At 40.5% G+C, this 118451-nt stretch overlaps 4 protein-coding genes across 11 annotated transcripts; 2 read left to right on the plus strand and 2 right to left on the minus strand.

Moving 5' to 3' along the window:
* Positions 1 to 2027: 2027 nt before the first annotated feature.
* On the plus strand, positions 2028 to 5202 carry rag2 (recombination activating gene 2). The gene is made up of 2 exons (XM_026311586.2): positions 2028 to 2142; positions 3223 to 5202. Exon 2 carries the CDS (start codon positions 3237 to 3239, stop codon positions 4836 to 4838), a length of 1602 nt encoding a protein of 533 aa, XP_026167371.1. The 5' UTR covers positions 2028 to 2142; positions 3223 to 3236; the 3' UTR covers positions 4839 to 5202.
* Positions 5203 to 6054: 852 nt separating this feature from the next.
* On the minus strand, positions 6055 to 13039 carry rag1 (recombination activating 1). Of its 2 annotated transcripts, none has more exons than XM_026310414.2 (4): positions 12888 to 13039; positions 11482 to 11841; positions 10264 to 11387; positions 6055 to 9444 (listed from the first exon to the last, which is right to left on the minus strand). In XM_026310414.2, exons 2-4 carry the CDS (start codon positions 11817 to 11819, stop codon positions 7697 to 7699), a joined length of 3210 nt encoding a protein of 1069 aa, XP_026166199.1. In that variant the 5' UTR covers positions 11820 to 11841; positions 12888 to 13039; the 3' UTR covers positions 6055 to 7696. The 2 variants fall into 2 exon arrangements, with proteins under 2 accessions (XP_026166199.1, XP_026166198.1); XM_026310413.2 differs by lacking the exon at positions 12888 to 13039 and adding an exon at positions 12695 to 12842.
* Positions 13040 to 24251: 11212 nt separating this feature from the next.
* On the minus strand, positions 24252 to 35578 carry accs (1-aminocyclopropane-1-carboxylate synthase homolog (Arabidopsis)(non-functional)). 5 transcript variants are annotated; one of them, XR_003295970.2, is made up of 20 exons: positions 35340 to 35578; positions 34573 to 35234; positions 33704 to 34464; positions 33562 to 33621; positions 33362 to 33432; positions 33157 to 33226; positions 32627 to 32693; positions 31924 to 32021; positions 31629 to 31706; positions 31315 to 31415; positions 30734 to 30823; positions 30584 to 30629; positions 30301 to 30442; positions 29825 to 29967; positions 29386 to 29539; positions 28503 to 29168; positions 27456 to 27728; positions 27124 to 27328; positions 25528 to 25719; positions 24252 to 25128 (listed from the first exon to the last, which is right to left on the minus strand). XR_003295970.2 is itself a non-coding variant. In XM_026311938.2 (15 exons), exons 1-15 carry the CDS (start codon positions 35210 to 35212, stop codon positions 28744 to 28746), a joined length of 2946 nt encoding a protein of 981 aa, XP_026167723.1. In that variant the 5' UTR covers positions 35213 to 35578; the 3' UTR covers positions 28204 to 28743. The 5 variants fall into 5 exon arrangements, 1 of the variants encoding a protein (XP_026167723.1); XR_003295969.2 differs by having other exon boundaries at positions 34573 to 35578; XR_003295972.2 differs by lacking the exon at positions 33562 to 33621 and having other exon boundaries at positions 34573 to 35578.
* Positions 35579 to 36241: 663 nt separating this feature from the next.
* furinb (furin (paired basic amino acid cleaving enzyme) b) lies at positions 36242 to 117161 on the plus strand. Of its 3 annotated transcripts, none has more exons than XM_026310510.1 (17): positions 36242 to 36689; positions 44694 to 44973; positions 74239 to 74337; positions 80301 to 80396; positions 82225 to 82353; positions 82498 to 82574; positions 99993 to 100081; positions 102347 to 102519; positions 104790 to 104876; positions 106080 to 106292; positions 108112 to 108212; positions 109806 to 109909; positions 111217 to 111334; positions 111562 to 111741; positions 111914 to 112041; positions 112664 to 112792; positions 114132 to 117161. In XM_026310510.1, exons 2-17 carry the CDS (start codon positions 44797 to 44799, stop codon positions 114845 to 114847), a joined length of 2616 nt encoding a protein of 871 aa, XP_026166295.1. In that variant the 5' UTR covers positions 36242 to 36689; positions 44694 to 44796; the 3' UTR covers positions 114848 to 117161. The 3 variants fall into 3 exon arrangements, with proteins under 3 accessions (XP_026166295.1, XP_026166297.1, XP_026166296.1); XM_026310511.2 differs by lacking the exon at positions 36242 to 36689 and adding an exon at positions 36758 to 37019; XM_026310512.1 differs by lacking the exon at positions 104790 to 104876.
* Positions 117162 to 118451: the final 1290 nt, after the last annotated feature.

Below are 118451 nucleotides of genomic sequence, written 5' to 3' on the forward strand. Positions count from 1 at the left end.
ATGGCCTGCAGTCTGCCATACACTGTTGTGCCCCCTACGCTCTGTGCTCCATCCCAGCTGTGACTGCATAGAAGAGCAGGCAATATTTTTCAGTAGTGCTTTGTGTGGATGCCTTGAGGTGACTAGAAAGGTTTATTTTTCCAAGGCTGACTTCATACAGATGGAGCAGCTCTCACAAACATTCTGCATATCCCACTGACATCTGAATTCATGCATTATATCCTCTCTAGTAACAGGAGTAAATTCTTTTTCTCTTCCACTCAGCCCTGTAAGCATCAGTTTAGACACACAGGTGCTCTGCTGTTTTGTGTTTTCAAGCTGTAACGGTCTTCCAGGCACTTGTGGTTTCTGCCTTTGTTTTGCACACTCCTCAAGTTTTCTCTCAGTCGCTCAGTGCACAAAAACATTATGCTAATGACAGGGTAGACATCTGCTCGGTTTTTCTCTAGGTATTTGGGCATGTGTGTCACTCATATACTGGATCGGATTTTACCTACAGTAGGTCACATCATTAGAACAAAGGCACATGTCAAACCGAACCAGGCTGCTAAAATGTATTTATCACTGCTGAAGACTGATGTTTTGTTTTTTCTTCTGTTTACTATCCCCTCATGAAACCGAGTTATGGCATGATAATGTATTAGGTTCAGTGTGTACTATGGGAATTAATGACCCACACTCCCAGCACAGCATGTCATTGAGCACTGCGGGAGAGTGAAAATAGGTTCACTGAAATGGATAATGTTGATGCCTAAGCTTATGGTTTAGGAGGTATTACAATGATGTGTCCAGTGAGGCTTTGGATCTATGTGTGTATGTATATATAAGCAGGCGGCAACTCACAGCCAAATATGTTAAATTGAGTATAGTCCTTTTTTCAGCAAACTATAAGTGCAGTCTTAAAATGTTTAAAGAATCATGTAATTGTTTATGCTAAAAACATAAAACCACAAAGGAAAAGGAGAAAGAAAAGGTTTATTGTGAAGCCAAAACCCAAGAAAAAGGGGAGGGAGATGCAAAAAAGAAGTTTTAATTAAAGGTAGCACAGCTGAAAGTGTGAATCTAGGCTAAGGAACTGTAAATACTGTATACAGCTGTAGAAATATTTTGTGAATTAGGGTCCCAAGCCTTGGTGAATAAACCAGAAAAAATATCTACATAATGCAAATTATCTCAGAATTTCAGAACATGGTTTGGTATAAGGAAGAAAATATTTTAGCAACCGATGTTCATTATTGTAGGATTTTAAATCATTTCTGCTGTTTGATTTCCTAATTAATGTTGAAAGTATATTACTAAACCAAGTCTGACTGAAAGTAATTAAGTGACTGTTTCCATTGGCTTCATTTCTATAAGAATTAAGATAAGATGGCTGAAAAGGGATATTTTTCCAGAATTTGCTATTTGTTGAATGTGTCATATTGCAATTCAGCTTGCACAGATAAGTTAATTGCACAAACTACACGCAGACAATGGCTTTCTATGTATTTGAATTAAATGCTGTCTCCTTCTACATAAGAATATTATGAGAGGTGTGTCTTGTCACTGCAAAACAACAAATAGTATTGTTTTTGTTTCTTGCTTATGGAGAGTGTTTTCACATCATGCACTTTCTCATGCATTGTAATTATTTATTTGACTACTGCATCTCTTTATTGAAGCCCATTTTGGAAATGTGTAATAATTTAGCCATTTAATGTAATAACATGGCAAAGCAGAGTAAAGCAGGACATTCATTTTGCTTTTTCAGTCTAAAATTTTAACTATGTCATAATTCTGGATTTTTAAAAAAAACATACCATATCTACACTGGTTTGAATTTCCCAACATATTATTGAGTTTAGGATTGTTCAACAGACAGTCTCTCAGTAGCATGTTGTGTCTTCTTTGGTGTAACTGATATCCAGGGATGTAATTGAAGTTGCTTACTAAACGCATTCAGGCAGCACACCTGCCAGAGAGCAGCAGTCACAGACTGTTAACCTCAAAATCTGGAAGTGTTTGTGAGTCAATGAAGCTTCACAAACTCTGTCACCGTCTGCCTTTGTCAAAGTTCTGCCACATAAAGAGCACTTTAGTTTCATCTTAGTGATTGTAAGAGCCGCACTAAAGTGAGTTCAAACACTGCACCCTGGCCATAAGGTAAGCAAATTAAAGATTATTATCCTAACTTTAGAAAAATAATTTACAGCTCTCACTCTATAAATCTGTACTGTACAAATGGTACGCTGAGTTCACTTGTCTAAGTCTATGTTAGCACTCTACTGGGTGGGAAATACAGACTAAAGCTGTCTAACTTGAAGTTACTTATACTGAACACAGCAGCCACAACAATTACTGTTGAGACTCCAATGATACAACTCCATGATAAAAAACAGATAATGTGCCATTCCTAAAATTGGATAATTTTTTACAAGCATGTTATTCAAGCCAAGATAGAGTCTATATTCACAATCCCTAAATTACAATTTCCATGCTGTGCCATTGTCCATAAAATCATGATACTAGAAAATGTAACCAATATTCTAGGAAACTCATGCTGTGTACTGACGCAGTGCGTAAATAGAAATGTACAGGGTCAGCAAAACAGCTCCTGGAAGTGTCTGCTTATTGTTACCTCATGCTGCCATTTAAGTTTCTGATTCAAAGATAAAAATTGTGTGTGGTTGAAAATAATAAAGGGAACAGCAGAAGAGGTAATTTTATATTGTAGTAATTTACTGTTTCCCAACAATAGGAGCAGAATACACAGAACACAGCATTGGGTCACAATAGTAATAACATTGATAGAACTGTGGGTGTGTCAGTGATGTGATTTCATTTACAAAAGCAGAGTTTTGTTCTTTTCATCCCTAATCACATCTTAGATAAATGATTTTTATAAATCAAATATGGTCTTTTAATTCTGGACTGGAAAAAATAATAACAAGCCCTAACAGTAGTATTAGCCATTGTTAAGTATACATAGTTGTTTTTTTTTACTGATATTTACTTCAAGCTATTTTTAGTATTATTATTATTATTATTCCTTTACTATATCATAATCTGTCATAATCTGTATTTTACTATATCTGGGGTCCACAGTACATATTATGAAAGGTGGATTATGGTCTGCCACATGTTGCTGCAACAAACAGGAAGCAAAATATTTTAAACCCCAAAATGAAAACAACAGCTGAATGACACGTTGTGTTTGTGTGTGTGTCTATGTTTTGACACCAGGCACCTGCTGGAAAATGACCCTGCAACCACTAACTCCAGTGAACTGTGCAGGCCTTCTACAGCCTGGCTGCTCTCTGCTTCAGCTGGATGGTGAGGTTCTCCTGTTTGGCCAGAAAGGCTGGCCCAAACGTTCATGCCCAACCGGAGTTTTTGGGGTTCGTTTTAAACATGGTGAGATGAAATTGAGGGCCATTTCTTTCTCCAATGACTCCTGCTACCTTCCACCATTACGTTGTCCTGCTGTTTGCCGCCTCGACCCCTATGACGGACTTCCAGAGAGTTATCTCATCCATGGCGGCCGTACCCCAAATAACGAGATCTCATCAAGCTTGTTCTTGCTGACCATGGACAGTCGTGGCTGCAATCGTAAACTGACCCTGTGCTGCAAAGAGAAAGAACTGGTGGGGGAAGTGCCAGGGGCCCGATATGGTCACACACTGAGCATGGTTCAAAGCCATGGGAAAACAGCCTGTGTATTATTTGGGGGTAGATCATACATGCCTGCAGGAGAGCGGACCACAGAGAGCTGGAACAGCGTTGTTGACTGTCCTCCTCAGGTGTTCCTGTTTGACCTAGAGTTTGGGTGTTCCTCTGCTCACACTTTACCAGAGCTCAGCGATGGGCAGTCTTTCCATGTGGCCCTTGCCAGAGAGGACAGTGTTTATTTCATTGGAGGTCACTCAGTCACCTCTGACTCCCGCCCCCCTCGACTCTTTCGTCTGCAAGTTGAGCTTCTGCAGGGTAGTCCTTTGCTTTCCTGTGAGACCCTGGACACTGGAATATCTATCTCTAGTGCTATTATCACCCGTACAGGTCCTGCTCACAGATATATAATCTTAGGTGGGTATCAGTCAGACTCTCAGAAGAGAATGGAGTGCAGCACAGTGATTCTGGATGAGAAGGGGATCCAGTTTGAGCCTTTAGAACCACCTAAGTGGACCCCAGATATCATTCATAGTCGCACTTGGTTTGGGGGCAGTGCTGGGGAGGGAAGCATCCTACTTGCTGTACCAACAGAGGGAAGGCCATCCCAACCAGATATGCATTACTTCTATCATGTGAACTTCCACACTGAGGGAGAAGGTAAAGATGAAGAAGCAACCCTAGGCTGCAGCCAGGAATCAACAGAACACGATGATTCGACTCCTCTTGAGGACTCTGAGGAACTCTACTTTGGTCGTGAGCCTCATGAACTGGAGGACAGCAGCGATGGAGAAGGGGATACGTACAACGAAGAGGATGAGGAGGATGAATCACAAACAGGTTATTGGATCAAATGCTGCCTGGGCTGTCAGATAGACCCCAACACATGGGAGCCGTACTACTCCACTGAGCTCCATCGGCCAGCCATGATCTTCTGCTCTAGAGGTGAAGGGGGGCACTGGGTCCATGCCCAGTGCATGGAGCTATCTGAGACACTGCTGCTCAGACTCTCTGAGGGCAGCAAAAAATACTTTTGCCTGGACCACGGTGGGCTGCCCTACCAGGAGATGACCCCACCTCGACAAGTCATGCCCCTGAAGCGCACCCCCATGAAAGTGAAGGACAGGAAAGCACCTCGGACAATCAAGATGTCCCCTGTCAAAAAAAGTTTTTTCAGAAGACTTTTTGACTAAATAGGGTTTTAATTGTGATGCCTGTTACTCTTTAGCATGCTTTGTACATTTACTGAGATTTCTGTTTCTATTCATTAAATAAAACATCTCTTTCAATCAGTGCAGGAAAACATTGTCAAGAGAATATGCAATAAACATTTGAACAAAAATCATATTTACCAGCTGTATAAACGTTGATTGTCACAATGTCTTCCATTTTGTATTCAACCACTTTTAGTTTCCAACACTTTCTATCAAGGCTGAATTAAGCCAGATTATTTTCTCCAACTTTATACAAGTAACTGTTGATTAATGAATGAAAAAGAAATTATCTTCTGATGTATACTGTATGAAATTTGACAATGGCAATAAATAATAAACAGCCTCAAACTGTGTTGTCTTTTTAGTTAAGATGCCTTTTTGCTAACTTTGGATTTGACAAATTTATCAGTGTTTGTAGTTTCTACTGTAGTTATCAGGAGTTATTTGGTATTGAGTTAAGGACCACAGTTAAAATCAGTAGTTAAATGAAAATTTCAACACCAAATGTACCCAAATTCTTTGTACAATTAGTTAAATTAGAAATCATAAATAATATTTAAGACACGGGTAAATATGTAATTAAATGTGTAATAGGAAATAAAATGCAGCCTGAAATAAAAAAAATTTTAAAAAATTGCTTGATGTTTGTTGGCATATCTGTGTGCCAACACATTTTCTAACCTGAACAATAATGATAAGATTACTGAACCTTTTTTGCTACAGTATGAAACCTTATTTTATCTTATTTTAGGTTTGTGCAACCTGCTTTGGCTTCAAAAAAGACTGGTTTTAGAATAAATATAATATTTACTGTCATCATATTATACCTGAGTCAAAAAAACACACATTTATTAAAAAAATAGTCCTTTATCTTTCCTCACTCCTCTCTCTTTGGATTCACTGGATAGCTATGTCAATGAGGGAGCTAGCCACTATCATTCCTAGGCTAGTTCAACTCACCCAATTCATGAGCATGAGCTGGTTAAGTAACATTTTTGTGTAAAATTTTTAATTTTAATTAAATTAATTATTTATGTCTTTGTGGATCTAAGTCACTGCACTACTGCCTTCCTGTTGACATTTTAATTCCCAAAACTGATTTTGGTGGAGGAATAATAATGATAATAATAAAGACTGTTGGTGCTTGAACCCCTAATTATTGACTTTTTAAAATCAAACAAACTAGAAGACCAAATAAGATTTTGTCTTTATTTATTCTTTTGAGGAAACAGCATTCATTCAACGGCAAAAACGTACAAACTTCCTTCTGCATGACAGTAATTAATCAGAAAGATGTTATATAGTGGTTCAGTGAAAACACAGCAGACATATTTGACCACTGTATAGCATTTAAAAAGAAACAACATATGAAAAAGTAGTGGAACTTCAGTGTAAGACTGCACCACTGTGCAAAATAAATCACCACTGAAAGTCTTCTGCAATACCAGTGACCAGTTTACCTGATATTTAGTGTAGCATGGAAAAACAAAATGAGGAAATAGATGTGAAAAGTGAACAAGTGTGATTTTGATAATCATCCCTCATCAGTATCATCAGTATTTCCATCAACTTTGGAAATGAAATTCATTACAACAAAAAAACAAACATGAGACAAGTTACAATATAATGCACTCAAAACATGTTAATGTACAACTGTGACAACTGTCTATTGGAATGTGTATCTTTCACAGATGTCATATGATTTCATATGACATCTCAGTAAAGTAAATTAAATCAAACATTCAAGCAAATAAGGAAAGAAAATGCCTGTCACAATTCAAAATGGTGAGGGCAAAAAAAGACAATATAATCAATCAATCAAACAAATAAAGTTACCAATAAATCTAGCTCCAGCTCATCCCTCTCCTTTGTCAACTGTGGCAATGAAGAAATATCAGTAGAGAAAAAGAGGTTATATATAGGTCTATACAGGAAATTCCCTGCCTACTAGAGAGTCCATTGGGAATTAGGCTCAGTAATGGACCATACTGTATTTTTATGATACCAACAAAAGGGTCAGTGTATGCTTTATTTTATGTGAAGTATTCCAATATGTATCATCTGTCTTCCACTGTGCAAAAACTAAAAGATAAAAATTGGTTCAAAGTGACCTAGCATCAATTCTGCCCCTCAGGGATCCCACGATAAGGCACTAAAGTAATCTATTTCAGAGGGCACTCATGAAACAAAGAACATTTGGTTCTCTGTGATTGTATTTTGCTCCAGTTCAAATGATATATTAATGCACTGGCCACAAATGTGGTCTTTTTAACACAATTTCCCTCCATGAATTACAGCACTTTCATCTGTTTCCATAAATATCCCCTCCATATAAATTCGTAAATGTGTCACATCCTTGCAATACAATAAACTGCACCATATTTCACAGACAGCAAATACAAAAAAAGAACTTTCCTGCTAAAAGCAATAGAAAGAAACCTGTGTCTTACGTTCATATTTGTGTGCTGTCCCACCTTTGCACTGTAGTAACTAAAAAGCAAAGCAGGCAAATATATGTGTATAGAGCCTTTCAAAACAAGTAGACAGTTCATATACAAATAAACAAGTAAAACACACATTTAAAAACATGGCGTGGAAATAACATTATTTTGTTGGTTGTGGAAATATATCTGTTCAAGTATAGGAAATTGGACTTTTAATGAAAATATATTTTGTAAAATCTAAGATTAAATGAAAATTCAATCACAAGAAAGCATGAAAAATCTCCATTTCCTCATCATTCAAAATGCCAATCAACAGGCATAGAAAGTAAATTAAGAATTCATAAACAAGTTGATAAATGCAATTACCTTATTAAACAATTACCACCAAAACAATCAAAACTCATTAACTTCTAGAGACATGTCCTCCTCATTCTGCATCTCTATTGGGTCAATGGTAGCTTGCAAAGCTTTGGCAGAGTCCTTGTGAGCCTCCATAAACTTCTGTAAGTACTTGGAGGTGTAGAGCCAATGATGTTTCAACACGTCCTCTAGTTCATAGGTCTTTGACTGACGTGCATTCATTTTCCTGAAACGCCTGAACAGTTTGTTTGCCGACTCGTTCCCTTCACTGGCCCAGGCTCCTATGGATCCATCTCTCTCTATGATTTCAGGTACATGGGCCAGGGTCTTGTGCAGGTAATTAGTTATCTTTCCATTGTACCTATATTTGAAAGTAGAGGAGAGCAGATCGGCAAAGTGCTGGGAATTAAAACTGTAGCGGCACAGCTGGTCGGGGCACTCCTTGGCTGGGCAGGTCGCACGCCACACTGGCTTCATTTGAAGGTAGAGCCTCATAAGCTCCCTTAGGGCCTCTCTTCTCTCCTCTGAAGGAACCAGCTCACACACCACCTCTACAGCCTCTAGGGTCATAAGCCGGCGGGCATAGTTCCCATTCATCCTCATTACTGGTTTAAGCTTCATCTTCTTCCTCAACTGTTTATCTAGTGCTGACCTCCAGCTGCGGCGTTCCTCCCTGGTGGCGTTCACCTTTTGATACATCTCCCCAATCTCATCCTGGAAGATTTTATAGAACTCAGTGGCATTGCCAATGTCACAGTGTAATGCATCAAGTGTGGGCTGGGTCTCCATGAATGGCTTGGCGGAGACTCCTTTGACTCTGTCTCGCAGTTCATCTGCAGACTCAGAGAAAGGGTTTGTTCTCCATATTTCGTAACGTTCGAGGTTCTCTTCATGACTACGGGTGATGGCATGCAGGACCATATTTTGAGAGGCGTATGTCCGACTTGAGTCACACAGAGTGCAGATGTATGTAGACCCAGAGGCCTCCAGGCCCTCCATCTCTCGCACCATTTTCTCATCGTACCCCGTGCCTCTGAAGTAGAAGCGGAAGGAGCGAGGCAGGCCACCAATGGATAGGATGAGCCTGCTCTCTTTCATTGCATTACGCTCTGCAACTATGGGTGCTAGGACACCTGTGAGCGTCTCATGGTCTGACTCATCCACAAACATGAGGCAAAGGGGCTTACAAGACAATTCTGAGTTTGGCTTTGGCTCAGTGAAGATGTTAACCACCTTGTGCTTATCATCTGCCATGACAGAGATGGACATAACAGTGAAAGAGAAACGTACGGCTTTCTCAGGAACAACTGGTCCTCCACCGTGCTTTTCACTGACATCACCCATGCCATCACAACATTCCTTGATTGTGACACTAAAGCCTGAAGTGCAAGCACTGTCTTCCATCCCACTCTCTCTCAGCCCCTCCATGATGTCCTCCTCCAGATCCTTTAATGCTGACACCAGTGCCACATCATAGCGAAACCGCCGAGTGATGGTGTCAGCTGGGGAATCATCCACCGAGGAAGCCCATCCAGAGAGCCCATTAATAATGCCAACATTGCAGGATGGAGACACATTCTTGAGAGCTGGCTGCCATTCAAACTGGTGAAAGCCAGGGAGAAGCTCTTTCTCTGCAGCTCGCAGGGTGTGCAGCGGCTGAAAGATCTGGCGGCCACTGATGGCTTTGACAGTCCGGTACAGCTTGTGATACTGGCTGCAACTCAGGAAAGTGTTGACCCGGATAGCCAGGCACACTGCAGGATGCAACCCAAAGCCTCTGCCTGCAGAGAGGGGGGAAATGAGAGGAGAGAAAGTTTCAAAAAGAGGCAAAATGAAAACAGAAGTAGAAAAGGAAAGTGAGAGGAAAGGATTAAAACAAGAAAAGAATTATTTAACACCAAACTGTAGAAACCCATTTCTCCTCCTTTAAAAAGAACTGTAGTATCTAAAATTTCCTAATTTGATATCTCAGATTTGGAGTCATTTGTACTGAGACAAAAAGAATCTGGATTTTAACATCTAAATGTGAATGTATCATTGTCAAAAGCCCACAAGCGTATGATTACAAAATCCAATATTTCCTAATTTCCAAATGTTATAAGGGGACAGAGGGTTGAATCAGTGGAGCTGGCAAAAGTGATGTATTGGCTACAGATGAAAACAGACACCAGCTGGCTTCAATTCCCCAGAGGGGAGGATGGTGGTGTCTATGTAATTTGTAGATACAAGAGCTGCTGATGTTGTTTTGATTCTAACAGCCCCTTCACAAGAGTTGTTATTGTGCATTAAAGGGAGTGTGAGAATGAGATACTGACAGACAAGCAGACAGAGAGTGGGAGAGAGTCAAGGAGGGGGTTGGATATGTAACAGCGGTGATTCAGTTTACAGAAATGGACAATAATGAAATACAGAATTAAAATCACAGAAAATTTTCTCCTCTCTCCTCAATAGTGAACTTTTCAACTCATTGTTATTTATGAGATAACAGTATTCCTCAGAGGTAGGTGGAAAGATTAATGAACAAACACTATCAAAATTTTCATTTGTTTCTGTTCCTCTTGCTTGGTTATGGAAGGTTATGTGAAATAATAGCCTCTTACCTTGCATCATGGCCTCCAGCTCATCTGCCTGCCGGTGTTCATTCCCAGATCTCAGTGCAAGCAGGAACAGTGTCAGACACACAGACTTCAGGTCTCCACCCTCCTCTTTGTCTGCAAACACCTTCACCTGTGTCTTCAGATCCCTCAGCCGATGCTTTTGGGCACGACGGGTTAGTGATAGCAAATGCTGACGAGGTCTTCCCCCTTTATTGGCTAGCATGTAGTTATCAAGTTCTGATGACTGCTGGCTTCCCTCCAGCTCATGGCCTACACAGTGAGCCTTAAATGAGTCTAATCGTACCTGCTCCCCACAGCCATCTCTGGGGCAATGCAGAAGCAGGGAATGCAGGGCTGATAAAAAGGCTTTGGCAGGCAGGGTGAGGTCATCAGGGGCACAGGGCAAGTTGCAGGCTGGGCAGTGAGGTCCAAGAACGTGGTTATATTTTATAATACAGCTGCGGCAGAAGAGGTGCCCACATGGTGACTGAACTGGATTACAGAGCAGGTGGTCACAAACCAGACAGGTGAAAGAAAAGAGGAAGTCTACAGGGAGTTTTCCAGAGATCAGCTTGGTACTCAGGTGGTCATTCTGGCAGTGGGTGATGTTTCTCACCCATTGCTCTCTCTGGATGCTGGGTTTCCTCCAGCCCTTGAGTACAGGACTATGATGATGGTTTCCGAATGGTCTCAGAGCTCTCTTATCTCCAACGATAATGCTTTCACTATGGTCAAACCTGGTCCTTTTTGCCAGGCTCTGGGCTCTGGGAATGGTCTTCCTCCTCTTCCTGCCAGTCCGCTGGAATGAAGATTTCTTAGGGGAGCAAAGGTGGCAGAGGGAAGAGTGGGGTCTCCACTCGGGAACTCTTGTTCTGGAAAAGCTGCACACGCCTCCCCCTCGGATGGCAGCCTTCCAGCAGCGATGGCAGAAAGAAAGAGGGTGGACAGATTCTGTGTCCTCTTTCACATCCACTTTAAAGACTTTGAGAATGACCTCTGGCCAGCTTGTGAATTTGCAGCCCATTCTCCGCAGAGCACCTTTGCTTATCTCATCCAGCTCATCGTGAACCTCATGCAGTGGTCCTTTGACTTTTCTCAGGACCTTTCCACATAGACGGCAAAGGCACCTTCATAGAAACAAAAATAATATAATCAAATTATTAGAAAGAAATTACCTAATCTGGTGTCATTTATATTGTACATGTAGTTATATGTTATTACCTGAGGTGGTTCATGTGGGTGTCCATTTCCTGGAGTTTCTTATCTACCCTCTGATCTGGGCCCTCCACATTTTCCTTGCTTTTTCCCCCTAGGCACAATTTCATCACACTACCTGGACCCACACCAGGTACAGGTAACTCTGTACTTGATGCTACAGGCAGTGAGATCCCTAACAAGGCTCCTGTTTCAGGCTGGGCCTCACTGGGTAAAGGGGCCTTCTCCATGGACCTCACCCTAAAAAGTTTAAACTTCCACTGAGAGTACTTGGAGTGAGGATGGTGAAGCTCAGCTGGCATGGAGGACCTGGGGCCATCTGTCTCCAGGCTCTCGTCCTCCATGATGCAACTTAGACAGTAGACCCTGTAGATGAGAAGAGGGGAAAGGAGAACACAAGAAAGGAAAGGAGGAAAAACAGCTTAGTTTGATCCATTACATAAGTAATACAATTATTTCAGCTTTCAATTAAAGACTTATTAATAAATAAAAAGAAAACAATTGGTTCAAATTCTCAGTTATGGCTAGTGTCTTTTCTGCATTGAGCCCATGGCACAATCTAACAGCTTTCCTTGATTCATACTGAATTTATACCCCAGGTGGCCTGAAATCCCACTGAACAGACAGTAGTGCGCCCTGACCCAGAGTGCTGTATTATGCCATAAGTGGCATTTAGATCTTGTGTAAAATGCATGAGACAAGCATTGTGGGATCAATACAGCACCAAAATCTTCATCTCCGTCATCTCCAGTCTCATCACTCAGAGAGCCATTATGACTTTTTTCCTTTCACGCAGAGAGTTTGATAAATGGGCAACCTTATCCCTGCACAGCTGTCAATCATTTATATTAGTCATTTTCTAGGGCAGAGAGAGAATTGGAGCTCTGGGGGCCCCTGACTGGCATTTTACATTGCAGGGAAAAAAATCAGACACAGGAATTATATATCATAATACACACATATTGACCAAGCAGGAAGGACAAAAAAATTTAAAAACACTGTATTGAATAAAGATCACTAAGAATAATTCCAAGCACAACATTCATACATGTTCAATTTAGGAGTCATAACAGCAAAGTTTCTCATTGATATGGCACAATACTGCTGCAGTGACAGGCACACTTTATCTCCTCCCCTACTATCTAGGTTCCATTACCAGTTCAGGCAATATAGCAGTCAAACAATCTTACAAACTATTACCACCATTGTTGAGGCTTACCATTGCTTGCTTATAGTGCAGACCATGTAGCATCTTCATCTGGCCAAGTATCAGTGTTCTAGGTTTTCTCCATGGTAGACTTAAATTTGAACTTGTATTTGGCAGTCTGCATTTCCTAGCTCTCTGTGTACTTCACATGCTGAACTCTACTTTGGAAGAAACAGCTGAGCCTGTGTGTCAGCTGGGCTCTTACCTTGTTTTTCAGTCTCAGCTGGCATCAGCTCCCCTGGGGGTCTTCTCTGCATGGGAGCACAAGGGAAGCCCTGGAGTTAGGCATCAACACACCACACATACAGTGTGTCTTTGAATCTGTCACAGTATGAGCATCTGTTACCAGGAGTTGTGTCTCCATACAGTGGGATAGCTCCTATCTGTCTCCTTGTGTCTTGTATTTATACCCTTCCTTTGATGGGATCCCAACAGTCAATTCCTGCCACCTGATAGAGGCAGCTGATATGAAGCAAAAAACAAGGTCAACCCCAAAGCACAGTTGCAAACATGTGCATGCACAAAATCCAACAGTATACCCCAAACAAACAACTCTCTACCACACAACATTGATCATCAGCTGGAAACACTTCTGTGTCACCTCTATCTCCCTTTTCTCATATCCATCTGCAGCCTCACCTCATCCAGGTGGCCTCTCTCTGACAGAAGGAGAAATACTGTTAAAGTTAGTGCAGAGACACAACAGAATAAATGCACTGTTCTGTTCCACAGACAAATATAAAGTCTGACAAGTATTGCATTAAAATATTTTCATAATAATGACACCATGACACATTTAGAATTTGCTCAAAGACTTTTTAAGACAGTGTTTTCTTATAAGTGCATGGATGAACAGTGGAGCTAATAGACTCCAAGTCAATGCATTAGCTACTTGTTTAAACTGTTTGTTTATATGTGTGACTGGCAGAGGTGTTGAGGACATCAACTCAGTGGGCAATAATAAATGAACAAAGACAGAAAATAATAGTAAATGTAGTGCTCATAATGACTGTTATTGTTATTATTGTCGCCCTAATTACTGTATTATTGAGACTTGTACATTTTCCACTTCACATCATCTTTCAGTTGATGCACCAGCAATTCAGGTGTTGACTGCTGTGAATCAAAATGACAAAAGCAGTGACACCAGTGAGTCATAAGAGGTTGAATGCCAATGAGCATTAACCTGGCAATTCCTATCTTAATAAATACATTTATATACATACGTATATACCCACATAGCCACTAGATGGGTTGTTGATGCATGACTCTATAACCCAAATATATATTGGCTTTATCAAATTCTGTTATTTCTTTCAAGGCAACTACATTGCATTGTATATATTGTGTTGTTGTCACTTTGTCCACCATTATTTTTATCTGCACTTTCATCTGTGTATTTCATTCACTTCCTTTCAAATGTTGTCTGTCTGTCACTATTCAGAATTAGAGCATCATTTGATGTAATGTCCTAGTAGGTATAGGGGGCATTTCCCCAAGATCATTCCTGTTTGTAATTATCCAGAGGATTAATCTGGTGTATTTGCCACAGGAGGCTGTTTCTGTTGCGTTGGATTTGCCAGCCAAGTCATTAGATACACAGTCAGTGGGCACCAAACAGCATGGTTGGGTTTCATACACTCTTGTCAGCTTAACAGGGGAACAGGAGAAATACTGGCAGGCTTTGCAGCTTATATTTGGTGCATATGACCTTAGATAATTTTTGTTTCTTTGTGACAAGCATACAGTACATATTCACAAGAAATGCTGAAGAGCAGGCAGCATGGTGGCTGAGTGGTGAGCACTGTTGCCTCACAGCAAGAAGGCTGTGGGTTTGCAACCCAGCCTTTCCTTTACATGTTCCCCCTGTGCTTGTGTGGGTTTTCTCCAGGTACTCTGGTTTCCTCCCACAGTCCAAAAACATGTATGTCAGGTTGATTGGTGACTCTAAATTGCCCATAGGAGTGAGTGTGAGTGTGTGAGGTTGTTTGTCTCTATGTGGCCCTGTGATGGACTGGTGACCTGTCCAGGTTGGACCCCTGCCTTTCACCCAAAGAGAGCTGGGATAGGCTCCAGCAGGTCTCTGTGACCCTGGTTAGGAATAAGTGGGTATAGATGATGGATGGATGGATGGTGAAGAGCAAATACCATCCACAGAAAAGTAAAGGCAAAAAGTGTTGCAGGCGGAAGATTTTAAGTATTCAATACATGATACAGTGGGTACGGAAAGTATTCAGACCCCTTTAAATTTTTCACTCTTTGTGTCATTGCAGCCATTTGCCAAAATCAAAAAAGTTCATTTTATTTCTCATTAATGTACACTCAGCACCCCATCTTGACAGAAAAAAACAGAAATGTAGAAATTTTTGCAAATGTATTAAAAAAGAAAAACTGAAATATCACATGGTCATAAGTATTCAGACCCTGTGCTCAGTATTGAGTAGAAGCACCCTTTTGAGCTAGTACAGCCATGAGTCTTCTTGGGAATGATGCAACAAGTTTTTCACACCTGGATTTGGGGATCCTCTGCCATTCTTCCTTGCAGATCCTCTCCAGTTCTGTCAGGTTGGATGGTGAACGTTGGTGGACAGCCATTTTCAGGTCTCTCCAGAGATGCTCAATTGGGTTTAGGTCAGGGCTCTGGCTGGGCCAGTCAAGAACGGTCACAGAGTTGTTCCGAAGCCACTCCTTTGTTATTTTAGCTTTGTGCTTAGGGTCATTGTCCTGTTGAAAGGTGAACCTTTGGCCCAGTCTGAGGTCCTGAGCACTCTGGAAGAGGTTTTCTTCCTGGATATCTCTGTACTTGGCCGCATTCATCTTTCCTTCAGTTGCAACCAGTCGTCCTGTCCCTGCAGCTGAAAAACACCCCCACAACATGATGCTCCCACCACCATGTTTCACTGTAGGGATTGTATTGGGCAGGTGATGAGCAGTGCCTGGTTTTCTCCACACATACCGCTTAGAATTAACACCAAAAAGTTCAATCTTGTTCTCATCAGACCAGAGAATCTTATTTCTCATAGTCTGGGAGTCCTTCATGTGTTTTTTGACAAACTCTATGCGGGTTTTCATGTGTCTTGCACTGAGGAGAGGCTTCCGTCGGGCCCCTCTGCCATAAAGCCCCGACTGGTGGAGGGCTGCAGTGATAGTTGACTTTGTGGAACTTTCTCCCATCTCCCTACTGCATCTCTGGAGCTCAGCCACAGTGATCTTTGGGTTCTTCTTTACCTCTCTCACCAAGGCTCTTCTCCCACGATTGCTCAGTTTGGCTGGACGGCCAGGTCTAGGAAGACTTCTGGTCGTCCCAAACTTTTTCCATTTGAGGATTATGGAGGCCACTGTGCTCTTAGGAACCTTGAGTGCTGCAGAAATTATTTTGTAACCTTGGCCAGATCTGTGCCTTGCCACAATTCTGTCTCTGAGCTCCTTGGGCAGTTCCTTCGACCCCATGATTCTCATTTTCTCTGACATGCACTGTGAGCTGTAAGGTCTTATATAGACAGGTGTGTGCCTTTCCTAATCAAGTCCAATCAGTTTAATTAAACACAGCTGGACTCCAATGAAGGAGCAGAACCATCTCAAGGAGGATCAGAAGAAAAGGACAGCATGTGAGTTAAATATGAGTGTCACTGCAAAGGGTCTGAATACTTATGACCATGTGATATTTCAGTTTTTCTTTTTTAATAAATTTGCAAAAATTTCTACATTTCTGTTTTTTTCTGTCAAGATGGGGTGCTGAGTGTACATTAATGAGAAATAAAATGAACTTTTTTGATTTTGGCAAATGGCTGCAATGACGCAAAGAGTGAAAAATTTAAAAGGGTCTGAATACTTTCCATACCCACTGTATGTTACATATTTAAGAACAAGCAAATAATGGATTGTCCCAAGTCTATTTAGAATTGATGTTTAAATTTATCGTAGCCACATGATTCCACACAAGATTACACATCTACTGTAGCTCCCTGGCAGGCAGCAACTGAACGGCAAATGCCTGCCCTACAAACAAGCAGTGACCCTCTGAGACCCTCATCTCTCTGTGCCTGCTAATTGACTTGTTATTGATCAACTCAAAGACAGTCTGATTTATGTGGAAGAGTCCTTGTGGAGACAGCCACCTGGCAGGCAGCGTGCGTTATGAATGTGAGGAGCAGGCCCTGGGGGACTAGAGGCTGCAGTTTAGGAGGACATAGCAGGAGTTTGCAATGCACCACCAAACTGACACTTTGCACTAGGAGGGGGTGTTTTTTCTAGCATGATGAATCCAAACAACATCAGTGAGAAATGTGTGTGTGTGTGTGTGTGTGTGTGTGTGAGGGTGTGTGCGTGTGTGCGTGTGTGTGCGTGTGCGTGTGTGTATGTGTGTGTGTGTGTGTGTGTGTGTGTGAGCGAGTAGCAGGTGTGTGCAGTGGGAGGGATGAGTGGGAATATGGCAGGGGCAGAGTGTGTGTCTGTGGGGTGTTGGGGGGTGGGGAAAAGAGGGAGGGGGGGGGGGCCCTGTATATCCCTGTTTGTAAGTGTGTGCTGGTATAGGTGACATTCAGGAACAAGACCAAATGAAGTCCTACTAGTCCATCCTTGAGAAACTTCAGAATCATTTCACTTTTGAGCCTGTGTGTATAAAACAAAGGGAGGCAGAGAGAAAAGAGAAACCAGAGGGAAGGTGTAAGAGGTGAAACACAGAGAAAAGGGATATAGTGGTGATCTTCTGTAAAGGAGTTGCACAGCATAACAGGCTTAGCTCAGAATGAAGAACACAAAAGGGCTTAAGGCTGATTGCAGGCTGTGACAAGGGAAGGGGGAAAGAGATCAAGCCTTTAAGGCAGAACTATGTAAGCCAAAGGTCCAAAAAAGACATAGCACAGAGCAGTAAAATTGCCAACAGGAGAAATGAACAATGAATGAATTCTAGAGCAGCATTAGTATCTTCCTCACAGGGAATAAAATGTCAGCATCAGCCACCTTTGAATGGAATAACCAAAATTGCTGCATGATATTTCTAAATGTCATGAAGAATGTAGCCATCTTTGTGATTGTACTCAGGGCAAAGAGGGCATTTCGATCATACTTCCACTGTGTGTTATGCAATAGATTGAGCATTTCATATGGACATTTTTATTGCATTTTCATAGTAAATTCAACAACTTCTCAGCTTCATCCTGCCAATTCTCAGTGAGTCGTCTTCCCCTATCAGCCTCTTCCATCTTTCATCTGAAGACATGATTTGGTAGATTAATACTCAAAGAGGTAGACTTCAGTGCAAAGCTATTTGTCAAAGTTACCTGCCAAAACAAACCCCTTACCCCACTACTCAAATGCCCCCTCATTCATCTCTCAATGTCTCTCCCTCTCAAAATCTTTTTCCCCTCATCTTGCCCCTGTCCTCTCACTCTCACCTCAGGATTAGCTAATAATCAATTATGTGATTATACTAATCAGGTGATTAATTACTGCCTCTCCCTCCGTCTGTACACAGGTTTGCTTGCCTATAATCACACAGTGACAGCCAGGGGACAGCTGAGTTGAGTGATGCTGCCTTGAGGCCTCTAGTAACCCTGTATGACTCAGTTGCATTTGTTGTCAGCTCATCCTGACGGATCGAGCTTTAACAGAGAGCAGAGTCACACCACAACATCACAGCTTCTACAAATAACATCCCCCACAAGCTGCTGACAGCCTGACACCACAATATCTTCCATGTCCAGCTATCAGAATATTCATTTTATTGGATAGCCTAGTCTTGGAACTGCATTAATTCGTTCCAAGTCTTGCATTATAACTTTCCCTGAGGTGCTGCAGAGTTATGCTATTTTGGTTTTGGACCGGTTCCATTCATCTCTTCTGTTCTGGTGAGTTAGACAATATAGAGTACGATTTAAGCTAAAGCAACTCTGAGTGTCCATTTTCAGAATCTTTTTCAGGGAAAAAAATCCTATTACCATAGCAAAATAGGCCATATAGAGTTTAATAACATGCAAAGATTGCAGTGTGAATACATTGTGAGATTGTGCCGGAATTCACAGTATGGCACTCAAAAGCGAGACCTACATCTGAGCTGACAATCCAGATGGCTGTTGATCCACTCGCAGTAAACCAAATAAAATTAAACCCTAAGCCAGATCCAGGAGCACTAGAGTAGAGTAGGGAATCAGGACTAGTGTCTTTAATCAAAATAACAATACTCTTTAATTCAGTCTTAATTAAATGTAGATTTCCCTGATTGAGGAGCAGACTCCTGGGTGTCAGGGGACCTCCTGTCACGTAAACATCCATTGACTGGATTTGTCTTGTGTTTAACCATGTATTAGTCCTCTTTTCTCAAACTGTCTGATGCTGGTTTACACAGAAGGGCTGTCAGCTGAGGGATAGTAGCTTGCAAACAACTCCAAAAGATTTCAAACGTTCAGCATCCTTGAAGGGAGGATTTTATGGCAAATTGTTTTACACCTTAATAAGTGGGTTACATACATACATTTCTCAATTGAAATGAGAGTAATTGTGAATTCACAGCACTAAATTTTAGACTATTTGTCTCTTGATTGGTCATTTTCGTTCTTTCCATTCCACTACGCCTCCCTCAGTCCCCCTCCATCAACGTAATGAGCAAATCATGGCCACTAGAGAGATGTAGAGAGAAAAATTGGTCCCATTATGTGTCAAGGAGTGTGAAAAGAGCAGAGCTGTTGTCTGTCAACTCTAACCCCCAACTGTCCCTGGTCTTAACTTCCCACCAAACACAAAGAGCTCTTTTCCCACACATAGATCTGCTTATTATTTGCCTGTCTTTTAACTAAAAAGTCCATTATAGGAAATGCCAGGACAGCCATGCCCTTTTCTGCACTAGCTCTGCCAGAACTCAGACAAGAGAACAATGGGCACAGTAACACAGACCGATTCAGAGCTGATTTAGAGTGACTGGTCTTAAACAGAACTTATAGAGTACGGTAATTATAAGAGGTGAGGGGTTGGCTGTGAAGGATGCTGTGGATAGGTGGGGACCTGGGTATGGAGGTTGTTGTCATTTGGCAGCCAGTCCATTTGGAGAGAGAATCTGCTATTGGAGCCAGAGCATGGGCGGTGAAGCATTTATCAACCAGTCATAGCAACGATTCACACGATCCAGCAGGGAGCCATTATTTTACTAGTGATCTCTTACAGTAACCTGCTGGTGGTGAAGCCGATGATAAGTGCAGTTTATGAGCACAGGAACAGGCATATACAATAATTGTTTGAAAACAATAATTTGGTAAGTCCCGTCTCTTTTCACTGAGAAGTTGTACAGTATGTAGTCTGAGGAATGGACCACACTGAGAAAGAATTGCGAAGCTGAGCCCAACTCAGGGGCATATGGCGTTTGTTCACTGCAGTTGAGCTCAGAGATGCCTCAGGATGGGACAGACAAACATGTGGTCCTTCTAGTTGGATGGGAGAGCAATTTGCATTAAATATATAAAGATGACAAATAAATACGCCATCCACCTGCTTGGCAAGTGCTTGGGGACGGTGTAGACCCGACAGTATTGATACAGTTTTGCACTGGCTGGCTCCTTGTACAGGAAAGTCTAACAGGCTCTGCATAAGCAAATAAATTCCTAACTGAACAGGGAAAAATGGAAAGAGGCAAGGGAGGTCTGCGATGGCCTTCTCATAATAATGATGATAAAAATGCTATTCTTCTATTCATACTTCCCTCACTCTTCCTTTGCCAACTTTTCCTTCTGGCTCCCACGGGAGGTGCATAATTCTAACATACACAGATTTTTGTCCTTTCTCTTTTTTGTGAAAGACCTGCAATACAGACAAAGAAACACAGACAGGGTAAGGGAAAAAGATGCAGACTGTTTATTCAATCAGATGGTCTAACGTGCATGGAATAGATTTGCGCTGAAGTCAAAGCCGTCTGCACAGTACCAGTTGGCATCTGTGTTAATTATGCTGAATTGAATTGAACTGAATAAGCATTAAAATCATATTTTATGGTGAACAGTAAAGAAATTCTGGCTGCTGATGAATCATCATCACTGACATGTATTGTCATGTCTATGAGTAATGACACCTCTATTAAAAAATAAGGTATTTTCTATATTAACAGTGTTTTAAAAAAATATTTGTGTCTGGTGTTTCATAATTAAGAAACACGATTCCCAGGCCAGCGGTGTGTATTTATAATTTTTTAAATCATTTTCAGTGGAAGAACTGCTGATCCAGGTTGAAGATTGAAGGACATCAACTGTGAATAAAAGCAATGCATTATTGGCTTTAGATTCCATATGGAGAGTGTATTATAGTAACCAAGCAACGCACAGACTAACACTGCTATCCCTAGAGTCATGTCATTACTGTGGCTTAAAGGTGATGTGCATGCTAAGGAAACTTAGCAATTTTTGCTCCACACAAGGACACTATGTTGTGTATAACTTTGGTGTGTTGAATCCAAATGAAAGTAAAAATAGTGTCGTCGGTAGCATAGGAGTGGATTGACAGATCTCCTTGTTGTTTTTTAGATTACTCCCAAATTCTTTTCCAAAATGGCTGCAACCATGTCTCCATGCCAACTTTTATTCTTTTTCCCCTCAGCCTTCGCTTGCTTCACTGCCTCATGCCTTTCACTGTCAGTGTGTAAAGGTGTGTGTGACTCCACTAGTAGAGCAGATCCCATTATTGTAAATAGGCCAATAAGTAACTTCACACAATGTGCCATCAAAGCAAGCACACTCTATATGCAAAACAGAGACACACTGCTAAAGAAACTGGAGCCAAGTGATTATATTTGTAATTTAATTTCCTTGGTCATACAGAGATAAGAGAAGGCAGCGGCTACAATTGACCAGGGATGAAAAGAGTGACGAGAATAAAACTACAGCTCCTTTGTCTGGACTGAGATGTCCAAGATGACACCACTTATGGACAAGGGTACCAGCGGGTAGATATCGTACATATTCAAGTCTAAATACAAAAATGGATAAAACCTACATCTTCAACTCTGCAAAAATGTCTGTATTCCCCAGTGGAATGAATGAATCTAAGTGCAGGATGGTCAAAACAATTTTTTTCCCCGGTCAAGCTCTGTCTCTCTCCTTTATGTCTCTTCTTCGCACTCAGTTTTACTGAACAAATGTAATCAGCAAGGTGGTCTGGGTGGCATGTCAGTCACAAAAACCAATAGCTCATTGCAGATTCTACAGGCAAGATGAACTGGGTCCCTGCAAGAGAAACAACTGAAGGACACAAGGTTTACTCCCCCCATATCCTCATGCACCCTCTAGCTTTCTGCATCCCTCTGTCTGTTTTTTCTGAGATTGTCGGACTGCAGACATCAAATTTCCTGATTTTTCCATTTCGAAAGTGTCCACTTATACTGATGACAATGCAGTGGAGGGCATAATACTGCAGTGGTCAAATTCTGATTCTGACTTTTTTGACTGAGAAATTTAGAACCTCAGAGAGCTGGTGCCGAGGTATGGAGAGAATGAGAAAGGTACAAAGTTCATCATTATCTGACACCAGACAATGCTGTATAAAATTCAGGTACAGTGTGGAACTATTTTAGAAAATCTCAAATCCTTTCTACCTCTTTGTTCTCTCCTCCTCTCATCTTTATGTCTTTGTTTCTCTCCTCCTGTCTTGTCTTTCCGGTTATTTCCTCTGTGTCTTCACTTTGAACCCAGCAGCATTAACCTGTCAGGAAAGTTACAAATGTTCTGAGTGAATTATGTAAACCACAGAGAAATAAAAGTGAAAAAAAGCATGGAGTTCTTGCTTTATTTCATAATTCATCATGCTCCTAGAACGAGCCAAATAAAACTTGACTTATTAAGTAGTCCAGCACATTCTGGCTCAAAATACTCTACTTGACAGTAATAATCACACGTTGTCTACCTTACAAATAAAAATCAAACAAAAACACAAACACACACATACACAAGCACAGTACATGCACTGATTTTTTGTGATTTTATTACTCAAATTAAAACAGTGTCTTTCCCCAGTTGTCCAGATTTCATTGCAAGCAATAGATGTTACACCAGCACCACCAAAAGGTAACATTGATTATAACCATTTTTTGCTTTTCTTTCACTCCTTTTCTTCCCCTCTGAAATGCAGACTTACAGCTCTGAAAATCAGATTAAGAATACTTCGCCTTGGCAGCTGGCAAATTTATTTATCTCAATGAACGCAACCGCAGACTCTCAGCACTGCAAGAAAACACACACTTTATACTGGGGGGTGGCTTAGTGGCTACGTAGCATAATTAGTGGGACACGGCTGTGTAATTAGTCTCTAATTGATATGAAGAGCAGTGGTTTAGCCCAGGTTGTGTTCTACACATGCTGCCGACCACATGCAGGAAATGCTGGCGGCCTGCTCAATCTTGGTGCCATCTTCTGATTGATGTCTCTGTAGCAAATGCCCTTCAACAATCAGCACCCACTATCTCTGTGTGCCTATCAGGCCACCTGTCTATCTCTGTGTAACATCTTCCACCATTCATCTGTCATTTCTTTCTTCGTGCCTAAACGTCTCACTATCTCTTTCTTTCTATCTTCACATTGATTTGGCCTGTCTTTCTCTGAAGGGATTCTCCACCTTTGGTCTGTTTCTCTTAGGAAGGTGAAAGAGCAGTGTTTGTGGTGATGGAAGGTGAAAAGTGTAGGGTTTTTTTATGAGACACAGGCAACCATAAAAGACATTGCTTTGCTTTCAAGGGTTCAGAGAGCACATACCAAAGGAAATAAAAGCAACTTTAGATGAAAAGGAAATACATTTTGAAAAGTATTTTTATTTACGTAAAGAAAGTAGGATACTGGTTCTTTTAATTTGGCAAACGAGCTTCGAGGATACTTTTTCTTTTTCTGTTTTTTTTTTTTTAATGATAAATTTAGCTAAAATGATACTCATAGCTAAGAGGCACAGCTCAAGAGGCCACCATGCAATAAAATGAATGGATTTGTAGTTTGAATGAGGGCGCTCTTTAAAACAATTTTTGTTCATGGGCCGTGTGCTGATGCAAGACGACCTTCAAGGACATTCCCCTCATTTACACAGCAATTAAGCACTACCCTATTGGTAAATTGAAAAAGAGACAAAAATCCTCTGTGGATTTAATAACAAACTCATTACCAGGGCCCAACAGGGTGGAACTGCCTTTTAATTAGAGCAACACCTGATTAACGCCCAATTAACAGAGCCAGAGCCACTTAATTCTCCTCCACTTTGGCAGGTTGAGAACATAAGCAGGCCAGCATCTGAGCGCATCCGCTCCTCCTGGGAATGTGTGAGTGAAAAGTACATAACAACTTTTGAGGCAGTCTGTTGTCCAAATACTCAGAGCTGAAAAGTGTGCGCTGGAAAAGCATGAGGTATGTATTTGAAAAAGAAGTAAGACTGGCTCACCACACATACAACTCCTGGCAGGCTCATATCGGATAGCTGTCCAAGCAGTATACCATCACACTCAACCATGAGACATGAGCGCTCATTGTTCCCACTTTCAGGTTACAGTGTTTGGTCTTTAAGACAGAAACACACTGCCCAGTTTTACCTTTTAAAACTTTTATTTAGCTGTAGAAGGGTCATATATAAAAGGTCATAGCTCATGTTTCAACAAACAAAATAAAACTTTTACAAAAGCAGTTCATTGCTTGAGACTTACTGTTGAAAGAGTGACTATCATCACAAGATGTAGCTTTTTTATTATCACCCATAATTTTATTGTAGCACATATTGACACATTCAAGTCAAGTTAGAAGTTGGAAGCTGAAGTGTGGACCTATTAATGGCTCAGATGCAAACCTGGACAAATTTTTATGAACTTAAAAACTTTGGAAAAGACTCTCTAAGGTATTAGCAAAACAGAAAGACAGAAACTCTCCCACTCCCCGGTCTTCTTGCATTTGGTGCCCAGTATTGTTGGTCCTTAGTGTGCTTTTACTTTATTTGACTCTGTACTGAAAGCAAACTGGAGAATGACCACCACAGTCAACCCCACAGTAAGCTGCAGCCTTCAGTCTCACTGACTCTCAGGATTGTGAGAATCTTAATTCCTCTAGCCAACACTTTACTCCAAACAGTCTGGTTGCACAGATTTCTGTAGCTGTAAGGAATTACTGGTTTCTCATTAAGTCTGCACTTCATTCAGGGTACTGACATGTACCTCTTTGGGGTCTTGTTAATTTTATTGTTACCAGTGTGATACACACTGTGAGAGTGTTTAGCAGCCTTAAGTTGAGAGGAAATATGCCATGACTCCACAGCCTTCTCTAAGTCTGGTAGGATGTCTGGCACAATAGCTTGTTCAGCGATAAAGACTATCGCCCCCACAACCAGCAGCAGTACCCAACCAAAAGCCCCGAGCCAATATGAGGAGCCAAGGCTGGAGAGGTCTTGATGGATTTCTTCCCGGTGCTGATATGTGAAAAAAGACCAGCTGAGGAGGAAGAAGAAACCTGCAGATAGAAAAGAAAAATGAGTTAAGTATCATTGCGAGGAACAAAAAAATATCATTGTGGTCAATTATTACATGTCTGCAGCTTTAGATAAAAGTATTTATGATAATGAAAAGCACTTTCAAAGGAAGTAAAGAGAGTCTTTTAAAAAAACGCAGCTTTGCAGGGAATGTATATGAGCAGTACTTCTAAGAATTTCTGCAGGTCTGGTTTTGGCATGAACTACACAAAGCAAAAGACTATTTGTAGGTTCATTGGAAACTGGCTTACTGTACTTACCACTATTTTACTTGGGATGTGTATGTTACTTAAAATCTTCCACAACACATACACTCTATTTATTAATAAAGGGAAACATAATGTCAGTGTTTGACAGGTAGAATAGTGCAGTGCTGTTACCTGTTGAGGCCATGGTGAGGAGCAGCAGGGTGGTTGGGTAGAGTGCCTGTCCCACCAACAGGAGAGAGCGAGTGTTGGAGTAGGAACGCACTGTCTGAGATGTCCAGCAGAGGGCAAATACCAGACACAGAGCACCAGTGCTCACAGCCATAATGAAGGAAAGAACCCCAAATACTCTTTCAGTTTCCAGGGCTGGAGGAAACAAAACAACAGATACTGAGTGCCAATGTACACTGCCATTGGTACATTAAAGGTCTAATATTAGAAGTGAAAATGATGAAGTGAAACATTGTGAAGTGATGACACATTCCTATGGAAGCCCCCACAACATACAAGTGAAACCTGAAGAGAAAAACCAAGAGTTTGTGACCTTTTTCAGTGATGTTCTAGGGAACTAAGGATATATATATATATATATATAATAATTAGATTAATAAAAGTTTTTGCATAATAAAATATGATACCCTGACATAAAACAAACGAGCCAGAAATGTTATTTCTTTTTGACAATGACCAATAGCTGGTTCCAGTTGGTCTTTAGGTAAAAGCAGCTCATTGTGGCACAGGTCCAAAGCAGTTTAACCGACACTGTTACACCAACCATCTTAACAGTTATCTGTAACCAGGCTAATATTGACTACTTTATTATCTACACACCAGATGCCTTGCTGAATCACTGTCTGTAGGTACACTTATTATTACAGCTGCTGTGTGATTGTTAAATTGCTTAGCTTACTTATGTGTTTACTGTGACCCATGCTGGCCATTATATTAGCTGCCTGGTGATAATGTGTTGCAAAAACAATAGACAACTAGATAAGTAAATTAGTAACTGCCTGTATTGTATTTTACTCTGTCTGCTTTGACATGTTGTGGCCTCAGCGTGTTTGACTATTAGAATAATCATTCTGATATATTTTTTTCTAGCATGAGGGTTAAATAAAACAAGCTTATAATCTATGCCTTAAAATTTTCAGTACCTTAACTCTTGATTATTTCATTAATTATTATTTTACCGAATTGTAATAACTATGACTGGATTTCTTGTTAAATACTCTTTTCAGAGTTTGACAGTAGCTTCTAACTGGTAAAAGAATAACAGCTGGAAAAATAAATGTAATAAAACAAACTGGTAAATGACACAATTTCTTTCTTGATTACTGGTAAAAAAACAAAACAGAATGGGCTGAGAAAGGCCAGGTTTCAGCTGATCAAGATATTTGCCTCCAGCAAAGTGTGAAAGTGTGATACAAAGAATGCATTTCTCTGCTACAGGAGCAAGCTCAAACGTGTTAACTGCTGCTGAGAAGCTCTTCTTTTGGATTTTTCCTATGTTCATCTGGATATTAATCCTCTCTAGAAATTTAGACATGTAACATAAATACATGCCCCTAAGGCTGATCTCTAGCAACAGTGTCTCATCAATACAGAACAGCTATGACATATTTATGCCTCACAAAGGTATGCTGTCCTTCAGCACATTAAATGTATGTCAAATGTTCTACCTAAATAAGAGTGACAGCCTTAGACAGATGACAAATCTGATTTGTTGAATGCAGAAAAATGTCAGAGAGGTGAATGCAGCACATTGCTCACCATCGAAGAAAGTGGGATCTTTACGAACTCTGTGGTCACTTTTAGTGTTATTCCACTCTGCCCAGAGTCCCCTCTCCTTCAGCCAGAACGGTGTACAGACTGCATAACACACACAAAGGCAACCCGCCAACCCCACACAGGACTGAGCAAATCTGAAGCGACTGATGGAGTCCCCGAGCTCCAAAAACTTCATATTGTTACACCACTGAAAAAGGCAAAAGGCAGGAAACACAAAGAAGATGAGGGGACCAGATGAGTAACACCAGGTTAATGTACATATCTCAATCTTAGAATTATAATGAGTATAAAGACTAATAATTAAGTACTCTTACCTTTGTTGTCAATGAGGAAAACAAGCTGCCAGATACAGAGCTATGAAGTTAGTGTTTCTACAAGTAGAACAAAGTTTAGAGCACAGATACCACTACTGTTCAATCACTACTGCACGTTCTCAACACCCTGACACATGATTACTTGTGGTGCTCATGACCACAAGCCCCCACTTGCAAATCAGACTCTTCAGTATTACTCTGCCTCTGCTGCAATGGAAACTCCCCCAGACAGCAGTTAAATTTCCCCATGAATTCTCCATTGTAACCCGCCAGCTGTAGAGAAAGTGAAAGCACCAAAAACAGATATTTAGTGATTTCAGGAAACAGAAGTTTGTGTGGCTAACATTAAATAAGGAAGGAATTAAATAAGGAATTAATAAGAGCTGCTAAAGGAAGTTAGAAAGCACAATATGAGTGATATGTTGTAGCGGTAATATACCACACAGACATTTATCTCAAATGCCAAAACTGTGTAGGGGGTGTCAGTGGGTAATTATGCATGACAACACATCTAAGGAAATCCCACTCTCGACTTTTTACAGTGGTGCACAATGTATTGTGGCTGATTGGGTCTTCAGATATCGTCTGTTTGTCACAACTACCACCTCCTTTGCTTTCCTTTGTTGCAATGGAACAGAACCCACAGAAAACAAAAAAACAAGTTTATAACAATGGAATGCTAAAATACCTTAAGAGCATCTTTTGTAAGAAACAAGATACAAAATATCTAAAGATAAAAACAAATATGAAAGGTCAAAAGTTTATTACCGACTGACTCATGAGCTCAAAATTAAAGATCATAGTTAATTGATAATTCATTTTTTATATTCACAGATCATTAATTTTACAGAGACTACAATACATTCTGATAAGTGCATATGACCAAACTATTACAGATGTACAATTCAGATTAAGACACTTAAACTATTAAGCAATACCGTGTGACTGATTTGGTAGATTCATATTTGGCATTCCACTTAGAAGATGAGAAAATAAACGTAAATTTTTTTTTTTAATCTCAGGATTACAAAAATGTAAGCCCCTCACCTTTAGCAGCTTGAAAATAAGGCCTCAAGATGCACATAGAAAGTTCTGTGTCCTATTCATGCTGGCCCTGCCTGCATTGCCTTTCTTCATCGCTCACTTTTATTCTTCACTCCTTGAAAACAGACATCAGATTTGACCTTGTGTCCGGTGAGTGTTTCAGGCTTTTCACCACAAACACAGGGAGTAGAAAATGCTGCCTTTCACAATCTGGCAGCTACATTCATGTCTGTTTATCCTAAGCTTACTTTCTGGCCCTTTGCAGCAGGACCTTGAATACATCAAGAATCTCTGGGTCTTCCCCAGCAGACAGCTCTGGAGTGTTTTTCTCCAGCCAATCGGAGGAGCGGATTTGGTGCCTGAGAGTACCAATCAGAGAGTCAAGACTCTCTGCTGGCTTTGATGCTTGGCAGTCCAGCAACACAAACTCCTCAGTGGCCAGCAAGCCAGTGTCAGGAACAGGGCTATCCTTCTCCTTGGGCTGGTCTGATGACTTACTCTGGGGTGATGATGTTGAATTGACAACTAACAATTCAGCATTGTCTGAATCTGCACTGTCCTCTTTCACTGGCTTTTTGCTCTCCTCACTGGCTTCTTTGATGTAGTGTGTATCTTGGCTGACACTCTTCTCTTCGATCTCTTTCAAAGTCTCCCTTATTCTTTTCAGGCCTGAAATAACACAAAACATTAACAGAATAAGTCAGTAACTATTATCCAATCAATAGTTAATTTAAGACACAAAGGAGGAGATAGGGCTAAAATCACACAAGCAAACAAAACCTTTTAACATCCAATTTCAGACAGAGTAACTCATCCACTGAGTGGGCATAGAGCTCAAATCATTAAGGAATCAGTACATAGATTACATTATACACCACAAACTCACCAAGCTGAAGGTGGTGCTGTTGGTCTGCGAAGACAATGCGGAACCAGCCGGGCACAGAACAGGAGAAGGCCTGACCACAACTTAACACCAACTTGTGTCTGAGGAAATTCCTCCACAGAGACAACTCCTCCTCAAATGACGACTCTCTGAGGTACTAGCAAACCAGAAAGACAGAAGTGACGCAACAAGCCTACAAGAATGCGCCCATAATGTTTATAAGAAATTACTATTAAGTTCAGAAGTAAATGACTGTTTTATCTATATTACAATTACCTATACACAAGTTAAATGAATAAACATCTTTAGAGAATAAGGCTGGTTATATTCTTTATTAACAATAATTAATAACAATAGCTATTCATTGTTGGCTTTATATATGGGGAGTGTTGAAAATACCATTAATTTCAACTCTCCTTTAACCTGGCTTTGGGTTTGTTACCTTTCTGAGGTCAGCCCAGACAAACAGTGTAGCTGGACTGTACAGGTAGGGGATGCCCATGCTCTGTAGCTGTTCTGTCAGGTATTTGTGAGCAGCTTTCAGTCTGCTTCTGTTCTCAGGCAGAAATTCCTTGCTGATCCACTCTATGACATATGGAATGGCAAGAGGTCAGTGTCAATTAAATGTTAAGTTGTGCTCCTGTTATATCAGAGGAAACCAAAAATAAGGGAGGATATCTTTTGGGAGTAGGGGTAGTGCTGCAAATTACATGTTTAAATTCCTAAAAAGCTTGCATCCAAATTAATTTGCATTTATAAATTAAACAACAAAACAGAAAGGATAGCCGATTGTATTAATGTAAGCTTTGAGATCTTTTTTTCCCCCAAAACACAATTTTTTTTTCCAATTTGTCTTTGTGTTTATGGATTATTGCAGGGTGTTTTCAAGTGTACATTCTCAACTTTTCTGATTCATACCTCTGTCCTGAAGCAGTTGTGCTACCTGATGCTGGGTTGTTCCAGAGATACCGTGGAATGAACCTAGCTGAGCCAAAGCCTCCACAAGGTCTCTGTTCTCAGTATACAGAGTGCCTATTCTGATTCCTGCCATTGCGAAATCCTACAAGGGACAAGAAAAAGTAGATGAGAAACAGTCATGACAGCAAACACCCACTGAAGAAAGGCTGATATTTTACTGTACTGTCAACAGGGATATATAAAGTGTCAGTCCCACACTCATAGAGTGCAGCACAATATGTACCTTGCTCATCCCCCACATTACATGTGTCCTCTGTGGGTCGGGCAAGCTGAAATAAGGGCACATCAGCAGTTAAGAGGCTGTCTACAGACACAATTGTGATGATTAAGGGTCTAATAGTGTAATCACGCAGAGGTTGGGTTCATGCAGTACCTGTCTACACTGAGGACACTGTGAAAGGTGACAGATTCATCAAAGACCGTCAGCATGTACACTTCATCTACAATGGCATGGAGCTCATTTCTAAAGCAGGAAATGGTGGAGAGAAAGTTAATGGGAATATATATAGTTCCGCTTTAATGAACCTTAGCTGTATATTGTTAATGATTGTTTATGACAAAGAAAATGCTACATAAATGTAAACTGATTCCTGCAACATCCTATGTCAGTGTAAAAGCACCCTAGTTTATGGTTACAACAGCTCAGAGTCTGGAAGGTTTCTTTGGAGGGAATTACTTTGGCAAGATCATTTAGAAAACAAATGATGACGCAAGAGACCTCTTGGCACATGGCTGCACTTGACAATATGCAGATGGTTAAGAGAGGTGATAAACCTCTATCAAGAGCACTTGATATTCCACACATGGGAAAGTGCTTTCAGTCATAAAATAAAGAGTTCACACTAGGAAGTGGATGCAGTGGCTTGGCAATGTGCTTAACAGAGCCACAGGAACACAGACCGGCAGGATTACAGTGTTAGGCCACAGTGTGAGATAACAGTGGGGCAAACATACCTTTTGGCAAACTCCAAGAAGGTAATCATCTCCTCAGGGGTGTAAATCTCAGCCAGAGGGTTGTGGGGATTCATCAGTATGACAGCTCGGATGATCAACCCCTAAAAGACACATCTGGCTTCTAAGTAAATATATAATGATATACTGTCTCACAGTCTTTAAAAGATAAAGCTGCAAAACAAATCTGTGAGGAAAAAAAGAAGACCTAAGACTTTATCTAAACTGAGCTGCCCAAACATTTCTGGAGTGGTTCAGTCTTCCTTTAAATATTCATTAAGAGCAAGTGCGCAGGCAAACATGCATTCATTAACTACCTCTTGCTGAGCCCTTTTCAGACCTTCTTCTAGTTTCCCTACGGTGAGTTGGAAGGGTCGACTGTCTTTGCCATCAGCCTATAAATAAAAAATACAAGAGTCAAAGGGATAATGTATCAATATCCACATTGAACAGCTGACTATACACTTTACAAAGTGAGATCATGAGATGAGTTAAATGCAATGTCCATAAATATGTGAGTTATGTCATATGCATACAATTAGCAAAGAACATACAAGGCCAATTTTTTAAATACATAATTACACCACATAAATAAGGCATTGATTTCCTTACCTCACAGTCAAGAGGAACATGAAAGAGTTTCACATCACTATATAGATGTAGATCTTCAGTGATGACACCATAGAAAGGGATGGGAATAAGAATGGCATCTGCAACATGAAAAACACGATAACCACATGACGACCAAATAGAAATGTAAATAATTTCTTCACAAATCATATGAATGTCTCCTTGTGCACAAATATATTCACACATAAATAATTGATTGTGATTGTGCCCAACCTTTAATGAGTCATATAAGTAATTATTTAGGTTAGTCATTAGTGACTTTCATTGCCAATTTCATGGCAAATTCACCAGTAATTAAAACTGACTTATCTTATTTGGCAAGTTATATTAGCACTAATAAATGGCTTTCCATCAACATAATCTAAGTTGGTAGTAAACAGATAAACATGGGCTACCTTTCAAGGTTGTGATTACTATATTGAGCAAAACAAATATATTATATTCCTTAAAATCAGACATTGCTTGCAGTGGCGCTGGGGAATAAGATAATTATGTAGCTAAGAAAGTGTTTTGGTCAAATGATTATTCCCACTCTGCATTATATGCATCATATAACAACAGTTTGAACACAAAACTGCCAAATTAACTTGGCCAGATTTTCACATTGTTTCAACATTTGTATTCATTGAGTAAAAATGGAGATATATTGCACTGTATGTCTATGTTAGTGGATTTGTGAACGTACCTTTAGGGTCACAAATTACTGCTGCAATACATGAGAAAAGGGACCCACAGCCATTCATCACCACAACCTGAACAAACACATCCAGTGGGTTGAGAAAGACCAACTTAAAGCACTTACAGCCTGATAAATGTGCCACAAATTCCTACACCAACTAAATCATTAATGTACATGTAGAATTGCAATGCTGTAGGTAGTTCAGTAGATTTTATAGTGTGTATCCGAGATGAAATAAATTGTTCAGCTTGTATAATAGGTATAAAATATTAACACAAAGTCCCTAATATTTTCAGTCACACTATACTTTTGTAGCAAGTACAATACCTCTAAATGCAAATACTATTGCCGGTATATGTAAGAACATATTGTTCATATACTGTACACGTAATCATATGTCAGTACATTTTGACACATTACTATATATGTGCTTTCCACAAACCTTAGTATATTCTAAACTGCAGCATCAGTCTCAGACATACGGCTGACTTTACCTATGTTACATTCCAGCATTAAAAGCAATATCCTTCACTCACATTGTCAGCTTTGAGTGGGTTTGGAGAACTGCAGTAGTGAGTCAGGAACTTTGCAACCTCTTCCCTCAGGCTGAAAGGTGGAAATGTTGTAAGGGGGTTAATGTTTACTTTGAACAGTCTTGTTAAAATGTTTAAACTTTACCATGAGGCACACAATAGCTCTGCTCTTTCAGAAAGAAAATAAAGGTTCACTTTAATCTCTTACAATGTGTGGCCCCTCCAGTCTGAATACTGCAGCAAGCATGGGTCAATGTGAAGCATGTCAGGCTTGGTCAGCTGTAGCAGAAAGGGAATTTACATTCATTTGTGAATGTAGGCATAATATTTAGAATAATGTACGATGACAAAGACATAAAACATTACACTCTACAGCACTGTCTCATTATTACTAGCTAGTTATCTTACCCGTTTATGAAGAAGATCATAGCATAGTTTGTTTTCACTTGTACCCATATTGATTATACCCTAAAAGTTAGAAACAGATTGAGTGCCTTGTAAATCTTCATCAGTGCCATTTTTTAACAAAAAAGAGCTACATATGACTCACATCAGGGTTGTCTGTGTCGTGATATCTGTCCATGCCATACAGGGCATAGCCCTCCTGGAGAATGCCTTGATGCTGTCGGATGCAGTTACCACGATTGGACAAGTACACACTACGGCCAGGGGTGTCACCTCTCAGTGTTGCCAAAATATCCTGAGATATTTTGCAGGCCCGGTCAGTTTTAAGTGGTGCTGACTTTATTGTCTCCTGAGCGGAAACAGCCTGAGCTGTGGGAGCTTCTGAGGGTGGCTGAGATAAAGATGATGAGACAGAAGGTCCACCTGTAGTCATCAGTGAAGGTGATGGACGAGCTTGGGGTGAGACTGCGGGGTCAGCCAGCATTGTGGCAGTGGCTGGAGCACCCTGTCTGACAGCAGCTAACGCCCCTGTGAGCATGCTAAACAGGCAGAGCTCATGTTGCCGCTCCTGTTCCGCCCTCCTCTCCTCCCACTGTTCTCTGCGCTCCTCGGCCTGCAACTCTCTCTGCAGCCGCACCTCCTCCAGAGAGAGGAGGCGCTCCTCTGCTGACCGCTGCCAGTTTAGGAAGCTGGCCAGCGCTTTATCCAGGCTTGCCTGACCACCACATCTAGCACCCCCGTGACCCCAAGGTGTTTTGCCAGCACGGCGACGCTTTCTCCTTCTCACAGAACTGAGAAGATGAGAACTCTCCTTGCTGGGCAGCTCAGACGTGTCCTGTGGTACGTTACCACCTACCGCCTGGGTGGCTGCTGTGGAAGAACTTGCAATATTCAAGTCACTAAAACCTAGGGATTTGGGAAAAAAGAAATCGCTTTTAAATAACTATTATTATGTAGCACTGTGTTAACAACAGTAATAGTACTAACACTAATGATAGTATTTGAATTGACAACCTGAAGGTGAGATCCTTGCGTTTGTGGAGCTCTCTGCTCGACCCAGTGTGTCCTCAGGCTCCAGTAAAGATTGCCCGTCAGTTTCCTGGTCATCCCCAGACGCATAATACATCTCGGGGGGAGCAACACTTGAGTTCAACAAGCTCTCCTCAACATCTTCACATTTTATATCCAGTGGATCTCCAGTTTTTGGAGGCTGACCAAACAGAAACCCACCCGAGGAAGCGGGTCCAAAGGAGCCCGCTGGAACTCCTTGCATGTATGCATCAGCTCCACCTGGACTCTGAAACACCTGTTGAGCTATGACGGCTCCGCCTAGGGAGGAGTAGGTAATAGCCGGTCGATTTGCCAGCACCCTGTCCATCACGTCAAAAAACTTCCAGGACCTCATTTTGTGGTTGTCCTTAATGCGGCGGTACTCCAGCTTCATCTTTTTGATCTTCTCCCGGCACTGGTCACCGGTGCGATAGATGCCCTTTTCGCGCAAGATGTGCGCTATCCGGTCAAATACGCGCTGGTTGCGCAACGAGCTCTCCAATTCAATCTGGACCGACTCATCGGACCACAGCTGGAGCAGCTCCACTATCTCCGGGTCGGTCCAGTTGCTGCCTCGCTCATGCCTCCTACCGCGAAAGTCCATCCTCTAAGTTATAGGACGTATCCTGGGATAAGAAAAAACGATGAGCTCATCTTAACTTTAGAAACACCGGGGCTTAAATGTGCTATTACCGTGTCTACAGAAAACAAACAGCGTCCATGTCTCTCACCGTAAATTAAAAGTGCAGCCCGTCGAAGACAGATTGACACTCAGATGTGACATCCACGTAGGTCCGTACATGTCACGGTTAGTTAACCCGGTTTGGAACTGGTTTAAAACTGCAACGCTTTGTCCAACCGGTGCTAAAATACACTTAACTCATGGTTAATAGCAGTTATGTCAGAACTTGGTGAAATGGGAGAAAGGCGTACAAAATATCTACATCCGGGTTGACGGCACATGCGTGCTGTCCTTATTCCGGGATAACTTTGGTCCGTGCTAACGGGGGAGCTGCTGAAAGCGGGCTGGATTTCACTTATACCAGGCTGTGCCGGGGTAGACACGGGCTTGAGAGTGAAAGCGTGAGCTTTGTATAATGGCTCCCTCTACCGTACGGCTTTCATCCGGGTGTGTGAGTTCAACAGATCTCCAGAAGATGGCGCCCACACACAGCGGTAGACCTCAGTTGTCTGGAAAGAGGAGGGCGTGGGTTTTTACACAGGCGTGGTCCGGAATTTCGTTACAACGATGAAATAACCGTGCTCGCTGTTGAAAACAAAACACACACTCACTCACACACCAACCACTTTAACAAGTTTTGTCTTAACCCTAGAAAGACACAAGCAAGAAGTTTGGTCCCTAAACATATTTTTCTTGTGTTAACAAATACGTTTTACTGCTTTACAGCATAAATTTATAATTATATATACTTCTATTGATTCACTTATTATCCGCTAACTGTTAATCTCACATAAAAATACACACACGTATCCTTTAGGCGGGTTTACCGCTGCTTTGACACGTCTTAAAGCGGTGACCCGCCCCTCTCAACGACCACGGTGCCACAAATCAAGCACACGCTGTGGTCCAACCTGCTCTTGCCGTGACGTATTTCCTGGAGAAAAGGGTTTGTGGCAGTTTGTTGTCGTCTCTACCAGGAGTGAACCGCTCCAATATATTAGCTCATAGTCCCTTAGTCTGCCCCTGTTTTATACCTGTGTACTTCCTCTCTTTGTGTGAATTAATATCAACACACTCTATTTAGCAAAGCCGCCTCAAACAAATCGAAACCTTTAGAGAAATAACTGGGCGCGACGGTTGAAGTTAAGTGGAAAATTATAACCATGGTGGTGATTGTAAGTTGGTGGCGGATGACAAGCGAGACGGGATAGTTCATTTCAACAGTTTTGGAAAAGGATGGGTGTGAGCGGATAGTGTTATTATTCATCTCCTGGACCAAGTAGCGGACGTACGGCGTCAGGTTAGATGTAAAGTTGAAAGTCAAGCCGTAGGAGAAAGGGGTGTCTCCGCCCGGAGGGAGAAGAAGAGGATGAGGAGGCTTCTCTCCTGAGTGACAAAGGTACGACCGACAACTGCTTCAATCTGAGTTTCCGTAGAAGCTCCGAGTTGGATGCGTTCACAGCAGGGAGGGGAGTTTGTGGCTGAGTGGGTGGGAACAATGGGAGTATTTGCGAAAAGCATGACGGCTGTTTTAGCATAAAGTCCTTGCTGCCGCTGCGACTGCGCTCACCACTCTTCCCAGTCAGGTGAATCCTTTCCCAGTCTGGATAACAGGCGTCTTCGGTGGTGCTTTGTTGTTGTTGTTGTTGTTGTTGTTTGAGGAAACATGACTTCTTCCGACAGTTGAGCAGATGGGATGGCAGCGCTTTCTCTCTGAAGTTTATTGTTGGTAAGATAAGAGCATGTTTGTTGTCACTTACGTTTACACTGTTGTTTTCTGCCGCATGCCTCTGAAAATTCAGATTTCTCTTTTCGTGCTGTCCTCCCTTCTCTCTTGTGTACACACACTTCTATATAATCATTTTCTCTTACTGACTCACTCTGACACCCTAATAACCTCACCCTCTCATCAGGTACTTTTATGTGTGCAAAGTGGGAATTGTGGTAGTATATTGTAAGTAGTACTGTTTGGAAGGAAAGGGAAAATTTGTTTTAGACCCAGCTCTGCACTACTCTTCTTCACATTGGCACCAGATATGTGTGCTTATTTCAAGAAAAGCAATGAGACAAGCAGAGAGTGTTTGAGCTAACAGGAAAAACAAAAAACTCAACTTTTAGTGATCAAAGTCATCCTTTCTTGTCTCCAGTTGCTGTTAGTGCAACTAACTCCCACTGGGATTTTAACAAGGGATGAACTCAAGGTCACCAACGGCTGAGGCAGACAGAAGAGCCCAGAGCTTCCTTTACAATCGGATTACACTACCTCTCCACATCAAAGATTACCCCATGAAATTAATCTTTGTTAGACCTACATCTTGCAATCAAGTTAGGAGCTCAAAGCTATTGAAAGAGGTTGGTTCTGTGTTTTGTTTATGTAGTCAGTGGTTGTTGGACTTAGAGGCTCTGCCCCCAGACACCACCTTTTCAGGTTTAGTTTTCTTGATTTGCCTGCACTGGGTTTAGCTGCATTGGAAACTATTCAGTTGTGAGCTCTTAGGAGCATACGTTTTATAAGCATGAAACAGGAATGCAGTGGAGGAGAAAGGAGCAGGAAGACAAACTTGTCAACAGTATAACTCATCTACAAACTAGGGCAGAGTATGTTGTGGATGAGGGGAAGTTGACACAGGGAACAATGCCAAGATTGAGAGAGCTGTTAAAAAATGGGTTGGATCTCTCTATGGGAAATTACTTACAGAATTGATTCTTTCTCCTGGACATGCTGCTTTTGCCCTAGACAGCATTTTATCAGATGTGTCCATCCTGTATTTCGCAGACAGTAGGAGCTAAGATGGATCATGCTTTAGTGGTACTCAGTTATAGCGTTCTCGCTCACTTTGCAGATGATCGCTGTGCATCTCACTTCCAGCTGTGAACTGCTGCCCCGGCTGAGCATATGTATGTGCAGTACTTCTGTTTTTTACAATCACACACTAACTTGGAGAAATTTTCTCTATCAGGAGAGGATGCCTGGCTGTCAGTGGTGCTTCACAAATGCTGCAGCTCTCCTGTACCATGGTTTTCTATGAAAGGGCAGCCTAGAGCACATGGTGGGTGTTGATTTGGCTGGTGGGCAGCCTGAAATAAAGCTGGAGTGCTGCATATGGTCTGTCACAGTTTTTGTGCTTCTGTGCTTGTCATAACCAATGGAAATTGCCTGTTCATCCCCAACAAGAGCAGATCTGTTATTTTGTTAAATTATGTTTGTGGCATCTTTCCAGAGTGATTCTCATGTAGAGGATGTTAATTGAATGCACATGCTGTTTGTCAGATACATCACTTTTGCACTATCGGACATGTTTGTGTAACCATAGGCTACTGCTGTTGTTCACTAAGCAGTTGTTCTGGACCAGCTGGGGTTCAAGTGTTTTCCAGGTTGTCCACATTTTCCAGATGGGTAGGAAAATCAAATTGGCAACTTTCTGGTCTCAAGCCCAGACCTCTAACTGTTTAACGCTTTTGCCATTGTTTTACAAGAGATAGAAACGGTCTGCAATACAAATAATGTGTTTAATTTGGTGCCTTGATTTTGATAATGTGGTGACATTTAAATCAGATGGGAAATATTAGTCAAGCAGATATTTATTAATCATGTCAGAAAGCTACAATTAATCAATACTTGATTTTTAAAGAAAATACTGGTATGGATGGATGTTTGAAAGTGGTTATAGAAAAAATTATATCCAGCCTGTAAACTTAGTAAGGTTCCTCAAATTAAGGATGGTTGATAAAGAGTTGTGGCAAAGATGACATTGAGGCCAGATATTTAATAGTTAAATATTATGACATATAATATAATGGAAAACAGTAAATATTTGGAGGAAATGAACAGAAAAGCTGCTGCGGTTTAGGCTGCTAGGCAACATACTACTAGAACTGACACCAACATCAGCCAGTATTGGCCAGTAACATACCACCTGCTGATGTGTCTCTCTGTAGCTGTAGCATTCAAATCAGTTTAGACTAGTGGTCGACCGATATGGGTTTCCCTAACTGATACCGATGCCGATATTTAGAATTCAGGGCAGCCAATATATGATGCTGATTTTTTTGGCCGATTTGTTTGGCCGATTTTAATTTTCCCCCTTTATCTCACAAGGTATAAAAGTGCCCAGGAATAAAATGTGTATTATTGTTATGCTTGTAGTATTTTTTGTCCTTGCTTTTTCTGCTCCCATGCTCAGCAACTTCTGGCAGATATTGCACTTGGCCTTCCCTGATGTTGGCTGAGTGAAATACTGCCATACTGGGTTAAATTTCTTTTCAGCTATTAGACTATAATTTAAAAAATAAAATACATGATTTGTCATTTTAAACTCACTTTTTCTATAATTACATTATTCCATGCACATCACAATCCTAATATGTTTTGGAAAAAAACAGGATTGATTTATTGCAGGGTACCTGTCATGATCCTTATGCTTGTTGACAGACCCTGCTATAATTCAAAGGGCCATAGTCTAAGAATATGCGTAAACAAATATGTGCAACAAGTCATTTGCATGTGAAAGTAGAAACGCGCAGTTCAGACCAAACTTCAGGCTAAGACGTGCACATTAACTTTCCCCAATTAAAGTGTATTTTTGGTGGGAGCATCGTGCCCGTGTTGCGTGTGTCGGACGCACTCACACATTTATTGAGGAACGTTATCCTGCGTCTTTTAACGAGAACATTCATCTGAATTTAACGCGTTTCTGCTTTCACATTTGTTGCACACATGACGGTCAGCGTCAGTTCTAATACGCTACAATGTAATTACGCGTTGGAAACGAAAGGTTTCCCCCTGCCATCATTAGCTGAAGCCCTGTGTGTGTATGCGACTATAATCATTTAGCCGCTGGGCTTGTTAGCATGTTTTGGTACCTGTGCCTACAGCCTGAGCTACAGCTCGATAACAATACAGACCAGACGGTGCTCTCCAAAAGTAGCTTCATATTCAACCAATGAAATGTATAAGGCTACATTAAAAACGGAAGATAAGTACTTTCTTACCGTTTTTGGACACTTTTCAGCTCACTAAACAACAGTGGTGACAACCTGCTTGTAGCAACACGTCTTCACGTGTTCCACAACAACGCTTAACTGGTCACAGGTGTACCTGCCTATAAATCGGCCAAATTTGCAGTGAAATCGTCCGATGCCGATTCATTAAAATGTGCAAAAAATCGGCCGATTAATCGGCGCTGCCGATAGATCGGTCGACCTCTAGTTTAGACCAGGGGTGCCCAACCCATGTTCCTCGCAAGCCACCGTCCATTTTTTTCCCCATTTCTGATTACCTGGATCAGATATTGTAATCTGCAACACAGCTTATAAGGTCTGCAAAAGACAAAAGAATGATAGTTTTATGTTTAATATTAGTTTATTGGCCATTTTAATATAGTGTATTACAGTTCCTACCAGATATTGCTCGGCTTTCATTGTGTAGTAATAGATTTTCAGCTAATAACACATCTCAAAACCTGGTGTTCCTAAAAGCTGGAAATCTGTAGAAATAGTGTAGAAGCTCTAGCCCAAGGGCATAATGATGATATCAAGACAATAATAAATGCACCATGATGATGCATTGCTGATCCATGTCCCCCTCAGTGAATATGAATAGTGAGGGGGTGTCAAAGGGCTGCAATCACGTTGGGGTTTCATTGTCTACCACTGTCGTGTTTTGGGGGCACTGAGCAGCTCCGCTGGAGCGACCAGGGCAAAGTGCATAAGTCAAGGGCACCTCAGCTTGCTGAGGAAGAGGAGAGGTTTGCTCCTTATGAATTTTCTATAGAGAACATCTAAGCAAAGGCAAAGTGATTTGTTGCTGCTGCTTTGTTTCAAGTTAGAAAATCATTTTTTTAAGTGGGGGTCTTTTATCAAGACATCTTGCCATACATATGAGATACTGAAGCACATTTGGAGGTCTGTCTGTTTTATTATAGTTAAAGTCTTAAGTTCTCCTGTGGTTTGCAGGTTGAATCTTCATCTGAATTTTAGTCCTTTGATGTATATTGTAACAGTAAGCAGCCTCTTGTTAAATGCTCTCCAGACTGTGTTTTGAGAGAAGGTGTTTTGGGCGTTATGTTATTATGTGCTTGTTATTTTCCGCAATGCTGTTTAAGGCATGGGTTATCCCCCACCTCTCTCGTTTCCTTACTCTCCTTCTATTCCTCCTTCTCTCAGCCTCCTCAGTGACAACAGACCCCCTGCTCCTGTTTTTGTGACTCCAACATAGCATCTAATGAGCTCAGAAGAATTGCTCTACAGGAAGACTGACAGCCCCTAGTCATGTTTTCACCAACTCTCCTGCTGTGCTAAAATCACACCCACTCCTAAATGCATCTGTGAAGCCACAGATGCATTCAGTAAGCTTATCCTCTTTGAATAGTTTGGATACATGTAACTCCCCAGAAGCAGGAGATAATTGTTTGGGCAAATGATGGGCAAAGGCATTTTATGTGTTGGTGAAAAAATTGGAAAACCATTCCCATTTTAAACCATAAGTTTTAGGGACAACTTAAGGCAATAACAGCAGTTTACCCGCCAACCAGTTATCTTGTTATAACTCAAACTGTCCATTGCCAGTAGGGGTTTTTTCAATTAGAGTTAGAAAGTTTTATTTTTAAGTCCTTACAAAAGGCCAAAACGTGTGACAGGACCCAAATTCACTGTGGAAAATCAATATTTATGTGCGCACTAACATTGGAACCTCTTAGAATGATCTTTATTTATTCTTGGACAACTTTAATAAGATCCAGTGATATAGCTGGTGATTTTTTTTAATGTTTTTCTTCCACAAATCCCATACAGAGAGTAAAGCCAACATTAGCATTTATGTACTCACCATAATGTCTGTGAATCCAGATACTGGTTTAGCTAATTCGTCTGTGCTGTAGAACTTTTGTCTCAAAACTATTAAAAAGACATCAGTGGCCCACACTGTTACTTATGTGTAGCATAATAGCGCAAATATCCTTCCATATGGGATTTGTTGAAACTCATCAAAACGTAGGAAATCACCAGCTTTCTAATTTAAGCAATTGTGACAATCAGTGTTTCACAATGTCTAAAGGAGAGGTTCATGATCCTCTTCGAAAGTTGTAGGTGGAGAACATGATAAACTACATGTCATCATATCCCTAAACTGTTCCTGAGTGTGGCTGGAGTCACTCTGCGACCATGTGCCCCTTTTCAACCATTACTATGTCATCTAAGACATTACTTGTCGAACTGACCCTAATCTGACATTTTTTTTTTCATAAACATGATTCAGATCTGATCATTTCAAAGCTGGGTATTTCAAATCTAACCTGAGCCACTTCCATATGTGGTCCTAGATTTGATTCCTATCCGATTTCTGAATGTGACTACAGCAATATGACAGCCTCCATATTCACAATATTTTGGCTTCAACATTAGTGTCAGGAAGTGGTGATGTGTCCATCTCCATGTACAGTCTGTGATGTGAAACAATCAACGCAAACGATTGGACTCTTACAAAAAGATCAGAAGTGAGCATTGTGGCCTGTAATGTGACCATAGCCTAAGTTACCACAACTCGTCTTTCACCTTTAATGGTTATGAAGAGTCTAAACACACACAGTAAGTGGAACAGCCTGCTGTACTGCAGGGTAGCAGTACACCTTGCTTAAGATACAGGCTCCTATTGTGTCTGAAAAAGAGTGATAGATCATAGCATCCCCCAATGCCTATATTACACACCACAGTCTAAAACAGTTTGACACAATGAACAGCACACCGTTGATTTAGCAATTCTCAGAGCCTTTCAGGAATGGACATGAAAATGGCAATCGTCCTGAGGGTTGTCATAGAAGAAGGACCACATGGTAATTAAAATTAAAAAGGTTTATCTCCTTGGGAGCCTGAAATTGCTGAGATCATGACAGTTTTATGAACACAACTAATCTCTTAAGGTCAGAGGAATAGAAAATCTCAAATAAAGTGCTCGAAATAAATCATTTTAGTCTTCTTCTCTCATTTGAATCTTCTCTTAAAGAGTATGGACATACTTTCACTGCAGTTTGCCTATTTTTGCTGAGCTAAAATTTTAGAATCCATCCACTGGGGACCATCAATGTCCCCTGCAAATGTACAGGATTAAAAAAAAAAAAAAAGTTTTTAAAAATGAAGTTGACACATTTACTTTAGGATGGTGGTAAAGGAAAGCTCAATTAGAGCTGGTAAATGGATTTTGATACAAATTGATGTTGGCAATAGATGAAATATGCCAGAGGCTTTCCACTCACTAAATCTCAGCTGAATTAAACATCTAAATATGTTAGACAGCACCATCTATCAGTCTGAGCCTTTGTTAAGGCACACTGATGCTATTGTAGCACCTCTGGGTGGCCCAACACCGTACTGAGCCACTTTAGGTTGTTTTTTTTTTTTGTTTTGTTTTTTTTTTTTCTTTTGTCACCATCTGTACCTAATATTTACCATCACTACCAGTTTAAAATAATACTTTCTTGGAAATCCAGCCCTGGCATTGAAAATAACAGTCAGTCCATATGCTCAGCTGTTCTCCCCCATCCTATTGTCCTTTAAGTATCTTTCATATTTATATGTTTATATTGGAAATTCAATTTCTTTGAAATTTTAAACTTCCCATAAAATGTAGCAACAAGTGAACACAACAGACCAAAAATTTGGTAATTCACTATAACTTAGAGTAGACTCTTGGAGTAAATCCCCTTTGCTTTCAGATCAGTTTGGGATTGGTACTGAATGTCAGTGGGACATGTTGGTGGGATCAGCAGTGGGACAAGACAGACATTTAGACCTGCCATACCTCCCACCGCTTCATCTTCTTAGGATGAACTGATATACTTAGCTAAGTTCACCGTATCATCTTCTCACTCAGTCACTTAACTTAACACTGAGCTTTTCTTTTTATGTGTGACCTCATAACACGGAGACCTACAAATTAAAGGATTTTTTGTCCTTTTTATTTTATTAGTTGGTTAAAACATGTTGAACCATAGATTGTATTACCATAATGAATGATTGATTGAATTTGAATTTTGAAAATATTTGAGAATTTGGAATAGTGTCTGAATAATATTCTCTCCCTCCCTGTCTTGTCTTTTTGGTTGCTGCAACAAGCTGTGTACTGCTTTGCTTGGTGCTTGTCCTGTATTGCACCAGCATGCCTAGTGTATGTTATTATCATATATTAACATTTCAGGACTGAAAAAGATGAGAAATAATTCTGTTTTTGCACATTTATTATAATGTGTTTTTGACATTGGACTGTGAGCTGTGGGTGTGCTGTTTCTGCTCTAGTTTTGGATTAGCTTTCTTCTGAATAGTATCTTCTGAAGGTAATTCAGGCCCAGGAGTGACCCACTTAAGAAGGCCATATTTGTGTTTATAGCTGCCTCTGTCCTCTTGTCTCTAGGCCACTGTTCTACTTTGCTGCTATCAGGCGGAGCAATCCTGCTCTGCCTAGGAAGCAGTGACAGACAGACCGATAGACTGCCCTGTGAAGTGTTCTCCTTTTAATGGATGCCAGGGTGGACCTGCTGCGCTTATGGACAGTTCTTGTCCTCCTGACAACTAAACTGATGTGGACTGATGCTGCAGAGATCTACACCAACACTTGGGGTGTCCAGATCAATGGGGGGCCAGAGGACGCTGACCGCATTGCCAGGGAACATGGTTTCATCAACCTTGGAAATGTAAGTTCTGACTACAGTATAATGTATGTATGTGTTTGTATGAGTGTCTCTAATAACCACATACTGTATATTGTATTACTACATGTGAGACTGTGTCCATATACAGTGAACACCAGCCTCACACAACTGCATCAGAGAGCCTTGCATGGCACCTCCAGGCCATTCTGTTTGTGCAACAGATTGCAAAACTACTGCCTCCTCCAATTCTTGAGGCCTAAGTGGGACATGCATGACTTCCTAACACACTGGAAGAGAGTTGTTTACAGACTAGTGTTAGAAATAGACAGGAATAATAAGCTGTTATTTTTGGGTCTGAAGGAATGATGCTATATTTAATTATGATGTAGGTAGTTTAATTTTATTGCTAGCACTTAAGCTTCTGTTTTTTGGGATTTCCAAGTCATTTAATTAATTGAGCTGTTGTGTTGCACAGTTTGCAAAAAGAGGGAATGAGAAGAATTTTCCGAAGAGGTGAAGAAGGGGGGAAAGAGGGAAAATTAGTAGTGACTTATTGTTCTTTCAGTGGTGTGTTTGGTCCCCTGAATATCATTATGACTCCAAAGCTAAGCTTTGCTATATTTGTACTCCCCAGTTGACAGTGAGCTGATATTTGGTCCCCTCTTCCCCTGTTGCTTCACTTGAGACTTCATTTGCATGCGTCTTTGTGGATCTGCCTGAGTGCTACACACGCCAGTGAACAGCCTTCCGGATTATTTCTTTGGAATATGCGGAGGAGGTTTTGGATATTCCCACCCCACTTCTTTGCACGTAAAATAAAGAGGATTTTCTGAAAGAAAGGCTTGCAAAATTAATTCAAGTTTATCTTTGTTTTCTTTATTTTGTCAAAGATAGAGCTTTGTCTGGAGAGCAAACCCACGTGTTTTTAGTCTCTCTGTTATCATACTGAATAGTTGTTCCATGGATTTACAACAATCTAGACAAGATTAGATGTGCGTTATTATTATACACACTTTATCAGACCCCCCCATTATATTAAATTATATCCATGTGACTAGGCATTGAGAGCTTGTCTAACGGGCTTACATTCAGCTTGAATCTGGAGTTCATTTAGTATTGATCTGGATATTTGCAGTTGGTCCAGAGGTCTAAAACTACTGTACTGCATAGTGAATGAAAACTTACATTAGGTATCGAGGCCCCCAACAAACTTTTACACTTAATTGCGTCTGTGAATTCTACGTGGGGAATCAATCTGTAGTCTTTGTGAATTGGGTAAAATAATCATTCAGTATTCTGTTCACAAAACACACATACATATTGTAGACAGTCACCCAGGGACACAAAAAAAAAAAACCTCTTCAGAACGAGGCAGTTCTTATACTCTTGTATGTCTCATATTCTAATTATGTGATTGTGGGAGATGTATGGCTTTAATTTGTCTTTCGCATTAATTGGTGATGGCATCAAAGGAGAAGACCAAGATGTCGGCACAGCAAAGTGTCCTTAAAGAGTGCTGTCTGTTACTGAACGTCAGGCATTGATTGTAGGCGCGTGACTTTAAGCCTTTCAGGTATCAGTGAGAAAAGGGGAGTATAGCCTCATTTCACAAAGTGGGCCCTAAAAACAACCTACTCATCTCACCTCAGCCAACCAATACCTTTCTCTGCTACTGGGTTGCATGACACCACAGCTGAAGGTGTCTGTCTCCTTTACAGATATTTTTTTTCCAAAGAAATTCTACAGTGGAGCTTCTTTTTGCCTTTTTGATGTGAGAGCCAGATATTCCAACACCTGGATATAGATGTTTGCAGATTTAGTGAGGAGGAAGAGTGGTGATAAAAGGAGAGCAGTGAAAAGAGTAGAAGAAATTAGATAATTGACACTTTCCCATTGGAAAAATAACAAAAGAGTCATACATGGGGGGATGGGATGGCTGTGAAGATAGATACACTAGCAAAAGACAGAGGGAGTGAGAGGGGGTTGTGAGTTGATAGCTAATGGAGTATAGTATTATAGACCCAAAAGCATGAGTGTTGGATGACTGCAAGGGTGAAATCTGGTAATATCCACTGTCTGGAATTAGATTTTGAAGGAGTACATCTTCAGTCATAGTTTCACAGACACCTAAATAAGCTTATTTTAGTCTGTAGTCTCTTAGTGCTATGAGAAAGAAGGATGATATACAGGCTATGTCTACCCTGGCTTCAGGGTCAAGCTATGTGAAGGTAGAAGTTAGGCAAGGCTTTGCAAGACCAGGGGCTTAGAAGGGAAGCAGCTTGTTCATTTTTCCATCGTCCCTGGTGGTTGTTCTACAGGGCATTTGAAGAGCGCAAGGAGGCTGATTTATAATTGGGAGATAATGGGATTTTTATCACTAATGTGATTACTGGATCATCATGTAACTGATTATTTGTTCACTGCAGCGTTCAGAGATGCCTTATTGTCTTGGTGATGCTTTATGTATTTATAGGTTTACTCATTATGTTTCAGCTTTTTTTTTTAAGATGTAAAGGTAAGAAAGAATGCTAGTGTGTGTGTGTGTGTGTGTATGTTCGTGTTCAACAGCAGGGATTAAGTGTAAATGTCATCAAGGCTTCCTAGTGTGCATCAGCATTTTACAAGTTGTCAAAGAGCATTGTTATATCTGTATTTCTGTAATGTGTTCAATGGTGTTTTATGAATAATGCTTTTGTTTCTGTTCTGTGTGGGCGTTTCAGACCAGAATTTATAGCTAAATGTCATGTCGTGTTCTTGGTGAGCCAAGTCCGAATTTTTTTTTTTTTTTTTTTTTGTAATGTGGATGGGCAGGCTCTGTGGGCGTTGACAGACTGAATCACCCCACTCTATGGAGCAGACGTCTAATGCCCAAGCCTCTCACTCTTTAGCTTTGTATCTCTCTCCCTCTCTCTCTCTCTCTCCCCCCCCCCTCTCTCTCCCTCTCTCCCTCTGCATCTCTCCATCTGTGTCTCTTGGTCTCTGTCTATTTATAGCTATTTTATTCAAAGCATGTTATGAGAGTGTAATCTGGAATATAAAAAAAATGCACAGCCTTTTTTATCCAGTTTCCTACTGTCTGGTCCAGCAGTCAGGACAACACTGCACTGGCGCTTGTGTTGCAGAGGTAACAGGTCATTTCCGGGCAGTGAGCAAATGTTTGATTACAGTCACCTTGTTTCAGCTGATTGTACTATAATATTATTTCTGAATCCAATATTCCTGCTGCAATTTCTGTTTTTCAAACCACTGTTTTCCAATTTCATACCATCACAACCCCAAACACACACAAATGCAGTCCCCCTCTGTGCTAGGTGGAATGTAATGCGCTCCAAGGCCATTGTCCATTACTCTGTACAAGAAACCCTGCCAACTGTGTGATGCACCAGCCTACTGGCCAGTTCTCTCTCGCTTGCTCGCTTTCTTTTTCAATTCCATTTGATTCAAATGAGCTGTATTGGCATGAAATGTAACAAAACAAATACATGAAACACGTCTCACTCTCCCTCTCTCTCTCCAGTCTACTAATCTGGTGGCTCTGTGAGATGGTTACAACTGAGCCTGTGTTTCATTGCTTAAGAAATGACACTGATGCTTTAAAAAATGTACAAGGTCAGTCTGCTTTGTGGGTGAGATTTTGATTATTTTATATCTAGATGTGATTTTTCTTTGCTTTCATCTGTCTTGGGACGCATGTGTTTTCTCGTGTGTGCATATGACAGCTCATTTTTTCAGCCAGCTGATATTTTTGTCCTCATTTTAAGGTAATGGTTTGTTAAAAGGAGCATCAGAACTATGTCTCTCAGATTCTCCATCTCAGTCTCTGCTGGTTATTTTCTCTCCAGTGCATACCTGCTCTGAGATGTTCATCTTCACACACTTCACACTCTTCCATGAAAAAACCATACTACACTCTCCTGTAGCACATAAGCAATGACTGCACCTACAGTATTTGTTTTTTTTCCCCTCAGGACTTTGAAGGAAAACTAAGGGGTACAAAAATGTTGTGAAGTCTTGCTGTTAGCACAAGTGAATGTCAATAGAACAAGTCTACAGAGGTGGTAATATGTTTTAATGGTACCAAGAGGTAATAATAAGAAAGAGTATTATTTTCTCAGCAGAAACCAGAGCACACTGTTCAAAAAGATTTGTCTTTTTTCTCTTTTGTTCCTTATTTATTTTTTCATGAATAAGAATTTTTTTCTCTAAAATAAATATCTACTGTGGAGGAGAAGCAGCAATGTGTGCCTTTTGAACAATCAATCTCACATTGTCTGATCCTCAATGTAAACAAGCTTTCATATTTATAATAAATTTTAGTGGCTAACCATGAAGTTTGTGCTGCTTAAAAAGCTGTCTTCAACTAATGTAATGGCTGTCACTATCTTTGGACACAATTATTACAAAACCGACAAAATGAACATAATTGTGAAAAAGTAGAGGACGTCTTGGACAAAGTAGGACGAAGATAAGTGATAATTCATATAACCGAAGTATGGGCTGCAATAATAAACTGACAAGAATTGTTTTTTTAGTGTCTTATATACCAATCCTGAATTAGACTATAGCACATTTACCTATGAAATGTAATGCTTCACTTTATGCGTTTATAAGTGTTTTCTCTTATACACAATATGCACTGATGCTTTTAGTGCATTAATATTTTCAGCTTGCTTGTTTATGTTGCTAATGTGATGATTCTTCTTTTCCTTTCGGCTGCTCCCTTCAGGGGTCGCCACAGCGAATCATCCGCCTCCATTTAACCCTATCCTCTGTATCCTCCTCACCCACACCAACTATCCTCATGTCCTCCTTCACTACATCCAAGAACCTCCTCTTTGGTCTTCCTCTAGGCCTCCTTCCTGGCAGCTCTAACCTCAGCATCCTTTTACCAATGTATTCACTGTCCCTCCTCTGAACATGTCCAAACCATCTCAATCTGGCTTCCCTGGCTTTTTCTCCAAAACATCTAACATGAGCTGTCCCTCTGATGTACTCATTCCTGATCCTATCCATCCTCGTCACTCCCAGAGAGAACCTCAACATCTTCAGCTCTGCTACCTCCAGCTCTGCCTCCTGTCTTTTTCTCAGTGCCACTGTCTCTAAACCAGACAACATTGCTGGTCTCACCACTGTCTTGTCCACCTTTCCTTTCATTCTTGTTGACACTCTTTTTGTCACACATCACACTTTCCTCCACCCGTTCCAACCTGCTTGCACACGTCTCTTCACTTCTTCTCCACACTATTCGTTGCTCTGGACTGTTGACCCTAGGTACTTAAAATCCTCCACCTTCTTCACCTCTACTCCCTGCAGTGTTAATTTCGTTGACGAAATATTTTCGTTATAATTTTCGTCAACGACACGTTTTTACTGACGAAAACGAGATGATAACTAAATAAAAATTAAGTGATGATGACGAAAACTATAATTAAAATATATTGACACTTTCGACAGATGTCAAGACAAACAAGATTTTGTGTAAATATTACATTATTAAATATTTTGGAGTTTGGAGTTTGCTTTAAAAGTTATAAACAGGTCTTTTATGAAAAGGCCATATTCCATATGTTTAATGAAACTTGTTTTTATGTAATTTTAAGTTATTTTATTACACTTAAATTAAACCCATATATTTTAGTCGACTAAATCTTAGTCGACTAAATCTTAGTCGACTAAAACTAAAACAAAGCAGATGACTAAAATATGACTAAAACCAAAATTACATTTTAGTCAAGAGACTATGACTAAAACTAAATTAAAATCTGCTGTCAAAATTAACATTGACTCCGTGTAACCTCACCGTTCTACTTGAGTCCCTCTCATTTACACACGTTCTCTCTTTTCCTGCGGCTAACCTTCATTCCTCTCCTTTCCAGAACAAACCTCCACCTCTCTAGATTTTCCTCCACCTGCTCCCTGCTGTCACTACAGATGACAATGTCATCTGCAAACATCATGGTCCATGGAGATTCCTGTCTAACGTCATCTGTCAGTCTGTCCATCACCACAGCAAACAAGAAGGGACTCAAAGCCGATCCTTGGTGCAGTCCCACCTCCACCTTGAACTCCTCTGTCACCTCAGCACTGTCTTACAGCTCTCATACATGTCCTGCACCACTCGAACATACTTCTCTGTCACTCCAGACTTCCTCATGCAAAACCACAGCTCCTCTCTCAGCACCCTGTCATATGCTTTTTCCAAATCTACAGACACAATGCAGCTCCTTCTGGCCTTCTCTGTACTTTCCCTCAGCATTCTCAAAGCAAATATTGCATCTGTGGTTCTCTTTCTTGGCATGAAACCATACTGCTGCTCACAAATGCTCACTTCTGACCTCAGCCTAGCCTCCACTACTCTTTCCCATAACTTCATTGTGTGACTCATCAGCTTTATTCCTCTCTAGTTTCCACAACTCTGCACGTCTCCCTTGTTCTTAAAGATGGGCACCAGTACACTTCTCCTCCATTCCTCAGGCATCCTCTCACTCTCCAAGATCTTAAGTTGCCCAGTCAAAAACTCTACTGCCACCTCTCCTAAACACTTCCATACCTCCACAGGTATGTCATCAGGACCAACTGCCTTTCCACTCTTCATCCTCTTCAACGCCTTCCTTACTTGCCTTCCTTACTTATCTTTGCTACTTCCTGCTCCACAACATTCACCTCTTCTACTCTGTGCTCTCTAACATTTTCCTCATTCATCAACTCTTCAAAGTATTCCTTCCATCTTTCCATCACACTTGTGGCACCTGTCAACACATTTCCATCCCTGCCCTTGATCACCCTAACCTGCTGCACATCCTTCCCATCTGTCTCTCTGTCTCCTCAACCTGTACAAATCCACCTCTCCCTCCTTAGTGTCCAACCTATCATACAAATCCTCATATGCCCTTTGTTTGGCCTTTGCCACCTCTACCTTCACCTTACGCTGCATCTCCCTGTACTCTTGTCTGTTCTCTTCTGTCCTCTCAGTGTCCCACTTCTTCTTAACTAAACTTTTCCTCTTAACACAATCCTGAACTTCCTCATTCCACCACCAAGTCTCCTTATCTGTTTTCCTCTTTCCAGATGACACACCAAGTACCCTCCTACCTGTCTCCCTGATCACTTTAGCAGTAGCTGTCCAGTCATCTAGAAGAAACTCCTGACCTCCCAGAGCCTGTTTCAGCTCCTCCCTGAAAGCCACACAACACTCTTCCTTTTTCAACTTCCACCACTTGGTCCTCTGCTCTGCCTGTGTCCTCTTCATCTTCCTCACCACCAGAGTCATCCTACACACCACTATCCTATGCTGTGTGGCTACACTCTCTCCCCAGCCACTACTTTGCAGTCACTGATCTCTTTCAGGTTGAAACAGCTAATGCGATGATTATTTCCCATTATTAATATTCATACATATTGATTGACAAACATTGCCCTTAATCATTTCTGCTCTCACAGCACAGTTTCCTCTCGAAAGTCATTAAGCTGCATGAAATGAGTTTTCAAAACCCCACAAATAGAAACGCCCCAGATGCCTCATGTTCAGTCATAACTAGCATATATTTTTTTACTTTCTTCCCTCTACATTTTGCATCCCTGGTGTTTTTTCTTCCTAACATCATTCTACTGTGTTCAAAGTCATGTAAAGCTACAGGTTACTAGAAATGAGACATGCATACAACAACACCCATTTTCAGCTCAGAAAACCATTTTTATAGAGTTATCCCATTACACCTTCACAAAAATCCATCATTTTTCACCAAATTCCAGTCCAGTACAACAAAAGCACTGGCGTAATTTGTCCTACCACACAACTAAATTAATACTTTGTCAATATGCAGTAAACTCGCATGATCATGGTCATTTTGTAATTTCAGTTCTTTTCTTCAATTTCTTATTTTTCTTATTGACAAGTTGAATAACTTCATTCTCTTTTAAGTTGCTTGGCTGCAGAGCCCTTGTTGGTAAATCAGTAGCAACAACATGCATGACTATGGATAATGGGAAAGAAAGCAAAGTTCTGTTTACAGTAGTAGCTCAATTATTTTTTGCAAGCCACAGCATTTTCTCAGTATCCAGACACTGCCTCGTTTTAAAGTCTTCTCAAGGAATTTTAATTAGTGGATCTGAAAGATTGACTATGGGTTGTAAGTCTGTATTACACAGGGTAGTTAAACCAACAAGAAAAAAATTATGACTCCAACGTTTTGTTTCTTTATGGTACAAAATATAAAAGAAATTACTTGTGACTAAAGAATGCAAATAAAACATTTTTTTAAAAATAAAATTCATGTATCAGAAATAAAAAATAACAAACACAAATAAAATATTCAAAATATTGATTGTATCAGTACTTGTTTATAAAATGCCTTTGGAGCTCATAAAACACTATAAAGGTATTGTTTTCATTTTTTAAACTAAACAATGCAAACCAGCCGGTCACAATTGATATCACCCTGTATTATTTTTTAATCCAAGCTTAACCTGAAAACGTCAGCACCAAAATAATACTTAAATATTTCTGAGGTTCACAAATTATTGGCATGATTCATCTTTAAATTTTTAGATGAGTAACCAAGTACTTAGATAACTGTTAACTTGTCCGCTGGCATCACAGTTGTCTATTGATCGTGCTGTTTCTCTATTTCATGGCTGCATGCTCTTTTCTTTGTCTCATACAGAGGTGTATGTGTGTGGTTGTTTTTGTGAATGTTACGTTTGGGTTTGGTGCAACCTTATACTCCTGCAGTCAAACAGTAAAGTCCTTGTGACTGTCTCCTCACTGGCATGCCAAACTACAGCCTGTTCTGACATTAGGTTGTCATGGAGAAAATTGCCAGAATATAATTTACAGCAGATTGACTCCATTGTTGGAAGAGAGAGGTCATTCCTTGTTTCTATTCTTGTCTTGTTTAGCTTTACCTTTTACTATTGAATATATAGTATTCATTGTATTCTTACAAATATGGAAAATCTACCGTCAGTTTGGACACAGCTTTAGTTTTTTTTACAGGTATTTCAGGTATTTTATGTCTATATCTCTCACTACAATAATATAGAGTAAAAATCCACTGGGAAATTAATCTTTGTAGATCCTTTCCATTTTTTCTTTCGATCTTTTTCTTTCTTCATCTCTTAAACTTACAACCAGCATTTCCAGGTACTTGACAGATCTAGTCTCCAGTCACTCTCACTTCACTGTTCTCCTCCCATCTTTCTTTCCTCTGTGCTTCCCTTTTCCTCTTACAGTTGGCCTCTTCTCTCTTTCTTTATCGTCCAGCTTCCACTTTCTTTCAGTGTTTACTGATCTGACTGAAGTGCACCTCCTCATCCCAGAGCTGTCTCTCATTTAAATGCACCACTTCATTATATGGACCCTGCAGACACAGACCTTTTAGCTTTTTCCAAAAATGTCTCCTAGAAATGGGTTGGCGGAGTGCCAGATATCTGCTGAAAACATTACTCAAAAGATACTCAGAACTGTGTTTTATAACTTAAAAATCTCTGACCTATAAAACTCTAACTCGAGTTACGCCTGATACTAACAGCGCTTTGGTAACAAGTTTGCAATCAGCTTTCGCACAGAAGAAGGATAGAAAGAAGGTTGTTGTTTGAGGTGCAAAGGGTATCTGGGAAGACCAGACAGTATAGATCAAATGTGTGGAAAAGGATTAAGTCTATCGGACTGCTCTCTGTTCCTCTGAGATATGGAACCAGCCATGCGTGTGCATTGTCTGTCTTCATTCAGGTCTCCTTTCTGCAGGGAGGGCTCATTTTAAGACTACTCACATTCATAATCTGCCTATTATTGACTTAGGATGGCTTTGAGTAAATTGAAGATGGGACTTTCCTTTTCTAAGGTATTGACTTTTGTTCACTTGGAAGAATGAAGCTACAGTATAATTCACCCTCAGCTTCAGACACAATACATACTATTTTTCCTACAATATTTCACACCCATAGCTGTTCCCCACTATATGTGGAGTTTTAAAGAATGGTGTGCTGAAAACAACATATTGATGGATGACAATGTAATGTGTAAGTCCATTTAGAGATTTTTGTATGTTTGCAGCTTTCATGTTTATGTATTCATTCAGCCACAGATGCCAGTGTCTACAATAATACATTTGTGCTCTTAAGTGTTGTCTTCTGGAGAAATGAAGATCACAATGTTCTTTCATTACCAACGACCAGGTTCGAGGCTACAGTTCCAGGAACTTAATTTAATTCCACTCATGACCAGGTATCGTCACAAAGAACAATGAACTTTTTTGTTTGGTATCAGTTACATACTTAAGCTGTATTTAATCGAGCGCTCCTGTTTACCAGTTTTAATAATATTCTGTTGAACTCAAAATATTATAATATCCAATAAGTATCATTTTTCCATCATGATCTTGTCAATCACTTCCTGCAGGTCAAGCAATTAAATAGTTCTTTCTGTTTCTGATTTTATAATGAAGAATATCTATGTTTATGTTATAGCATATTATATGTATTATTGACCTCAGTGACAATAATGCAATAAAAGAGCCTGAGAACAAATTGCATGAAACATTCATCTAATCCTGATCTTTTGTGGAGTTTATTGCAGTGTGGTGTTGATAATGGTCATTTTGCAGATTTTAGTTTGTAATATTGAAAAGTCAAGGTTAAATACTGTTAGATTTTACATTATGCTGTTGAATCACTGCTTCTCTTAACTGAGAATCGACTATTTAAGTTTCAAAAAGGTATGACTTATTTGTAACTACATTAGATGATGTAAATGTGATCTTATGTCATCTTATATGAATTAATGCAGGATGTATCATAGTTCCTGTTAGTCATTATTAACAAATGATCAAGCCACTATGTCACTAAGTCAATGTATTAATGATTAATTAATACATTAATTAATACACTACAATAATTAATACATTAATACACAATACAATGAAATTTGCAGCTTTCTTTAGTGAATGTTCCAAATGAGTACATGCCAGTCACACCTGCCAAAGGATTTTGGGGTTTTTTTTAACAGCAAACAATAAACATCCACTCAGTTTATAATTGTGGCACAATTAATGCAGCAGCATGTGAATGTTTGCATAAATTAAGGTTTAGTTGAAAAATAGATTTCATATTTCCATGAGAACAGGTTCTGTTGTGCCCATATAGAAGCTGATTAAATGCATGGATGTGACGTGAACCGTGTAAGTGGAATGCAGCTAATTTGGTGGCATATAATAAATGTGTGAATTAAATATGAAATAACATTTCTTAAGAGGTGATTTATTATGAACTAATCACAGAAACAATAGTCATTTCTTAATAATGAATAGCAGGAATTTCTGATGCATCCTGCATTAATTTATCCAATAAATCACAGTGAATCATGCACCAGTTAAACCTTGTATATGAGTTGTACCTTTATTGTAATGTCTCACCATTATGTCTACCCCATGTCTTTTTTGTTCTCTTCACTGAATATTCCTGAATGTTCCTAAGGGACCCTGAAGGGTTACAGTGGAGAAGGCATATACATGCACAAGGTGAGCAGACTGCCAGAGGTAGAGAGTAGATCTAATATAGTGTGTGCAGGAGCAGATCCTGTGTGCAACATTATTCACACCAACTCATGCCTGTTGCACATTTTTACTCAGAGCAGCAGATTTAACTGTCAGGATGTTAGACTGCACATGGAGCATTCAGGTGTATGTTACAGAGTAATGTGTGTAACAGTCATCGATAGCATAGAACAGTTTACAAGGAGGATGGATGACTTGCACTCAGGAATGTTTTTCTGGGCAGCACAGACTAGATAACACTCATCATGCCAGACTGTCTACAGACATTTACCGTATCATTGTGGAACACTTGGTGAAGCACTACCTCAGAATTGCTCGCAAGAAGGTGTAGAGATTCTTGTGCTGGAAGAGTCCATCAATTATTAATTATCCCAATTCAATGCATTGATCTGCTGAAAGAGATGATCTAATTACTTTGGCTTCAGTAACAATCGGTGTGAAACGCTCTGAAGTGCAATAATCAAATTGAAATGAAATTTCTCATTCCTTTGCCAAGATTTAACAGAAATTGGCACCACTGCTACCATTATTGCTGCCACTGTCGGTGATATAACACTGCTGCCACTAATGTCACTTGCTGCCACTGTCACAGATACAATATATTATTACTGCTTAGAGTAAAACATGCTACACATAAGTATGTGTTTCTTTAGTGTGTGTGTGTGTTGTATCTTTAATCGTTATAAAACAAGCATTTTGTTATTCATTACTGGATCACTTTCTGTTTTCCTAAATTGAACTGATTCACATCAAGACTTAAAAAAAATAATGATAATCCCACTTGAGGCCATTTGCCAGGTTGAATAATTAAATTTAATTGCTATCAAGCCAGCAATCCAAGCACCTACTGTGTACTAAGCATTTTTTAATATCTGAATTCTTGTATTTTCTTACAGTTCTAGTGTTGAGGACAGGAAGTTGTTCCTTACCCTGCCCACAGGTGAAAAATATGCACAGACCTTGAGTCAGCCTTGGGTTCTCCATGTGGAATAAACTCCATTCATTCTTCATGCCAAACAACACTAGCAACCCAGCTTATTCATTGCAGCGCTATCATTTGCTCTTATATGATTTTTTCCTCTGCTGCAAACATAATACAATCAGATGACATTTTCGTTGAGATCCTGACTTTAAGAAAATATTATTAGAAATGTAATATATGTGGGTATAAATAGGATATAAATGAAAATAGGAATTAGAAATAAAACAGTACAGTTATCCGTGAAGGGGAAATTTTTCTTGTGTTCTTGTTTTTTATGTGCAACTAGTCAATTTAGCATGAATATTTTAATACACCATGAAATGTAAATCAAGCTCAGAACACAGAATTAATTTTGATAAAAGGGAGTTATGAACAGAGGTTCGGCACCAGTTCATGGTTGAGCATGTGCACTGCATTCATTATGATTAGAGTTTTCCTTTGATTCAAGGAGATATTGATTAAAACCCCACCAGCAGTGGTGAAATATTGCAGTAAATGTATTATGTTCATATTTTCTGAAACTTCCTGGGAGTCCTGGCTGTGAATTGAAGCTATTGCTATAGTCCTATAGTCTGACACACAGTTTGCAGACATAATTGCCTTGGAAACCGGTGTATGGTACATCCACATGACACAAGTTGTGATTCAAATGAATTAAATGATTCATCTGACTTCATAATTACTTAATTGGTTTAACACATGGGCAGCATGGTGGCTGAGTGGTTAACACTGTTGCCTCACAGCAAGAAGCTCATGGGTTCGCAACCTGGCCTTTCTGTGTGGAGTTTGTACTTATGTACTTACTGAGTTTGTACTTACATAAGTGTGTGATCTGTCCAGGGTGCCCCCCTGTCTTTCACCCAAAGAGAGCTGGGATAGGCTCCAACTGATCTCTGTGACCCTGGTTAGGAATAAGGGGGTATAGAAGATGGTTGGATGGTTTAACGCATCATAGGCCATTTCATTTGGGGATTTCTGTGACGTTTTTTATTTGAGATTGTGAATGAGACTTGTCTAAGTCAAGGCCCAACATGCCATCTTCTATTTTTTTTTTTTCCTTCAAGGGGTGTGTTTAGTCCTAATACCAAGAATTATCTTGTCTGGCTCTGCTGCATTTCAGTGATTGTGTAGGAAGGAAAGTATTTTTGTAAAAGACAAATCAAGTGGAATTTTTATAGATTTTTATTTTTTTTATTTTATACAGCCAGGTTTTAGATGGTTCATGAACTTTTTTCCCCCATTATCTCAAAGAAAAGTCAAACAAGGCAATGTGACGCCAGACAAAGCCTTGTAGAGCAATGTGTACTTTGTGCTTCTGTAAAAATATGACCTTTTGAGGAAAGCAGAATGAAGAAGTAAAAGGTCTGCGACTGTAGGGATATCAGGCTCCCCTCTGGAGTGTGACACTTGGTCAATTGCAGTCTGATGCCATTTAGAGAGATTTTTTTATTGCTGACCAAACAGTGGACCATTTACAGCTAGAACAGACAGTGTGACCCAATGGATATTTTATTTACATATCAAGCTATTCTCCACAATGTATGGATTTTAAAACCAAATCATTTGTGTAATCAGTAGCTAATGATTCATGTGGTGCCATGAGTTCATATATATTTATTATTTAGGTATTATTACATTATTATTATTATTTGTTTATGTATGTGGCTGCACCGGAGTGCAAGTGTCTGATGGCGTCCCATCTCAAAAGCTAAGCAGGGCTGTGTCTGGTTAGTACTTAGATGGGACTTGTAAGGCCAGGGGCTGCTATCTTCAGCTACTGAGGTTGTGTCAGGAAGGGCATCCAGCATAAACCTTGTGCCAAATTAATCCACTGTGGTGACCCGAAATGGGAGAAGCCAAAAGAAAAAAAATATATTTATTTAGGTGGTTGCGTTGCATGGGTGTTTTCATGCAACTTCTCACCCAGAGAAAGTAGTTATATGTAGTAGTTATAACACAGCCCAATCATTCTCTGCCTGAATAATGTAGAAAGAGCACTTGCCATGTGGAAAGAATACTGCTCATGGCAGAGGATGAATGCAGAATACTTTAGCAGCGCTCGCTCCATTTTGATTCTCTCTTTAGAGTCCTTTGTGGGCATAGTGGTACTGCATGAGCAGTTCTCTCTGAAATTTAAACTAAACAGGAGGTCTTCAGATTTTATTCTCTAAAGTCAAATTGACATGTAAGAATGGGCCAGTTGACCCAGAATATTCCACAGGTTTGTGGTTCAAATCATGCTTACAAGCTTCTACCTTTTAGCTCCTGATAAAGAGTTTGTCTCAAATATAGAGTAATTTAAGGTTGAACTGTGGGAACAGGCCTCCAACGAGCTAGTTTATCAAATGCAGAACCAGTGTTTCAGACTACATTAAATCATAGTTAAGGAGTAACTATGATTTAAGACAGACTATTTCCACATATTTTGATTTATGCTTTTATCTCATAGACTGGATAAGCGGTTTATTAGTATATACTACACATTGCTGCTGAGGAGTAATGCCCCTGCTTAAATGCCTCCTCATTAATAGGTAGGAAAGAATAATGAGCACTATACATTTCTAGTCTACTGTTATGGGAAATATGACTATATTATTTATGCCTATTTTTTCTCTGCACTACTGTAAGCCCCCCCCCCGTCATGCATCTGTCCTCCATCTGTGCTGCATTACTACTGCAATGGAGGCTGCAGGCAACTCTGTCTCTGGTACTGTACAGCAGAACTGATTGGGCATGTTTTAATACAGAACACCATTTGCCAATGAGTGCTTTCACTTTGCAAGACCGATATGACTGCATTGCTAAAGCCATATGTTTTAGTGTATTCGTCTGACAAACGGTAACTATCATCATAGAGGCTGTAAAGAATGACTAAAGCCCTTTTCCTCAGGTTTTTATAATAAACCTAATGAGATTCTGCTACAGGCTAAATTGCTGCTGTTTGGCGTTATAGGACGATTTTGAAGAGACAAACAGCACAACACACCAAGTTGTCTCCATTCAGCCTTTAGAAAATGTACCTGTTATTGAAAATTGAATTGAAAAAAGCTTAAGAAATATATAATTATTTCAAGGATGTTAATACCTCTGCTCTGTTTTGCAGAAATCCTTCACAGTATGCTTGTATCCTCAGCATAGTAGAAAATGTCCTAAAAGTCCTAGTCTCATAATGTAGCTTAGCAGAATGCTTCAGCCGTTTATCATTGTTATGAAGGCTATCATGAGACCTTGCACAAGAGTCCTTTATAATAAGTGCTCTGTTCTCTCATATTTTCGGTGCTGCCACACAAATACACTCTACACAGCAAATGTGAGTGGTAGTTTAGTCCTTGTGTTTCTGCTACATTAGATTTATATACCTTGGTATAACATATCTTTAACCTGTTAAATCAAAAAACTCGTTTGTTTCGCTTTCTCACAATCATTTTCTCAACCATTGTACAGTGATTTTACTTTCATCTTTTAGACCATGTTTGTGTTTTATTGTAAAATGGGCTGGTGAGACACAGATGATCAGAAATCTGAATAAAGTGTGACTACATTTCTTGCTCTTTGCAGGTGTGGCAAGTATACACAACGGTGACATTGCTGTCAGCTAGACTCCTAGCAGTCCAGCACTTTAAACTGCTCCACCAGCTCATCAAATGTGGGCACATAGCCAGCTCTCTTACAGAGGTTATTACAGGCACTGGTGAATATATGCAAAGCTCAAGTTGCCATTCTCGATACACAGAGACCGCAATTCTCAAACTCTGGAGACACTATGTTTTGATGTCCTCAACTGCCTGTGGTTTTTGAGGGTTCAAGGAGGGAGCGTAATCCACCGTGAATTTGAACGAGGCATAGTTCAAAGACACATGCCCCCCTTGTTCTTGTAGTCGACTTGCTCTTCTCGTTCCATGGCGGCTGCATGTTGTGTTTTGGGCCCCCTTTCAGGAAAGGAGCAGAGGGAGCCAGAGAGTCTTGTTCTTGAGGTATGAGGCCACTGTGAAGGATCCACTTTTTTCCACTTTTTCTCTTAAAGTGCATGTGCTGGTGTGCATAAGCAATGTAAGAATATATTTTGTCAGTCCGTATCACAATTCTTGGGATCAAACCACCATTAGTTTGAAAAGTACACCATGTATTTTAGTGTAGATATGAATATGGAACTTCACAGACGTGATTGCTGAGCGGGACTTAGTTCTCTGTTCATCTGGGTTGTTTTTGTTCTATTTTAAACCCCTGCTTTGTTGTTCTATATATGTAATGTTTTGAAATGGTTTAAAATCCTTTAGGCAAAATTCAGTTGTTTAACTTGAAACCCATGTGGAACCAAATGAATTAAGGTACAGAATAAAATGGAAAGGCAACACATTTCTGGGGCACTTTTTTTTGCTTTTAGGCGAATGAATGTAACAAATTACTTTAACTATCAATGTTATTACATGTTGTGTGCATAGTTGTATGTCTAAGTCAGGTGGCCAACTCTGATCCTCAAAGGCCACTGCCCTGCTTGTTTTCTATCTCAGATGATGGTGGAAGTGGGCGAAGACAGTGAATTGATACCTTCCAACTTCTTATTGACTGAACACGGCAGTGGGTAGGACAAGGATAGTCAATCTGGCTTCCCTGGCTTTTTCTCCAAAACATCTAACATGAGCTGTCTCTCTGACGTCCTCATTCCTGATCCTATCCATCCTCGTCACTCCCAGAGAGAACCTCAACATCTTCAGCTCTGCTACCTCCAGCTCTGCCTCCTGTCTTTTTCTCAGTGCCACTGTCTCTAGCATTTGCACTGATTGAAAAAATAAAAGAACTGAGCTGTCAATTAATATCAAAGCTCCATTTAGGCTGCATGTCAGATTTCAGTGCTTTTTGAATAAAGACTAAATTGTGTATGAGGCACATCCAACATGCTGAAAATTGGTACAGAAAGCTTGGTCTGGTATTTGCTCACATAAAGTGGCCTAGTGGCCTTCACGCTTTATGTTCTAGGTTTGTTTTTAAATGGCTAAAACTACCATTTTGTCCATCAGATTGCACTAAATAATTGATAAACCACAATTTTTACATTGATTAAATATGCAAAGCTGAAATCTCTTCTTTGCAAAGCATTTAGACATTTAATTTAGTATTTTGTAGAAACCGGTTTGTCAGCAATTATACCTCAGTCCTCTCTGATCTCTCCCAAGATATGCACACTTGAATTTGGACACATTATCCCATTTTTTCTGACAGATACTGCCAGTCACCCCAGTCTGAGGCTGTGTGCATTCCAGAGGTATTTTTCAAGTTTCTCTCCTTATTTTGCTACATTCATCCACCCCCACAGCATAATGCTGCCACCACCATACTTCACCATGGGGATGGTATTAGCCAGGTGATGAAGAGTGCCTGGTGTTTTCCAGACATAATGCTTTTGTTTTGGAACTTTTGTCACATCAGACCAGAGAATCTCTTTCCTAATGTCAGTCACTAGTCAGTACTTTAAATAATTTTGCTAAGGTAAAGGATAGCCAACCCTACTCCTACTGGTTCCAGGATTCTTCCATTTCAGTTATTTTATCTCACACCACATAAAACTGATATTAATAGAAAATGGGTACTCTAAATACCCTGAAGCGACTGTATATTGTATTTTTAGGCTAAAGTTCTTGTTCTTGCTGTTTGTGTAAATGCAAGATCAAACACCAGGAAAGGCTTAATTTGCTAAATGATGAAAGGTTTTTGTATAAAATAGCTTTATGTTCATCAGATAAACAAGTCATCAAGATTAAGGAAGATGTTGAATTGTCTTTAAAAGAAGAAAATCAGTACCTATAACTGATGCCAATATTGAAAAAAAATATGCCCATAACTAGTCCCCTCTGAGTTAAAAGGGTCTTCTAATCTCCCACGCATCCGCACAGGTCTGGTTTAATCAACTCATGAAAGTTCCCTCATAAGATGCACACAGGTGCTGTAAAACATGCTGCTAATTCTGTCTGTCAAGATGCAGGGTGCAGAGCACACTTAGTGTGCTCCACGCACATGGCCACAGGGTGAAATTAAGAACAATCCATTATCAGTGGGTGTAACAAGGATTGGTAGCAATTATGGCCAATCATCAGTTCTCCTCATCCCATATAAAAGCTTCCAACATGATGTCAGAGTCAGAACAAATTATTATTCTAATGTGGGAGGTGGAAAGTCATATGCAATCACACTGCAAATGTTAAATGATGTCTCTTTTTTATGCTAAACATATAACAAGTCTTGCAGTTACTTTGGTCCCAGAGCACAAAAGCATTTACTTGTTTGAACAATATTTGCACTTAATCCATTAAGATTGATTTAAAATTTAGAGGGCAAAAAATATGATAATGTTTTGTAGGATGTGTTTACGTTTTGAATTTAGAATCAGATACTGATCATTACTCCATCTTGCTTGTGTTTTTGCTATAATTTTTATTTTATGCTGGTGAAACAATCTGAGGGGTTGGTGTGTTTTTGGGTAGGGTTTGTATAGTGAATGTTTGTATTAAATGATATTTCTATTAAAATGAAAAAGACCTTTGAATAGAGGTGTGTGATGCATTTTCCACTGTTGATGCTATCTGGGCATACAAGCAGCAAACAGCACCATCTTGACAAAGAAATTACAGTGTGCTGCTGGATGGCCAGTGACACACCTAACTGATCTCACCTTTCAACCCAGTGCAGTGTGGCCAGTCACCAAAAGACAATAAGGAAAACAAAAATTTCAGGAAGATGCTACAGACATAGAATCCACGGAATCCTAGAGGAGAGCAAAGACGTCTGTAGATAAATGTGATCATTTGTAATACGCTCACATACAGCCTGAATCTGTCTGGTTTTCTACTCAGTTTATATGGCGCAATAAGGAAGACATGGATGATTTTAATAAGGATCTCAACTTTTAAGAGAGGGCTAAAATGTAAGCACTGAATGTGTCGGCATTAATAAATAGAGTCACAGACACAGCAAGTAAAGGAATTAAACTGATGAGAGCTGAATGGAAATGGAAGTGGAATCTATTTACTTCAGTTTCCAAAAACTATGATGCTGATGGAGCCTAATAGAGACTGTTCTAGCATCAGGAAATTCAGCATAGATGATGAAGAAAAACGCAGTGAGCTGAGTTAGTCTGCAAATAATTCATCCAGCAGCCTTACAGAATCCCAGAGCTCTGAAACAGGCCACCGTCTGAAAAACAAGCCGGAGGGGACAGCTAGAGGCTCAAGTTGTCTTTTTTTATTGACCTCATTGCACACAGAGACTGGAAAAAGTGTGAAGTGTGAGTGTGTCGGTATGCACTGGTGGGTGTGTTTGTGCACAGGTGTTTCTTCGTTGCTCCGTGATGTTTAACTGAGAGTGTGAGGTGATTTTTTTCTCTAGGGTTTTGTTCCTTTCATCCAGCAGGTTTGCATCTTCTTGCTGTATGTCTGAAGGTGCTGACAGCTTCCATTTTCCTAAGCTGAGCCCTTGAAGTGAAGGGCATATACTAGGCAGAGGACATTTTGCACATTCCCTTTTCTGTAGTCCATCACTGCTGCTCTACACCCACGGCAAATCTCTCAGTGCTCCTGCCTCCCTTCTTGCATCCATTGATGGATTGACTGATCTCAGTCTATGATAAATCAATAGGACAATCCTTTGAGTGCTCTTCACATTGATTTTTCGTGGACTGTAGTAACTGTACCAACAAGTAGTAGACTTTTCATTTCCTGTGAAAGTCCGCTCTTTTACAACAGTGCAAACAGGTTGAAATGAAGTCATGTACAGTAGGAGCACAAGGCTGCTATTAACATGAAGGAGTGTTTTTTTGTTGTTTTTTTTGCATGTCAGAGTCAAGTACATTTTTATAACACTGGCAGTCTGGGTGACGTGCTGCCTCTGGGTATAAACTAAAGGCCAACAGCACTCAGGTTGTACTTGTACATCATCTTTGAATACTAAACACTGTAACATACTCACTCAGAAGACTTTCAGTTGCATTGAGGTTTGTTCTTTTCTTTTCTTAATTCACTCTCCAGCAATTTTGTTTTTCTCATTTACATAATGCTGTGCTTCATTGCCTAAGCTCTTTGTCGGTTACACTAAGCGCAGCGGCACATTTGTTTCCATAGCATCTTTGGATCCAAAAAGCGCTGATCCTGTTCATCTGTTCGAAATGTCTATTTACTCTACCCCTCTCCCAGCAGCTTGAAAATTAACCCAGTTTGATCCCAGCCCTTTGCTTGCTACCAAAGTTATTTTCATGTCATCAAGCCTTTCCCCTTTCTTATCATGGCAAGAGGAGGAGGCCCCTTGTGGTCCAGCTTTTACTAACATTTCTGTTTACCAATGTGTCTGAATGTATGTTTTGAATGTATGCACTCTTATCCTCAGTTCTTTTTTTCCCTCCTCTCTCATCTGCCAGTCTATTTTCTCTCTGTCTCTATTTCCTGCTCAATAAACGGTAACAGCAGAATTTTATGGAGAGATGCCTGGCTTCCTTCACCCCTGGGCTTCTCAGACCATTGCTCTGTAATATCAGAGCAGGTTAACAATGTGATTACTGATATTACCAATGCAGGGAGACATCAACCTTGCTGCTGTACTGAAGCAGTGCAAGAAGCAATGGATCCAACTCTCCTTTGACTTCATGAATATTCAACACTCCGATGAAGCATAGTTAAAGTTGGGTGTTTACTAATTTGGTTAGCACATTTCTGCAACCAAGACCAGGATTTGAATCTTTAGAAAATAGGCCCAGTGGGATACATCTTCAATTAAAAAGGCAAGGAGTGATCAAGGACTGACTTTTATATATATATATATGTCTCTTTCTCACTCACACACATGCAAGCTCTTTTTATCTGCCTCAGTTCGCCTTTCTCAAGGCCATAGCTCTGATTCTTTGGTGTGGGTATGTCTGTCTGTGTCTGCATGTGTTTGTGTGTGTGTGCGTGCAGATGTTTGCAGTGTGAGCTGCCTTAAACACCAGCATGACTGTGAGTTTAAGATGCTGGCTGGATGTATCACTGCCACTCTGAGCAAGCTTTGGCTGAGGAATGATGTAGCTTTACTGTGTGTGTGTGTGTGTGTGTGTGTGTGTGTAGTTTTTGATAAGCCCCTGCGCCCCCTTATCTGTTCTGTGAAGAAGAAAAAAATCACCACAGAGATAAGCTACATCAGGAATGCCACTTTTTCTACATTTTTATGTCTGCAGCAAATGCATGAGATTCATATACTGAAGCCATTTAATTTTCAGCTCTAATCTAACTCTAAACCCAGTGCATCAAGACATATGAGATAAGGTTTAGCTTCACCATGTTTTATTCAAGTGTAGAATCACACAGGGATACCATCATTGATTAGGATTATAAAGAAGTAGTCATTTATGGTGACAAAACTGTATAAATTTCATTTTATGGTAATATTAGCCAAAGGTCAGGCATCAGTAGGGGCTTTATATTTCTGCTCTCCTGGTGTCTTCTGTGATGCGTGCCTTTTGTGGCCATTTTCTACTTAGATTTCCACCTTCTCTACTTATCTATTCTCTCGTGACATATTTCTTTCTCTCCTGCCTCAGTTTCATTTTCCTTCCTTTCTTTAATATTCCACTGCGTCCTACACTCCCAGAATAGGAACCGGTCTGGCAGGACACAATATGATTTACAATCATTTGCACCTTTTATGCTAAATCTGTCCTGTTACTTCCCTGCCACAGGAGGGATGGCCTTCATAGGCATTTTGTAAATCTTTGCAGTTCAGCCACATAATTAGCCAAAACTGGTTTTGTAGCTCAGCTTTTCCCAAGACAACAAGTCCCCTGAGCAGATAAAAGCATTTGAGGCAGACAATGTGGTGAATCAGACCTAAGATGCAAACAAATGATTACCTTTCATTTGAAAACACTAAATTAGCTGCATTTCAGAATAAAATAATGAGCATTTCCCATTAAACAAAACCTTAGGGTTCTAGCTGTGAATAGTCCAAAAGAAGGCAGCCCAGTGGTTCAGTGGACAGCAACAACAAGAGTTTTATTATTAACATTTGTTGTGTAGATGAACTGTAAGCTACAATAAACCCTGTTTCTGTAGGGGTTTGGATTGATGTGTGTTTTGAGCTACATAGGATACATAAATAAAAGGAGAGGCAACATATGAAAGGAAAAGCAAGAGCGAAGAAAGGGTTGGTGGGTTGTGTGGTAATCAATGAGCTATGCTGTGCCACTGACATTTTTATCTCAGATGTGCAACTGAAGCCGCCTCTTTGTGTTTTTCTACCCCACACAGGCGCTTGCTCATTTCAGTGTTCCTTTCACACCGTAGCAACTGTGCCTACTCTAGCAACTTCCATTAAGGTTACTTGAATTATATATATCAGGCTGTGAATTAAGGTGTTCAGTGTTGAGTGAATTGCTGTTATTGCTGTGTCCAGCAGCCAGCCACTGTCTTCTTCCTTGAAAGATGAGTCTGATTGACACCAGTCCCAATCAGATGATTTGTGCACTAAAAAACCAAAGCTTAAGGTAATGCACTTATGAATGTGGAGCTCTATCACAGTCACTATCAACAAGATAGACCCTATACTGAATGCATATCTGCAGCCATGCATATTAACCAACACATAAATGCAAACTGCATACGTGCTCTGTAGGCTGCCATCTCACTGAATATGGGAATTTGTTCGAGTTCCTGCAGAAATGTGGTTTGTTGATAAAGAAACTCTACCTATCAATCACAGCATGTCTGGCACAAAACAAATTCCAGGCACATTTCCCAGCCACTGCAGTGTATAATTTTATCCACACTGGTTTGATGAAAGGAAAAAGAAACTTTCCTTCATTTCAAATCAGTTTGCAACATTGGATAGTGGCCTAAACACTTGTATGTGCAAACACAGCAGTGTTAAATAGCACTAGGCTACAGCCCAGTGAAAGCTTGCTACATTTCTCTTTTTGGCACCACTGATCTGAAGCCAATCCCCTCTGGCCAATATTGACTGAGCTGCTGTGGCTGGAGGTGGCTAGAGACCAAGACAGTCACCATAGAAAAGACCAGAACAGGACCCAGTAGATTATGGGATGTAGGAGATACACTATGACATTGCTCCAGAATTCGTTCTGATAACGTCAGCACATAGCCTGAATTCCCCTGTGGCATGTAGCAAAATTCTGCTATACTTTTAACTTTCATGGCTCTACAGTGAACAGGAGGTAGAGAAGATCATTAGAGAAATAAAATAAACAAAACTGAAACACTGATGTGGTGAGTGGGCATAAGAAATGGTGAAAAATCAGAGTGAAACTAGTTGATGCCTCTTTGATGCTTCACATTGCTCTTGGACTGACAGAAAGCTTTTGATAAGCAATCTTAATGTCAGTTGCTCTCAAACTCAGCCAATGTGTAGACTCCCACATCCGTCTGTTTCACACAAGTGCACACTCTTATAAGTTCAAAGTTGTTGAAATTACAAGCTTGAAATACTTGACATTCGCATCAGATGAACCCAATTTAGACAAATCTGACTTCATAAATAATTTTAAAAGAAGTTATAAAAGTTCTTCATGTGGCTGTATGTGGGATTGCAGCTCAGAATACACACAGAAATATTTTTCCACACTAAATGTAAATTACCATAGTATAAGAAGGTTCTGGGTGTCCACATTTGCAGATTCAAAGATATACTGGACCACAGCAGACATGTCTCACAGCTGTAAATCTATAATTGCATTGTTGTTTTTGTGCAGTTTTTTGTCTTGTCTTCACCCTCATCACAAGTCTTCATTTCATATTTCATATCTGTCTCTTGCTTTATTCTGTGGTTTAATTCTACCAAAGCAATATGAAAACTATTTGAATGAGGTTAATAACATTTAAATAAAACAGAACCACACATCAGCAGAAGCTGAGAATCAGATTTTAAAAGATGAAAAACATGAACCCTGAAATATGCAGTTTACTCATGGAGGACTTTAGAGCTCACTTCTTTCGAAGAAAGAAAGGATGGAAAAGTAAATTGTTATGTTCAGTTTATAAGTTTACAAGGTCATTTCTATTGTAGTCTGTGCTTTCACTATCTACCATTTTCACGATGAAAACAAACTTTATTGAAATATTCTTTATGAATAAAGTAAAAAGGAGAAAATATGTGTTTCTTTGAATGCTGTGCTCATATTTTCTGAATATAAACCACATCTAATCTCTAAATAACAAAATAAATAAATAACCTGTTCTCTAACAGATTTTTTTCAGAAACTCTTCAACCTCTCTCTGAGGCTCAAAAAGGTGCCTAAGTTATGGAAAACTTCCTGTATTATCCCATTACCAAAAAGAACTTGTCCCAGTACCCTTAGTGACTTCAGACCAGTAGCTCTAACATCACATGTCATGAAAGTGTTTGAGAGACTGGTCCTGCAACACCTGAGGTCTCAAGTGTCTGAATTTCTGGACCCCCTGCAGTTTACATATCAAGAACACATCGGCGTGGAAGATGCCATCATCTTCTTAATGTACAGAGCATACTCCCATCTGGAGAGGCAGGGCAACACTGTGAGAGTCATGTTCTTTGACTTTTCAAGTGCTTTCAACACTATTCAGCCCCACCTGTGTTAGAGAAATTAAAATGTTTACCCTCCTGTGGCCTGAGCCACCTTACTTTAGTATAACTGAAACACTTCTGAATAGGGCCTATTGTGTATTGTGGAAATATAATTGTTGCTCTGAGTGAGCACAGTTTGCTCTAACCTTGACTATTTGATAAGTGCCCAGATGTCTTTCTGTGGGAAATCACCTCCCTTTTGTATTTCTATGAAAACTGATGTGTTAGGCTGCAAGCAGCCAGTGATCCTCATGCTGTACCAAGGTGCTGTGTGACTGTTACTCCTTGCAAGTAAAACTTCTATATAATCATACCGAAGTTCGTCCTCTGAGTCTATTTGTTAAAAGAATTTACCTAACAACCTGCTAAGTGTAAAGATGCAGGATATGGCAGTTCCCACAGACATGGTGGAGAGGATCACAGACTACCTCACTGGGTGGCCATAGTTTGTTCTCTTAGATGGTTGCATATCTGATGTGGTCATGAGCAGCACTGGTGCACCCCAAGGAACTGTACTGGCACCATTCCTGTTTAAACTTGTTCTCCGATGACTCAATCATTGGATGCATCAATAATGATAACAATGAGGAATACAGACATTTGATAAAAAGCCTTGTTGATTGGTGTAACAACAACTGTCTAAAGCTCAACATCAAGAAAACCAGAGAACTGGTGGTGGACTTTAGGAGGAGCAGGAAGACCCCAGTCCCTGTCTCCATCCTTGGAGACGAAGTAGAGATTGTGGACTCCTACAAATACCTTGGAGTCCACATTAACAACAAACTGGACTGGTCAAACAATACAGATGCACTCTTCAAGAAAGGACAGAGCAGACTGTTCTTTCTCAGGAGAATCTGTTCCTTTGGTGTGTGCAACAAGCTACTGAAGACGTTCTATCAGTCTGTAGTAGCGAGTGCACTGTTCTTTGCAGTTGTGTGCTGGGGAGGTGGCATCAAGGCTGGTGAGGCCAACAGACTAAATAAGTTAATCAGGAAGGCAAAATCTGTTGTTGGACTGGAACTGGACAGTCTGGAAGCTGTGGCAGAGAGGAGGATGGTGGACAAAATAAACTCCATACTGGACAATTCTGCCCACCCACTTCATGAGGAACTGTGGCGAATGGGAAGTTTATTCAGCCACAGACTAATTCCCCCTAAAGCCAAGACTGAAAGATTCAGGAAGTCTTTTGTGTCCACGGCCATAAGACTCTATAATTCTACAATATAAACAATAACGCACAGACAAACACAAACCCCCCAAAATAAATAGTTACTTTATTACTTTATTGATTACTATTAATTAATATAATTTAAAATTGCTGTAACAATTGAATTTCCCCTTGGGGATTAATAAAGTACTCTTCTTCTTCTTCTCAAAATACACCAACAGTCTATTCAAATTCTAATAGGTCCCATTAAAATCTTTCACCACCTTTTGTTGCCTTGTTCGTGGATCATGCTTAATGTAGTGTAACTTTCTTGCTGACCCTAATAACACTGCCTTATTTTTTGCTTTTATTCTTGCTCTATTTATGAACATGCCTCTGGACATAGATTTTGGAAGAATACAGTGGTTCAGAGTTTGTCAAGAGGGAAACCTTTGGGCATGTCTTAAAACACAAATTTGCCAGAACCTTCCTCTTTTCTCACAGACCTGACATGGATTCATTTTCATAATACTATGGTGATACATACAGTATTTTAGAGATCACAGCAAGTACTGAATACTATGAGAATATACTATAAGTTTCTTTTAGCTTTATATTAATTTAAAAAGGATTGCACATTACTTCACCTAGGAGCTGAAACAGTGATTTGAATGACTGATCATAGAGTTGTAAGAGGCGTTAATTGGCAGCAAATTTTTTCAATCAAAAATTACAAAGAGTTCCAGTTTTTCATGTGTAAGAATTTTCTACTTTTCTTTGTTTTATATCACTTTGTTTTTTTAATGCCCCATGGGTTTTTGACTGTTGGTCCAGAATTCTGCGTCCTTTGTCGTTGGGTAATTTTTAATTGGATACGATGCGTAATTGTGTTAAACATTTGCCTCAGTGAAACACGAAGGCAGACAAGATGGAGCTTTGAACCACACAGCTAAAGTAAGAAACATAGGAGATAGCAATTTCTTGCACTGCCCAATGAGGAGTGTAAAGGGCAATATGCCTCTAATGTAGACTCGGAGCACAGTGGCAGCGTGACTAATGACACACAGTGGTCTCAATTATTATCACAGGCAGACACACATACACACACACACACGCACACACACACACACACACACAAACCATATGATTCATTCTGGTTCCAACTTTGGAAAGACACGACTCAGCCACACTCTCAGGCACCTACACCAACATTTCTATCTCCATCTCAATTTCCCAAGACCAATAAACTCTTGGTCTAAATGAGGACATCAGCACTCTAGGATATAGGTTTGTACCACAGAAAAGCCACGTTGGTGCAGCACAAATTAACTTTGTGCCCTACTGCAATCAATGTGAAAGTGGGTTTCATTAATTTCTTGGGTCATATGCTTCATCACACCTTAGCCTCGTGTCTTTCAGAGGCCTTTTGCATGGCTTTGCCATTATCTTTGAGATGGTATGTCTGTAAGGTCTGTAGCTGAACTTTTTCTTCTACTCGCCACGTTTTTAATCAGGAAGGACTGTTGTTTTGCAAAGCTGTCTCCTCATGAAGCAACTGTATTTTTTTTTTCTACCCATAATTGTGTGCAATGGGAACTTCAATGGACATAAGATATTTTTGCATAACACAGTAATTTAGACTGATTTAAGAGAGAAATTATCACAGCAAGTGGTTTAAAATCAAGTCTTAATTACAAATATTTGACAAATGAAGTCAAATTGGCCGACGCTAGGCTAACAGCTTTATATCAGCGTTGCCAGATTAGGACTCTGAGCTTCCAGCCTCCAGTCTGGTCGGCTCGGAGACAGCCAGGCTGCAGAATCAGCCTGCAGCCCCAGGAGGGCCTTCCATTCTGCTGCGTCTGCTCTTCTCCTTCCTCACAGACATCCATCCTGCTTGGTCGGCCTGTCAAACCATGCATCTCTCTCCCCTCGTTTGCCTCCCTCCATCGTCCCTTCCCTCCCTTCTTCTCCCTCTCTTCCTCCGCTCCACTGGGCTTATGAAGGTGAGCCAGTCCCCAGTGGCACTACTGTACAGATTGCAATGTTTCCTCTTCAGATGGAGGCTATTCTCTTGTGAATACCCTTGTAAAGAGTGACTGGGCTGGGCTCCACCTTTTGTTTGCTTATTTTTGTCTTTTGCCACACTCTTATCTCTGCATTTAGTCTCCGTGTTGCTCGCAGGACAGCTGTCCTTGACCATGACAAGGCAAGATGCAAGCTGCTCCATGTGTCACTTAAGAGTGAGCCTGACAAAAAGAAAGCACTCCCTGAGGTTTCAGGCTGATGACAGCTGTCACCCAATCGTTTGTCCTTAAAAAGTCCTTTATGAGCAGAATGTGATGAAACAATGACAGTGGTCTTGAAGAATGTTTCAATATAGCTCTGAAATGACTCTATCTCTGAAGGATACATGTAATCATTTTTGATAGATAGTGTCCATCTGCAGTTATGTAATGTCCTTTTGTTGGTGCACTTTTGTGCCTGTGTCTGGCTGAAGTATCCACTCACTTCAAGGTTAGCTTCTGCACCTCCTTTTGTTGTTCTCTGGAACAGAGAGGATCTTTTATCTTTGAAAAGCTGAAACACGAGCCAGGTTTGTTCATACCCTCAGCTCAGTAAATGTCTATGCAATGCACTAGCTGTTAGAACTTTAACATCTCATTTAAACAATGAAATGAAGACCTATTTGGTTAGCATTTAACAGCTACAACTTTGATGATGCCTTCACAGCACTTCAGTGGCTAAGATTGACGAGACACGTTATGGGTGCTAATAAAATCATGGTGTTTTATTGGTGATAAATTGAAGAGATACTTGTATTTTTACTAGCCAGAACAGTAATAAACACTCATTTAGCTTTGAGTATGGACAGGAGATGCCAAGCTCCAATGTCCAAATGGACGCTTGTTTTTCAGCCCTTTCTGACATGAACACTGTCTGAACACTTGCTTGTGGCGTGTGCACATGGATGCTTTGGTGATCGTGGAGTGTTATCTGGCGATCATGTGGTTGTAGGGGAACTCACTGCCTCTCCTTTTGTGTGTGTGCAGGTTTTTGGTGATTATTATCACTTCAGTCATCATGCTGTGGAGAAAAGGGCTTTGTCGGACCACAAGGGGATGAACATCAGACTGCAAAACGAACCAAAGGTAAGACTGTTGTCAGTTCTCGCACAACTCATTGCAACAACAAAAGGCCAAAAGACAGATTGGATTGCACAAAGAAAGTGTATAGCACAAGAGAAAAAGACACCAGCATCAGTGACAGCTTGTCAAAATCTGTATCTTTTGCAGTCCACACCGGCCATCCCATCTGTCCCCAACCCAATCCGAGATGCTGCACAGCTCTAAATATGCAAAAAACAACCCTCCCACAATACAACAGCAGCAGTGCCTCTGCGTTGGACCTTGCTTTTTCTCACTTAGGTGCGTTATTTGCATCTAAATGTTAAGTAGAGAAGGAAATTAGAACTCATCAACCTAACATCCAAACACAGGAGCAATTTCCTCCCCTGAATGTCATTTTCATGTGGACATCTGGTTCTCAATTTGCACATATAATCACCACCAATTTGTGCATGCAAAATCTCAGCTTCTTTGTACACCAAATGTAGCGTAGGTGCCAAGTTTTTTTTCCCCAAAAAATGGAGGAAGTAGAAAAATAGATAAAAGCATGTGCACACACATACACATACACATACTTGTTTGTTCAGGATCTTGAAAGTAGCTGCCATCATTTTATTGTAAGTGAAAAATGAGATTTTATTGTCAAATTTGGAATAATCTCTTTAATTTTGTCACAGAGTAACATTAAATGGACTGGCAGTTTCTTTGAACATGACAGCAAAAGCCAGAATAAAAAGTGTAGAGTTACAGGTGCCTTAGTGGTTAGCACTTGTTGCCTCACAGCAAGAAGGTTCCTGGTATGAAACCCATCAGGGGCCTTTCTGTGTGGAGTCTGCATGTTCTCCCTGTGCTTGTGTGGGTTTTCTCCAGGTACTCTGGTTTCCTCCCACAGTCCAAAAACATGTATGTCAGGTTGATTGGTGACTCTAAATTGCCCATAGGAGTGAGTGTGAGTGTGTGAGGTTGTTTGTCTCTATGTGGCCCTGTGATGGACTGGGGACCTGTCCAGGGTGTACCCCTGCCTTTCACCCAAAGAGAGCTGGGATAGGCTCCAGCAGGTCCCTGTGACCCTGGTTAGGAATAAGGGGGTATAGATGATGGATGGATGGACTTACAGAAGCACTTATTCTGTCCTGATGTAAATGAGTCTTCATGTATAACAAGATTCTTCTTCTGTATTTAGAAATATTCCTGAATTTATTTGTATAATTAAATTCATGTACTGACTTGGAACAAATTTGTAAATTAATTTTGGTTTACATTCTTTCCACTGATTAGGGATCCAATTCACATTATACTGTACACATTAGTCTTGAATCTTTATTGCAGCCAAATATGCACAATCCATCAGCCTCCAGATCAAAGTAAATCAACCTGAGCCACATCACATTACAGCAAAAGCACTTCTTGAGGAAGCAGCAGATATCATCTTTAAAAAAAGCATTTCCTAGTGTGTATATACATATTATACATATTATTACCCTGCTAGCTTGTGAAGACAACAGAGGATTTGTTAAAACAACATGCCTATGTGAATATTGTAATTTTAATAACCATCAGAAGCTCACATTATGTGGGTTGAATTATCTAATCAGCAATGCACAGATGAGATTTTACTGGTAACAAAGCACATACACTTTTCAAATGAATTTTCTACTGCTTGTGTTTGTGTGTGGTGTGCAACTATTTTGACAGATATAAAAGTTAATATGCTAGGCCTACAGTTTTAGAACTAAAAATGTCATAACCTTTTGCATGCTGTGTTCGTGGACTTTGCTGTTTTTATTTTCACCTGAGCTGAGGATATTGTTGTTGCTTTTCTGTTATAATGTTTTGATACCTCTAAGTGTCACAAACAAAATTCTCTTCATCTCAAATCCTTTTAGAATGAAACTAAATGTATGTGTGTGGCCATATACAGCCACAAGTGGTATAAAGGGAAATTAGATTTCTTCATGATTTGGATTAACTGACCCTTTGAATTAGCTATATGACTGTTGTAGTCATCATGCAACAAACAATCAAAGAAATCAAGTCTTTCACTGCCCTAAAGATTTTCCCTGTGGGAAAGTTAAATATCCATCAGCTCACGCAGCAAGAGCGGAAGCAGCAGCGAACAGCTATGAGTGCATACAAGTGCAGTAGCCTCCCTCTCTTTTAGTGCTGCTTCCACCTGACTCAGCAACATGCTGCTGCCATGTTTATATTGGAAACACTGGGGGCAGCTGTGGTAATTGCTGCTATTTAAAAGCATCTTAAGATGTACCTGGCTAAGGAGAGGGCAGTTAGAAAGTGACAACAAACTCGGGCCATCTGTAGCAATGTAGGTGTGCCAAGGGAAGCCATGGACTACTCCCCAGATTTTCCTGAGCCTAAGTCAAAGTGGCAGAGGAGAGGACTGGTGGTCTGACAAGCGCAGAAGCCCCAAGACATCATTACTGAAATACGGTGACATTCACTGAAGCTAGTGGTGTCAGGGGTCAGGCTAAATGGACGTTAATAAAGGCCCTGAGAGCATATGAGTTCAGGAGTGTTTGTCTGGGAACTGGCAGTATTGTGGTGTAAAATAGTTGTAACGTTTGCTTTGAGATCTCTAGAATCAGCAGCAAATTAGATTTAGCATAAGCAATGACAGAGGCAGAGCTTTTGTCATTGTTACAGAGGAGGATTTAATGATGTACAATAATGGATTTTGGAGTTCAATGCAGTGTTGGGGAACAAAATGCTGACTGGACCAGAAACGGTCTGGAAGATGGAAACTGGGTTTTACTGTTTGTTACCATATATACAATTTGGCAATGCTATTTCAGAGAGAACACATTGTGGATGCCCTAACAGCAAAGCTGAATAGATAAAGCCTTAACTAATCCAAAGACCTTTTTGACAGAAGAGTTTCCATCTCATGGGCTCATCTCAGTCAGAAGGTCAGTAGTTCAAGTTAACATAGCACTTGAACCTCCCACTATGGAGGGCATCGGGTTTCTGGCTAAGGAAAAACAGTTTGTCCCTAGGTTGCCTATCTGCCCACGCAACCAGGAAACGACTGAACCTCAGGCAAAGCATTACGGCTGCCAAAACACAGTACGGCATAAGTGTGTGGGTTAATGTTTACATGTGTTTATCTATGTGTGTTTGTCTATTCATATGTGATGTCATGTGATCCCTGGAAAAGGGGAAATGAAGAAAACAGATTTAAAAGGCAATGCAAACAGAATGGTTGGGTTTGGATTAGTCATTGCTGAGGGCTGAGCTTGTTACAGTGTTTCCTCTCTGTAATCCAGCTGCTGTCTCTCACATTACCTTCATTGTCTCTTTTCTTGTGCTCTGTGATTCTAACACGCTGCTTATCACCATCGCGTTTGAATAATCACACTGTGGCAAGATGACATTGGCAGCTGCATAAGCTTTTGTCATTATGCTTACTTGTTGTTTGTTTCCTCTCCACACCCCACACCTTTCTGAGGGAAAGGATCGATTTATTTTGGGGTGGCTGCTGTTGATTTTTTACAAACCGCAGTGTAAGGCAGAGAGACTTCATCCCATATACATTATCTCTCCCTCTCTCTCTCTCTCTCTCTCTCTAAATATATCTCTCTCTCCATTTTTCTTCTACTTTTGCTACAGATTTGGTCTCTGAAAGGATCAAAAGCAAAAGTAAAATTATTCAGTATCATGATTCACAAGAAAAAAAACACAAATAAAAAAATATTCTGTTATTCCTCTAATAGCCCCTAACATTTACCTGGGGTGGCCCTTTGGAGGGTCCTGACACCCAGGTGGAGGAGCACTGAGCTACAGTACTAATGTATTATAATGTATATAATGGCTCAGTGGTGGGTTTTTAATAGTCTTTGGACAACACTGGACACCCTTGGCTTTGAGGGAAAAGCTATAGCTTCTACACACACAATACTTATTCATCCCTGGTCAATTCATTGTTGCGTTTGGTCTTTTTATTGGATTTGCTGGAAATGTCACCAGACTTATCCTTTAACATATCTTCTTTCACTATGCAACAGTGGAAACATAGATTTATAGGTCAGAGCAGTAGCTGTCTCTGTGTTGCAAACAATACCAGCATCACTTCTCCTTAGTCACCAGACAGGAAAGCCCTCAGGACACAGTGTGAGAAATAGAACTAGATAGAAGTATAACAATTTCTCAAGCGGAGTACAGACCTAGCCTACGAGGAGACCCTCTTTTTGTCTCATGATTGCTTCTTTTTCAAGCTTTGTATGTCCTCTCTTTGTCCTTGTCCCAGACCTTCAGGTGGCTGTTATTTCTTTGTGCTCTAATTAGTCCTTCATCTCTCACTCGGTGTTCAGGGAGATATGGATTAGACCTAGTTTTCACAATCATTAAGACTGGGTGAACTGACCGAAATATGCCATAAATAACTTCATTCATATGTGTACTTCATTAATGTCATATTAGGTTAATATCAGTTTCCTCAGTGTGGCGACATTTGTTTTGGATGTGCTAATGCTGAATCATTTGCATTAATAATTGAAACACTATAACACTTTACTACAGTAGATGACTATCCACATAGTCACCGATTCATGTATCAGATGTAATTTTGTTCTGACAGTAATGTGGTGTGCAGTGGGCAACAGAGCAATGAGGTCAGTCATTCTTATCGTAATGAAACAAGAAATGTTTATTAGTCTAGGGTCACTTGAGTAAGGTTAATGGATTCAATCTCTGAGGCAAAGTTTTCAACTACGTCTGGAGCTACATCAGCCTCAGTAGCTGTTCCGAACATTTTTATTTTCATCCAGGTCACGCGCCTTCCAAGAGCATGTAATCATGAAATCACAAAAGTCTGACAGTAACAATCACAAAGGAGAAGAGCTAAATTACTTGAATGAAAACTTTAACTTTGTTGATCTACCAGTCATTGTAAAGGAAATTCACTCACTTCACTCGAGTGATACAAAATTGGAAGTAGTCTAAGCATTGTCACCTTCAGCAAAAATTCTGCTATTCAGCATTTGTCACTGACAATAAATAAGCATGGGTGCTTACACTGCTGTAGAAGATAGGTGTCTCTACTCTGCTATAAGTTAGCTTTCCAATATAATTTTGAATGTGTTGATCCTTAATTTCCAAAGAAAGAATAATAGGTTGTGTTAAAAAGTGTAGTGTTTATGTCACAAGTTCTTTCTTTTTGTCTGTGGTTTCCTAATAGAAAATCCCACAGTGTTGTATAATACCAAGCATTATTGATTTGCTCATTTATGATACAAGGTGTACAAGGTGTGCAATATCCACTGGTTGGTGGTGAGGGGTCTGCTGATGACAGGGATGATGAAGGCTCAGCTACCTGTACCCTCAGTGGTCTAATATATAAATCTCATGTTTCGTGTTTCTCTCCTCTAGTGTGCTGTGTGTCTTTAATCGTGAATCATTGCCACTACAGCCAATCATGCTCACAGAACAAAACGCCTGTCAAACTCCATACATACCATCTTGTAACAAAACTGAAGAGAAACCTGCTTATTGAATGACTGATTTTAACTGGCAAATGGATGGACTTTAAATGATATGTTGTTGTGTGGCTTTTGGCAAGGTTATGTGGAAATGTTCTTTTGCAACTTCAGAAATAAAACTATAAAATGACATTTACTGTGTGTTATGTTATTACTGTCACCCTCCCCTGCCAAGCCTGTGCATATCCCAGCAGCCTTCGGGACTTCAAAGGACCCTACTCTTGCAGTGTGTACAGTTGCCACCTTCCCTCTGCATTTTAGGAATAAAATAAATTAGATTTGCTTCACCTCTCTGCTTCTTTTTCTAGTTATTGCTTTTTGAACACAACTGGGGCCATGTTTTTACACATCCACAGTCTAAGGCACATTGGAAGAATTTCTGAAATTAGAGCATTAGTAATGACACAAAGGCATTGTGTAAACTGTGAAATCTCTGTGTGTTTCTGTGTGTGGGTGTGTGTGGGTACTGTATGCATATGTGTCTCGGCACTGCAGGTCCTGTGGGCGGAGCAGCAAGTGGTGAGAAAAAGGAAGAAGAGGGATGTCTATGAAGACCCAACAGACCCGGATTTCCCCAAGCAGTGGTATCTGGTGTGTGATGGTTTCTTATCTTGAAGGCCTAGACCACTTTAGTCTGTCATTATGGCTGTATGTTGAAAATGAAACCAATGACAGCTTTTCTCAAAACACTGGGTTCCTTAAAATATCTTCATCTGTGAGCCACAAATACGTTAACAATGTCAGTTCGTATTTGGTCTAAAGTGTAAAAAATATTTTCCTTTGCAGTGGCATGCTGCTTGTTCTAAAAAAAAGCTATATCTGTATATCATTTCCGACAAAGAAATTGAAGTAGCTGCACAGACACACAGTGGGATGGATACTGATTTTTCATCTTTTTGTATTCTGCATTCTTTTGCATTCTGAATGGCACTTTTTTAGGCTACAAATTCTCATTGCATTTAGATCTGTCAATGCCAAAATGTTGTCTGGGGCATTTTTTGTGTATTCTAAAGTAATTTTTCTCATCCAACCTCAAAGGATTCTTCATTCAGCCTTGTTGGATGAGTATGCCACTCAGGAGTTTCAGGATGAGCTTGTGAGGACACCTAAATTAAAGATGTATTAATTATAGTGTTGGCAGGAGTTAGAAATTCCCTTACGGTCAGTCAGATGAGCTTGAATTGAATTTCTATCTCTTGGACTAACCCTGCAGGCATTAGCTACATCAGGGCTTCCTGAGTCAAATATATAATGTAGTGCATCTGAGCTTGTTGGCTTGAATGCAGAACAAATATCAGGACAGCACCACTACAGAACTGTGTCACCTGTGGAAATGGTCCAGGATGCATGTCTGCTTAATTATTTTCAGCTTTTCTTAGAGATGCTGTAATTTGCCTACATCTTCCATTTCTTTCTACTTTACATGCACAAAACCTGTCATTGCAACAGACTGACAACACTGACTCTCCAGATGTAAATCGCTAGTGACTAAGTTCTGAATCTCATTGCCATTGCCAATTTCATTGCCTCCATTGCCATTCGGCTTTAGCACTCTGATCATGAGGACTCAAATCCTTTTTCTCCCATTCAAAGCATTCTGCACATCTCTGGTTTGAAAAGTTTAGTTGCCTCCAGTGCTCAAATTTTGTCTTGATCGTTCAACCAATTTATTGTGTTTAGAGTGCCTTGTTATTGATATATTTGTGTACACAGGCCCCATTAGTTTGTAGAAAACATTTACTTAAAGTATGCATTGAAGGGTGTCTGTGCCATTTTAAAGCCTGCATCCAGTAATTTCAGCTACTTACCCAAACAGGCATCCACACAAAGTGCATATGCCTGTGGTGAAAAATCAGCAGGAAACACAGGAGGGGACACACAAGGTTGTCTGTTTGCTCTTTCCATTCCACCATCTGTCTGCATTTATCTGTAATCTCTTTCACCTCTAGTATTTGCTTCTCATCATACTTCCCACAGTATGCATTTTTCATTATTCATCCAAATCATGCTTTACCCCCCCCCCCCCCAACCTTGCAGACTATTATTGCCTCTGTGAAAGTGGCAAATACTCTCGCCAAGATTTCTGACTTCCAACAGGTTATGTGTCTTTTTCTGACAGCATAACTACACTAGGATGCTCACACTGGGCAGCTCAGCCTTAGGAGGCTGACATGTCAGGGTGATACATTGAAATAGTTTTTTAAGTGTTCATAAACCACCTCTGATCTTCCCTTTGTTTTTGCCTGTTTTTATGGAGCACTTGTGTTTTCAGTTTTAATCTAACATTTTGCAGTGAGTAAAGGGTCATTGTAGCTGATTTAAGCTGCTCTCACACTGATAGACCTTTTCAGCTGGTCTGTCCTGGAAATGTCAGTCACAGCAGATTGACAGCTGAGCAAAGGACTTTTGTCTCTTCCAGTCCGCCCCAACACATCAAGACCTGAATACTAAGGCAGCCTGGGCTCAAGGCTACACAGGAAGAGGTGTCGTGGTGACGATCCTGGATGATGGCATTGAGAAGGACCATCCTGACCTCCTCAATAATTACGTAAGCAAAAATTACCACTCTGTAAAAAGCATTTGTAAACAGCATCTACAGTTATTTTGAGAGAGAAAAATGACAACAAAGTGGGAATGAATAAGAGCTTGAAGAGAAAGTTAACCTGACGTGACTTTTTCATGTCTCTCTTAGGACCCTGAAGCCAGCTATGATGTTAATGATGGAGATGCTGACCCTCAACCAAGATACACGCAGCAAAATGAGAACAGGTAATTTGGCAGCAAAAACAACATTCTGCAGCACCGCCATTAGGATCTGATCTTAATTGCTTCAAAATGGGCTTTCAAACTTAATGGAAATTTGGCAAACAGGTTCAGGTGTGATTCACTTCACTGTGGACACTGACAAGCAAGGGGTTTTTGTTTTTTAACAAAGCAGCCGTTGTTTTGGAATCAACCCCTTGTTTCTTTATAAACATTAATTGACAGGGAATGGCACTGGTGGGCAAGTCTATACAGCTTCTGGTCCAGTGCTTTTAGCTGAAACATTTACATTTAGAAACCAATTATAAACGGTTTGAAAGCACTGGTGCAGCCATTCTACAAATTCCTGAAATATTGTCCCGACCTTTTTCTTGCTTCAGTACCTAAGACAAGCTGCTGTGGTTACATTTCAAGGCCTGTGCAGCCCCTCGGCCACTTTGTCGCTTACTTTTTGCAGATACAATACTTGTTTAGTTGCGCTCAGCGATTCGTGCTCTTCCATCACAGTCCATGTTGATCGCATTAAACCAACCAATTTAATAATGGAGCTCTAAAGCACCAGCGAGGATGAATCCTAAACCTTCATCCCCTCCCCTTCTCCCTTTTTCTTCAGACACTATGGTCCTCTGCCTTAGTCCAATCCCCCTGGAGCAGATGAGAAGCTCCATCCCATCTCTGAAATGCACAGCAGGATTTGTCTCAAATCTCTCTCTTTTCTGGGATGACTGCCACAAAGTCTTTTGTAGTTGTTTTTTGTTGTTTTTTGTTTTTTTCATTATTTTGGTTTCAAAGCACAGCATCCACTTGTAGTTGGTCTGAACAAGAAGCTAAATAAGCTTAACAAGTTTTCAAGAGATTTTAAAAACTTGTATGAAATAGAAGAGTCTGAGCAGTCATTCTGATTTGAACTTTCATAATGTTTATCTCGCTAAGCCTCTTCTGTTGTGCTTGTCGCATTGTTTGTTTTTCCCTTCTTATCTGAAATATGATCATTTCATCTGCGTTTATTTATTTATCTTGAAGGAGGTTAACGTCGGCAGGTTTCTGAGCAGAGGCCTTGTTTCTTGTCCTTGCCGACTGCTCGAGCAGCCATGCAGAGCGACCCCAGCCCTTTCTGTCAGTGTAAAGTAGATCCCACTCTGTCCTGCTGATGGAACAAAGCACTACTGGAGAGGATTACCCCCTGCCTCTGCTCTGGTTCACTTCAGTTCCCCAACTGCACCATGCAATTACTTCAGAAATACACACACAGTAAAAACACAGAGTACACAGACTTACACACATTCACAGACACTCTACTACTCCTGTCAGTGGAATTGCCAAAGCAATTATCTTCAGCTGGATCAATTTATGGGCATGGAATGAAAAGCAAGGGTGTGTCTTTGTGTCTTCAGTGTCTACAGTGTGCATTTGTGGTATATGGACTGACCTGTGGACAAATTATATCCAATGAGTTATGTAAATCACCACAGAGTAATACAGGGCGACAGTGAGTAATTCTCACAACCCTGTCACGATGAGATTATATGAATATATTCATAAGACAACAAAAAGCAAAGGAGAGTCAGAGGTGGGCAGTTTCTATAGCCATGAAGGCCAATTCATTTGTACTTATGAAACGCAAGGCTGATTTTTGCATTCTCATTTCAGGGTTTTTCCATAGAGATGCTCTACACCCTTGAGTTGGCAATTCAATTCAATTCAATTCAATTTTATTTGTATAGCGCCAAATCACAATACAAATCATCTCAAGGCACTTTACAAAAACTAAAACTAAAAACCCAACAATTCCCTTATGAGCAAGCACTTGGCGACAGTGGAGAGGAAAAAACTCCCTTTAACGGAAGAAAAAAACCTCCAGCAGAACCGGGCTCAGTTTGGGCGGCCATCTGCCTCGACCGGTTGGGGTGAGTGGATAGAGCAGAGAGAAAAGAACAGCAACAATAAACAACAAATAGACACTGCAAGTTGGTGGGGCCAGTAACTGCACATCAGCAATATACAGCTCCAGGACCAGGGACACCTGCAGAAGGTACAGAGAGAGAGAGAGAGAGGGAGGGAGAGAGCACAAACTAGGGGAGAGAGAGAGCACAAGGTTAGTAACATTCAATTGTGGAATATACATGAGGTGGGAGAGGGGGGGGGGGGGGGGGGGGTAGGGTAGGGGAGCTCAGTGCACCGATGGTCCTCGGGCAGTCTAGGCCTATAGCAGCATAACTAACTAAGGGATGGTTCAGGGTTGCCTGAAGCCAGCCCTAACTATATGCTTTGTCAAAGAGGAAGAACCCAGGCTGAGAGCTGGTTCCACAGGAGAGGAGCTTGATAGCTAAAGGCTCTGCCTCCCATTCTGCTTTTGAGAACTCTGGGAACCACAAGTAGGCCTGCACTCTGAGAGCGAAGTGGTCTATTGGGATAATATGGTACTATGAGGTCTTTAAGATATGAAGGAGCTTGATTATGAAGGGATTTGTATGTGAGAAGAAGGATTTTAAATTCTATTCTATATTTTACAGGGAGCCAATGAAGAGAAGCCAATATAGGAGAAATATGATCTCTCTTGCTAGTTCCTGTCAGGACTCTGGCTGCGGCATTCTGGATTAATTGGAGGCTTTTTATTAAGATATTAGGACATCCAGATAGTAATGAGTTACAGTAATCTAGCCTTGAGGAAACAAACGCATGGACTAGTTTTTCTGCATCATTTTGAGACAGGATGTTCCTAATTTTGGAAATGTTGCGCAGGTGAAAGAATGCAGTTCTAGAAATTTGTTTTATGTGTGAGTTAAAGGACATGTCCTGGTCAAAAATAACTCCAAGGTTTTTTACAGTAGTGCTGGAGGCCAGGGCTATGCCATCTAGAGTAGCTATAATTTTAGAAAAGTTATTTCTGAGATTTTTAGGCCCAAATATAATGACTTCTGTTTTCTCTGAGTTTAAAAGTAAAAAGTTACTGGTCATCCAAGCCTTTATGTCAGTTAGACAGGCTTGAAGTCTGGTTAACTGGTTTGTGTTAACAGGTTTAATAGACAGATATAACTGAGTGTCATCCGCATAGCAGTGGTAATTAATAGAGTGCTTCCTAATGATATATCCTAAAGGAAGCATGTACAGGGTGAACAGAATCGGTCCTAGCACAGAACCTTGTGGAACTCCATAACTAACTTTTGTTCGTGTGGAAGGTTCATCATGGACATGAACAAACTGGAATCTGTCCGATAAATAGGATTGGAACCACTTTAACGCTGTTCCTCTGATACCAATCACATGCTCCAGTCTCTGTAATAAGATGTTGTGGTCAATGGTGTCGAATGCTGCACTAAGGTCTAGGAGGACAAGTATCGAAACAAGTCCATTATCTGAGGCTAAGAGAAGATCGTTGGTAACTTTCAACAGTGCTGTTTCTGTACTATGATGTGCTCTAAATCCTGATTGAAAATCTTCAAATAGTTCATTCCTGTGTAAGTGTTCTGATAGCTGCTTAGCAACAGCTTTTTCTAGGATTTTAGAAATAAATGGCAGGTTGGATATTGGTCTATAATTAGCCAAGACACCTGGATCAAGACTAGGCTTTTTGAGTAAAGGTTTGATTACTGCAGTCTTAAAGGCCTGTGGTACGTAGCCTGATACTAGAGATAAATTTACCAAGTCAATAAAGATGAGTTCATTAATGGCAGGGTGCCTTTAAGCAGTCTAGTCGGGATGGGGTCCAAGAGACACGTTGATGATTTCGATGAAGCAACTACTGATGTAAATTCAGAGAGATCTATAGGAGAGAAGCAGTCTAAACATAACTGAGGTCCTACAGATGATTCAAGAGCTACTGTAGTAAAAGATTCATTTATTGCAGGTATAGGAAGCATCTGCTGAATTTTATCTCTAATAGTTGTGATTTTATTTGTAAAGAAACTCATAAATTCATCACTGCTGAGAGCTAAGGGAACACTGGGCTCAACAGAGCTGTGACTTTTTGTCAGCCTGGCTACAGTGCTGAAAAGAAACCTGGGATTGTTCTTATTTTCTTCTATTAGTGATGAATAGTATGCAGTTCTGGCTTTACGGAGAGCTTTTTTATATGTTAGTAGACTGTTTTTCCAGGCTAGAAAAATTTCCTCTAAGTTTGTGGAACGCCACTTCCTTTCCAGCCTTCGTGATGCCTGCTTTAAGGTACGAACATGTAAATTATACCATGGGGCTAGTCTTCTCTGAATCACTAACTTCTTTTTCAGAGGGGCTACAGAATCAAGCGTTTCACGCAGTGAGGTTACAGCGCTGTCAACAACATGATCAATTTGGTAGGGAGTAGGATTAAGGCAGCTGCCCTCCACTATGTTTATACTTGGCATAGATGCAAATAAAGATGGAATCATTTTCTTAAATTTATTAACAGCGTTGTCGGATAAACATCTGCTGTAGTGGAATTTTCTTCCAGACGCTGCATGATCCATCATTTTAAATTCGAAAGTTATTAAAGAATGATCTGACAAAACAGGATTTGGGGGGAAAATTATTAGATGTTCAATTTCGATGCCATAGGTCAGAACAAGATCAAGGGTGTGATTAAAACAGTGGGTGGGTTTATTAACGTTTTGAATGAAACCAATTGAATCTAATATAGAATTAAATGCAATGCTGAGGCTGTTATTTTCAACATCTACATGAATGTTAAAATCTCCCACTATAATGACTTTATCTGATCTAAGCACTAAATCAGACAGAAAGTCAGGGAATTCAGTTAAAAACTCTGAGTAAGGGACAGGTGGACGGTACAAAATGACAAGTAGAACTGGTTTTTGTGTTTTCCAGTTTGTATGTGAGAGACTAAGAGTGAGGCTCTCAAATGAGTTATAACTGTTCTGAGGATGAAAGTTTAATAATAAGTTTGACTGGAAGATTGCAGCTACTCCTCCACCTCGACCTGTGCTTCGAGGAACATGATAATTTTTATGACTGAGGGGGGTTGATTCATTCAGACTGACATATTCATCCTGCTGTAACCAGGTTTCAGTAAGATAAAGTAGGTCAATTTGGTTATCAGTTATCAAATCATTTACTAACAAAGATTTAGATGAAAGGGACCTAATATTTAATAATCCACATTTGACAGTTCTGTTTTTCTGTTCAATAAGAGGAGTGGTCTTAATTTTTATTAAGTTTTTATGAATAACTCCTCTTCTGTTAACTTCTGATTTGTTTGATTTATATGTTCGAGGGGCAGACACAGTCTCTATGTGGTTTGAAGGGGGCGGCGGCTCTAAGGAAACTGCAGAGAAGCGTTTTAGACTGAGTCTCTGCATCCCGGTCCCCACCCTGGATTGTCAGGCTTTAGGTCGGCTAAGAAACTCGGCCAAATTCCTAGAGATGAGAGCTGCACCATTCAAAGTGGGATGGATGCCATCTCTCGCTATCAGACCGGGTTTTCCCCAGAAAGTGGCCCAATTGTCTATGAAGCCCACATCGTTTGCTGGACACCACCTAGACAGCCAGCGACGGAACGACGACATGCGGCTAAACATGTCATCCCTGGTCAGATTGGGGAGGGGTCCAGAGAAAACTACGGAGTCCGACATTAATTTAGCAAAGTTACACACCGACTCAACATTAATTTTAGTGACCTCCGATTGGCGTAATCGGGTGTCATTGCTGCCGACGTGAATAATAATTTCCCATATTTACGATTAGCCTTAGCCAGCAGCTTCAGATTTGACTCGATGTCGCCCGCTCTGGCCCCAGGAAACATTTGACTATGGTCGCTGGTGTCTCTATTTTCACGTTCCTGACTATGGAATCGCCAATTATCAGAGTCGGTTTCTCAGCGGGTGTGTCGCTGAGCGGGGAAAATCTATTAGAAACGTGAACAGGCAGGTGATGAGCCGTGGGCTTCTGCTTAGGAGTACGTTTCCGTCGGACCGTCGCCCAGGCTAATTCTCCGGGCTTCTCCGGAGCTGCCCTTGGACCGCTAACAGACCCTGAGCTCGGTGGCTCCACACCAGCTAACGGGGCTAGGCTAGCTGGCTTTTGTTCGAAGGTGCGGAGCCGCGCTTCCAAATCAGTGATCCTCGCCTCCAAGGCTAACAGAACCTTACACTTAATACAGGTATCATTATCGCTAAAGGAGGCAGAGGAATAACTAAACATGTGGCACACCGAGCAAGAAAGAGAGAGAGAGGGAGAGGCCATGTTAGCAAGCTAACTAGCTAGCTAAGCTAACCGGTAGGCCAACGAGCGCTAAGTCAGGAAATAGCAACAAACACCGGTCAAAACAGAAAGGTACCCGACCAGCACCGGAATGCAGCAGCCAGTGAACCGTTCAAAGTCTAGCCGGTTCCCAGGTGTGCCAAACCACAGCTAGTCTGCCGCCAGTCTGCAGACGAACCACACAACACACACAACACGACACGCCTGCAAGACAAAAGTGATTCGCTTACCCGGATGGCAGTGCTGGCATATAGCGTTGGAGGGGGTGTAGGCTAAGTTGAAGGCTGGTTGAAGTGAGGCCATGTAGGTAATTCATTTGTGCCCCATCATGACAATGTTATGTCAGTTTGATACGTATTTATAGGGTTGGGTTTAGTGCCGAAGATAGCAGGATTGATGCCATCTGCTGTTTGCCGTTCACGGCCTGTTAGCAGAGAACACACACCCTTCCAAAAACATCAGTGAGTGACAAGGCAGCCAGGCCACATGGTCAGTAACATTATCATGACATTAACTGTGATAATGACAATACAAATATAGTAAAACTTAATAATCAATAATCTTCTATTTTAAATACAACTTGTACCCATGAAACAACAAGCCAAAGTAATCCAATACAACACATGTTTTTCTGTGTTTTTTTCCAAGATAACATTATATTAAGAGTTTTTTATCATTATCATTATCATTTTATCATATATGAGGCTGTCACAACATTAGAGCCACCTCTCACCTTTATGTGTTTCAGTGTGACCTCAGTTTTAATTCCTAACTCGCAGGACTCTATCAGTCAACTCAGCAAGTTTATGGCAGCACAGATTCAGATTAATTTCTATTTGCTTTCCAGAGACCTCTGGAGTCCTGACTGTGCACAACTGAGGAATGAATGCTATTTATAGATATATAGATGTGTCTCCCTCCATGGCTGGACCTTCTGCCTTCTCTTCTTCAAATATAATCAGCCACACACACAGTCTCTGCCTCTCTAACTTCCTTGAGGAGAACTATTAGCTCCTATAAGGAACTTTTCACAGCGCACATTAATTGAGATCCACATGGAAGATTGTGCAGTGACAGATTGTATTATAAAATGATTGTCATATTGCATAGTCCTGTGTGCCCTTCAGTCTAAACCAGAGCATCAACACCTGAATACTAACATGACTTTATACATATCAGGCTAGAAGTATGAAGGAAGGTGTTTTGGCTAATCTGGTTCATTGCTTTGAGAGAGACCAAGAAATGTTTTTCTCTGCTTCTCTCATCCGATCAAATTGGTTTGTCCTTGGTGGCACATGGCTGTTTGTTTCTCTGACCATGAAAGTGCTTCTTCAGCAGAAAGACACTGGCAAAGGAAAATGGCAAATGCGTCAGCACCAGTCACTTTAAGACTCATCTTAAGTTTAAATTCATTAAATTCTTAATTTCTTGTGATATTAGTCAAGATCAGGCAGGTTGCTGGTTAAAACAATTAGCAGTGATGATCTCAAATAGTGAATTTGTTTGTGAATTCACCCAAGTATTTTTCCACAATGTGAAACTTCTAAGGAGCCATTTTTGTAACTAAAACATGCAAACATCAGCAGTAATAACAAATTATTCCAAAAATTGTAGTGTACAGTTCACTTTCAGGCCTCATCAGCGACTTCCTGCTGATCAGATGTTTATTTATGGTTTTACTGTTTGCTCAATGCAACCATCTCCTAAATGTGAAATGTAGCTGACAGTGGAAAGTAAATGTTCTGTGCTTCACTGTCAACACTAAATAATTTTAATGTGGCATTGTGGAGTGTACTTTCTGGACCAAAAAGAAATCTCAAATTTGAATCCAGCCTGCAACAATAGAAAAAGGAAAAATTGCAATGAGTTAAATATTATGTGCAGGCACTATGTTCTCAGCCAAAAGCTACCAGAAAACTCTATTTAAGTATGCAAATAAAAACCTGTCCTGTTTTCCACAAACCCACAGACCTGGTGTACATGTGCAGCATGCATATCTGGGTCTCTGTGTAGGTAATAAGCCTGAGTCGTCAAGGGGGTGATACAGGACAGCCCAGACCGAAGGAGAGCACAAATCAAAGAAGACAGCTTCCTCCTGTGTTGTCTGCTTTAGCGCCTGTGTTACAGTGTTTGACACAGCGGGTTGCACCTGTGGTACTTTGACTTTGCTGCTGACACATTTTGGAAAACAGAGTTGTGTGGAATTGGCATTCTTCTGGCATCTGCATTCATGCTCTTACGTCAAGTATGTTTCTGACACAAGAGAAATAGTTTCTCCTCAGTGGCTGTAGATGCATAGGACATTTTATATTTTATTTAATTTTCAAAAAGCATAGGACAGTGCTGTGAGTCTGAAGAGTAAAGATTTTCTCTATCTGCTGTTACATGTACAGGCTCTAGCAGTATATGAACAAGTAAAACTCAGCTTTCAGTAAGTAAAGAGTGAATACAGGAAACTTGTGTAGGCCCCATTATGAGACTTCATTTGTCACTCTGAGCTCAACGCTTGACAGCTTGACAAAAGTTTTCTCAGACCCTTAGGTGGACTGTTTCCAGTGTGAATGGAGTAAAAACAATAAGCAGGGAACACAAAACATATTTTCTCATTTTACTCTGGCTATCACATGCAGATAATGTCCTCCACTGTGCACAATGAGGTTATCAATTAGTGTTTACCAAACTCACTGTCAAACCTGAATAATGTAGTTCCACCAGCCCACGCCATGTTTATTTGGCCAGGAATGGTTTTCTTATTTTCCACACAGCCAGGAAGACTTTTCAGATGTGATGTCAGTAGGGACCTTACTCTTCAATTCAATACCAACGACTTTCTGTCTGCTTTCCTGCTATTATTTTAAAGAAACAAATGGTGTGAGTGAAAACTGCTGTTTTCTGAACATTTTCAAGTCCTGTCACACAGTCATGCTGATTCAATGCAGCAGTCCTAGGCCAAAACCTATTTTACAAGACAGTACTGCTCACCTGGAGTCAGTCAATATTACCCTGCTCTGTTGACTGTGTACTGATGAATGGGATGTTAAAGCAGTTTTGTCTGCAGTGTGTGAAGACGGTCTAGTTGAGACATGCTAGGCAATATTGAGCAATTTATTTCTTTTCCCATTAGGTTCCTTTGATTTCTTTTGAGCCATTTGAAGTCATTTTTATATGCTTTATTGTTCTGCAGTTTGTATCTAATTAGTTTTCAGTTGCTTTGTATCTCATTGTTTTTATTTATATCCTTTTCAGATACTTTATCATTTGGAAATGGTCACTTTAATGACAATAGCCTGATTAAAAGAGTTTATTTCCTTTCTTGCCAACGTGCTCCGTACAGTTATAATAAATTTTATTCAGAGTAGCATAGCTGTTGCTGTGTTGCAGCATAGAGAAAATACATTGACTTATATTTCCCCCTGTTTGCATGATTTTCCTCCTGAATAAAGACGTGTGTCTGAAGTACTGGAGACTCTTTACCTCCTAAAGTTCTGAATGTTTCAGACAGTTACTGTGTCTACAGTGGCTGCCTTACTGCGTTTGTATGCCTGATGATGGACTGGCAACTTTGCCAAAGTGGTTTCTTGTGTTCTCATAGTTATATCCTAGAACAAGCAGTGATCACTGGCCACAATAAATACGAATACTGTAAGTAGATACAAAAAATGATTTAATGCTATGTGTTTTTCTCAAGCTCAAAATAATAAAATCAGGAAAATTGAAACAAACACATGACTATGGAAACAGCATGTGTGTGTTCGGCCACTCAATGAAGAGATCTCCACTTCACACCCCAGTGTAACCATTTGAACAGACCTGCCTGAGGCCACAGCTGAACTGAGCAGAAAATAACCTAATCCTTTTGGCAGCCCCAGTGAATGGACCCTATTCAGTCCCTCTAAAAACAGATACAAACCAATAGAGCAATGCCAAGGCACAGATCCTACAGTTTAACCAAGCATGGGTTTGACATCAGTCATACTTGCCACATACAAACATAAACTGTCGGTGCTTGAATAGATGCTTGTTCAATTACTGTATGACAGAATATGCTTTGTCAGCATGAAAAAAATGATGTGTTCTTCATTCTCATTTGCTAAGAGATACCTGTAAAACTGAGACTTTTAGCAAATCAACTGGGTCCACATTTTTTAGCTTAAAGGCTGCATTTTTACACAGATCGTTCAGTTTACTCATTCAGAACTATTCAGTCTGTTAAAACAGTTATATAATGTTTTCCTTGGTTCTGGATGAAAAGTTTGTAAAAATAAGCTAGATAATATCACAAAGGTTATCTCATCCTGGGCTGGAAACATAACAGAGAGCCTGAAGGGGAAAAGTATAAAAGACGTGGGAGTTTTTAATGAAAGAATCTGTCAAGTTGCACTACAGGAAATTTGGATGCAGTGTTTTTGGAGCTTGACCCATTCTTTGGGCTAATAGTGAGGATACTGTGGCACTACTGTTTTCTTAGTCCATCTCTTGTCCATCTCCTAACTTTGCAGAAGAGCAATAATAAACCCCCTTTACTTTATATTAAGGGGGAGTATTCAAATAACTAAACCAAAACTATAATTGTTCTGCATCCCTAGTGGTTTGTCTTAAAAGTTTTCAGGGCTATTTTTTCTCTCAGGAACTAACTAGCACAGCCAGTACAATAAAGAATTTGCTTACCAATTTCCCTGCTCTCTGTCGCAGTGAGCAAAATAACGTGAATACTGAGACTGTTTGGAAATAGCCTCATATTCAGTGATGAGACAAGGCAAATCTTTCCCCTGTCAGTCACATAGCAAAGTGGATGAAAAAATGAAGGCACAGATATTGTGGGGAATATTAAAGCATGAAACAGTCTCATGAAATGCAGTACCCCCATGTGGGGTATTTAAAGCAGACCTCCTATTTAGCGCTTGTGTCAGCATTGGGGCTAATGTATCTAATGTCAAATTTTACATCTTCCAACTGCTCACTATCCCATCCTGAGGAATCAAAAGTCAGTTTTTATTGTTTATTTGCCACATGTGGTTTCAGGTATTAGGTCTAGCCTGTCTTCAGGATTATATTAAAATTGAATCTATGTTTTAGTGACACCTTCACTAAGATGATACTATTTTTTCTAAGTAGAATCCAGTCAGCCGTAAAGGCTGAATGTGTCTGTATAGATTATTAGACTGTATTGTACAGAACTGTGTCTTGACTGTTTTGTTTTTACATTGCCTCATGTCCAGAGAGACTGTGTTTGGTGACATGTCTACAATTCTCCAGTAAAAGCCAAGGCTACGACGTCCAAATATAGTACCTTTTCCCGAAGAGGAAAGATAAAAGCATCGCTTTACTCCTTCCCAAAAGTCCCTTTTGCTTCTTATGATAAGAAAGGAAAGGTCACATTGGCTTTGTCAATAGACCATCTCTAGTTTAGCTGCCATCTAAGCTTTGTTTAAGCTTTGTTTCTCCACAGCTTGTCTTTGGACAAAGAATGTAGCGTTTGCCGTCCTCTGGGTCACACACTACTAATGATTTATTTACTCTGATTGTCTTTGTCTGAGATGAGGCTGCACTGTTTTTATAGTGTTTTGTTGTTTCCTCATGTCTCTTGTGCAAACTTTAAGTTTCTCATTATTTTCAAACAACAGTTTGAAAAGAAGCTAGTCATCAAGTCTCTGACACTACTTCCGCTCTATTATAAATGGATATCGAATGGATGTGTTCAGTAAAGTGTCTTGGAAATCACTTAATTTCATGGGCATATAACAGAAAAAATTGTGGTTTTATCATAAACCTTTTTTGTCTCCTCTGGCATGCCTGAGTCTCCCTGGATATATTAAGCTGTCTGGCTGTTTTAGCTGAATTTGGTCCAGGCCAAGCCAATCAGTCATTCACAGTTAGTATTCACAACAACTGCATTTGGTGAGTACAGCCTCTTTGTAAATGTCTTCCCAGGCCTCTGGCTCTGTGCTCACTCTTGCTCGTGCTGCCTTAATCCTGGCATCACATCTGTAGCAACAGCTTCATGGTCTGAGGATATGTGCTCTCTGGAGCATGAAGCCCTTTTTGTGGTGCAGATAACTAAAGGCATTCCAAACCTCAAGACAAAATTTTAATTGACATTTACTTGAATTTCAATTTTCATAATACCAAAGTTGGTTGTGATTGGCTAGTTGATGACAGACAAAACTCTTTTATAAGGAAAAACCTAAAAAATTCAAAGCTTTTTGTTTGTTTTTAAGCAAAAGATATTGACAGTAGAGATGTGATTGATAGTCCAGGCTGTACTCTGCTTCTTCCCCAGTATCGGCTGGGATTGGCTCCAGCCCACTGTGACCCCTGAACTCAGCAGTATAGAGAATGGATGGATGGATGGATGGATGGATGGATGGATGGATGGTATTGACAGTTGCAGTTGTTATTTGCAGTGCAATTCAACTGTCTCCACAGTGCAAGCATGTAGTATTTTAGGCCAATCTATTTGTCTGGCCACGGTGCTGACTGTGTGTTTTTGTGAACTGCTGCAAGCTGTCAGGCCTGTGTATTAAAAGATAGCAAAAGAATGTGTTCTGGTTTGAAATTAGTGCTTCTCTGTTTACTCAGTAGTGTTACCACAACAAAAACACTCACACTGCAAAAGAAAATGTAAGCTGTAAATTGCTTTAATATATAGCTAAACTAGACTAAAACAAGTGCAGACCTAAAGTTGTATTTGCATATGTGTGTGTGTGTGTGTGTGTGTGTGTGTGTGTGTGTGTGTGTGTGTGTGTGTGCGTGCGTGCGTGCGTGCGTGCGTGCGTGCGTGCGTGCGTGTGTGTGTGTGTGTATTTTAGTGTCTTTTACACACGTGGACAAATCTGGTCTGGACAAAAATTATCGTACCCCTGGAAAAGAATAATTTGACCATAGGGACATGTTACACTAAAGTGTGCTCTGTAATTAGCATCTCTGGTCTTCAACCATGTAATCAGTCAGTCTGTCTATTTAAAGGCTGAACAGTCGTCACTATTAGGCTGTGTACCACACTGAACATGGAGCACAGAAAGCTGAGGAGAGACTTGTCTCAGGAGATTAGAATGACAAATATAGCCGCAAGCAGCAATGAACGGCCCTCCCCGAGCGAACCACCTCCCCAAGTGCCCCCCCCGAACGGACCACCACCTCATATGGACTCCCCCCTCTGAGCCCAGTCCCCCATGCTATCTGGAGGGACCCCATGCAATTTTGCACTCCTGGCTCATTGAGCAATTATAATAGTCCCTTGCCTTCACCTTTGGTGGGGGCTCGGGCCTAATTAGAGACAAGCATGTTGAAAGTAAAGGCTAGAAGAGCTTCTCCAAGCAGTTTGATGTTCCTGTGACTACAGCTGCACATATCATTCAGAAGTTTCAGGTCCATGGGACTGTAGCCAACCTCGCTGGACGTGGCCTCAGGAGGAAAATTGATGACACACTGTTGAGACGGATAATATGAATGGAAACCAAAGAGTCCAGGACAACTTCCAAAGAAATTAGAGGTGAAGTCCAAGGTCAAGGTACATCAGTGTCAGATCGCACCATCCGTCGGTGTTTGAGCCAAAGTGGACCTAATGGAAGATGACTGAAGAGGACTCCACTGTTGAAAGCAAATCATAAAAAAGTGAGACTGGAATTTGCCAAAAATCTCTGCCACAAAGCTTCTGGGACAATGTCCTTTGGACAGATGAGACAAAACTGCAGCTTTTTGGCAAGTTACATCAGCTCTATGTTCACAGGAGCAAAAATGAAGCATACAAAGAAAAGAACACTATACCTACTGTGAAACATGGAGGAGGCTCGGTTATGTTCTGGGGCTGCTTTCTGCATCTGGCACAGGGGGTCTTCAATCTGTGCAGGGTACAATGAAATCTCAAGACTATCAAGGCATTCTGGAGTGAAATGTGCCGCCAAGTGTCAGAAAGCTTGGCTTCAGTTTCAGCTCATGGGTCATCCAACAGGACAATGACCCAAAACACACAACTAAAACCACCCAGGAATAGCTAACAAAACATTGGACTATTCTGAAGTGGCCTTCTATAAGCCCTGATCTAAATCCTGTTGAACATCTGTGGAAAGAGCTGAAACACATAGTCTGAAGAAGGGACCCTTCAAATCTGAGACAGCTGGAGCAGTTTGCTCACGAGGAATGGGCCAAAATATCTTTTGACAGGTGCAGAGGTCTCATTGAGAGTTACAGAAATCGCTTGATTGCAGTGATTGCCTCAAAAGGTTGAGCAACAAAATATTAAGTTAAGGGCACCATCATTTTAAATGCTTTTTTATGTCTTCAAATTTAAATCTCATCATATTAGTGTCAGGTTTTATGTTATCAACTGCAATAAAACATCAAAAAGCAGTAGGTTAAATTGTGCTGATATACACTTGTGCATCAGTGTTCAGCTGTTTGATCACACTGACAGAGCAACATGCTGGCAACATAAAATCATCTCAGTCATGTTTTTGTCTAGTCTCTCACAGGACGGCTACTAGTCTAATAGCATTTTTTATCTAACTTGAAATGATTGACGGTCCCAATTCAGCAGCCAGTCCGCAGTGCTTCAGAACATAATGTGATTGATTAGTGTGGACGAGCTTGTAGAGCCAGTCATTCAGTCATTTGTCAGGCACGCAGTGGTACGTTAAAATGTAATGAGTGGTAGGTCTGTGCCTGTGTGATGCTCTGATTAAACAGTAGACGCTCACTAAAAGGCCACTTCACATGCTGACAGAGAGACGTCCCACAGTACAGAGATCAGTGTATATGCTATTTGATTCACTGAGACTGTGGACTATAGCTAAAGCTTTTTTTTCATACACTGGGTGTTTCTTTAATAATCAGATAAATTAACTCATTTTTTAATCTATAAATTCTAACTATTCTCGGATGTTCACTAGGGCATCGGGTTATGTGAGGCTGCATTTTTCACAAAAGTTACTGGCGCCACATAACTGTCCCCTTGCAAACGCTGCTGAGAAATGACCTCCCCACACAATAAGTCCCAATTTAACCCCAGAGTACATATATTGTTCTTAAGGGAGCCATCAAGTCACCGTTGACTGCTGCCATTAATACAATATGAAATGAGCTAGTTAGCAATAAAACAATGTAGTTTAACCTCTTGATAGCTATGATATCACTTTCATTTGGTTTATGATGAATTACATCCTGCCATATGTTCTGCCAAGGTCCTTCTGTAAGGGCGTATCTGTCAGTGAAAAATAAGCCCTATCGGGCCAGTTGATTGCTTGTTCAAAAATCACTTTAATGCTTCTGGTTGTTGACAGCCCAGGTCATGTAATAAATGATCTGTTCGAAAGTGAGATTTAACTGTAACACTTTTTTCCCACATCATCCTTTTTTTCTTGTTGTTTTTTGTTCTTTGACGTTGTAAATCACGAGATTGTAAAAGAAAAAAGGGGGGGGGGGGAATAGGAAGGAGACAGTGGTGATCTTGTGCTAAAATGTTTTAGAATGAACAAAACTGAGAATTAGTGGGTGGGTAATATATCACAGAGCTACACAGAGTCTAATCAGGATCCCAGCTGGAGGCGTAACTGTGCTCTGACCCTGTGAAATGACTTTGTCCTCTGCTTCATCATCAGGGAGGTCGGAAGATCAAAAAGGAAGTAATTTTTGGCTCTTCCAAAACAATACTGTGGATGTAATTAGCTTTGTTCCGATAGCATTCACATGGCATGTCCCAGAGATGGGTGTGAAACTGTGCCCCTCGTAACCAGATATGTGCACTGTAATCAGGAGGCAATCTTAATGACCTGTGTTAAATGCCAAATGCTCATTCTGCTCCATCCATACGTGGTCTGATCACGCTGCTTCAGCCACAGAAGTCAATGAAACAAATTAAGACATATTAAATCTATTTCACTAATTATTACTTTTTTGCCAGGATTGATGTAAAACTGTGAAGGTTTCAATTTAGTCAATTTTAGTTTCTTAGTCTGCAGTTGATAAAGTGCAGATTTGGAGATGGAGTGGTTTTCATTTGTGAACTGTTGGTTTTATTTGACATCTAGACAACATCTTAGTTGCTCTGCAACTCAAGAATGGTTGAAGGTATTGATAAGGGATTCTGAATAATTCATGCACATCGATAACATCTCATATCTCATTTGGATTGCCTGTTGTCAGTGACTGTCAAGGTAAAGTTAGTTTTAGACAATTCTCAGCCGTGATTGGAAGCATCTATATCCTGTAACCCTGTAGCCTGTGCAGCAGGGGAAATGATTTCCAATTTTTTTTTCTCACAACCTGAGTTGGAGTCAAAGGAGGAAATCTCAGAGGTAACAGTGTTTATCAGGAGAGGAGTTTGAAAGTACTGTATATTCACCATAGTTTTCCACAGCTATGGGGATATCAAAACTCGTTCATGTTCTAGAGAGCAGACACCATCCGGTCACTGATAGAAAATGCAGATAAAAATTTCTCCTAAACAAAAGTGGTTAATTTTACTCACAGCCCCTGAAAACTGGTTTAAAATAAGACAAACTTTTATTTTCCCACAATGGGGAAATTTATGCTTGCAACAGAAGCAGACGTCACAGATTATCATGTGATATTTGCTAAAGAACAATAACATCACCTTTATTTTTTTTGCCTGTAAAACTAGAAAACACAACAGAAAATGCTGTTATTGATGGACTCCATTGCTCACAAAAAGAAGCTCATTAATGAAATTTGTTTTCAAAGTGCAAAATGAGACTTCTAGTAAAAAGCCTATCATCAAGTTCCCTCTGCACACACTCAGCTTTATGATGTTTGGCCATTGCACATGTAGTAGCACAGGTACAGAGCTTGAAGAATGAAAAAGCTTTTTTGTGCTGTGTAAAAAAGAAAGAATTCTAGTGTGTCCACAATAATCGTTCAAATTGCTCTCTTTGTTGTTATGAGTCAGTCTTGAAATCTAAAACAATTTAAATGAATTCCCCCTTTAATGTGAAAGGCATATCAGGCTTTCTGGCATTTATTGTTCCAGCTCTACCACGAGAGTTCCCAGAGGGCCATTGGGTTTATGTTTCTCATTTGACTGTGGTGTATTCTTAGTAACATTTGAGCTATGATATTGTTTAAAAGCCCAGCACAGTTCAGGGCAATATAAACAATAACTGCTTTTTCTACTGTCAGCTCAATTGTTTAAATGCTCCAACTTGATGTTTAAATAGTGTATTTTCAATTTTCCTCCATACACTTTGTCGTTCTTTGTCTTTTGTCTCTTTCCAGACATGGAACTCGATGTGCAGGAGAAGTCGCAGCGGCTGCCAACAACGGTGTGTGTGGTATCGGTGTGGCCTATAATGCTAAAATTGGAGGTGAGTGAAGCATGCGATCTGGATTTTTAATTGTGTTCATTAGAAATTTAAATTAGAGATAGTAGTAATTAATTATGTACAATATTTATTCACATACATCTTTCCACTAAGATCCCTTAAAATAAACCCAGTAAGAGAATTTAAAAGTGACTCCCTATTGTTCAGATGCACAGGTGAGAGTTGGCAAGATGGTGCATTGAAATGTTGTTGATCTATTGCCACTGAGAAGAATAGCTTTGATTATTTTCTGCAGGTTTTCCTCTGGAAGTGAGTAAAGGATTCTGTTCAAACTGCTGTGTGTGCCTGCAAAAAACATTTCACTCTGTATCTCCTATGACATAAAAACATAAATAACCAAATGGTAAATGCCTCGTCTTCAAGAAAGCTTGTGACAGGGTGAATCTGATTTTCTTCCCATTATACAGTAACTCATCCACCTTTATTTTTCACTTTGCCTAAAGCATCAGTCTTTCTTCCATCTTCCAGCAATTAGATAAAAAGCAAGTCAAGTTTTTCAGTGTGTTTGAAATTAGTTTGTTGTTGAGTTCTTCATATGAGTGAACAACTTTAATTTAGTGTTGTTTTCATGCCAATAAAACTGACTTCATAACCTAGTGGACACAGTTACTTTGTTGTCATTTGCCCAAAAAGCTGGTCACAATAAGAAGCGGTTGGTGAACAGTAATGAAGAGAGGGTCTTTTGAATGAATCTTGTGATCACACAAGACAAAGATTTTCTTTTCCTATAAATCTGTGCTCTTGATAAAATATTCCAAGGAGGTTTTTAGTAACTTCTGTCACCAAACAATCCGTCAATGACACGATGGCAGCCAACAAGACTCAGCGGAGCCTGTGAAGCCCTGAGCAGTCCCATTCACAGATGTTACTCATAACTCTCCTTCTTTGTCTTTATTACCATTCGTCTCCCGACGGAACAGCCCATTGGCCCTGTTCTCATAAATTACTCCTCTCTGAATCTGTTCACGTCATGGGGTCACTCGATTGTTTATAAACAGCTGTGAATTGCTCCCAAAAATCCACAGTGTGTGTTCAGATGTGAGCACAAGCAGTCGTGTTTGTGGGGTTGCTTCAAAATATGTGCGTTCTTACTGAGCAGCGATTAGTGATTCAAACCTCTAATTGGCACTACTTGGTTTTCTCTGTGTTTTCTTCCACCTACTGAATGTGTTTTCACCTGTTTTCAGGTTTCTCATGCATACACACACTCACACACACATAGCTGCATTCCTGCCTGATACCTCTGACGGACTAGAGCTGCAGGAAACTTGCACAGCAGTGTCTTAATAAGGAACCAGCGAGCCGCAGGAACTTGATGAGAATTGTTACGACAGTGATTATCATTACTGCTGCAATACAGCCCACGCATAATGATCACCAAGCAAACATTGTGCTTTATGTTGCCTGTTCACCTCAGTTAAGTCTTTTCAGGCTACTCAGTATTCAAACTTGTGTTACGGCGAATCTTCATGCCAGCAGAGTAATTACTGCTTTGGCTACTTCCCTACTGGCATGTGTTTGAGCCTGCAGGGCCAGGCAGGATGTTTAGAATGGATTATTGACGTCTTAATGTGGTGGACGGTGTGAGTTGTAGTGTTGCCTCTGAGGTCCGGGGGTCCACTCCCAGTAATGGACCTTATTTGAGGGTGGTTCATTTCACGCCTCTCTACATCCATTAATGTGCAGAGGAGTGATCTGAGGCTGCTCACTTCAAAGGCTCAGACATGGTTGCGTTCAGGTATGATGAAAGGTGACATTTGGTGCAACCCTATGGACACGCCAGTCTGTTGAGGGCTCTGTAAACTCTCAGCTCCTTTATACCTCTGTGTGGGTGTGTATATGTGTGCTTTTTCTCTTCTGCAGTATGTTAGAGTTGTCGACTTGTCCTTTCTGTGTTTTTGGTAGGGTCAGCAAAAGGTTTTTTGTTTATGTAATGTCAAAGTTGTGTATCTATCAAAATCTGTCAGAACAGCATCTGTGGATGAAGGTTTCCACACAGTCAACCAACTCAAAGTCTTGGTTATTCTCAGGAGCTTTTTGTGTGTGGCTGAAGGTAAAGTGGGAAATTCTGACTGATTTCTTTCAGTCTCTTTATGTTCTTGTCATTTCATTATGTGTTTTTTCGCTCAGGTTTTGACACCTTTCCACCTGTCTGAAGCTAAGATTCGTACCCTCACTGCCTCTTTACCCCTGTCATCCTGTCACTCTTACTCCACCATTTTTATAACCTTGCATGTTCTTTTACAGGAGTTCGCATGTTGGATGGGGAGGTGACTGACGTTGTGGAAGCCCATTCTCTTAGCCTCAACCCTCAGCACATCCACATTTATAGCGCCAGCTGGGGTCCAGAAGATGACGGCAAGTCACTGGATGGCCCTGCCAAGCTAGCTAAGGAGGCTTTCCTCCAGGGCATCACCAAGGTCAGTCATGCCATAACTTTGGAGTTTTAATCTGCTAATACCTTTCTTGATTCTTATTTACAGTGTCATTATCAAACACATAGACTTATATTTTCCTTCCTTACTGAAAGATTGATGTAATGATTGATTCATATAGTTACCTAAGCTAAGAATAAACTCTGGAATCTACTAAATTTGCCTACTAGATCCTCTGATTAACACATTTTTTCTTGTTTGTTTGGTGCATACTGAAGTGTAAATAACCCTGTAATCAATAATCAATACAGAAACAATGCAACACTAGGGCAAGCAAGCTAATTTTCTACAATCACCTTGCAGGTGCTGTGTTCCATTTTTGAAACTGAGATATAACATGTTAAACACTAAAACTAACTTTGGAAAGAAAAGACTGTTTCCCTGTTTACAGTCTTTATGCTAAGCTAAGCTAACAACCTGCTGACTCTGGCTTCATATATGCAGACACACAATCGTAGTGTGATATTGATCTTCTCACCTAACACTCAGCAAGAAAGCAAATAACATATTTCCCATGTAAAGTTACATGTGGAGTGATTTCTCCATATGGGGGGGGGGGGGGACTTGAGGCAATCCCAGGATACACTCTGGAAAGATCATAGAGCTGACACATAAAGACAGACAACCACTCACATTTATGCCTATATGCAATTCAGAGTCACCAGTTAAACCTGCACGTCTTTGGACTGTGGGAGGAAGCTGGAGTACCTGGAGAAAACCCACACTGTCACAGGGAGAACATACAAACTTCATACAAAAAGGACCCAGGTTGAACAGGTTTCTAAGCACTGTAACACCATACCACCCTAGCTATATAAAAATGTAAAGATGACTGACTGTAGAAAAAGACAAATTTAATGAAAGTTTTTTAACTCTCCTCTGATTAGTCCTTTACAGTTGGATGGAGTCAGACTTTAAAGAGTATTAGATATTACATAAAGCTAATGTCATCATTTGTCATGTGTCAACATGCTACATCAAAACAAATCAGCGGAACATCTAAATGATAAATGTGAGCCAGGAGAAAATAGAAACAGCGCAGCAGTCACTGATGCAGAACAATGGTTAGATTCAAAGGCCGTAGTCATCGGCATATAGATGAATGAAAGTGCACGTTTTTTGTGAGAAAGAATGGTTTGTACATCACATACAAGAATGGGAAATGCTCCACATGTCACGGCGTGTTAGTGAGGAAAAAATTTCCTGACAGCAGCACAGCAGGACCTTTCTGGTTCAGCGTCTGTTCATCTGGCAGCGAGATAACCCTTGGCATTAAAGTGCTATCGTCTGGCCTCTGTAACCTGCAGCACAGGCAGTGTGAGGTCATAAACTGGGCTGGAAGGTTTAGAGGTATTAAGTACAGTTTCATTGCTCTAGTCCTACAACATCACACATAGAGTAGAAGCATATTTATTCCAACGTTCAGACAAGAGGTCATTTCTGTGATGGAGATGTAGGAATCCATTAAGAAAATTAAATGGATAATCCTTTTAAAAAACACTCTGAACACAGTGAACATTTAAAGTCTGTCTTCAGGTCAAATTGAGGTCCCTTTGTACGGTTATGGGCTTAATTTCTATGATTAACTACGCCGGAGTTGCAACAACGCTGTTAAGGAATCAGAGATTCCAGTGTCTTTGGATTTGTTGAGGGTGTGACATCAAAATACTGGAAATGATGTGATAGGACACAATCACAATCTTTAATAAAAGGAGGAGCAGAACAGTCTTGCAGCTTTTGCTTCACCAAAGATGTTAAGTTTCTCATGTTTCTCAAGTTTCTCATGTTCCTCATGTTCCTTTTTGTATTGTTTGGTGAATGTTAAATGTATGCTTTATGTTTGTTTTCTCCCACCTTATTAATGTTTCATTCAATCCACTATTTTGTTATTCATTCTCTCTGTACGTGGGATGTACTTTAAGTGAATTCCCTCCACTTTCTTTTATATCTCTCTAACTATTAACATTCATTTATTTGGCACCTTTGATAAAACACTCAAAAATTACTTCACAGGAAAGATTAAAGATAAAGATATAAGCTCTACCAAAAAAAAAAAAAAACATCTGATTCTGTTTGCAAGAAGAGAATCATAATATAACATGACAGCAAATGTAAAACTAATTAAAGCCAATTTAAAAAATAAGTTTCTCTGACTCTAACAAAAGGACATTGAGGTCACTCACTACCCAGAGGCTTTTTCAGAGCAGTGGAGCCCTGACAGCAAATGCCCTGCCGCCCTCTGTGTCTGTCTCCAGCCCAGCCCCCGGGGACAGTCAGTATCAACTGGTCAGCAGACCCCAGGCTACCCAGGCTACAATCCACGACATACTGAGAGAAAGAAGGTCAGCCATGGAGGAAGGGGGCAGACCAAGTCGTGCCTTAAATATAATCAGTAAAAGTTAAAAATCGATTCTAAAGGGCAGAAAAAAACAGGCCCAAATGGACAAAATGTGCACAAATTTCCTGCAACTTGCACAAATGGCAGCTGTGTTTTGTACAAGCTGAAGGCAGACCATCGATTGCTGGGGCATTTCAGCGAATAAAAAGTTACAGTCTACCTAATCAGCTGGACACAAACAAAAAAATAAAAAGGAGTTTGTGTGTCTTGGAAGAGAACGAACAATTTAATCTTAGCAATGTTCCTGAGTTGACAAATGACACCATTTATTACTTTGCTAAAAATGTTTAATGTCATTTTGATCTGACTCATAAACCACTGCAAGACCTCTAGCCCCCTGTTGGCAAAGGAGCTAAGTCTCTATTCCATGTGGTCTGTATACTCTGGGAGCATACAGTCTTACTGCCAGACATTTATCAGGCCTCTAAATTATATTCAGCTTGAGTAGATTTGGTAATTACATTTCTTTTGTTTGCTATCTGATGTTCTGCTGCAATAAGTCGCCTGACATCGTGATGTATTAATAAGAGTTATGCCTACAGTTGTTCAGTGTTTCTGGAAGGGAGCAAATAAGTAACAAGGCATTTAAGCAGTGAGACAGACGTCTTTGTCAAAGGCAATTTTCGTCTTCAACTTCAACCAGTGCATGTTAATCTTTCTCTCTTCCTCCCTTCACCTGTGTCGATTACTATACTACATGGAAGTGTATATACTGTGGCTTCAGAAAGTCTTCACTTTGAAGAACAAGAAATTTTTGAAAATGAAAAATCTAAAATGGAAATCTCTCATTTACAAAAGTATGAAGAAAGTAAGTGTACCCAGGAGCACAGTTGACTGACTGATGATTGTAACAAATGGACAAAGAAGAAAATTTTGTTGTACCTGAGTCTGGCAACAGTCCAACATGACAATGAAGCATAAAGACAAGACCATTTTTGACTCTTCCTGTGTGGCCCAGCATAGACCCAGACTTTAAGCCCATAAATTACCTGTGGAGAAACTGTAAATGTCCAAAAACATGTTTTTACTTTGTCATTATGGGTTATTGAGTATTGATTAATGGACAAAACACACACATAGTAAAGTATGCAAAAAAGTGAAGGGCTCTGAATACTTCCTGAAGCTGTTGTACATCTTTTCACCCCAGGGACGCAGTGGACTGGGCTCCATCTTCGTGTGGGCCTCGGGTAATGGCGGCCGGGAGCAGGACAGCTGTAACTGTGACGGCTACACCAACAGCATTTACACCCTGTCCATCAGCAGCACCACGCAGTCCGGCAACGTGCCGTGGTACAGCGAGCCCTGCTCTTCCACCCTCGCTACCACCTTCAGCTCTGGAAACCCGGGAGAGAAACAGATAGTGGGTGTACTTTCAAACACACATTGAACATTTCAGATGTTGTGTAGGATTGTATTTATATTTGGGATCTTCAGTACACTGTAAATGGTAGCATTGCAAAAAAAGGCATATATCTCATCTGTTCCTTTGGCCTTATCAGTCGACCAAAAGTAGATGCTTGGATGTACATCTAAGCTGAACCCTGTTCGAGTGTATAGGCACATTAATCTTGTCTCCCTGAAATCAAAAACAGGCATCAAATTGTCAAAATCAGAATAACTGATGTGTAACAAACAGTCAGCAAAGCTGACAAACATTGAGAGGTGCCGCATGCTTCCTTCAAGCTGCTTGTCAGCTGAAGAAAAGACTTGCCTCAGGGACATAGAATAACATAAAACAACCATAAATCTGCCATTCCCTCCAAAATACACCAGAAGCACGCTGCAGGCAAGCAAACACAGCTCATCAAATGGCTGCAATTGAAGCCACAGTGGCTTTAATTGCAGCTTCAGCAGTCAGAAACTCTTCTTTGTTGTATTAGAATTATATGCTTTTTTGGTCAAAACTAGCCTTTTGTTGACTTTGTCAGATTTTTGTTTTTGGTAAATTTGTGTCTAGACCATTAAAGTACAAGCAAGCCAGGCTTTCAACACGTTCAACCAGACTCGCAACAAGTAGCTCATTTAGTTGACAGATTTGGTCACCAGCCATCTCCTGAGGTCTCAGATTTTGCCAACAAGAGCCAGAGAAAAATAAATGTGGACTCTATCACCTCCACCTAGGCCTTATCTCCACTCTTTGTTGTAATTAAACTTCTCTGGTGTTCACACAGAGAAAAAAACAAAACGTAACTGCTGTCACAATCAAACGCATAGTCTTGCTGTGGGAAAAAACACAAGTTCTGTAATTGCTTCTCAAGGCACTGTGCTTGATACAGTGTTTGTCAGCACAACAGACATACAAAAACAGTATTTGCTCAAAATCTGGGCTTTTAAATGATCAAACAATTACAGGACTGGTTGCTCCTGTGTTGTAGAGTTATTAGAAAAGGCTATGTTAATAACAGTTGCAAACTAATTGCCTTAGTAAATATGTTTCTAAGAACAAAAACATAATCAGTGTTTGACTGCAGTTACCTGTTATTTTGATCATTTATTAATCGGTGGAGTTTTTTTAATTTGCTTAATTGATAATTTAATGAGGTCAGTAATAGGGTAAAAATGCCTGTCACATGTTTTTCCTTTGATTTGGTCAGCAGTGCAAATCATAAAAGTTTTCATTTTCACCCAATTCTGCGCTCTAACAGCTGGCCAGTGCAGGTGCCTGTGCTCTGTTTGTTTACTCCTCTGACATGCAGACATCTTTCTGCAGATAATGATCATTAGTGCCACAATCTGTCAGGCCAAGAGTTGCAAACCAAGAATCTGTCCCTAACCTTCACAGCTCGCCTCGCCCTCTGGCTTCTTTGTCATTTCTGATGTGTCCTCATCACGACCCAGACAGGCCTTATTAACTTTCTGGCACTGACAGAGATGGAGAGCAGAGGTGTACCCGGAGTGCTAACATACTTTGTTTCACCACCACCCTATGCAGCCAGTCGGGTTTGGCTGACATTCACGGTCCTGGCTGTGACCCTTTGGCAGTGATTCACAGACCTTAGCCTGAAACTACCTGCACATTCTCTCTTCTCCTCCTCCTCTCGTTGTCCCCGGCCCTCCCCGTCTAACACTCAGCCTCTCTCAGCATGAATCCTCACTCATGCTGAAGTGGGAAACTTGCTGTGTAGTGTGTCTCTCCTTTTGTATTTCTTTGCACATCTCTCTTTTCTCTTATTTCCAAGGTGACTACCGACCTGAGGCAAAAATGTACAGACTCTCACACGGGGACGTCTGCTTCGGCCCCACTGGCTGCTGGGATCATCGCTCTGGCTCTGGAGGCCAAGTGAGTGACATCAACACAACTTCCTCCTGTACCCACAGAGATATTTTTTGTACTCAGCAGGCTTAGAAGATCACAAAAGTAAACAGTACTTTGATTTCATTTTATTGTAAACTTCACTGGATATGCTGGACTGTGTGCTTGTGGGACATGTATGTGTGTGTATTTGTGAGTGCGTCTGGAAATGCGCACACGCATCTGGGAGTTGGCGATGGCCTAAATTCCAGTCCAGAAATTCTCCCCTCAGCAAATTAAGCATTAGATAATCAGTTAATTAGCAAGACAAATCAGCAGCAACAGCCCACACAGACATCTGAGCACCTGTGGGTCCGGCAGTGAAATTTTTCAACTCTTAAATTTCTCCCATTCTCACTTACTCATGATTACAAGTATCAGACTGCAGGTTTTTGCCAGTAGGTCTTACGTGTGCTCTATTTTGCTCTTATCTGCAGGTGTATCTTTTTTGTGTTAGGTCTTCTTATCAGTTGGCAGTCCGCTGTTCTGCATAATTCTCCTGGTTCCTACATTAGTGATTAGCTGATCCATCCTCAGTGTCCCAGGTTTATCTTATTGCTGTCACCTCTGATATATCATAAAAGAAGAGCAGTAACTGACAGAGTTGAGGTTTGCTTTCAACACCAGTGTCAGCATTTGTCAGTGAGCAGCCTTTCCTTATCCACTCCCCTCCTGGCACGCAGCAGAAATAACAGGGCAGCTACTTTATCAGATTTAGAGATGGGAATCATTTAAATGTTGTGGCTTTCTGCTTTTTTATTATTTCATTATTTTCCCCCATTTGCTCTTGGCTGAGGTGACATTGAGTGGATATGGGGGGATCTTGTCCATTAATAACACATGAGAGAATGTGAGATGTGAATGCTGATGTGCAGAGTGGTGGAGGTGATGGGCCACAGTCCAATTCTGTTTCTATTTCTGTCAACTGTGCTGTTGCACTCAATAAACAGTGTGATTCACGGTTTGATTATCTTAACGCACAGAGCAGGTTTCTTCTTACTGGTGACTCGGAGGCTTCTCCACCAAATGCTTCTCTGCTGTTCCTCTTAATAAATCTATATTAAGAAAAAACTTTTGTACTGGGCTTCTACTGTGCAGAGGGTGAATCCATCCCCCAGTCCCAGACCTCATTAGAAACTATCATTACAGAGAGGTGTAGACACAGCCCTCCGAGGAATTGTATTCACTGTTTTACTGTGTTCCCTGACCTTTCAACACAATAGGCTGTGATATACCTTTAATACTGGTGTTTTACACTGGTGTGAATGCCATAATCTGAGCCCATACCTTTGTTATGGTTGACTGATGTATCCCTCAGGGCTTCTTTTACATCTTAGTATAATATTTCAGAACTGTATGGCTGTCTTCGGTGTATATAGTGAACTGGATCACATATCAGGTGTGTCTACAGTCATCTGACCTTTTCCATATCCCATAGCATTTCCACTGCCGTACTGTCGTGCAGTTGAGGTCAGCAAAATCTGACTTATCTCATTATGTGCATAATGTAGAAAGTAATATCTTCAGCTATTAAATGACAGAAAGTCTATATACTCTGCTTGCCTTCCTGTAACTGTGCAGTATGAATCTGACCTGGAGGGACATGCAGCACCTGGTGGTGAGAACATCCCGGCCCAGGCACCTCAATGCCGGAGACTGGAAGACCAATGGAGTGGGACGCAGAGGTGGAGACTAGACTGGCTAGTGCAAATCAAGCACAGACACTAATATACTGTGTTATATTTGTGCCTTATTCCTGAGAGACTGTAATAATAATTGAATTTGAGCTAACACTAATCTATCACCCAGTAAATGTACACTACATTTAAACACAGTAATAACTCCCTTCTCTCTTGCTGCTCCCAAATATTTGGATACTTCACCTGCACAGCATTAGTTCAGCCTCACAGAGCATTACAAAATGCCAGCTTATTACACACTGTGGGGACATCAGTCATCTGTGAATTGTGATCAGCTGATTAGTATCCAATCTGATTGCTTGGAGGCTTATCAGTTATTAGTGAAGTAGGGTAGGTAGGTAAAGATGTAGACACATCACAGCCACACACACGTAGCTTAGACAGTAGTTTATGCATCTCTAGTTAGTTATTGTAGTCAAGGTCCTGCTAACCTCTGCCAGATACATTGGCTGACTTGAACATTAATACATCAGATAACCAGTAGGTTTCCTTATATGTGCCTGTAGAACATGCTTCAATCACATTGCTTCATCTAAACACATTAGCATAAATCAGTGAGATTAGTGCTCTCTCTTTGGAAAACAGTCACACTGAGCCAGACAGCAGCACAACACAGCAGCCACAGACTGAACAATTACCCTGAAGTGTCGTTCTTATCTAACGTACAGACCTGAATATATACTGTATATTGTCCTGCACCTGGTGAAAAAGCAGCCACACATTGACTGGGAAGACATGCACTGCTAATGCCTTTTCCAGGCCAGATAGCTGATTAGCTGTTCAGCTGCAGCCAATTAAACACTATCTAAACATACCTGCAAATGTCTGCTTACATGTGGTCCTGGCAACACACTGTCTGCTCTTGACTTGTAAACTACAGCACCAGTTTGTTTACTCTCCCTTTTTCCTGTTGTGGCTCAAGCTGCCAGCTGCTGTCAGTCAAACACACACTCCAACACATCCGCCAGCCGGCCGAGATGAAAAGATTACTAAGATTTCCCCAAAGACTCTTTTTCTTCCTTTTAATTAGTAAAAACTGATTGACAATATATTTAAAAAACATGTTTACATTATTTTTGACTCCAAAAAGAATGACTAAATGTGGTTTCCATGTAACGTAGTTCCTGAACATTATAAGGAGCAGAGTTAAAGTTATTATTTCTGAAGGGAATTGCAGGAGTGAAGCACAAGTATAAAAATATCATATTACAATAAAGAGTGGATTGCTGATAGATCCTAGTTTCTTTGTGTGATCTCTGCACCACCAACCTGTGGATCTTTTTCTTTCACAGTGAGTCATTCATACGGTTACGGGCTCCTGGATGCTGGTGCTATGGTGGCTTTAGCGCAAAACTGGACCGCAGTGGGCCCACAGCACCAGTGTGTTCACACCATGCTCACAGAACCAAGGTTTGACGTGTGACTTGGAGTTGTGTATTTATGTGTAAACCCCAGTGAGTTTTATTCTCATTATGAGCGCTTGATATTCTATGATGTCGCCCAGCCTGATAAATATCACTGCATTCTCCTCTGAACTGAGACGCTTGCCTAAATTTGCAGCACAGCGCTACTGTCTGTGTCCATTTCAGCAGCCACACAACATTAACCACTCGTCCCTCCACTTGTCAAACCTGCAGAGATATTGGGAACAAGCTGCTATTCAGCAAGAGCGTGGATGCCTGCTGGGGACGACCAGAGTATGTCAGCTCTCTGGAACACGTTCAGGCTCGTCTCACTCTCTCCCATAACCAGAGAGGAAAATTGGCCATTCATCTGATCAGCCCACTGGGCACACGCTCCACCCTGCTGTTCCCCAGGTACACAGTAAAACACACCACTGTACACAGCAACAGCCAAGTCTTTATGTAAGCATCTCTGTCTGTGTCTCTTTCCCACACACAGACCAACATAACGTGAAGTGAACAACACTTTGTGCATGATACAACAGCAAAAGCAGACAAACGCGTCATCCTTCTCCTTTGCTTTCAGGCCCAATGACTTCTCCTCAGAGGGCTTCAATGACTGGGCCTTTATGACCACACACTCATGGGACGAAGATCCGCAAGGGGAATGGATGTTGGAAATAGAAAACGTTGCCGCAAATGGGCATGACTATGGTAACCCTACTCATCATCAGTCACATTAAACATATATTCATGCCAGCATTCACTGATCCCTCATCAACTCGGGTCTTCTTGCAGGTTTTCATGATTTTCTAAATAGTCTTCCTTCACGTCTGATTTTTCTCTGCCCCTTTCTTTCTCTAATGACACAGTTTGTACCAGTTTTGGTACTAGGGGAGCATCTCTCAGAAACACATAACAATTAGCACAGCTGCTGGGTAGAGAAGGATTCTTCTGCAAAAAAAAAATGTTTGCAGTGTATTGACTCTCTAAACCTCAGCATTTTGAGAATTATGTGTTATCTTTCGAAAGGTAAACAGCAGCATATTGTCACAATAAGTTAACTCTTTGGTTCCTGGAGCTTTTCTGCGACTTTGTTTACTCAGACCGGCAGGAGAAATGAAATCGGAATGCACTGGTGGTGTTGATCCTCCTCCAGTGTTGTGTTTGGTCTGTTTAAATCACTTTTTTTCCTTTCCTCCCACCTTCATATTCCCTTCTCAGCCACTTCACACTGTTCCCTCTCTGAGAAGTGCTAAATTGATATTCTCTTGCACATTTTAATACTCCGCTCTCTCTCTCGTGCACTCTGTTTCCCTCTCTCTCTGTCTGTCAGGTGTGCTTAGTCAGTTTACCCTCATTCTGTGGGGCACTGGACCCAGCGTCATTAACCCCTCATCATCTGACTTCCCACGGCCGTCCAACAACAGCTGCAAGACCTTCGATGCCCAGCAGATCTGTATCGGTGAGTCCAACTCAGAACAGGCACCACTTCATGCGTTGGTTTGTATAAGCACTGGCACAGGTGTTCTTACAAAACTGACTTTAGGTCAGACTGTGTTGGGTATTTCAACTTGTGAAAAGCGAATGTTGTGAATACAGATTGCCCATTTACAAGTCTCTTGTGCATCTGTTCACGCATGCACTACAAATATGCACATGCCATATGTCATGTTAGTTTGAATCAGAGTGCGGGGCGTATGGAGGAGCAGCAGGGGAGATTAAACCTGCGTCAGTGTGTGAGGTGCTATGTTTTCCACGACTGAGGCCCTCTCATTTAAAAGCAGATGAGGTTGGAAGCTTCATTCTGCTTTTCAACATTCGGACACTTTTTTTCTTAATCATCCAGACTTTACCGTAATTTAGTTATTTTCTGCATTTCAATAGTTACTGGTGATTCTTTTGAAATGAACTAACTTGGTAATGTTGTGACAATTATATAGAGAAATAGGACAAAATATTCAATTTCTATAACTTCTTCTTATGTGGTTATAAATTATAGGCCTACAATTTAGCAAATCCACAGAATGAGGTTTCTAAGAAAGAAATACTGTACATGTGTTTAAATGAATCTCACTTTTTTCATCCGTTTTAGGTTCTTTCAAGAAAATATCCACCTCTGCCTACAGACTTTAACGTCTGTATACAGCAACTGTTTTGTCATTTTTTAAATTAAAGTAAATTAGTTTTATTTTTTATTTTAATTGTACAGTGATAAAAATTTGAACTGCAACAATTGAGTCAAAAAAATGAATCTACAGCCATTGTAATAATTAACAATCTACAAACATTTGATGGTTCCTGCTTCTAAAAGTTGAGAAATTTGTGATTTTTCTTTCCTTTTCAAATATTTTTGGAGATTTAGACTTTTTAGGAGCATGGTGGTGTCTTTTTTAGCACTGTTGCCTCACAGCAAGAAGGTTCTGTTTGTTGCAATTATTCACAGTTTACTGGACTTTAATAAATCAAACAGTGACTTTAAGATCAGCCGATTAATCAATAATGAAAATAATTGTTGCAGACCTAAATAATATACACTAGACCTCAAGGATGTGTATGTATATGTATGGTGAGAAACATTGGATGAGCACCTGAATCTCTGTATATTCAGATGACAGTGTTATATTTCCTGGTCATTGTTATAGTGGGATTTTTTTCATAATAATTATCTAGATCTTTTTATGTTCTGTAATTCTTTCAGAAACTATGACCAAATTATGGGACTTAAAAGTTTAGTTGTCCTGGATGCCTTTTTCATTTCTGAATTGTATGAGACTTAATTTGCACTTTCATCTCCCATCTAGAGTGCAGTCCCAGCTTCTCCCTCTTCCTCCAGGGTTGTGTGAAGTTTTGTCCTCCGGGCTTCACCTCCGGGCCCCAGCTCCTCAACCTCTCCCTGGAGAACTGGGTGGACTCATCCTCTGTCCAAGCCTGCCTACCATGTAACCCCGCCTGCCTCACCTGCTCTGGCACTGGACCTACAGACTGTCTATCCTGCCCGCCCCACAGTCACCTGGTCCTCACTTCCTGCCTGCACCAGAACCAGGTCCAACGCAAATCCCCTCTAGCAGGGGGACTCCAGCATCAAGAAGCCCAGCCACAGAGGGAGACCCCAGCAGCAGCAGATGTCAACAGTGGAGATGGTGATGGTGAAGAACCTCCAGGGCTCAGCATAGCTCCATCCACTCAGCTGCATGCTGCTGTGGCTGTGCTCAGCTGTGCCTTCATCTTGGTGGCCTTTGTCGGGGTCTTCCTCTTGCTGCAGATGCGTTCAGGTGGCACTTCTTTACGTTGGAGGACCAAACTGCCGTCTGTGTATTCAGAGACGAGAGGGGCACGCGTCGGCTTTGGTTTTGGCTTTGCCCAAGGACAAGAGAGGAAGGCACGGATATGCTACAAGGGAATCCCCACTGTGTGGGGGGATGAGGACATGATCACATACGAGTCTGAATCAGACAGCGAGGAAGTGGACAGCCACAGCGAGAGGACAGCTTTTATTAAGACACAAAGTTCACTCTAATGAGCCTGCAGGAGAATAATGCAGGCTTAATCAAAAACACAAAACGCAGGCCTTATTGTCCCATTAACACCCCAGCCAAATGGATTCATAAGACATTTGTTTCTCATGTATAGCTGCACTGTTTACAGCTGCCTGCTTTCTGCTTAAATGGGTTATGACATGTGATTTTATCTTCAACCAAAGACACAAATATTAAACACAGTATTTCTAAGCTGTTAAAACACAACAGTCATGATATTTCATGTCTTTATTAACACCCCCACTAAACATACAAACTGAAACTTGAATGAAACTGGTAAAATCACCTTTGGCGTCAATGACCGCGAGCAGATGCTTCTTGTAGCTGCACAACGTTCAGGAGGAATTTTGGACATTATTCTTTACAGAACTGCTTCATCTCAGCCGTTTTGTTGGCAAGCTTCAGGCATTCTGCAGTTATTTTTGGAAGAGCAGTGACTTCCCCTGTGGTTTCTCCCCTATGGATACCATGGCTACAATGTTTTGCATATGGTTGACTCATGAATAGAAATGTTCAGCGGCTCCAGCGAACCCTTCAAGTCTTTAGCTGTTACTCTGGGGTTCTCTTTTACCTCACTTAGCATGCTGTGTCTTTGGCCGGATCTTGGCTGAGAACCCACATCGATGGAGAGTAGCCACAATACCAAATCGTCTCCATTTACAGCCAATATGTCTGACTGTGGTCTGATGAATACTCTGCAACCCTTTCAGGCTACATGCAAATCAACAACTCGTGATCTTGGGTCTTGTGAGATCTCTTTTATTAGACATGACTCACATCAACTGATGCTGCTTGTGAAACGTGAATATGAGCGTTTTTGATAAGTCAAGGCATTTCTAAACCATGCCTCCATCCTTGGAGCCCGAGGTTGCCACAATAACACCTGACTCTGAGTGTTGTCATCACTTTGTATGTTTAATGGGTGTGTGGAATAAAGACATGACAGGTTATGACTGTAAGTGCTTTATCAGCTTAGAAATATTGTGACTTTGTGAAGATCAGATCACATTTCATGACCAATTCAGGCAGAAAACCAGGAAATTGCAAACAGTGTCATTACTTTTTCTTGCAGCTGTATTTATTTAGATTCTTTTATTTATCTTAATTTGTTAATATTTTGATGTCAGATGTTTTTATTATGCATTTGACTTCATAATAATTTAAGATGTTATACAATTATTTCACCTAATTTTTGTTAATTACCTTCCTGCCATATTCTGTCTGATTTAAAGAGCCACTCTAGCAATTTACTATTTAATTTGCAATTTACTATTTACTATAAAATCACAGGATTACAAGTGATAGATGTCCTCGAAATGAAAACAGCAGGAGCTGAGATATCCTGACTTTTATTGCAAGGAATGGACCAAGATGATAAACACAGAATGCTCCATTTCCCATAAAGCAACTCAGTGTCATCTTTTTGTAAGAGCTCCCCCACCTAGTAAAATGTAAATGTCAAGTCTATGGCCCATGTTTGTAATGCAGTGTAAAACGGGTGCCGTGCCCTTGTAGATCAATAGTGTGTGTTACTTTATCAAATATGCATCTGCTTTGTCCCCAGCACAGACACCCGGCCGTCAGCACAGGCAGAGTTTAAATAAACTGGATTTGCTTTATTTTATCAGATTCCCAGCAATTTGCTAGCAAGAGGTTGCGAAGTTGATGTGCAGTTCATTACAGGTAAGAAAACATTAAATTGAAGATTTCTGCAGCCCTGTGAGACAGCATAATAAAACATCCTGCAGGCTGTTTGATAAGCAGGAAACTGTGGAAGATAAGCTGTTTTCAGTCAAACCGCTGAGGGAATTGCCACAACAGCACAGGCGTATCAGATACATCAGTCACAAAACTTTATTGACTTACAGTAAAGTAACACTTTTGTGGGTAAAATTAAAAAAATAAATAAAATAAACACTTAGCCCGAAGCTGCTTGGCTGACCTTTACAACATCTTTCTACATGGTTGCTACGGGTAAGAAATAAGATCATTTTATCTTCATTTTCCCCACAGAGTATGTATTGATTTTGCGGCACCTCTTGCTTTCCCTTTCTATTGTGAGCACCATACATTGAAAGACAAATACAAGGTTTATTTCCCATCTATAACAGTGTAGACATAACGCTACACTGGCTAAATCAAAACTTTGGATCTGAAGGCCAAAAAAGACAAAAATGAAGAGATCTTGTATGGCATTTTCTAGGTTTGTTTTATATCCTTTTTTATTTAACTGACAATGGTTGTTAATATTGTGGAGATCAGTTTCAGGCTGGAATAAAATGACTTTGGCTGTTGCATAGATATACAGTTTGTGTCTTTACTGCCAGGATTGAAAACTTTTAGGGTTTTATGCATCTTCAATTCAGCCCATGATACACAAACGCCACCCAGAAGAGCAGATGCTTCATCACTTCTTCATAGCTGTGTCATTGTTGCCAGTGTGTTTCCTTCTCTCTGGGCGTGGAGTTTTTAACAGGGTGCCAGCATTCTGTCTTCTGCCTGCTCTTCAGTTGCTGTGAGCATGTTGATAGAGAGCTTTCAAGGAACTGTTTTCTCACACTTCAATATGGTGGGCTTTTAAAAGTTTAAATTAAAATAAATAGAAAATGTTTGTATGCATAAGGGAGAACAATGCCCCCTGCTTTCAGGTTTGCTCATTAGCAGCTTTCCTCTGTTCGGTGCGGTTCATGGGTGAAGGTACATTCATTTTGCAGCCCATAATTAGATCTGCCGGGAGAACTCGCTGCACATTTCAGTGCCCTTCAGATGCATGATGCTTTGCATTATAAATGCTGTACATGTGGAAGTAAACGCGTGCAAACTGGCTCAAAGTTAAAAAAAAAAAAAAAAAGGTGGATGAGTTTGAAAGCCTGTTATCTCCTCGTTCACACCTTCATTACGTGTTTCTGTAAGCTGTTTTCATTGCCTTTTCCAGTATGCCCTTTAGGCTGTATTAATTAGCTGTCATGTACTGTGCACGGTGCCTACTAACTAGGTTTGGCAACACAAAATATTAGATTAATTAAAACAACATCAACAAATCAGCTCCTCATTAGCTGATTTCATATTGAGATCAATTGGACACCAAGGTTCCTGTTTCATTATTCCAGCAGGTCAAATATTTTTTTGTGTGTTTGTGCTGGACCTGATGCTCTGGGCTAAATCAGCCTGTCGGTTCTCCCTCCCTGAGAGCACAGAAAAGGTTGAGAATCACAGTTGGCACCAACAGAGTCTGGAATAAAATGCAGAGGCTGAGTGTCCCCAGGGTGCCTCCACAGGCATCACATCACACACACACCCCGCAAACACACAACCCCTTCCTGTCTTTTTTTTTTTTCCTCGACACATGCAAGTGCACTGATCACTCTCAGACCTCAGCCCCACCACACACTATTCTCTGTGTCGCTGTTAAAGTCGGACCAGCCGTCAACAAGTGAAGCAATGGAAAATGTAAAAAAACAACTAGGACCGTGGTTATAGTGGATGCTGCATGTGTGAAAGCACAATTTGTTATGTTGCTGTTGGGTCTGGTCTTCCCCCTCTCTCTGCCACTGTCTCCCTGTTTCCCCTCTGATCCACAGTCAG

This window comes from Mastacembelus armatus, chromosome 6 (genome assembly GCF_900324485.2).
Source record: "Mastacembelus armatus chromosome 6, fMasArm1.2, whole genome shotgun sequence".
Taxonomy (NCBI): Eukaryota; Metazoa; Chordata; class Actinopteri; order Synbranchiformes; family Mastacembelidae; genus Mastacembelus; species Mastacembelus armatus.

Coding starts and splice junctions, on each gene's coding strand:
- rag2 (XM_026311586.2), top strand. CDS start 3,237: ATGACCCTGCAACCACTAACTCCAGTGAACTGTGCAGGCCTTCTACAG.
- rag1 (XM_026310413.2), bottom strand. CDS start 12,720: ATGGTCTGCACTATAAGCAAGCAATG. Junction 11,388..11,481: donor ACCCACATGAACCACCTCAG/GTAATAACATAT, acceptor GTTTCTATGAAG/GTGCCTTTGCCGTCTATGTG. Junction 9,445..10,263: donor GCTGGAGGCCATGATGCAAG/GTAAGAGGCTAT, acceptor CCCTCTCTGCAG/GCAGAGGCTTTGGGTTGCAT.
- accs (XM_026311938.2), bottom strand. CDS start 35,212: ATGGACTTTCGCGGTAGGAGGCATGAGCGAGGCAGCAACTGGACCGAC. Junction 30,443..30,583: donor TAATGTGGGGGATGAGCAAG/GTACATATTGTG, acceptor TGTCCCTTGTAG/GATTTCGCAATGGCAGGAAT. Junction 29,169..29,385: donor ACAGCACCACCTTCAGCTTG/GTGAGTTTGTGG, acceptor GTGTTATTTCAG/GCCTGAAAAGAATAAGGGAG.
- furinb (XM_026310510.1), top strand. CDS start 44,797: ATGGATGCCAGGGTGGACCTGCTGCGCTTATGGACAGTTCTTGTCCTC. Junction 106,293..108,111: donor ACCCGGGAGAGAAACAGATA/GTGGGTGTACTT, acceptor CTTATTTCCAAG/GTGACTACCGACCTGAGGCA. Junction 111,742..111,913: donor TCCACCCTGCTGTTCCCCAG/GTACACAGTAAA, acceptor CTTTGCTTTCAG/GCCCAATGACTTCTCCTCAG.